Source organism: Oryctolagus cuniculus, chromosome 4 (genome assembly GCF_964237555.1).
Source record: "Oryctolagus cuniculus chromosome 4, mOryCun1.1, whole genome shotgun sequence".
Lineage (NCBI taxonomy): Eukaryota > Metazoa > Chordata > Mammalia > Lagomorpha > Leporidae > Oryctolagus > Oryctolagus cuniculus.
The window spans coordinates 2,271,568-2,392,764 of record NC_091435.1 but is presented as its reverse complement, the minus strand read 5'-3'; the positions used below and the strand labels follow the sequence as shown (position 1 = coordinate 2,392,764).

Here is a 121,197-nt window from a genome sequence, read left to right as displayed (position 1 = left end):
GGTGAACCAACGGCAAAGGAAGACCTTTCTCTCTGTCTCTCTCTCTCTCACTGTCCACTCTGCCTGTCAAAAAAAGGAAAAAAAAAAAAAAAAAGAAAGTCAGCATGAGAGAGAGATCTTCCCGAATGGCCACAATATGGCCAGACTGAAGCCAGGAGCTCCATCCTGGTCTCTCACACGGGTGCAGGGCCCAAGGACCTGGGCCGTCCTCCTCTGCCTTCCCAGTGCATCAGCAGGAAGCTGGATCGGAAGTGGAGCAGCCGGGACTCGAACTGGCGGCCACGTGCGATGCTGGCAGCAGAAGCTAAACAGTACTGTCTTTCCACCAAATTTTTGAAAGTCTTACTCGTGACTGAGTGCAAAACGTCTTAGGGTCGGCTGTGGGTGTCCTGAGTCTCTGACTGGTGTAACTTTCCCGCTTGAAGCCCTGGGACAGCCTACGTTTTAGCTCCCAGTTTTCCATCGCACAGAAGCCAGGGAGAAGGCCAGCACCTGGCCCCAGGCGGAGGCCCAGGGGCAGCACCAGGGCCCTGGGAGCCCCTCACACGTGCGTCCGTGTGCCAGGGTCCCCGGGCGAGACGCGGGTCTCCTCGTGCAGTCCCTGGCTTCTGGCTTCATCTGCAGCTGCCTTCCCCAGCAGGCCAGGACACGGCTCGCTGCCGCCCGCTGGCCCGCACGCTGGCCCGCACACTTTGGGTTAGAAACTCCAGCTGTGGAACCCTGTGGTCGGGAGCAAAGGAAACACGAAGCACAACGAGGCAAGTTCCGGCCGCCAGCCGCCTCCGGGACCAGGGCAGCCAGGCAGAAGACAGGCCTCGCGTGGGCGCCTGGGCTTCCTCCCTCAGCCTGCTGCCTGCCCGCGCCCGCGGCTGGGCCTGCTGCTCCAGCTGGCCAGACCCAGGAGGCACTGTGGGCTCGGGGTGGGGGGGAGACCCAGGAGGCACTGTGGGCTCGGGGTGGGGGGGAGACCCAGGAGGCACTGGGGGCTCTGGGGGGGGGAGACCCAGGAGGCACTGGGGGCTCTGGGGGGGGGAGACCCAGGAGGCACTGGGGGCTCTGGGGGGGGGAGACCCAGGAGGCACTGTAGGCTCGGGGTGGGGGGGAGACCCAGGAGGCACTGGGGGCTCTGGGGGGGGGAGACCCAGGAGGCACTGGGGGCTCTGGTGGGGGGAGACCCAGGAGGCACTGGGGGCTCGGGGGGGGGAGACCCAGGAGGCACTGGGGGCTCTGGGGGGGGAGACCCAGGAGGCACTGGGGGCTCTGGGGGGGGGAGACCCAGGAGGCACTGGGGGCTCTGGTGGGGGGAGACCCAGGAGGCACTGGGGGCTCTGGGGGGGGAGACCCAGGAGGCACTGGGGGCTCTGGGGGGGGGAGACCCAGGAGGCACTGGGGGCTCTGGTGGGGGGAGACCCAGGAGGCACTGGGGGCTCTGGGGGGGGAGACCCAGGAGGCACTGGGGAGTGCTGGGGGGGACCCAGGAGGCACTGGGGGGTGCTGGTGGGGGAGACCCAGGGGGGCTCTGGGGGGTGGAGGGATTCACAGAGTCGGGGTGAGCAGAGGGAGAGCACAGGTGGGCAGGGCTGGGAGGCCCTTGCGGTGGGCAGATGGTAGGGTGCAGGTGTAGTGAGTCTGGAGAGAGCCCTCAGGGGCAGCCCCCTCTGTCCTGCACCCCCAGCCCTCCCAGCTGCCCCTCTGTCCTGCACCCCCGGCCCTCCCAGCTGCCCCTCTGTCCTGCACCTGGGGCACGTGGCCCCGGCCCTCCCAGCTGCCCCCTGTCCTGCACCTGGGGCACGTGGCCCCGGCCCTCCCAGCTGCCCCCTCTGTCCTGCACCCCCGGCCCTCCCAGCTGCCCCTCTGTCCTGCACCTGGGACACGTGGCCCCGGCCCTCCCAGCTGCCCTCTCTGCCCCCCCTCCTGGGTGAGTTTCGGGGTTCCCCCGGGGCCAAAGCACCACCCCATCCTGACCCCCTCCGCCCAGCCAGTGCTGAAGGTGTCTGTCTCCTGCCACACGCCGGTCAATAAAGCGGAGCTTCCAGACTGCAGCCGTGGCTTTCGGGAAGAGAGGGTGGTCTGTCTTGGAGTTCTGTGTGTTTGTGAGAAGTGCTGCTGTTGTGGGGAAGTCTCGGCCGTGTCAGCGAGAAGGTGACGCGGCGGTCACGATGCTGTGACCGAGCTGTTTTCAAAAATCCCGTGAGTGGAAAATGAAGAACCGACTCATCAGGGCTTCCCTGAGGCCACGAGACAGTGGGAATCCCCTCCCCGTTTCTCCTTTCCCACTTTGTAAAAAGGATTTATTTATTTGAAAGGCAGAGTAAGAGAGAGAGAGAGAGAGGGAGAGAGAGAGAGAGGTCTTCCGTCCACTGGCTCACTCCCCAGATGGCCACAACAGCCAGGGCTGGGCCAGGCTGAAGCCAGGAGCTCATCCGGGTCTCCCAGGTGGGCGCAGGGGCCCGAGCACTTGGGCCACCCTCCCCTGCCTCCCCAGGCACAGTAGCAGGGATCGGAAGCGGCCACGCCTTAACCTGCTGTCCCACCACAGCGGCCTGTGGTCATTTCCCACGGCAGGGAATGGAAAGAGTGGACCGTGCGGGAGACACACTCCTGGAGTGAGTGAGTTTGCAGGAAGTGGGCGGTTGGAACTGGAGCTGCCCCGTGGAGGCAGCAGGCAGGGGAGGCCAGGCCAGGGCGCCGTCGGAGCCAGGATGGACGCCCGGGTGCTGGCCTCGTGTGCCTCAGCCTGCAGCCCCGGGTTCAGGAGTCGGATGCTGACCACACCAACCACGGGCCTTTCTGAGCCGGGTGCCCTGGGCTCCGTGCAGGCTCACTGCCTGGGACACAGGACGCACACCTGCCAGGCACGGGCGACCGGCCAGGGCTTTCCACGCCTCTGAGCTTCCACTGCAAGCTCCTTGGCTCGTCCATATAAGGTCAAAAGCGAGAGCGGCCCGGCCTTCTGCAGGGGTGGCTGACCTCAGCCAGCGCACCCCCACACAGGCTCACCTGCTCGCCGAACGAATGGCCAGCGTCAGCACTCTTGTGCAAGATGGGAGTTGTCGGCACCGGCACCCGCGCTGTCACCACGGCAGCGGGTCTCACCCCTGACTCACAGGAGGGCGCGGCGGCCCAGGCGGGACGGAGCGGGACCGCACACGTAACTCAGACGCGCGCGAGCTTAAAACTTCTGGTTATTTCCAGAATTTTCCATGTCATATTTTCAGACCCAGACAGACGCCGGGCCACGGAAACCTTGACAGTGAGCCCTTGTGTAAGGGGGACCCCTGTGCCTGCCTTGCAGGGTGTTTTAAGGTTTGGGGAAGCTGGGTGTGGGGTGTGGGGTCCTGGGCGTGCGGTGGGTGCTGGTGTGGGGCAGGGACTGCCCGCAACACCAACATCCATTATGAGCACCGGCTAAAGCCCGGCCGCTCACTTCCCATCCAGCTCCCTGCTGTGGCCTGGGAAAGCAGTGGAAGATGGCCCGAGTCCTGGGCGCCTGCACCCGCGTGATAGACATGGAGGAAGCTCCTGGCTTCGGATTGGCGCAGCTCCGGCCATCGTAGCCATCTGGGGAGTGAACCAGCGGATGGAAGACCTCTCTCTTTCTCCCTCGCCTTCTCTTTCTGTGTAACTCTTTCAAATAAACAAATAAATCTTTAAAAAGAAGCAGCAGCCAAGGCTTAGGAAACCACCCGGGACCTGCTCTGCCTTCTGGCCAACAGCGGAAGCCGGCCCTCCCAGGACAGGACGTGGGCCCACCCGGCAGTGGAGGGAGATGAGCAGTGTTGCTGCGTGTTACTGGTGCAATAATTATGCACCCTTCCAAGACCTAGTGAGCCTTTTTCAGAGTGTGTATCTTTTATTTATTTTCATCTACTTGAAAGGGGGAGGGAGGGAGGGAGGGAGGGAGATGGATTGATCTTCTATCCACTGGTTCATTCCTCAAACACCTGCAATAGCCGGGGCTGGGCTAGGCCAAAGCCAGGAGCCAGGAGCTTCATCCAGGTCTCTCATGCGGGTGCAGGGGCCAAGCACCTGGGCCATCCTCCACTGCTGTCCCGGTGCACCGGCAGGGAGCTGGGTGGGGCATGAGCAGCCAGGACACACAGCAGGTGCTCGAGGCGTCTCCCTGCCCCGAGACTGATGTTAACACTTACAGGAGGCTCCAAACAGAAGCTCTGAAAGCTTCCTAAACGAGGAAAATTGTGTCTATTACTGTGAACGGTGTTAAGATTATTAATAGAGCATGCTATTTTTAGTTACGCCGGCCGTGCGGCAGTTCTCTAATCGGTCGCCGGCACATAGCCGCTGCACGACCCTGTCATTTGGAAGTGAGCGTCGGCGCGCTCCATGCCAGAAATCCTCGCTGCGTCTGTCGACTCCACGGCTCCCCGGGCGGCGCTGGCACGGTTAGGGTGCCGGGATGCCTGCCTGCCACAGCAGGGCGCCTCGGGTGGAGCCCACGTGCTTCTGATCGGCTCCTGCTGCTGCACACCGAGCACCCGGCCCTGCCACCCGCGGGGGAGACCACACAGGCTCCCGGCTCCTGGCTTCAGAGGCATTTGGTGGTGAACTAGAGGGTGGAAGATCTCTCTCTATGCCTCTCTCTCTCTCTCTCTCTCTCTCTCTCTCTGTTGCTCGGCCTTTCAAATAAATAAAAAATAAACTTGTAAAAAAGTAGATGCACCTTTTTTTTTTTTTTTAAAGAGCCTTATTGGTGCACAGCCACGCTCATTCCTTTATCTTCCTGCCCGGCCAGGTTTGTGCAGCGCTGGACTGGGTGGCTCTCCCTCGAGAGGCCGGCTTTGCAGGCTGCAGCAGGGCTGGCCTGGGCATGTGGGCTCCGGGAAGCCCCCGTGGCCCGAGGAGAGCATCTTGCTCTGAGCCCCTGCTTCCTCCCGGGAGCCTGGCACCTTGCCGTGTGCCAGGAGACGCAACACAGACCAGGCCCCGAGCCTGGGCAGCCTCTCCTGTGAGTCCCCCAGCTCCCTGCTGGGGAGTTGGGGTGCCCTGTGCGACCCCATGGGCAGGGGTCTCAGGCAAGGCCGCGGCCCACGCACGTTTCCCTTCGCACACTTGGCTGTGTCACCCCCTGAAGTGACGCATCCCGTGAGGGTGCCTGTGAGCCCGGCCGACTGTCACAGCCGGGGTCCCGTCCACTCGGCCCTCAGCGACGGCAGGAAAAATCCCGAGATGTCCTAAATGTAGTTACAGGCCGGAACAGAAGCTGTGTGGCTAACAGCCTCAGGCAGGGGCCAGAACCTTCCTAACTGTACTTTTTTTTATTTTTATTTATTTATTTTTTTGACAAGCAGAGTGGACAGTGAGAGAGAGAGACAGAGAGAAAGGTCTTCCTTTGCCGTTGGTTCACCCTCCAATGGCCGCCGTGGCCGGCGAACTGCACTGATCCGATGGCAAGAGCCAGGTGCTTCTCCTGGTCTCCCATGGGGTGCAGGGCCCAAGCACCTGGGCCATCCTCCACTGCACTCCCTGGCCACAGCAGAGAGCTGGCCTGGAAGAGGGGCAACCGGGACAGAATCCGGCGCCCCGACCGGGACTAGAACCCGGTGTGCCAGCGCCGCAAGGCGGAGGATTAGCCTAGTGAGCCGCGGCGCTGGCCCTAACTGTACTTTTTAAAGAAAGATTTGTTTGGAAGGGAGAGAGAGGGAGAGGAGAGGAGAGGAGAGGAGAGGAGAGGAGAGGAGAGGAGAGGAGAGGAGAGGAGAGGAGAGGAGAGGAGAGGAGAGGAGAGGAGAGGAGAGGAGAGGAGAGGAGAGGAGAGGAGAGGAGAGGAGAGGAGAGGAGAGGAGAGGAGAGGAGAGGAGAGGAGAGGAGAGGAGAGGAGAGGAGAGGAGAGGAGAGGAGAGGAGAGGAGAGGAGAGGAGAGGAGAGGAGAGGAGAGGAGAGGAGAGGAGAGGAGAGGAGAGGAGAGGAGAGGAGAGGAGAGGAGAGGAGAGGAGAGGAGAGGAGAGGAGAGGAGAGGAGAGGAGAGGAGAGGAGAGGAGAGGAGAGGAGAGGAGAGGAGAGGAGAGGAGAGGAGAGGAGAGGAGAGGAGAGGAGAGGAGAGGAGAGGAGAGGAGAGGAGAGGAGAGGAGAGGAGAGGAGAGGAGAGGAGAGGAGAGGAGAGGAGAGGAGAGGAGAGGAGAGGAGAGGAGAGGAGAGGAGAGGAGAGGAGAGGAGAGGAGAGGAGAGGAGAGGAGAGGAGAGGAGAGGAGAGGAGAGGAGAGGAGAGGAGAGGAGAGGAGAGGAGAGGAGAGGAGAGGAGAGGAGAGGAGAGGGCGCGTCCATTCTCTGGTTCCTCCCCAAATGACCGCTATAGTCACAGCGGGGCCAGGCTGAAGCCGGGAGCCGGGAGCTCCTCCAGGTCTCCCGTGTGGGCGCAGGGGCCCAGCACCTGGGCCGTCACCGCTGCCTTCCCAGGCGCGCGAGCAGGGAGCTGGGGAGCAAGTGGCGCAGCGGACAGGAGCGGCGCCCATGCGGGGCGCGGGCGCCACAGCGCAGCACCTGAACTACAAGTCACGCTGGACTGAAGCCCCAGGCCCGCTGCAGGTGCCGGGGCCCGAGCCAGCCCCGCACCCTGGCCGCGGGCGGCACCTGCACCTGCTCCACAGCGCCGGGGCACAGGAGCCCTCGCAGAGGCGGTCTGGTGAGCCCAGCCAGAGCACACCGGAGCCGCGCCGCGGGGATGCGCAAAAGGACACTTCGGAGGCCGCGCCCCTCGCCCGCCCGTCGCCCTCCCGGAGAGCGATGCCGGCCAGCCTTGCGCCGTCCTGCGCGAGCCCCGCTCGTGAGCCGCAGCGTCCACGACGAGCTCGGCTCGCCGCTCGGGAAGCCCCCTACCCAGCCCCGCGCAGCCCCGGCGCAGCCCCCGCGCCTGGCCTCGGGACCGCCGCAGGCTGCAGTTGCACCGCCCGGCCACCGCGCGGCGCTGGCGAGAGCTCGGGCGGCGTCGCGGCTGTGACGTCACGAGCGCGCCGGGCGACGGGGACCTGGCGGCGTGGGCTGAGGCGCGGGGTCCCGGCTTCGCCATGGTGTCGCGCGTGCAGCTCCCGCCCGAGATCCACCTGGCGCAGCGCCTGGCGGGGAACGAGCAGGTCACCCGGGACCGGGCGGTGAGGAAGCTCCGGAAGTACATCGTCGCCCGGACTCAGCCGGCCGCAGGTCGGGGTGCGGGCCGGGCCGGGGAGCTGCGTGGGGAGGCCGAGGGGCGGGCCGGGCCGGGGAGCTGCGTGGGGCGGCCGAGGGGCGGGCCGGGGCCGGGGAGCTGCGTGGGGCCCCGGGGTGGGGCTGCCGGGGGGCGGGCCGGGGCCGGGGAGCTGCGTGGGGAAGCCGAGGGGCGGGCCGGGGCCGGGGAGCTGCGTGGGGAAGCCGAGGGGCGGGCCGGGGCCGGGGAGCTGCGTGGGGCCCCGGGGTGGGGCGGCCGGGGGAGGGGGGCCGGACTCCTTCCCGGGTGCCTGGACAGCGAGCAGGACGGGGGTGGGACCCGGCCGGCCTTGCGCCCGCGCCTGACTGTGTGGCTGCAGGTGGCTTCACGCACGACGAGCTGCTGAAGGTGTGGAAGGGGCTGTTCTACTGCATGTGGATGCAGGACAAGCCGCTGCGCCAGGTGAGGGGCGTGGCCGGGCGCCGGTGAGGGCGTGGCCGGGGCGGTGAGGGCGTGGCCTGGCCGGGGCGCCGGTGAGGGGCGTGGCCGGGGCGCCAGTGAGGAGGCTGCTGGGGCGGGTGGCCGCTGCGCCAGGTGAGGGGCGTGGCCGGGCGCCGGTGAGGGGCGGGTGAGGGGCGTGGCCGGGGCGGGTGGCCAGACGCGTGGTTCCCGGTGGCCGCTCCGCTCCTGGGGGGCGCACACCAGGCTGCTGCTGGGGGGGGGGGGGTGCGCGTGCTGTGGCTGCGCATGCGCAGTGCTCCCGGGACTGACGCGCTGTCCCCGCACAGGAGGAACTGGGGAGGACCATTTCCCAGCTCGTGCACGCCTTCCAGACGGCCGAGGCGCGTGAGTATGCCCCGTGCCCTCGGTCCCGTGGGTGGGGGCCCCGTGGCGGCCGTGCTTGCTTACCCAGGACACGCGTGGGCTCAGGCCTCAGCCAGGAGTTGGTGCGCCGTGCCCATGGCGTGAGGTTCCTGTGGACTGGTGGAGCAAGCACGGAGCACGCCGTGTGCGATTCCGGTGCCTCGTGACGCCTGCTGGGTGTGGGGTCTCAGCCCGGGCGGGGGCGGGCTGCGCGTGCTCCTCTCACGGCCGGGGTGCAGTGTGGGTTGTGAGCTGCCTCGGAGCTGCCGCAGGCCTGGCTGCGTAGCTTCCACGCTCAGCCACCTGGGTGAGGAGCTGGCCCCGCCCTGCCCTGGCCGCGGCTGCCCAGACACAGGAGTGGCCTCTGGCTCCTCGCTTCCCCGGCTCCCTGACGCTGGGGCCCTCTCTCTCTCTCCCTGGGGCTCTCTCTCTCTCTCTCTCTCCCTGGGGCTCTCTCTCTCTCTCTCTCCCTGACCCTGGGGCTCTCTCTCTCTGACCCTGGGGCTCTCTCTCTCTCCCCCTGACCCTGGGGCTCTCTCTCTCTCTCTCTCCCTGACCCCGGGGCTCGCTCTCTCTCTCTCTCTCTCTCTCCCTGACCCTGGGGCTCTCTCTCTCTCTCTCTCCCTGACCCTGGGGCTCTCTCTCTCTGACCCTGGGGCTCTCTCCCACCCTGACCCTGGGGCTCTCTCTCTCTCTCCCTGACCCTGGGGCTCTCTCTCTCTCTCTCTCCCTGACCCTGGGGCTCTCTCTCTCTCCCCCTGACCCTGGGGCTCTCTCTCTCTCCCCCTGACCCTGGGGCTCTCTCTCTCTCTCCCCCTGACCCTGGGGCCCTCTCTCCCCCTGACCCTGGGGCTCTCTCTCTCTCTCTGACCCTGGGGCTCTCTCTCTCTCTCTCCCTGACCCTGGGGCTCTCTCTCTCTCTCTCTCCCCCTGACCCTGGGGCTCTCTCTCTCTCCCCCTGACCCTGGGGCTCTGGCTCTCTCTCTCTCTCCCCCTGACCCTGGGGCTCTCTCTCTCTCCCCCTGACCCTGGGGCTCTCTCTCTCTCTCCCCCTGACCCTGGGGCCCTCTCTCCCCCTGACCCTGGGGCTCTCTCTCTCTCTCTGACCCTGGGGCTCTCTCTCTCTCTCTCCCTGACCCTGGGGCTCTCTCTCTCTCTCTCTCCCCCTGACCCTGGGGCTCTCTCTCTCTCCCCCTGACCCTGGGGCTCTGGCTCTCTCTCTCTCTCTCCCTGACCCTGGGGCTCTCTCTCTCTCTCTGACCCTGGGGCTCTCTCTCTCTCTCTCCCTGACCCTGGGGCCCTCTTTCCCCCTGACCCTGGGGCTCTCTCTCTCTCTCCCCCTGACCCTGGGGCTCTCTCTCTCTCTCTCCCCCTGACCCTGGGGCTCTCTCTCTCTCTCTCCCCCTGACCCTGGGGCCCTCTCTCCCCCTGACCCTGGGGCTCTCTCTCTCTCTCTCTCCCCCTGACCCTGGGGCTCTCTCTCTCTCTCTCCCCCTGACCCTGGGGCTCTCTCTCTCTCCCCCTGACCCTGGGGCTCTCTCTCTCTCTCTCTCCCTGACCCTGGGGCTCTCTCTCTCTCTCTCTCCCTGACGCTGGGGCTCTCTCTCTCTTTCTCCCTGACCCTGGGGCCCTCTCTCCCCCTGACCCTGGGGCTCTCTCTCTCTCTCTCTCTGACCCTGGGGCTCTCTCTCTCTCTCCCCCTGACGCTGGGGCTCTCTCTCTCCCCCTGACGCTGGGGCTCTCTCTCTCCCCCTGACGCTGGGGCTCTCTCTCTCCCCCTGACGCTGGGGCTCTCTCTCTCTCTCTCTCTCTCTCTCCCTGACCCTGGGGCTCTCTCTCTCTCTCTCTCTCTCTCTCTCCCCCTGACCCTGGGGCTCTCTCTCTCCCCCTGACCCTGGGGCTCTCTCTCCCCCTGACGCTGGGGCGCTCTCTCTCTCTCTCTCTCTCTCTCTCTCTCTCCCTCTCTCCCTCCCTCCCTCCCTCCCTGACCCTGGGGCTCCCTCTCTCTCTCTCTCCCTGATGCTGGGGCTCGCTCTCTCTCTCTCTCTCTCTCTCCCTGACCCTGGGGCTCCCTCTCTCTCTCTCTCCCTGATGCTGGGGCTCGCTCTCTCTCTCTCTCTCTCTCTCTCTCTCTCTCCCCCTGACCCTGGGGCTCTCTCTCTCCCCCTGACCCTGGGGCTCTCTCTCTCTCCCCCTGACCCTGGGGCTCTCTCTCCCCCTGACCCTGGGGCGCTCTCTCTCTCTCTCTCTCCCTGACCCCGGGGCTCTCTCTCTCTCTCTCTCCCTGACGCTGGGGCTCTCTCCTCCTCAGAGCACCTGTTCCTGCAGACGTTCTGGCAGACCATGAACCGTGAGTGGCCGGGCATCGACAGGCTGCGCCTGGACAAGTTCTACATGGTACGGCCGCAGCGCAGGCTCAGGAGCCGTCCTGGGCGGAGAGGCCGCAGTGGGGTCCCTGGGAGCGGGCCCAGGCGCTGCCTGGGGTTCTGTGACGCCCCTGTCTCCGGGTTATCGAGTGTGCGGTGAATTCTGTCCTCAGGACGCCCCCTCCCCCACTTCCTGTGCTGCAGTGGGAAGTCCCGGGGAAGCCTTGGCGACTCTGCCCCCGAGACACAGCAGGGGAGCTGGCGCCCGTGGGAGCCCCGTCTGCCTGGGCGTGGGGGCACTTCCTCTGTTTTCCTCCTCCCCACGGTGTCCACAGAGGTTACTGCTGGGCCCGGACAGACCTGGGCTTCCCTCCTGTTGCCCTTGTCACGAAGGCAGTGGCCGCTGTGGCGTTGGTGCCGGCCCCAGGTGAAGGTGTTGCCGTGGCCCGGTGGGGACCCTGAATGGGGACTGGGGCCTCGTGGGGACAGATCGTGGTCTGCCTGTGGCTCCACTGCCAGCTCCCTGGGGCGGGATTCCACACGCAGTGTGTCCTGTCTCAGCCTGCGGCCCAGCCTGCCTGGTGAGGAGAGATGGGCGCAGAGGCGAAGGGCGTGCGTGGGCGCAGAGGCGATGGGTGTGCGTGGGTGATGGGTGTGCGTGGGTGCAGAGGCGATGGGTGTGCGTGGGTGATGGGTGTGCGTGGGCGCAGAGGCGATGGGTGTGCGTGGGTGATGGGTGTGTGTGGGTGATGGGTGTGCGTGGGTGCAGAGGCAACGGGTGTTCTTGGGTGATGGGGCTGCTCCCCAGGGCGTTTCCCTGCCGCCCTGCTCTGAGGGCTGGCCCTGGCTCTGCCTCGGGTGCTGCAGGAGCCCCTGGCCGCCGGGCCACTGGAGAGGCTCCCGGGGTCCTGTGGCCTCCGCCGTTGCGTTTTCCTGGGACTTGGCTCCCCCGGGGTCTCCGCCAGGAGCCCGCCGTCTCTTGCTCCGACACCTGGGCGTCTCATGCTGGGCGGGGGCGTCTCTCCAGGCCCAGGACCTGAGGGCTGGGTGTTGCGTCCACCAGCATGGCTTCTGGCAGCCGCCGCTGGGCCTGCTGTGCCCTGGGCAGGGGATGGGCAGGGCGCGCAGTCTGGGCTGGGCGCCCTCGGACGCTCTCCTCCTCCTGCACAGCTCATGCGGATGGTTCTGAACGAGTCCCTGAAGGCCGTGAAGGCGCGCGCGTGGGAAGAGAGGTGGGTGCCCCCCGCGTCCGGGTGCTGCAGGGCTGTCTTCTGAAAGGTGTTCCTGGGGCCGGCGCCGCGGCTCACTAGGCTAATCTTCCGCCTGCAGCACCGGCACACCGGGTTCTAGTCCCGGTTGCCCCTCTTCCAGGCCAGCTCTCTGCTGTGGCCCGGGAGTGCAGTGGAGGATGGCCCAAGTGCTTGGGCCCTGCACCCCCTGGGAGACCAGGAGAAGCACCTGGCTCCTGCCTTCGGATCAGCGCGGTGCGCCGGCCGCAGCGGCCATTGGAGGGTGAACCAATGGGAAAGGAAGACCTTTCTCTCTGTCTCTCTCACTGTCCACTCTGCCTGTCAAAAAATAAAAAATAAATAAATAAATAAATAAAATTAAAAAAAATGAAAGGTGTTCCTGGGCCTGTTTTGCTCATTTCCAAGGCAGAGACAGTTCTTTGTCGGCTTGTTTGCTCCCCAAATGCCTGTAACAGTTCCAGACGGCACTGTAACTACCTGCCCTGTGCCCTGGGTAATGACAGGTGGCAGGGGTGTCCGTTCCTCACTGCGACGCGGCCCTGTGCTCCCGGGAACGCTGCCCTGGCCGCGAGTCCTGCGCAGCGCTGTCAGCCCCGGGCCCCCTCCCGAGGCAGGCTTTCCCGAGCACCCTCGCTTCGTGAGCTGTCCCTTGGTCTTGAAGCCAACTGTTTTTCTTTGTTTGTTTTTTGTTTAAGAAAAGGCATTTTATTTTTGTTTTTAAGATTTTTTAAAAATTTATTTGAGAGGCAGAGTGGTCATCCATCTGCTGGTTCACTCCCCAAATGGCCACAATGGCTGGAGCTGGGCCATTCCAAAGCCGGGAGCCAGGAGCTTTGTCCAGGTCACCCACGTGGGTGCAGGGGCCCAAGGACTTGGGCCATCTTCTGCTTTCCCAGGCACATTAGTAGGGAGCTGGATTGGAAGTGGAGCGGGACTTGAACTGGCGCCCACATGAGATGCCGGCACTGAGGCGTGGCTTCACCCACTGCACCACAGCACCCCCCCCGCCTTTTTTTTCAGGAGGGAGAGGGTGTGGGGAAGGTTATATTTGGAATTACTTTGTTTTGAAAGCACAGGTTGAGGGGCTGGTGCTGTGGTGTTTCTGTCCTTGGGTTCCTACGCTGGACAGTGAGGCCAGCAGGGTCTTCCCCCTTCCGGGAGGTGGTGTCCCATGTCCCCTGTCTCGGGCTGATTTGATGTCGCTGTGGTTGCTTTCCCTGGCTTGTTGTCACGGAAGCACTGCCATCCGCGGTGTGCCCAGTGGCTGAGGCAGACCCTCCCGGGCTGCCTGTGCCCCGCACCCCTCAGTCCTGCATGGCAGCTGGCTCTCGCCTCGGATTCCTTCTCTTGACGTTGCTCCTGGTCTGCTCTCCGTCTCGTCTCCGTCTCCTGAGCTCCGTGGAGCCCCCTTCCTCCCTGTAACTGGTGACTCAGACCGTGCTGTGCTGCGGCACCACCTGGGGGGTGACCTTCGGGCTGTGGGCCGTGTTGCCAGCTCCCGGCGTCTCCGTGCGGCCAGAGCTCCGATGCACAGCTCACAGCGTGCGGGGAGCCTGCCGCCCTCGGTCGCCTCCTGGACGCCACCTTCTCTCTGCCTCTGCTCTGTCCCGATGTGGCTTCTGTGTGGTCCCCAGGGTGGCAGAGGAACGCTGGGCAAGGGGACAGTCGCAGTGTCCCCCACTCACGGCTGGGGGCAGAGGGAGGAGTTGCTTGAGTGTAGGCCCACACTGCACGCAGCTGAGACCAGGCTCCGCCACCCGCTGGTGCCGGCTCCTCCGTGCTGGGCCGTGTGGCAGACGTGGCGCAGCAGAGCCCGTCACGCCTGTGTGGCCTGTGACTCGGAGCGAGCACGCCGCCCCCCAGTGCCCACGCGTGGCTGCCACGACCTTGTTCTCTCAGACAGATCAAGCGGCTGCTGGAGCTGCTGACCACTGAGATCCTGCACCCCGACAGCCAGGCCCCCAACGGCGTGAAGAGCCACTTCACTGAGATCTTCCTGGAGGAGCTGGCCAAAGTGGGCGCCCAGGAGGTGAGCAGGCTCAGGTGGGCGGCGGCTGGGCCGGGTGCGCGCCGAGGCTGAGCCGCCTCCTCCCGTGCCCTGCAGCTCACCGCGGACCAGACCCTGCTGTTCGTCGAGCCCTTCTGCGGGATTGCTGCCTCCACCAAGGAGTGAGTGCGCGGCCCTGCTGGGCCCTGGCGCACCCCCCTGACCCCGGGGCGCTGGGGGGCCGTGCGGGGTGGGGCGGGCGCGGGGCTCAGGCCCACCGTGCTGCCTCTGACCCCGCTCCGCCCCTCAGCTCCCTGGTGTTGCATAACATCACTCGTGGCATCTTCGAGACGATTGTGGAGCAGGCCCCGCTTGCCATCGAAGACCTGGAGAACGACCTGGACATGCAGGGGGAGGATGAGGAGGAGGGGGAGGACGAGGAGGAGGAAGACGAGGAGGAGGAAGACGAGGACGAGGAGGACGAGGCGGAGGACGAGGGGGAGGACGAGGACGAGGAGGGCGAGAGCCAGCAGGACCTGCCGTCAGAGCGGCCACCCGCAGGTGAGCAGCTTCCTGCCCCATCCCGTCCTGGCCGGCCTGGGTGGGCCAGCCGCCACCTCTGCTCCCCGTTTCTGCCCTTGCCCCAGAGCGCGGTTGGCAGCACGGCAGCCGGAGACCTGGGAGGCCACGAGGCACGTGTGTCGTGGGGGCCGCCCCTGGACCTGCCACAGCCTGCACTCCCCGCCCCATGCTGCTGACCCACGGCCGCCCCACGCACTGGACGTGCTGCTGCCGTGGGCTGGGGCCTCTGCCACCTGTCTGAGCGGCCCTCACCCTCTGCCCTACCTGTGCCCGCACGGCTCCTCCGCCTCCGTCAGTTTCTGCTTCCGGACGCTGTGTCCCTGCACCGTGAAGACGGGCGCTGGGTGGATCGTGGCCGGCTGCCCCCACGAAGCGTGGGCAGATGAGTGAGCAGAGGGAGCGTCCACTCAGTGGTGGCCCTGCCTGTGGTGCCCTGGCGGGGATGGCGTTTGGCTCTGTTTTCTGTCTTTGTTTTGTTTTAGGCTTATTTTATTTATTCGAAAGAGTTACAGAGAGAGGTAGAGACAGAGAGACGTCTTCCATCTGCTGGTTCACTCCCCTGATGCCGCAACGGCCGGGGCTGTGCCGATCAGGACCCAGGAGCCTCCTTGGGGGTCTCTCACGTGGGTGCAGGGGTCCAAGGGCTTGGACCATCCTGTACTGCCCTCCCAGGCCACAGCAGAGAGCTGGACCAGTAGAGGAGCAGCTGGGACTAGAACCGGTGCCCGTATGGGATGCCGGCACTGCAGGCCAGGGTGTTAACCCGCCGCGCCAAGCACCGGCCCTGTCTTTGTTTTGTGATCTGAGAGGCAGAGCGTGCCCCAGTGTCCTGGATGGCCAGGCTGTGCCAGGCCGAGCCCGGCCTAAGAACTTGATCCAGTTCTCCCACGTGGATGCGCCGGCACCGCTGCCTCCCAGAAGGCTCACTAGTAGGAAGTTTTAATTAGGGGCTGGCTGGAGCTGGCGTTGAACCCAGATATCTCATCTTTTTTTGTTTTAAGATTTATTTATCGGAGGGGCAGAGTTACAGAGAGTGACAGAGGGATCCTCCATCCACTGTTCACTCCCCAAATGGCTGCAGTGGCCAGGACTGGGCCAGGCCAGAGCCAGGAGCTTCCTCCAGGCCTCCCACGTGGGCGCAGGGGCCCAAGGAGTTGGCCATCTTCTACTGCTTTCCCAGGAGCATTAGCAGGCAGCCGAGACTGCCACCAGATGGGATGCAGTGCTGCAGGCTGCGGCTTAACCCATTACACCCAACGCTAGCCCCGAACCCAGACGTTCTGCCCGGAATGTGGGCTTCGTAACCGCTAGGGTGCACAGCCACCCCTGGTCTGCACCCCACGGATGCTGCGGTCACCGCCCACCTCTGCTGGGCGCTCGTGTCCTGCTGGTGAGAGGCCGTGTCCCCCAGCACCTGTGGGCTCTCACCTGACTCCAGGTGCCAGCTCCGTGCCCTTGTGCTTGCCCATTGGTCAGCAGACCCCACAGCACTTCACCTGGCCGTCTCGCAGGCCTCTGCACCGACCCCTGAGGCCCTGCTGACACCGTTCTGGTCACCCCCGACCCTCACACATCACAGCGACCTGCTCAGTCCAGAACCCTGGCTTTTGTAGGCATTGGGTCAGCACTGCAGGCCCAGCCGGCGTGGAGAACCCGCCTGTGGCAGGGCTCGGCTGCCCCTTCGTCACTTTGGAGCTGTGACACCGCCTTTGCTCCCCGAAATGCCCATCCGTGCCTCTCTGCAGGGCCCCCTGGGCACCTCCCTCGTCTGCAGGCCGTGGGGGGCCGGCTCCCCTCCACGAGGCCGCCTGGTGCCCAGAGCCCCCTTCTCAGCAGTGCTGTGCCGTGACCTGGTGTGGGCAGACGCGGCGCCGTGTGGCAGCGTGGGCCTCCTGAGCTGGCCCAGTCTTGGCCTCATGGGGTCCTTCTCATTCTAGGCTCCACCCGCGGGGCTGACCCTGGGGCAGGCCAGGAACCGGCAGGAGACAGCGGGGACAGCGAGGGCCCTGTCCTCCAGGTAGGCGGCCCGGACTGCTGACTGGGGGACCGACCTTCCCAAAGTTTGGCTCTGGAGTCCGGGGCTCTGTGTGTCTGCAGCGGGTGGGGCTGTTGACAGTGGGGCCGATGGCGTGGGCTGGGGGAGGGTGGGCTCTGGGTTCCCCCACACGGTCCTTTCGCCTCAGCCCAGGCGACCCCCCCAGTCCACTGCAGTCGCATCCCGCGAGGCTCTGAGTGGGCGGGGTTTGGATCTCAGCGCGGTCACAGCCCAGCCAGGGGAGCAGCTCGTCCTGAGCCTCAGTGGGCTTGGACAGCGGCGCCCGGGTTTCCCGCTGCGGGCCGCGGGTGGACGTCACAGCCCAGGCTGTGGGGGCGGATGGCCTCAGCGGCACTCCTGTGTCTCTCTCTGGAACAGTTTGACTACGAGGCCGTTGCGAACAGACTGTTTGAGATGGCCAGTCGCGAGAGCACCCCTTCTCTGAACAGGAAGCGGCTCTACAAGGTGGTCCGGAAGTAAGTGTCTCCAGGTGGCTGCAGGTGCCTCTCCCGGCCCCGCCTCTCTGAAGCAGCCTCAAGGTGGAGGGAGGCGTCCCCGGGGGCCGCCCGGGCTCAGGGTGGCCGCTTGCTGGGACGCTGCGGGCTTCCCGGCGCGGCTGTGACGATGGCGTCTGTTCTTTCAGGTTGCAGGACCTGGCCGGAGGTGAGCCCTGGGCCTGGCCCCGAGTGGCCCCTGACTCAGGAGACTTGCTTGGTGTGGGAGTGGACCGAGGGACCCCACACACTCCACTTGGCTGGGTTTCGCAGGTCTCCCAGAGCCCCGAGGTTTGGGAGCCGCGTGGGGAGGGCAGTGGCGCTGCCCGTGTGCTGGGTAGGAGCCCCCAGCGTCGCCTCACCGGGAGTGTGGGCGCCACCCTGACCCCAGCGTTCGCGCGTACTGTCCTGTGGGACCTGTGCTCCAGGCCGTGCCCTGACCGCTGAGCGGGCACCTGGAGCTGCGTCCCCCGTGTGTGTGCTGGGGCTGTGTGCAGCCGTGCGAGCCTTGTGCACACCTGGCGGGCTGGGAACATCACTCTCTCCGTCACGGCGTGAGCCTGAGAGGGCTGGGCCCGCCGCGGCTGTGAGAGCCGCCGCTCCCCCTGGCCCCCTGACCGAGTGCCCCCTCAGGCATCTTCCCCGAGGACGACGTCCCAGAGGAGGCCTACCGGAAGCTTCTGGAAGGGAAGCGGGAGAGGAAGAGGAAGAAGCAGCGGCGGCGTCAGCCCAGGTCCCCGCTGCAGCAGCAGAAAGGTGGGAGGCTGGGGGCGTGAGCCACGGCCCGGGACGTCTGTCGTGAGGCTGCCTGTGCCATGGCCCCGGGGCTCTGGCATCCCCCCCCCACCCCCCGCCGTGTGCACTGCCCTGCCAGACTGTGGGGACTGCTCTCCCTGACCCTCCTCGGCCTGCGCCCTGGGGCTGCCTTGCCTCCCAGCCCTGCGTGGCCACATAGGCGTGGGGGTGTGGGCGCCCTGGACCTGCTGCAGACCGCCCGGGGCTGGGGCGTGCCTGCTTGTGGGTGGGGGTGGGCTGTGCACGTAGTCCAGGGGACAGGTGGCCGCCCCACCCCGTCGGAAGCCCTGCCTTCCATCCTGTCTGCGCCAAGCCAGCACCAGGCCTGGGCACCGGCCTCGGAGGGCGGCTGTTTGGGCGCTGCGCTGCCCTGCCGCTCACACCAGGGCGCCTGATCCCGGCTTTCCCTGACTCCACCCTCCGCACTGGCCTTTTGGAGGCCCGAGCTCCAGGCCAGACTTCCTGGAGTCGTGAGCCGGTGCAGGTGGGCCCGGGAGCCTGCTGTGCACGCTGGCTGGTGCAGGCTGCCCTGGGTGGTGGCTGTGGCTGGTGGCTCCGTGTGGCTGCGCACTCGGAATCGGCTCACACGGCCTTGCTGTTTCCACAGGGAAGGAGGCGGCGGCCTCGGACCCGGACCCGAGCCCCCGAGTTGGGAGGAAGAGGAGCAGGAGGAAGGGCAGGGGGGCCGAGCCCACGGTGCGCAGAGGAGGGCGGCCCGGCAGAGTCGGGGGCGCTACGTCCCGAGAGCAGCCCTCGGGCCCCCGTCAGGGAGGGGCGCACAAGAGAAGGCGGCGGCCCCGGCAGGCGGCCGGTGCCGGAGCTCAGGTGGCCAGTGTGCAGGAGCCGAAGAAGAAGAAGAAACGGACGCTGGCGAGCGGGGAGTGAGGCCGGGACGGGCGGCGGTGCCGGCTGCCAGCTCCGCGTAGACTGGCGCCTGCCCGGAGCGGGGCCGCCGATGGGCCTGGACTTCCGGGGCTTGTCGGGCAGGCAGGGGTGGAGTGAGAGCAGGCAGGGCTGTGGTGGCCACGGGCAGCCCTGGGCCACGGGCTGTGTGGTCGTTGGCGGAGCGGAGTTGCTGCCTGTGTGGACATGGCTGACTGCTGTGTGGGAGCGCGCAGAGCGACGCCCGGCGCTGTGAGACCCGTGGTCAGCCCGTGCCGGCGGCCCACGCCCTGCAGTACAGGGCACGGCGTCCTGACCGCGAGCCCGAGTCCCCCGCCCACTCAGTCTTTGGAAAATAAGCTTTACAGCGCGCAGTCCTGTGCCGTCCTGCTCACCTGCGAGAGCCGAGGGTTCGGGGGTTGTGTGGGGCGTGCAGCCACACGGTGTTCCGGTCCAGAACATTCTCGATCTCAGGGAGGCAGCCCTTGATCAGGGCAGGGACAGGTTCCCATGCACCGGGAGTTTACCGGAGCCGCTGGGCAGCGGAGGTGTCGGCAGCGGTGCTCCCGGGGGGGCAGCAGCTCGGGTTGTGGGGCTGTGGGGCGTCCGCTCCGTGTGCTGCCTGGGGCTGCCTGTGTCCCCGGTGGGTCTGCTGCTCGCCCGGCGGAGTGGGTGGTGCTGGGCCCTGGCTTTGCCGGGGATACCACCCGCCTGGTTTACCCCGTGTTGGGGACAGGCTCCATTCACTCCCCAGTGGGCCCGGAGCCGGTATCCCCCACGGAGCCCGGGGCCCGCGGGTGGCAGCAGGCACAGTGGGGCTGGAGCTGCTCACAGCCACGCATGGGGGTGGCCTGGACAGGGCAGCTTGGGGGCACTTCCTGGTTGTGGGACAGTGTCAGGGTTAGTGTCCGTGTGGTGGCAGAAGGTACCCAGATGGGCACGAGACCATGGACCAGGCCTGGACTCTATGCTGGGCCCACGCTGGTGGGGCCAGAGGTGGGCTGGGCAGGGAGCAGACCCCTGCGGAGTCGTGTGTCCCACAGGTGGTGGGGAGGTCCCAGGGGGGGCACCTGGGTGCCCCAGCAGCCTGGGGGGCCCCCTGTGGCCTGCAGCAGGGGGCTGAGGCCCTGGGGGCTGGGCTGGCGTTTCCACACCCGGTGCTAAGGCAGGTGGCTTCTGGAGGAGAGTCCACTTGCACGGTTGGAGATGCACCGGTTGTCACTGGTGAGAGCTGGAGGCTGGCAGAGGAGGAGCGGCTGTCCCTCATCACTGCCCCCCCCACTGGTCACTCCCTGGGCCTTGCCGCCACCCGCACCGGCAGGTCCTGCCATTGGGTGGACTGACTCCGAGCAGGGCTTGGGGGAAGGACGCTTGGCACCACTGCCGGGCCGCGTGGCTGCTGTGAGCCCGTGGTGGGCCTCTGTGCCCGCCCTGCCTCGTCTGTGTGCGCCAGCTCCTCCATCACCCATGGGTCATCTGCCTGTCAGCCCCCACACACACACACACACGTCAAAGTGCAGGAACTGAGGCTGGACACAGGTGTCCTGGGTAGGGGGGTGGTCAGAGGTCCCTGCCCACAGCGCTTGGCGTGGCTCGGCTGGGGGTGCCCTCGGCCAGCCCATCAGTGCAGGCTCCCCACTGAGGTCCCAGCCCAGCCAGCCACCTGCGCGAGGTCCCGCATAGACCCACAGTGTGCTTGTGGGTATCTGTAGGTGGCACTGTCACCATCCCTCCATGTTCCTCTGCCCGCCTCCATCCTTGTGTCCCCTCACCTTCCCGCTGTCCATGGCCTTGGGGGACAGTGAGGGGGGGAAGCCTTGGTTCCTGTGGAGCGAGCAGCCCGTTGCCCACAGCAGTGGCATCACCCGTGGGGCCCCTGGCTCAGTGGGGCGGGGCAGGGCACTAGGCGGACAGGCACCCATGCCCATGTCACCGCTATCCCACGTCACTTTCCTGTGCCATTTCATGCCTGTCACCTCCCACATTCTGCATCACCTGTGTTGCCCATTCCATGTCCCCTCGCCTGTCCCCCACCTCCTCCTGACCCTGTTACAGCCCCTCCTGCCCGTGCAGATCCCACCTGCCACCTCTAGGGGGGGCGCCATTGACATGCCCACCCTCCAAGGCTCTGTAGCTTCCAGGCCACCCCAGGAGCCTCTGGGGGGCGCCATTGAGGCAGACACACCCGCCCGCCGCTGTCGCTCCTTGGCCCCTCCAGGTCAGGTGGGGGCACCGCGGTGGGCCTCCCAGGCTACCCGGCAGCAAAGCAGCTTCTGTTCTCTCCCAAGGGAACTGCCCTTTTCCTGTCTCCTGCCCCTGCCAGGCCCAGCCCCTGGTAGCCCTGTGGTTTCCAAGGGAACGGATGCCCGGCCCCCTCTGAGACGCTGGTTCACGCGTGGGGCCCACAGCTTTTCGGGCCAAAGAGCTGGCAGCGGCACCACGGAGCTCGTGCTGCTGCTGTTAGGGGGCGGCCGCACCGCTGCGCCCCGCCAGGCGTGTGCGTGGGCCCTGCACAGTGGCCAGTCCTTTAGTTACTAGGACAACTGCAGTAAGTCCCGCCTGGTCGCAGGTCAAAGGGGACATCGGTCGTTTCTGGGCCAGAGCGCCACCTGCTGGTTCTCCCAGAGCCTGCAGCAGCCAGGGCTGGGCTGGAGCCAGGATCTGGGAGCTCCGACCTGGGTGGCCCTCACCCCGCCTCCGGGGGTGTGCGTCGGCAGGACATGGGTCAGGGGCTGCAGCTGGGTGCTGAGTCCCGGTACTCTGATGGAGCATGTGGGTGTCTTAACTGCTAGCCAGGTGAGGGTCTCGTCGAGTGATTGATGGCCGTCCTGTCTGGAGGAGGAAGGAGGTGTGTGCAGGTGGGGGCTGAGCCTGTTCCCACCAGGAGCTGCACAGCACGGGCTGGACCCGTGGGAGGCGGGGCCCTCTGCACCCTGACCTCTACCCAGGCCTGCTCACAGCCACTGGACGCCCCCTCCCTCTGCCCACCACCTCCAGGGTGAGCCACCACCCCTCCAATGGGCTTGGATGCCCAGCGCCCGCTGTACTCCCTGGGACCTCGCTCCAGCCCCACTGCAGAGCCGGCGTCTCGATGCCCCTCTGACCACGCCTGTGGCCGGCCAGCGTCCCTGGGGGTCGGGGCAGGACAGCCACTGGCTGCAGGTGACGGCTCACTGACCACCAGGCATTGTGAGTGCGCGTCTCCCTGAGACGGCGCAGGAGAGGATCGGTGGCCGTGTGTGGCTCCGGTGACTCGGCCCTTAGATTTGTCTTCGTTCTGTGCTGGCTGGGGCGGGCGGCCGAGGGAAAGCTCCGGAGCACGGCGGGGAGCCCGAGTGTGCAGAGCCCGCCATACCTTCCCGCCGACAGGGGCGCTGGAGGGCGGGACAGCTGCGGTTTCCTGAAAGGAAGCTGCGTGTTTTGGGAGAGGCCCCGCCCACTCAGCGTCTGCTGATTGGCCGGCTGTCTTCCGACCGCTGTCTACACCCCGCACACAGTATGAACAGCGGGGCAAGCGGGGCTGGAAGCCGCTGGTGCAGGCGCTCGGAATAGCAGCGAACCCCGAAAGCAGGGAACGCAGTGGGTCCCCTGGCCTCGGGCGCTTGAGCTGCAGGAGGGAAGGGCAGGACCGCTCCTGCACGCAGCCGGTGGCCCTGCTGGGTGACCACCGCGTCCCTGTGGCCACATCAGCCTGCCCGTCCACAGCGCCTGCTGCTACCCGGCTCCACTGGCTGGCCAGGGGTGAGTTCCAGCCCTGGAGCCCACCCACCCTCCCCGTAGTCCTGAAGGTCCACGCGGGTGTCACATGGCCATGTCGAGCCGGACCAACTGGAACCCGCCGTGCCGAGGCCTCACCAAGCTGGGATGGCGCGGGAGAGGGGCGCCCCCTGTCGAGAGCCTCCCACCCGAGCTCTCACAGACCCCTGCGTGTGTCCCCGGCGCCAGGCCCTGCACCGTGGACAGCTGGGGGGCGGGGGCAGTCGGTGACAACGCGGCGCAGGTAAAGCAGCAGGTGCAGTCAGGTGCGCGGTGCTGCGGGATCGCACCCGCACGGCCTCAGCTCAGCCCGCTGGGGCTTTGGCTTCTGGGGCACAGCGGCTGTGGAGGGGACCTGCGCGGACCCGACTCCCACAGCCGCTCTGCCTCCTGCAGGGGCGCCTCCACGCCTCACCCCTCCGCAGCCTCTGCAAGGGAGGGGGGAGTGGGGTGAACCCGAGTCACCCTGGGGATCCAGCCCAGTGGGGGCCCCGCCCTGCTGAGCTCCCCACCACCCATGCTCCCTGCTCTGCCCTGGATACGGGGCTGCGCCCTCCCACCAGGCCCCTGTCCTCGGCCCTCCACGGCGTCCTGCCAAGGCCGGAATCCCCACGGGACGCCTCCCAGGCTCTACCCTGAGTCTCCGTGTCGTCCATGTGTGGACCTGGCTCTCGGTGTCCCCGCTGATGGCCACTGGCAGTGCCCTGTACCTGCAATGCCCCCGAGCTGGACCCTCCCCGGCGGCACCGGCTCCCCACTGTGGGCCCCACCCCCAGCCCCTGTCCATCTCCTATTGGGTGTCACCCTGTCAGTCCAGTGCTGACCCGGGGCCCCACCCCCAGCCCCTGTCCGTCTCCTATTGGCTGTCACCCTGTCAGTCCAGTGCTGACTCGTCACCAGCCCGGGACACCGCGTCCCCTCTGTGCCCTGAGCCAGGATGCTCTCTGGACAGGGCTGTAGGCGGAGCCCTGCCTCCGCCTCCGGACAGGAAAGGCTGCCCTACCGTCCAGCGGTGACCACCCGGGAGCAGCCGCCTCCCACCGTTCGCCACCTTTCCCCACGAAAGCAGGGCACCCCAGGAAGCCGCTGCGGGTCCTCGGGGCCCAGGCAGGAGCTGGCTAACGTCTCAGTGGCCCCCACCCCACCCTCCGTAGGCCCTGGACAGCGTCTGACCACACGGAGGCTCTGACCCGAGCTGGCCACAGTGCCCCCAGGGCCATCTGGAGCTGAGGGCGGAGGAATGGTGACCTGGGCAGGAAGGGGCAGGTGCTGCGCAGCTGTGAGTGGTGTTTTTTGTTTTGTAAGATTTACTTATTTGGAGCTGGCGCTGTGGCGCAGCGGGTTAACGCCCTGGCCTGCAGTGCTGGCATTCCATGTGGGTGCCAGTTCGAGACCCAGCTTCTCCACTTACGATCCAGCTCTCTGCTATGGCCTGGGAAAGCAGTGGAAGATGGACAAGTGCTTGGGCCCCTGCACCCACGTGGGAGACCCAGAAGAAGCTCCTGGCTCCTGGCTTCAGTTAGCACAGCTCCGGCCATTGTGGCCCACTGGGGAGTGAACCAGTGGATGGAAGACCTCTCTCTCTCTCTCTCTCTCTCTCTCTCTCTCTCTCTCTCTCCTTCTCTCTCTGTGTAACTTTGACTCTCCAATAAAATAAATAAATCTTTTTTTTTTAATTTATTTTATTTGAAAGGCAGAGCTACAGAGAGGCAGCGGCAGAGAGAGTGGGTGGGACTTGGGCCATTCTCCACGGCTTTCCCAGGAGCACTAGCAGGGAGCTGGATCGGAAGTGGAGCAGCCAGGACTCGAACCAGTGCCCATATGGGCTGCCGGCAGTGCAGGCTGCGGCTTTACCTGTGATGCCACAACTTTTCCACACTTTATAGAGTGCCCGCCTTTATCCCAGGGCAAACCGTGCAGGGGTCTGGTGATTTAGGTGATTTAGTTTACGAGTTCTGAAAGTCTGCCCTGCGGGCCACGCCCCACAGGATGCGCTGCAGTGTCAGCTCTGGGGCTGTGTGTGTGAGGCTGTGACAGTGACAGTGTCAGCGTGTGAGTGTGTGTGTCAGGCTCTGCTCCCCTTCCATCGACACCAGGGAGCCGTGCGGGGAATGTGCCGGCTCCGTTCCCTGTGACACGGGGAGGTCGCCCTCCTGACTGTGGAAAGCTGAGGGGCCGCCACACCTGCCCTCTTGTGAGCAGGCAGAGACGCACCTGCTGGTGCAGCAGCCGGGAGCAGCCGGGAGCGGCCGGGAGCAGGCAGGAGCAGCCGGGAGCAGCCGGGAGCAGGCAGGAGCGGCTGGGAACAGCCGGGAGCGGCCCCAGCACACTCTGCTTGAGTGGCCGTGCCCCCGCTGTCCACTGTCAGTGCGGCCGTGCAGGTCTGGGCTCGTTTGCCCAGGGTTAGCGCCCAACTGGGGTGACGAGGGTTTCGAGCAGATGCCCTGGGCTTCCCTCACTGGGAGTCCCAGGGCCCCCGAGAGCGGTAGGAGAGCCTGCAGAGACCGTGTGGACCCCCCACAAAGCGAGTGTTGGAAACTCGGTCCATGCAGCAGCGTGGCCAGGCTGTGAGGGCTGCTGGGCCGCACCCAGCTCCTGCTCCAGCCCCGTGCTCCTCGGTGCCCGAGAGCGTCCAGGCAGACGCCGCCTCTCAGCCCCGGCCTTCGCGCTCCGGAGCTCGGCCATCACCTCGGTTCTCTGCAGGTCACCCCGTCTCTGTCGTAGGAGCAGAAGCTGGACTGAGCCACTCCTTAGAAGAAATCCACTTATTTTTGGTTGTGGTAAGATACACTGAGGCCGGCCAGCGGGGCTGGGGTCCGTGGGCCCCTCAGACGGAGGAGGACTGTCCGTCACCACCGGGCTGCTCTGTGGCTGGAAAGCCTGGCTCAGCCCGGCCGGCGTCTCCCCACGGCAGCTTCCTGTGCTGCGTGTGTGACCCTGCAGCCTTAAATCTCACCTCCGGGGGCTGCGGGTCTTCCAGCCAGAGCTGGCGGGGGGGGGGGGGGGGCTGAGCCCCTGGGGAGACAGTCGGGCTGTCTCCAGGAGACCCCCCCTTCATGAGCCCCGAGCCAATCAGCACACGGATGTGAGACCCCGCCCAGTGGGCGCCCCCACAGAATGACCCGGTGGACGGACAGTGACGCCTTAGACCCGGACGCTGCCTCGGAGCCGGCGTCCCGCCCGGGCTCTCCCGCTCTCCTCTCCACAAGACGCCTTCTCTGCCGCCTGCCAAGCATCAAAAGTTTCTTTGTGGGGCCGGCCGTGGCTCACTTGGTTAATCCTCCGCCTGCAGCGCCGGCATCCCATATGGGCGCTGGGTTCTCGTCCCGGTCGCTCCTCTTCCAGGCCAGCTCTCTGCTGTGGCCCGGGAAGGCAGTGGAGGATGGCCCAAGTGCTTGGGCCCTGCACCCACGTGGGAGACCAGGAGAAGCTCCTGGCTTCAGATCGGCGCAGTGCCGGCCATAGCGGCCATTTGGGGGGTGAACCAACGGAAGGAAGACCTTTCTCTCTGTCTCTCTCTCTCACTGTCTACTCTGTCAAAAAAAAAAAAAAAGTTTCTTTGTCAAATAAAAGTTTCTGCCTCTTTGCTAATTGTTTCCCGGCTTTTCATTTCTGTACTGAGCAGAGGAAGATTCCACCAGACTCGCTCCGGCCGCCGCCCTCCCCTCCACGACCAGTGACGTCACAGCACAAGATCTACAATTTTCACCTAATTATTTTTTAAAATATTTATTTACTTATTTGAAAGGCAGTTGGGCCGGCGCCGCGGCTCCCTAGGCTAATCCTCCACCCTGCGGCGCCGGCACACCGGGTTCTAGTCCCGGTCGGGGTGCCGGATTCTGTCCCGGTTGCCCCTCTTCCAGGCCAGCTCTCTGCTGTGGCCAGGGAGTGCAGTGGAGGATGGCCCAGGTGCTTGGGCCCTGCACCCCATGGGAGACCAGGAGAAGCACCTGGCTCCTGGCTTCGGATCAGCGCGGTGTGCCGGCCGCGGCGGCCATTGGAGGGTGAACCAACGGCAAAGGAAGACCTTTCTCTCTGTCTCTCTCTCTCACTGTCCCCTCTGCCTGTAAAAAAAAAAAAAAGAAAAGAAAAAAGAAAGGCAGTGACAGAGAGCGAGATCGTCTTCCATCTGCTGGGCGTGCCCCAAGTGCCTACCACAGCCAGGGCTGGGCAGGCGCGGGCCAGGGGCCAGGAGCTCCGCCCGGTGCCCCACACGGGTGCAGGGCCGTCGCCTGCTTCCTCCCAGGGTGCACGTGAGCAGGAAGCTGCATGGGAACTCCCAGGCCCTCTGATGAGGGACTCGGGCACCCAGAGCTCGCCGGCTGCCCCAGTGCCACCCCAGAGGGGACTCCAGGGCCCAGGGCCCAGGGCCGGGGAAGCGGAGGTGCTGCCAGCGACCAGGCTGTGGGTGGGCGTGGCCGGGCCCAGCGTGGCCACTTCTGCAGAACGTGGCACCGAGTGCCCGCCCCTGCCAACATGGCCGATCAGGACGCCGGAGTGGCTTGCACGTGGCAGGCACGCGGTTGTAGGGACTTCAGCCGGAGATGGGGGTTCGGCCCGGCCCGCCCTGCTGCTGAAGAGGCACAGCACACAGGGGGGAGGCGGGGCCAGGCGGCAGCCCGCGGCACGGGCACGCATCCAGCTCCAGCCCTGGTTTCACCGGCGAGAGCCAGGCGCCAGCGCCGTGGGGGCAGCTGAGGGAGCAGGCAGCAGCGCTGGCGCGGCCGGGGCTGGGCCTTCCCGGGCTGCTCTGGGCAAGCTGAGGGAGGGGCCCGAGCCAGCCCTGCCCCCGGTCTCCCTCCTGTCTCTGCGCTGCCGGACCCTGAATCCCCTCCGTGCTCCCTCCCCGGACGAGGGGAGCAGCTGCAGCGGCGGAGCCCTGGCGGCCCTCGACATCCTGGCGGCTCCGGTCACAGCGCCTCCCCCCGGCACCTCGGCACCTGCCGGGCCTGCGTCCTGGCCTTACACAGCAGCGCACATGCCCAGGGCTTGGTGGGCGGCAACGCCGGGCTCAGGTGCCGGAGCCCCTGGGACCTCAGAACGTGGTCCTCCGTGGGGACGGGGTCTCCACAGGAGTAATCAAGTGAAGGCGAGCACAGGAGTGCGGCAAGGACACACAGGAGGGACGGCCACGCGGGGACGCAGGGGGGGACATGTCCACCAGCCTGGGAGGGGCCGGCCCTGGACCTGCAGCCCCAGGGCTGAGCAGAGGGACGCCCACCGAGGGCCGAGAAGGCCTGACCCCACCTGTCCCCCTGACCCCGCCTGTCCCCCTGTCCCCATCTGTCCCCTGTCCCCCTGTCCCCGCCTGTCCCCCGTCCCCACCTGTCCCCTGTCCCCCTGTCCCCTGTCCCCGCCTGTCCCCCTGTCCCCACCTGTCCCCCGTCCCCGCCTGTCCCCTGTCCCCCTGTCCCCTGTCCCCGCCTGTCCCCCTGTCCCCACCTGTCCCCCTGTCCCCACCTGTCCCCTGTCCCCCTGTCCCCTGTCCCCGCCTGTCCTCCTGTCCCCACCTGTCCCCTGTCCCCCTGTCCCCGCCTGTCCCCCTGTCCCCACCTCTCCCCTTGTCCCCCTGTCCCCGCCTGTCCCCGCCTGTCCCTTCTCCCCGCCTGTCCCCCTGTCCCCACCTGTTCCCTGTCCCCGCCTGTCCCCCTGTCCCCCAGTCCCCTTGTCCCCCCTGTCCCCCGTCCCCACCTGTCCCCGCCTGTCCCCCATCCCCACCTGTCCCCCTGTCCCCCTCTCCCCGCCTGTCCCCCATCCCCGCCTGTCCCCCTGTCCCCGCCTGTCCCCGTCCCCGCCTGTCCCCTGTCCCCCTGTCCCCGCCTGTCCCCTCTCCCCGCCTGTCCCCCGTCCCCTGTCCCCGCCTGTCCCCTGTCCCCGCCTGTCCCCCATCCCCACCCGTCCAGCCGGCTGGCAGGAGCACCAGCCTGCAGGGCCCTCAGCTGCCTCAGGCAGCAGCTGCTGGGAGCTTCCTAGGAGCCAGGGGGCCAGGGGAGGGCGGGGCCAGGGAGGCACAGTTCTAGCGGGTGTGGCTTCGGGCAGGCAGGACCTGCTCAGACAGGCTGGGGTACGTGGAGGGGGATGTTGAGGGTGGGAGGGGCTGGGCGGTGGGCCGGGAAGGGCCCCCAGGAGGAGCCTTGTGGGTGACATGGGGACAGGCCTTTGGAAACAGCTCTGATGTGGTCCTGCCTGTGGCCTACTTGATCTCCCAGAGCCTTGTGGGACATGGCAGCACCCAGTGTCCCCGCAGTGTCCATGTTTTAAAGAAATACTTTGGGTGTAGTGGGCCAAGCCTCTGCCTGTGGCACCAGCATCCCATATGGGCACCGGTCCTGGCTGCTCCTCTTCATGTCCAGCTCCCTGCTGAAGGCCTGGGAAAGCAGCAGAAGATGCCCAAGTCCTTGGGCCCTGCACCCATGTGGGAGACCCGGAAGAAGCTCCTGGCTTCAGATCGGCCCAGCTCCGGCCATTGTGGCCAACTGGGGAGTGAACCAGTGGATGGAAGACCTCTCTCTCTCTCTCTCTCTGCTTCTCCTTCTCTCTTTGTGTACTCTGACTTTCAAATAAATAAATAAATACTTCATTTGGAAGGCAGAGACAGACAGACACATCCTCCCTCTGCTGGTTCACCCCCTAGATGCCGGAGGCCTGTGGGCCTGGGCCAGGTCAGTCAGGAGCAGGGGCCTCCCTCCAGGTGCCCCTGTGGGTGGCAGGGAGCCAACCACTGGAGCCATCGCTGCCGCCTCAGGAAGCTGGCGTCAGGAGCTGAGCTGGGACTCGAACCCGGGCCCTCCGTATGGGGGAGGGTTGTCCCAGTGGCATCTTGGCCACTGCTCCAAACAAGCCTGACCATTGCTTCCTGTTGACCACACAGGAAACAGGGGCTCAGGATGATGTCTGTGTGTGTGTGTGTGTGTGTGTGTGTGAACACCTGCCTGGGAATACCCCCCACAGGGATGCCCACTGCCAGCGCCCTCACCCCGCCCCACCCCCTCGGTCCACTGCCAGCACCCTCACCCCGCCCCACCCCCCAGGGACACCCACTGCCAGTGCCCTCACCCCGCCCCACCCCCCAGGGACACCCACTGCCAGTGCCCTCACCCCGCCCCACCCCCCAGGGACACCCACTGCCAGTGCCCTCACCCCGCCCCACCCCCCAGGGACACCCACTGCCAGCGCCCTCACCCCGCCCCACCCCCCAGGGACACCCACTGCCAGTGCCCTCACCCCGCCCCACCCCCCCAGGGACGCCCACTGCCAGCACCCTCACCCCGCCCCACCCCCCAGGGACACCCACTGCCAGTGCCCTCACCCCGCCCCACCCCCACAGGGACACCCAATGCCAGTGCCGCCCCTCCTGACCAGAGGCAGAGGGGCTCTGATGCCCCTTCCCTGCCCCCACCCCTGGCTCTCTATGTGGGGAGCAGCCCTTCACCCCGACATGCCCTGGGGAAAAGAGCAGGAGGGAGGAGAATTTGGGGGCGAGGGGCAGATGAGACCGGGCTCGAGAGGAGAGCAGAGACGGAGGAGCAAGGCCCGCGCCCCCCAGTGCCCCCGGGATATGGCGGGGAGCCGGTGCTCCGTGGCCTGGCAGGGCGAGAGGGCCCAGGTGGGCTCTGAATGGCTTTTGCTTTCGCAGAGGGAACCCTTCCCTGGTGCAGAGTGGCTGGGGCTGGAGGCCACTCCCCGAGAAACCCCGTCGGGGTCTCCAGGCTGTGTCCAAGGCATCCAGGGTGGGAAAGCTCATCCGCAAGGGCACAGGGGGCAGAGCCGGGCCGCCGCCACCCCTGCACCGCGCTGACCCCCAGGTCTGCCCCAGGCTCCTCCAGTGACCTTGACGTTGACCTGCAGGCTGCTAGTCCCTCCTGTGTTCTCAAGGGACCACGTGGGCTGTGGGGCTGACTCAGCACCTGCCCCAGGACTCCGCCCCTCCAGAGTCCTTCCCGTGGGCGGGGTGCAGCCGGGGTTGCCCACGTGTTCAGGAGTCTGTTTAAAGTGGCCTGGGGCCGGCGCCACGGCTCACTAGGCTAATCCTCCGCCTAGCGGCGCCGGCACACCGGGTTCTAGTCCCGGTCGGGGCGCCGGATTCTGTCCCGGTTGCCCCTCTTCCAGGCCAGCTCTCTGCTGTGGCCCGGGAAGGCAGTGGAGGATGGCCCAGGTGCTTGGGCCCTGCACCCCATGGGAGACCAGGAAAAGCACCTGGCTCCTGGCTCCTGCCATCGGATCAGCGCGGTGCGCCGGCCACAGCGCGCCGGCCGCGGCGGCCATTGGAGGGTGAACCAACGGCAAAGGAAGACCTTTCTCTCTGTCTCTCTCTCTCACTGTCCACTCTGCCTGTCAAAAAAAATAAAATAAATAAAGTGGCCTGGTCACCATCACCTTCCCCTTATGCCTTCCTCAAGCCGTGTCCATGTGCCGGCCAGTTCCTGCGTTTCCAGCAAAGCCTTCTTCAGTTTCAGCGAGCTCTTTGTAGACTTTGCTTTTTTTTATTTTTTTATTTTTATTTTTTGACAGGCAGAGTGGACAGTGAGAGAGACAGAGAGAAAGGTCTTCCTTTGCCGTTGGTTCACCCTCCAATGGTCGCCGTGGCCGGTGCGCTGCGGCCGGCCCACTGCGCTGATCCGATGGCAGGAGCCAGGTGCTTCTCCTGGTCTCCCATGGGGTGCAGGGCCCAAGCCCTTGGGCCATCCTCCACTGCACTCCCGGGCCACAGCAGAGAGCTGGCCTGGAAGAGGAGCAACCGGGACAGAATTCGGCGCCCCGACCGGGACTAGAACCCGGTGTGCCGGCGCCGAAAGGCGGAGGATTAGCCTAGTGAGCCACGGCACGGGCCGTAGACTTTGCTTTTTAAAATACTCCTGGCGGGCTGGCGCTGTGGCACAGCTGGAAAATCTGCTGCCCGCGGCCTGCACCCCTGTGGGAGTGGGTTCGTGTCCCGGCTACTCCCCTTTCAATCCAGCTCCTTGGCTAATGTGCCTGGGAAGGCAGCAGAGGATGGTCCAAGTGCCTGGGCCCCTGCACCCACATGGCTTCTGCGTGGCCCAGCTCCAGCCGTTGCCTCGTTGGGGGAGCGAAGCCAAGGATGAAAGTCCTGTCTCTCCTCTCTGTAACGCTGCCTCTCACACAAACACATCTTCTAAGCAAAGGCGGCTGACGTACCCTGGGCCCAGGGCTGTGCTGGCCGCTCTGAGGCGGCGCTCCTCCACTGTAACCCAGGGCACTCCAGATGCCACGGGTGACGCTTCGGCACGGAGACAGCCACACGGTTCTGTGCCGACTGGGATGCTCAAAGCTGTGAGCAAAGGGCCAGCAAGTGTCTACATAAGGAGGTGCATTTTAGCTTGTTTTTAACCTTACAAAATGTGCACTCACAGGAACTAAGACCCACTGGGCAGTGACCTTGTCCAAGGTCATGGCTGGGCCTTGGGGCTCAGTCCACCTGGTGTCTGTGTCCCTGAGGCTGGTCTCTGCCCAGCGGCTCCTGGAACCTGGGGCCTGATGGGAAAGTTCCCCAGTGAGGCCATCTCAGGAACGCCCCTTCTGGGCGGGCCGGGGAGGGGGAGGGGCAGCAGTCACCTGTTTGACCTTGGGTCAGTTCTCCCTGGTGGCTTTACTCCTCTGTCTTGAGGGACCCTGGTAGGTTCACGGAGAGTTCAACCAGCGAGTGAGGGAGCGGGGAGCCCCTCTCCCGGCCTGGCCCGCGCACACAGCCGCCTGTCAAATGCCACTCTCCATTGGGACACCCCCTCTGGCATGAGCAGCGCCCCCCCCCCCCCCCCCGGCTCAGGAGGGCAACACTGCTCCCGGTCAGAGGACGTCCGAGTCGCCCAGCTCTGCTGCCTGTCGCGTCCCGTGCCTCAGTTTCCTTAGACGCACAACCTTGTGTTGCCAGGAGAAACGGTTAGTAGAGTCCACCAGCACAGCGCCCACCAGTCTGAGCACGCGCAGAGCACAGCACAGCAGACAGGAGGGGGCTGGGGAAGGGTCCGCTCCGCGCCCACCCTCAGCCGCGTCTTCTCGGGGCTCGGCCGGCGCTGACGCAGGTGCACTGCTCCGTGCTGATCTGGATACTCATGGCAATGGCTGGGCCCATCCAGTGTCTACACAGCCAGGTGCATTTTAATTGATGTTTAAACAGTAGTCATAAAGCCGTGCTTATGAGAAACCTAAACACTCCTCCTGGCACAGGACAGCGTGCTTCCTTCTAGAACGTTCTGGACATGTTCATGTGCAGATTTCTTTTAGACAGTGGATGACGTCTGCCCACTGCTTTTTGACTTGGGGTCACAGCGTGTACACAGAACGGCCAACATCACGCTTTTGGAAAACGTCACTAAACGAGTGTTCTGGAGTGGCCTGAGCAGGCGTCTCCTGGACTTGGGGCCTGGCACAGCGCCCTGCTGTGCACGGCGGGTGCAGCGGGTGGGTGCGGGGTTGGGGTTTCACAAACATCACACTGCAAGGCCAGGGCACCGTGAGGACAGGCGCGGGCACTTCTGTTTTATCCCAAGTAACTGAGGCGGCCTCGGAGGCGCTGCAGACACATCAGCGCCCGGATTTCAGCGACATCTGCCCACGCCCAGGATGGCCACTGTGCCCCGAGTGCCCCAGGCCGGAGTCGCAGAGGCACTACAAGAGAGGTCGTGGCCCGGCCCCTCCTGGCGCTGCACCTGCTCCCTGGCAGGGTCAGGTGTGTGGGAAGCCGCCTGGGAAGCCACAGTGGTCACTTCCCGCATGTGTGGGCGGGGCTTCAGGGGGCAGCTCTGGGGTGAGGCCCCGTCCCTGCCCTCCTCAGGGCACTTCGTCCACGATCAAATATCTATACAATGCTGCCAGCCGGGCTAACCATAAATAAGTCACAGGGCCCAGCACGGGCCTGAAACTCGATCCGGGCGCGCCCGGGACTGTCCCCACTGCGGGAGCCCGGCCCAGGAGCTGACCCCAGGCTGGGGACCAGCTCAGACAGCCCCCGGGGAGGTGGGCGTCTGGGCAGGGCCCCGCCGCGCAGGACCCCTCCCCGCCTCGAGTCCCCTCCGCGCCCGGGGCCCGTCCCACCCGCCGGCTGCCCACCCGCCCGCTGGCCGGTCCCGCCTCTTGCCCCGCGGGCGGCCGCTCTCCTGCCCTGTGTGTCCCCGCGTGTCCCCCGCCCCGCACGCCTCCGCTCGCTGCGCGCCCCTCCTCGCCCCCGCCCCGCGCGCCGGCGGAACTGTGGGATCGCCGCGCACAGGAAGTGGCGGCGGCGCGGCCGAGGGCGGCGGGCGGGCGGCGGGATGGGGGCCGGGGGCGGCGGGCGCCGCACTCGCTGAGCCCGACGCGGGGCCGCCGGCCCAGGCCGAGCAGCGCAGCGGCGGCGGAGGCGACGCCGGGACGCTCGCGACGAGCAGGTGGCGGCGGCGGCGGCTGCAGGTGAGTGGCGAGGCCCCCGCCGGCGGCCTCCCCCGGTGCCGGCCGCCGGAGGTCTCCCCCAACCCCCGGCCGCCCGAGGTCGCCCCCGGCCCCGCCGCCCGCGTCTGGGCGCCCCAGGCCCGCGCCGCAGTGGCTGGCTGCGCTCCGCGGGCGCGGGCCTGGGGCGCGGGGCTGGGAGGGGTCCGCAGCCGGGGCTCCCGGCGGCCTGCTCCGGCCCGAGGCCTGGCCGCCTCCCGGCCTGCAGCCCGGGCCGCGCTGGGCCCGCGGGGGGCGGCGGGACCTCAGGCGGGGCGAGCCTGGCTCCGCCGCGCCGGGGTCCCGGGGACGCGACGCCGCCGCCCGGCTGGTGGCGCCGGGTCGCCCCTGGCCGGGCTCCCGGGGCCGCTCTCGCTTGTGGCGGTCGCGCTGAGCAGGGCCGCAGGTGGGCCTGCGCCGGCCGACGCGCGGGGACCCGGGAGTGCGCCCCGCCGGGGCCGCGATGCGGTCAGACGAGGACCGGGGGACCCTGGCCGCTCCGCAAGGCAGTGTTGTGAGCGTGGAGCTACACCGAAAAACGGTGCAGCCTTCCTAACTTTCAGAGAAGTTCAGTAGAATAAAGGGCTTCTCCAGACTTTTATTTATTTTTTTAATACAAATTGAAGCCGGCATTAAAAGTCCTGTCTGAAAATACTTGAGCAGTTGGCGTCTTTTTCCTGGGAAATATTCTGAGTTTAGGAGCGGGGACACCCGTGCTGTGGCCTTGAGATGCTGGTGGGACTCCTCGGTCCCCCCGTTGCTGGATCCAAACTCTGGGTTTCCAGTGTTTGAAAGCCTGGCCTGGCAGGCCGCTGATGGGCGCTCTCAGCTTCAGAGCCTCCCAGGGGTCCAGCGGGTGTGGGCATCCTGGTTGGATCATCTGTTCCCCTCCCCTTCTGCTGGGTTTCGGCCCCAGCCCCAGCCCCAGCCCCAGCCCCAGGGCTCTCCTGGCCCAGAGGTCCTAGCAGTTAACCTGTTACCAGTCCTGTATCCATTTCTCTGCACCCAGAGATGCGCTCCGTTACATTGTTACACAGAGCGGCTGTGCCTGATTGGCAGTCTCTGGGCAGGTAACGCGGGTTCTGAAGCAGACTTGACCAAGTGGCTGTGTGGCTGTGTGGCTGTGTCTGCCGAGGCGGGGGTCCACCAGGCCCTGTTGCCGGATGGCGAGGGAAGGGGCAAGGTGACGCTGGGTGCATCTAGACCCAGCCTGGGCCCTGCCCGCCTGGCCCACACCGCAGGCTCAGCTCTGGCCCGGGTACACTGCGGGCCTGTGCGCCAGGGCTGTTTTATTTGGGGAGTTGGAGGAGGAGATCCAGCGAGGGCACCGTTGGGCCCATGGCTTCTGCCCTGTGTCGGAATCGGCAGTTAGCGGCCTCGGCACCGTCCGTGTGCATCCGTGTGTGTCTGGGACCTGCGCCCGTCTGGCACAGAGGCTGTCTGAGGAAGCACAGGGCTTGCCCAGGGCTGCGTCCCAGATCGGCACGGCCCGAGGGCACACGTCTGGCTCCCAGACCCAGCCGGGCCAGCGCTGAAAGGCCTCGGTTTATGTTCTGATCAGAGGAGGTCGAAAATGTTGAATTCCTCGTAAGCAGGGAAAGGAGCAAACAGTGGTGTTTAGGAGCTTCGTCTCTGGTCTTTTGGGAGTGGAGGGGGGGCCGGTCAGCTCTGGTTGACCGGTCCTGTCCACTGCGCGCCTTCAGGCCGAGGTGACGGCCCCGTCGGCCTCTGAGCCCCCCGCTGGCAGAAGCCGGTCCTGGGCGCCCGGCTGTTCCCTGTTTGGCCCGCTCAGAACCTCTGTGGCTTTGGTGCTGGGCGTTTATCTGACCGATTATCTCTGAGCAGAGTGCTGGGCTGGGCTGGGCTGGGCCGGGCCGGGCCGGGCCAGGCCAGGCCAGGCCAGGCTGGGCTGGCCAATTCCTTTCCAGTGACTCGCGCGAGAGCCCCAGGTGCTCAGTGTTGAGACATTCACTTGGGCTGCACCGTGTAGAACAGCTCAGAATTTCGGGGGCTTGTTGTTGGTTGGCCAGGGCATGGTTGGGGTCTCAGATCAGTGAAGTGGCCGAGTTAGTGTGTCGTCCCCAGAACAGCTTTGTGGTAGCTTCGCGGCGCGTTCCCAGTTACTGATTTCAGAGAGCACTTGCAGGTCAGCTCCCGCCAGCTGTTTAGGAAGTCGCCATGTTCTGGTGATCTTTGTCCGGTGGTGTTGGGAGGTGGGCCTCGGCCTTCCTGCCGCTCAGGTCGCCTGCTGGCCGTGGTTTCTGCAGGCCAGCCCAGACAGGGCCTGTCTCGGTGACAGGCCTCCCCCAGTCCCGGCCGCTGGAGGTCTCCCCCAGCACAGGTGTGCGGCTGGCAAGTCTTCCTCCTGGCCGGGGCATTTGGGGTCACTTAGGACTAAGAGCCGGAGCGGAGCGGCTGCTGGCAGAGGGAGCCAGGCGCCTGCAGCCTGCATCCGGGTGACTGATGGACGGCGGCTCCATCCTTTTCTGAGAGGGGAGGGGTGGGAATGGGGCCGTGACGGACAGCGGCGGTCAGGAGCCAGAAGCTGCAGAGGGTCCAGGGTTTCCTCTGGACTCAGGTGCGTTGCTCAGCCCCTCCTCCCCCCCGGCTCTGAGCAGGTGGCCGAGTGGCAGGCTGGGGCTCTTGCCCGGCCTGTCTGTGCCCTGGGCTGTGCGACCTGCCCTGTTGGCGCCTCTGTTTTATCTGCTTTCTGCTGCTTGGTTCTGAAAGGTGGTACCGCCCATTTCCTGGGTGGAGACACTGAGGCCGGCTCAGCCTTGATGACTGCATTAAAGAGAAGTTCAGTCGCAGCCACCGCGTTTCTCTTTCTCTTTCTCTTTCTGCCAGACCCCACCAGGGAGTCTGCGTTCCTGAAACAGAAACTAAGTGACTGGCGGCCGCGCTGTCCGTTCAGAGACGTCACTCGCAGCAGGTGCCGCCGACCGGCGGGCTCGGAAGTCCCTGTGGACTCAGCCCTGCTGGTGCCCGGCTTTCGCCTCTTGCAGGGCCCTTTCTGATTCAGGCCTGTGCCGTCAGTGAGCGAGTGATCGGGCGCATGCAGGGACCCAGTTGTCCCACAGTGGATTTCTCCTCCGCTCGTTTGCGATGCCGGCACCCCTGTCGGGCACTGGCTGCTCTGCTTCTGATCCAGCTCCCTGCTAATGTGCCTGGGAAAGCAGAAGACGGCACAGGTGGGCCCCTGCACCCACGTGGGAGACCCGGATGGAGCTCCTGGCTCCAGGCTTCAACCTGGCCCGGCCCTGGCTGTTTCGGCCATCTGGGGAGTGAACCAGCAGATGGAAGACCTCTCTCTGCCTCTCTGACTCTACCTTTCAAACAGATAAAACAGATGTACCCTTTGTTGGGGAGACACTCCCGTGTGCAGAGGCGCCAGCTAGGAGCTGCACACTGACGCTGGTGCTGCAGCAGCCACTTTTGCCACAGTGTGACAGAAGTTGGCCTGGGAAGCGATGACCGTGTCGGGCTGGGTTCTGTGGGGAGCAGAAGAGCTGACTGGGGATGCTGGAGGTGGGGCAGGCGCCGGGCAGGTGTGACCCTGTGTGAGGAGAGCCCCCGTCAGGCTCATCCCCAGAGGAGCTCCATATCCCTCAGGGCAGTCCTGCGCCCCCTCGGAGCTGCCCGGCCCAGGGCATCCTGGCTCAGCCCTGTGCAGGGCCCCAGGGTGCCCAGCTGGGGGCTCCTTGTCACCTCGAAGCCCAGGAGTGGCAAAGCGGCCCGGCCGCCTCGGGGCGAATTGAGACCGTCAGTCTTCCCACAGTGTGTGGTGCTTTGGTTTTTAGGTTTCATTTCTTAGAAAGGGAGAGCTACAGAGAGAGAAAGAGAGGGAGGGAGGGATGGTGGCAGGTGTCCGCCACCCGCCGCCCGCTCCCCCAGCGGCTGTCCCGGCCGAGGCTCAGGAGCCCAGAATTCTGTCCAGGTCCCCCCTGGGTGACTGGGACCCAGGACCTTGCAGCAGCGCCTGGCGCCTCCCAGGCTGTAGCATCAGCAGGAAGCTGAATTGGAAGTGGAGCTGGGACTTCGGCCCGGGCACCCGTGACACAGGATTGCGGTGTCCCAAGTGGCGGCTTCACTGCTGTTCCACGACACCTGCCCTACTTTGGTTTGGTTCCAGGAGGCACCCGGGCCGCGGCAGGCTCCCTGGGCTGCTTGGGCACCTTTGCCATCCCCGGCAGTGAGCGGTGCACAGCACGGCTGGCCGAACCGCAGAACCTGAGGCCCAGTGCCTGCAGCTGGTCCCGGAGCACAGAGGCCCTCTGGTTTCTAAGCTGGGAGCCGGCTGCTGTACCCTGAGCGCTGGATTGGTGGGAGATGTGCCTGCGGCTGGGGGTCGGTGTACCCCGAGTTCTGGACCGAGTGTGGGGAGGTGTGCCTGTACCGGGGGTCGGTGTACCCCAGGTTCCTGGTCAGCGTGGGATGAGCTCCTGTGGCCGGGGGTCGGTGTACCCTGGGTTCCAGGTCAGTGTGGGATGAGCTCCTGTGGCCGGGGGTCTGTGTACCCCAGGTTCCGGGTCAGCGTGGGATGAGCTCCTGAAGCCGGGGGTCGGTGTACCCTGGGTTCCGGGTCAGTGTGGGGAGGTGTGCCTGTACTGGGGGTCGGGGTACCCCAGGTTCCGGGTCAGCGTGGGATGAGCTCCTGTGGCCGGGGGTTGGTGTACCCCGTGTTCCGGGTCAGCGTGGGATGAGCTCCTGAAGCCGGGGGTCGGTGTACCCCCGGTTCCGGGTCAATGTGGGATGAGCTCCTGCTGCTAGGGGTCGGTGTACCCCGGGTTCTGGGTCAGTGTGGGGAGATGTGCCTGTACTGGGGGTTGGTGTACCCCGGGTTCTGGGTCAGTGTGGGGAGATGTGCCTGTACTGGGGGTTGGTGTACCCTGGGTTCCGGGTCAGCATGGGACGAGCTCCTGCGGCCCGGGCGGCGTGGGCTCAAGGCTGGCGCTGGGTTTTCCTGGAGCCCCAGCTGCACTGCGCCTTTCACGTTGAGTTTGTTGGGTCACAGCGTTTCCCTCTGCGCGCAGAGCTGTGATCCCCACGGGGGAGGCCGGAGGGTGTGAGTGGCGGGAGGGCGGGCTCAGCTGTGGCCAGTGCGGACGGGACTGGAGTTCCTGGACCTTTGGTTTTCCAAGAGGCCAGAACCTGGCTCTTTATATGCACCCTGCCCGGGCCAAATTAAAACTGTCGCCACCTGAATTCCGCCCCGGGGCCTCGGTCTGTCTCTCTGGTGTGGTGAAGCAGCGCTGGCGATGACGTGAGGCAGGACGAGCCCACCCAGTGCGGTGCGGGGCAGCCTGCACACGGGAACCCCCGGGATCCCCGTCCTGTGTCAGCAGGTGGGCGTGGCCGTGGCCGAGCAGCCATGGGGACACGTGAGGTCCGCGCCGCCGTACGCTCGCCCCCCCACCCCGCGTTCCCCGGTGCGTGTATGTGCCGTGGCCTCGGGGCCAGTGGACCAGACGGTGGCACCGAGTTACGTGGCCTCTGACGTGGAGTGGGCCTGCTGTGTGCTCGGCGCTTGGCCGTCACTGGTGGCTGCGTCCGAGCCCTGCCGGGGTCCTCGCTCGGCGAGGTCGGTGCCCTGGGCTCCTGGGCGCCTTGGCCCACTGGGCTGTTCTCCGTTTTCCTTACATAGACGGTGCTCGGCAGTGGGTTTCTCCGACGCCTTGGGTCTGGGAGGGGCTCCCAGGGCGTGGCCCACTTCAGGGCGTGGCCCCTCTGCGTGGCATCTGTGGTGTGCGTTCAGGAAGTTAACTCTTTCCTGCCATGGGCATGTCCGGCCCCTGTGCCAGTCGGGTCTTCCTGTGTGTCTGGACACGCTCGCCCATGGCTCCCACAGCTTCTGGATCGATGGTGGGGCACCTGCTGGGGTGGGGGGCCTGCTGGGGTGGGGGCGCCTGCTGGGGTGGGGGCCTGCTGTGTGCCCTGGGACGCCCTGAACGGCAGCAGAGACGGTTAACCCTGCGGGGGAGCCACCGGTGAACAGCTGAACAGCCGTGCCCGCCAAGGGGGGACGTCCTGGCCCCAGCCCCAGATGGAGAGCACAGCGGGGTCACTCGCACGCGCCCCTCTGGGACGGGGACTAAAGGGTGAGGCCGGGAAATGCAGCCGGGGCAGGGTCAGCACCCGTGGGCTGTGACGGGGGAGCCGCGGCGAGGGTGGCCCTGAAGGTGGAGGGTACCTGCACCTGCAGAGGGCACAGCTGATGGGGCCGGGGAGGGGAGGGGGGCAGGGGCGGGGGGGGGCAGGGGCAGGAGAGGGGCTGGGGCAGGGGAGGGGCAGGAGCAGGGGTGGGGCAGGGCAGGAGCAGGGGAGGGGCCGGGAGGGGAGGGGCCAGGGCCGTTGCAATGAGGTCTGGGGCAGCCGGTTGTGGGAATCGGGAGCGCAGGGGCTGGCCTGGTACCCTGACTCAGGTGCCGTGGGGAGGGGCAGGGCGTGTGCCAGAAACGGTGAAGTCGTGGAACCGGAGCGCTGTGGTCTGGGGTCTGTGGGGGCCTCCGGTTGGCCCTCGGGTCTGTGGGTCCCAAGAGCGCTTTCCCGGGTCACCTGCGGCCCCCCACGTGTGTGGCGTGGGCCTGGGGTCTCACACGGGAGCGCGTCTGCTTGTCTGGACCGTGGGCCCGGCTGTGGTGCTCGCCCGAGCTCGGCGGGCCCTTGTCCCAGGTGTTTAGTCTGGCCTGGCCTGTCTGCGGGTTTCACGAGGATTCACTGATTTATCCGAGAGGCAGAGTTGGGGCAGCGAGGTCCTCCCTCCGCTGGGTCACTCCCAGAGGCCACAGCGGCCCTGCTGGGCCAGGGGCTCCATCCCCTCGCGGGCGCAGGCCCAGGCACCGGGTCTTCCCCTGCCGGCCCGGACGGGCGCCTCCTCCCCGTGCGAGCCGTGTGGGGTGCCGACCCGGGGGCTCCGTGGCCCTGCCCCATGGCCTCATCGCTCGCTCCCCAGCCCGTCCTCAGCTCTGTGGATGCCCCTGGCCCGGCGCGGGCCCCTCGGCCGTCAGTGTGCCAGGAGCCCGGGTCGGAGCTAGGATTCCCCGCACCGGCCTCCGTCCTGGGGGCCGCCGGCGACCCGCCCTGCGTGACCGGACCCTGCGTGACTGGGGCGGAGGGCTCGGCCCTGCTGCGCTTGTCCTGGGCTTTTCTAGAATTCTCTGGTGGGCCCGGTGTTGGCTGTCGCCACAGCTCCCGCCGCCCTGTGCGAGTCGTCTCATGACTCAGCAGATGTGAGGGGCGTGACCCTCATGACTCAGCAGATCTGAGGAGTGCGTGGCCGCGTGGCACTCATGACTCAGCAGATCTGAGGAGTGCGTGGCCGCGTGGCACTCATGACTCAGCAGATCTAAGGGGCTCGTGGTGCTCATGACTCAGCAGATCTGAGGGGTGCGACGCTCATGACTCCGCAGATCTGAGGGGTGTGTGGCGCTCATAACTCAGCAGCTGTGAGGGGCGTGTGGCGCCCATGACTCAGCAGCTGTGAGGGGCGTGTGGCGCCCATGACTCAGCAGATCTGAGGGGCACGTGGCGCTCATGACTCAGCAGATCTGAGGGGCGCGTGGCGCTCATGACTCAGCAGCTGTGAGGGGCGCGTGGCGCCCATGACTCAGCAGCTGTGAGGGGCGCGTGGCGCCCATGACTCAGCAGATGTGAGGGGTGCGACGCTCATGACTCAGCAGATGTGAGGGGTGCGACGCTCATGACTCAGCAGCTGTGAGGGGAGCCACGCTCTGCAGCTGTGTGGCGGGAACCGGGCAGGTGCCCTCCGCAGGTTCTCCTGCGGCCTCCGGGGTGCGCGGTCCCGGTCCCACTGAGGATCTGAGGAGAGCCCGGATGAGGCAGGACTGGGGGCTCAGGGGTAGCGTCCCCTGCCACTGTGCCTCGGCCACGCCCCTCCTGTGGCGCACCGTGCCTCGGCCACGCCCCTCCGTGGCCCGCCTGGGCCTTGCCCTGGCCTCGTGGGGGCGCCCGCGAGCGCGCGTGTTGGGCGGGTTCCTGGCGGGGGTTTGGCTGCTGCAGGTTGCCTGCGCGCCCCCGGGAGCCGAACCCGGTCCGGCCGTCTGCCCGGTTCCACGCGTGAGCGCGGCAGCCTGGGCTGTGCCGTCGCGGCATCTCCTCCCCAACTTCACGGAGAAGAGAAACTTGGAAGAAAAACTTTTTTTTATGTTAAGATTTTAGTTTTACTTATTTGAGAGGCGGAGTTATAGAGACAGAGAGGGGGAGAGAGAGACAGAGAGAGAGACAAGGGGGGGAGAGAGACAGAGAGAGGGGGAGAGAGAGAGAGAGGGAGGGAGAGAGAGAGACAAGGGGGGGAGAGAGACAGAGAGAGGGGGAGAGAGAGAGAGAGGGAGGGAGAGAGAGAGACAAGGGGGGGAGAGAGACAGAGAGAGGGGGAGAGAGAGTCAAGGGGTGAGAGAGACAGAGAGAGAGAGACAAAAGGAGGGAGAGAGAGGGGGAGAGAGAGACAGGGGCGAGGGGGGGAGAGAGAGACAAAGGGGGGAGAGAGAGAGGGGGAGAGAGAGACAGAGAGGGGGGAGAGAGAGACAAAGGGGGGAGAGAGAGGGAGAGAGAGACAAAAGGAGGGAGAGAGAGAGGGGGAGAGAGAGACAAAGGGGGGAGAGAGACAGAGAGAAGGGGAGAGAGAGGGAGGGAGGGAGAGAGACAGAGGGGGGAGAGAAACAGAGACAGAGAGAGAGAGGGAGGGAGAGAGAGAGAGACAAGGGGGGGAGAGAGAGGGGGGAGAGAGAGACAGGGAGGGAGAGAGAGAGAGAAAAGGGGGGAGAGACAGAGAGAGAGGGAGAGAGACGGGGGGGGAAAAGGGGGGAGAGAGAGACAAAGACAAAGGGGGGGAGAGAGAGACAAGGGGGGGAGAGAGACAGAGAGGTGGGGGAGAGAGATACAAGGAGGGGGAGAGACAGAGAGAGAGACAAGGGGGGGAAGAGAGACGGGGGGGAGAGAGAGGGAAACAGAGACGGGGGGTAGGGAGAGAGAGAGACAGAGAGGGGGGAGGGAGAGAGAGAGAGAGGAAGGGGGGGAGACCGGGGGGGCTTCTATCCCTGGTTCACTCCCGGGTTGGCCGCCTGGCTGAAGCCAGGAGCCAGGGGCTTCTTCCCAGTCTCCCACACGCGTGCAGGGGCCCGAGCACGGGGCCATCGTCCACTGCCTCCCAGGCCACAGCAGAGCTGGGTGGGAGGTGCAGCAGCTGCAGCCCAGCTCCCTGGGACTTCTGTTTTGCAGCCCTGAGGAAGCCGTGTTTTTAGGGGAGATGGGTTCTCTTTTAGATGCTCCGGCCCCTCCCATCCACCCTGCCTCGTGCCGACGCCGAGGGGCCAAGGCCCTGCCCAGCGGGGGCTCGGCAGATGCTGGCGCCCGGCTCCGTCCTGTGTGGTCCCCGGAGGAAGTGATGCTGGCCGGGAAACGCGTTGTTGCCATTACCCGTTTGGCTTAACTTCACCCTGAGAGTGGACAGTGGTGCTGGGGCTCGAGTCCCGTCAGGTGTGTCGGGCGCTGGCTGGGAGGCAGAGTGGCTGCTGCTTCGGAGAGGGGTCCCTGGCCGGCGGCCTGAGCAGCGGTCAGTGCAGTCACGCGTGTCCTGCTGGCACACAGCCCTGAGCAGGAGGCGCTGCGGGAAGCCCGTGGGCGGGGTCGGGCGGTCACTCCTTTGCTGGCTCCCACAGGGAGGGAGCGGTTCCCAGGTCGTCTCTGGCCCGGGTTTGGAAATGCTGTGGCCTCTCGCCGGCAAGCACGTGGTTGGTCACCCCCCAGGGCCTGGGGCCCGGCCATTCCCTTAGGTCAGCTTGGCGGGGCAGGGGGGGCTGGGCCCCAGGAGGGTTTACCTCCCTCCCAGGGTGTGTGCAGGGCACGCAGTCACTCAGCCCTGGAGTCTGGTGGGACCGGGGAGGAGTGCGGCTCAGCCCAGCCGAGGCCCCGTTCAAGGCCATGGTGCCTTGAACCACGGTGCGCCGAGCCACTCTTGTCTGCTGCTCTGAGCAGGCGCTGCCTGTGTGGCTGGACCAGGGCAGACCTGTCCACCCGACTGTGTGACCGCGGGGCCCAGCTCACGGGCAGACCCGTCCGCCCAACTGTGTGACCGCGGGGCCCAGCTCACGGGCAGACCCGTCCGCCCGACTGTGTGACCGCGGGGCCCAGCTCATGGGCAGACCCATCCGCCCGACTGTGTGACCGCGGGGCCCAGCTCACGGGCAGGCACCTTTTATTCTAGAGTCGTCTTCAGGGTGGGACAGGGGCCGGGTCTCACGTCCAGACCTGCCCCGCCCACCCTCTGTCCCCCTGCCTCCCTCTCTCACGGAGGCAGTGGCTGCAGTGACACGGGAGCCCCAGGGCAGCTCCTCAGGCCCCAGCCTCTGGCCGCCCTCCCGTGGCTGGGCATCCCCCACCCCGCCTTTGTGGTGGAGGATCAGCCTCGTGGCTCGCTGCCCTGGGGGAGCCCTGCGGCCACCTGCGCTGTCCAGCCGGTACCGCCCGATGGCCACTGTCGGCCCGGGGCTGTCCTGAGCCAAAAGTGTCTGCCCCAGACCGGAGCCCACGGGGCTCCCTGAGGAGCACGGCATCACCAGCCAATCAGGGGAAGGCCCGCCCCCGGGGAGCAGCTCCCAGATCCCAGCTCGGGGAGACGCCGCCCTCCTCCCATCACCCCCGCCGTGGCTCCCACAGCAGCCCCTCCAGCCTCCCCAGGGATGCTTGCAGACTCTCAGGTTTCCCTGGGATCTCCCCACCTGAGCCGAGGTCGGGGCAGGCATTCCCCGGCGGCCCCCGGCCTCCCGCGCCTCTCCAGGCTCTGGCTGTAGCACCGTGACCATGCTGCCAACAGAACTGCTTCTCAAAGCGTGTCGGGAAGTGAGTGTTCTCTGTGTGGGGAAGACGAGGCTCCTGGTCAGTTCTGGACTATTCAGGGTGGTGGAGGGAGGCGGGAGAGGAAGCAGCAGACCCCCCCCCCCCCAGCATCGCCTGAGGTCTCCAGCATGCCAAGCGTCGCACCCAGTCTGGGGAGGGGGCGCGTCCATCTGGGGCCCGCTGGGGGAGCGCTGCATTGGCCGCCCCGCAGGGTAGCCTGTTTTGGATCGGAGAAAATGGAATTCAGAAAGGCAGGGCTCACAGTGGCTGGCGGGGGCCAGACGTCCACGCGCACCTCAGCCAGGAGCAAGGAAGCGGGGGGTGGGGCGCTCAGGAGGCGCAGGGCGGCTGGCAGCGCAGGGTGGTGGCCCCCACACCAGGGAAGCAGGCCTGGGTCTCCCACTGTGGCGCGGGAGACCTGGAGGGGCCGGCATGCGGTGAAGGGGCCCCAGGAAGGCTGGCGTGAGAGGAGCGAGCTGCACGGGCGCAGCCCTGGCCCTGCGTGCGCCTGTGATGGCCGCCGGGCGCTGAGAGGCCAGGAGGGGGTGGGGAGCAGTGGCCGCTCCCGCACGCAGCACAGCCTGGCCCGAGACCCTGCCTCTGACCGAGCAGTCGCACGGCCAGTGCCGGCCGGAAGTTCCTTGCTGCACAAGGGCACCGCAGAGGGGAGCAGCCCACAGCTGGTGCAGGGCACGAGGCGCTGGGCGCAGGGCCCTCGTCCTGAGAGTGGGGTGGCAGATGGGAGGTGGGACAGGCCCCCGCTTCAGCAATGGAAGATGGAAGGTGCCAGAAAGACCCGGGGGTCTCTGGAGGCGGGCACAGCGGGCGTCGCGGCAGAGTGTCAGTGGCACCTGTCCCCAGGGAGGAGCCCTAGAGACACTGTGGCTGCGGCTCCCGGCCAATGCAGATGCCGTGTCCAGGAGGTTCCGCCAGCCCCAGGCAGGAGCGGTGGGGCCAGAGGTGCAGACACCGAGCTGGACACTGGCTTCTTGCCAGCACCTGCGGTTGGGACAGGGGCCGTGGCAGGAGACACCTCCACGCGGCCACCGTGAGCGAAGTCGGCCCCCGAGGGAACCCCAGTCCATGGTGAGAGCCCCAAGCCCTGAGCTGCACGGGAGGAACACGGGCACCTGCTGTGATGAGATGCCACACGCCAGCCCCATGTGTGGGCCTCCTGTGAGATGCCACATACCAGCCCCACCCGAGGGTGTGAGGAGATGCCACACCCCAGCCCCACCCGAGGGTGTGAGGAGATGCCACACACCAGCCCCACCCAAGGGTGTGAGGAGGTGCCATGTGCCAGTCCCATGCATGGGCCTGTGAGGAGAAGCCACACGCCAGCCCCACATGGTGCCTGCTGTGGGAGACTGCACACCGTGGGCACACGGGGAGGCCACACAAGAGTGCACAGTGGGGGCACGGGGGCGGATGTGCACAGTGGGCGCACACTCAGAGCCCTGAGCTTGGTGGCCCAAACCTGGTTAGACTGGCGAGTGCTGTGTCGGGTGTGTTTTCCTGCCTTTTGTCGGAGCAGACCGAGGAGGGTGGCCCCGGGAGTGGGTGGTGCCGCGGGCAGTGGGGGGCCTGGGGGTGTGGGAGGCCCAGGGGAGGCCAGAAGCCTGCAGGCGCAGTCCTGCGGTGTGGCCGCCGTGTGGGGCTGGCTCACATGTGGGCTGTGATCCTGGCGTTTGCTTCAGGGCATGGGGGCTGGTGAGGAGAGTGAACACGCAGCAGGTTTCCCTCGTCCCTGCCCTGTGAGAGTGACCACGCGTGTCCCCACCCCGTGTCCCTGTCCTGTGTGAGTGACCACGCGTGTCCCCACCCCGTGAGAGTGAACGCGCGGCGGGTGTCCCTCTTGTCGCCTTCCTGCTTCTGCAATAGCTGCCTGCACTTGCATCATGGTGTGTCCCCGTTCACATGTGTCCCCACCCCGTGTCCCCGCCCTGTGAGAGTGAACAAGCGTGTTCCCACCCCGTCCCTGCCCTGAGTATGATCATGTGTGCTTCTGCCCTGAGTGAACATGTTCACACATGTCCCTGTCCTGTGCATGTTCATTTGTGTCCCTGTTAATGTGCTCATGCGTGTCTGCCCTGAGTGTGTTCACACGTGTCCTTGTCCTGTGTCCCTGCGCTTTGTGAGCATGGTCACACATGCCCCGTCCTGTGGCTGTTCATGCGTGTCCCCATCCTGTGTCCCCACCCTGTGTGTGATCACACGTGTCTCTGCTGTGAGTGGTCATGTTCACGCAAGTCCCCACCACGTGCCCCTGCCCTGTGTGTGATCACACGTGTCTGAGTGTGCGTGTTCATGCATGTCCCCGTCCTGTGCATTTTCACACATGTCTCTGCCCTTTGTGAGCGTGTCCACACATGTCCCCATCCTGTGTGTTCACACGTGTCTCTACCCTATGTGATGAGCGTGTTCACACATGTCCTTGGCCTGTGTGAGTGATCACATGTGTTCCCACCTGTGTGTCTGCCCTGTGTGTGATCACACATGTCTGAGTGAGCATGTTCATGTATGTCCCTGTCCTGTGTGTTCATGCATGTCTCTGCCCTTTGTGTGTCCACACATGTCCCCATCCTTAGTGTGTTCACATGTGTCCCCACCCTGTGTTAGTGTGATCACATGTGTCCCCACCCTGTGTGAGCGTGTTCACACATGTCCTCGGCCTGTGTCCCCACCCTGTGTGAGTGTGTCCACACGTGTCCTCAGCCTGTTCACCCTGTGGCTTTGGCAAAGCTGAGCTGCCTGTGTCACCTGAGCTCACCCACGTGTCCAGGGTACAGCGCGGTGGGGACCCCTCAGGCATGTCCTGGAGCCTGGCTATAGCTGTCCTGCGGGGCCGAGGTGGCCCTGGGGTTGGCCTGCGCGTTCATTTGGCACAGGAAGCACAGCCTCCCATGGCCTCTCCTCGTGTGTCCGCCTCTGCGGGGAGCCCCGGGCTGGACGGGGTCGGAGCTCCCGGGGCCGGTGCCCGTCCTGACGTGCACATGGGGCCTGCGGGGGCGGGGGACCGAGCCGCAGGCCCCTCTGTGGTCATCAGCTCAGCCAGATGTCCCCTGTCTGCCCCGGGGGCGCCCGGTCGTGCCGGCTGACCGTCCAGTACGCATGTGTGGAAGCTCACAGGCGTGACGCACGGTTCCTGCCGGCAGGCGGGTCTGCCCCCGTGCTCCAGGACCCACGGGTAGCACCCTGCAGCCTTTCCTCTGCCGCCGTGGCGCATCTGAAATAAGCTTGCTTAGATCTGCGGCGCCTGCGCCGAGAAGCCCGCTGGGCTCCCACGGGAAGATGACTTGGACTAGCGTCTCGTTAGCATCGAGCGCCTGTGGCCGGGCAGTGCTGCGCGTCAGAGTTTAGTCGCGGGTTTGTTCCTCCTTGATGTCCAGCTCTGCCTGGGGCTTCAGCTGTCCCAGTGTTGCAAGCTACTTATTTTGTACCGTGAAGTTCAGCTCTGGCTCGTTCCTTTTCTCTTAATTGTCCTGGTGGTCTTTGCACCATGCACCGGGCTGGGAGCCGGGGCAGCAGCGGGCGCCCTGCACCTGGTGGGCTCGCTTCTAGGGAGAAAGCGGCTGAGCTTTGCTGGTCACGGCCGTGCTCTGGAGGGGAGAGGGGAGTCTGAGTTCTGGGCCCCTTCCCGGGGCAGGGCGCCGGTCTGTCCTAATGGAGAGCTAGCGGTGGGAGACTGGAAACACTGTGGCTGCAGGACAGCCCTGGCTGGGGGGCTGTTCCAGGTCTGGCCTGAAACCCAGTGTCCAGCTCCTGGGACACTTGAAACAAAGTAGCCCATTCTCCACCCAACTTACACTTTGAAGAGGCAAAAAGATACAGCAAAGCCTGGCTCTGAGCTCTGCTGCAAGCCGGCACCTGTCCAAGTATCTGATAAACAGCTGCGGGGCCACAGCTGAACCACTTAAAAGGAAAACAAAGTTGCAACCCGAGTGTGGCCACCGCCTTGCCTGGAGGGGCTGGGATGAACAGGAGGGGAACGCCAGGGTCCAGGCGTGGGCAGCTTGGTCTCCTGCATTAGAAAACCAAGCAAACCCGACTCGACTCCTGCTGTGAACCCACAGACCGCCGCTCCTCAGGGCCCCGGCTGGTCCAGCCCACACACCTGCCAGGAGGAGAGGGAGAGGGGCCCACCACTGCCCCATGTGGGTGATTTGGCGATGTGGTGCCAGCTGGGCGAGGCCTGGAGCCGGGAGTGCCTGCCGTGCGGTCCCATTTCTGTGACCCTCCAAGGCAGCGAGCCTGGGTGTGCTGGGCGGGCCAGATGGAGGCCCGGGCGCTGGTCGGCTGTGATTCCCGCTGGGGAGGCCTCTCGCCCACGCGTTTGTCCTACACGGTAACCGGGGATCCCTGGAAGATGTGCCGTGTGAGCATGTGTGACCGCGTGCTCTCCCCGAGACGCGTGAGCCCCTGCTCCATGGCCGGTCGAAAGGAAGACCTGCTTACAAGAATTAAACTCAGAGCCAAATCTAATAGTAATGGACTCTTTGAAAATTCAGGTTTTCAAATAAAAAATGCTCACCTCCGTGTAAACCCTGGACGTGTTTCTGGAGCACTCTGCGGTGTTTGGTGCACACGTGACCTGGATGACGTCCAGTGAGGGTAAACACGTCTAGTTCTTAGGACATGAGACCTTCCTTCCTTTCTTTCTTTCTTTCTTTTTTTTTTAAGATTTATTTATTTTACTTGAAAGTCACAGTTAGAGAGAGAAGGAGAGGCAGAGCGAGAGCGAGAGAGAGAGAGAGAGGTCTTCCATCTGCTGGTTCACTCCCCAGATGGCCACAATGGCTGGAGCTGTGCTGATCTGAAGCCAGGAACTTCTTCAGGAGTGGCCGGGACTTGAACTGGTGCCCTCATGGGATGCTGGCACTGCAGCTTTACCTGCTACGCACAATGCCGGCCCCGGGACATTTATGGTGAAAATATCTGGGGGCCGGTGCTGTGGTATGGCGGGTAAAGCCACTGCCTGTGGTGCCAGCATCCCATATCAGCACCAGTTCCAGTCCCAGCTGCTCCACTTCCAATCCAGCTCTCTGCTGTGGCCTGGGAAAGCTGTAGAAGATGGCCCAAGTCCTTGGGTCTCCCTGCATGGGAGACCTGGAAGAAGATCTTGGCTCCTGGCTTCGGATCAGCGCAGCTCCAGCCATTGTGGCCATCTGGGGAGTGAACCAGCAGGTGGAAGACCTCCTCTCTCTCTCTCTCTCTCTCTCTCTCCCTCCCTCCCTCTCTCTCTCTCTCTCTCTCTCTCTCTCTGTGTAACTCTTACAAATAAATAAAAATCTTAAAAAATATATACGAAGCCCTGTCTTCATGTTCTTGTGTGTGTGTGTGTGAGAGAGAGAAGAGGAATTCAGGGTGCACCAGCGCCCGTGATCTCCCCGCTGTGCGGTGTGACCCGGGCTCCTCACTCCTCTCCGCTCCGGCTCCAGCTCCGCACCCTGCAGTCAGACCCCCCCCTCCCTGCCCCCCATGCTGGACCCCACGCTGCCTCCTGGAGGGAGCCACTGTGGGGGGAGGAGCCACTGTGGGGGAGGAGCCACTGTGGGGGGAGGAGCCACTGTGGGGGAGGAGCCACTGTGGGGGGAGGGAGCTGCTGCAGAGGGAGGGAGCCTCTGCAGGGGGGGCCTTTGTTGGGGGGGGCACTGGGGGGAGGAGCCGCTGTGGTGGTTCGAGGTTTATCCTTTCAGAGCTTGTAGAAATGCACGCCCGAGCACGCGTGCGCACACAGGGGTTCTGACTTTCTGTACACGCACAGCCGAGCATGTGCACACACACGGGTTCTGACTGTTTCTGTACGGGCTCGGCCGAGCACGCGTGTGCACACACGGGTTCTGACTGTTTCTGTACGGGCTCGGCCTAACACATGTGCGCACACACGGGTTCTGACTGTGTCTCTGTACAGGCTCGGCCGAGCACGCGTGTGCACACACGGGTTCTGACTGTTTCTGTACGGGCTCAGCCTAACACATGTGTGCACACACGGGTTCTGACTGTGTCTCTGTATGGGCTCAGCCGAGCACGCGTGTGCACACAGGGGTTCTGTTTCGGTGCCGTCACACATGCCTGCCCTGCTCAGGGAAGCTGCTGCTTCCTGGTTTTTGTGTGTTGAGGAGCGTGTGTATGTAGACGCGCATGCACACGTGAGCTTCATAGGCACCGCGTGTGTTCGTGTCAGAGCTCAGTTAGCTCGGCTGCCTGTTGATGAGTTTACATGACGCTGGGTGTCCCTTGCAGGCCTGAACTGAGCTCCTGAGGTTGGTGCCGAGGGGCTGGGATGGGGCGCGGCTCCCCTGCCCTGAGCCATGAGCCCTGAGCCCGCCTGGCCGGGCGCCCGCCTTGTTGGAAGGTGGACTTTGCTCTCTGGTGCTGCTGGTGGTGAGTGGTGAGGCTCTCGGGGGCTCCCGTGGACGGAGGCCGGGCCACGGGTTCCTTCCCCACTGAGCTGGCAGGCGAGGCTGTGCGTGCACAGCTCTGCGTGTCCCGTTGGCGCAGTCGGCGCCAGGCGGGGGTGGGGACGGGGACCAGCTGCGGGCTCTGGCTGGCTGTGCTCGGTGCCAGTGCCCTGGGGCTGCTGGTGTGGCCCGGGGGGAGGGGCGCTCGGCCAGGTGTTGCCTGGGACAGTCGGAGTCCAGGTGAGTCCCTGGATCCCCGGGGGCCCCGTCTGTCCTCTCTGCCACCTCCTCCGAAGTCAAGTGCGCCCGTCTCCGGAGCAGGGCCTGGGCGTGGGGTGGGGTGCTGTAGTGTGGAAGCCGGGGGTCTCCCGCTGCTCCCCCTTCCTCTGATTCCCTCTCTGCCTCCCCGTTGTTCTCCTTCCCCTCACTGTCAGAAGTTACACCCAGGGCTGGTGGGCTTTCCACAGCGAGCTGCGCCCGTGTTCTGGGACAGCCACGTGTGGGCACGGCGTCTCATTCTGTGTGCGTGGCCGCGTGGCTGGAGCCTGCTCGCTCACTCTCGGAGACTCAGCACGGCGGGCCGTCCGCGTGCCTGTGCGGCTCCGCCGGTCTCCTCCGTGAAATGCCGACTTCCCGGCCGCGGACGCGTGTGCCGAGGGCGCGTGTGCCGAGTGCACGTGATGTCAAGTGTGTTTGCGGGAAGCGGGCTCAGTTCTGTGAGTCACTGCCTGGCCTCCTCTTTGAAGGGACAGCGTGGCTTCCCTCACAGCCCCACCTGTGTGCCCTGCCCCCAGCCCCTCCTCTCCTGGGCGACAGGGTGGACCCCGCTGTCCGTGCGTCATTGTCCTGTGTCCCTCTGGGTGCATCGTCTCAGCCTCCCTCCCCCGCTGGCCAGCCCTGCTGCCTCGGCTGCCGCCCCCCGCCCTGCTCAGTCTCTGTCCAGTGCCTGTGCTCAGCGTGTGGGGTGCACGGCCCAGGCTGCCTTCTGGCCCCACCAGCCCTCCCGCCTCCAGGAGGGCAGGCTCCCCGGCTGGGGGGATGGAGTCGCTTCGTCAGCTACTCCCCATGCCGGCGCCCCTCAGCGTGGGGCGAGCAGGACAAGCTGCGGCCTCGGAGCTCGTGGAGGGCTGGGCTGTGCTCCCCAGGGCTAGGCACTCATGTTGTGCGCTCACACTTGTGGTTACGTGTGCACACGCATGAACACACATGCACTCACGCCCATATATGCAGTCATATGTCCACACACATACACTCACACGTGTGCACGCACTGGTACAGTACACTCGGGCATATGCCTGCACTCACACATGTGACATGCTCACACGTGTACACACCCGCACAGGACCCTTGTCACGCACATGTATGTGTGCTCATACACTTGCACACGTACTTGTCCATGCACACAACACACATGTGCTCGCACTCCCGTGCACACAGACTCATACATATAACACGCGTGCCCTTGCGCGTGGGCACACATGGGCTCTTCTTTTGGAAACAGGTATGCAGTCGTTGGGGCGAACCTCGTGTTGGCAGCATGTGTGAGGTTCCTTTTGTGCTTGAATTGCAAGAAACTTGTGTGTCACTGCCAGGACAGGGCCCTGCGGCAGGCGTGGCTGTGTCGGGGCAGAGCCCTGCGGGCGACAGGGCTGGTGAAACCAGGGGTGGTGAAACCAGGTGAGGATGGCAGTGCCGGGGCCCCCGCTGCACTCGTCCCGTGGGACCAGCCCGTGGGCGGAGGACCCGCTCGGGCCAGCTCTGCAGTGGGTGCTCCCTGGCAGGGCCCTGCTTCCCTCCCAGCCCCCAGGATGGGCGTCCACACCTCGCGAGCGGCGTGCACACCTCTGGGGGCTCCGCTGGTGTGAGGGGGAGAGAAAGCAGAGGCTCCCGGGGCATTTGAGGGGGGCTGGCTGACGCGTGGGGTGCAGCCCTCGAAGGCGGGGGACCGTCCCTGTGCTGGGGTGGACGCGGGGGACCTGTTCCTGGCTGGGGGGGGGACCATCCCTGTGCTGGGGTGGGGCAGTCTGGAGCCGTGTGCCACGTGTCCATGTGCTCATGAGCTCGGAACTTGGAACAGCTGGGACATCTGGGAAGTCAGGCCCTGCAGTTTAATGTGTGGCAGGGCACCTGATTAAAAAAAAAAAAAAAAAAAACCCGCAACCATTCTTCCCTGATCGGCACTCTCCCTGGATGCCAGGCAGGCAGGGCTGGCTTCCCACAAGGAGCTGCCCCCAGTGGCACCGGCAGGGCCCTGAGCCAGTCTGCGCCCACGTCAGTGCCCCAGGAGCCCCGGCGGTGATGAGAAGTGCGCGCCTTTTAGCCTTGGTGCCTGGTTCCTCACGCCCTCGCAGCTGCACCTCTGACGCCATTGGCAGTGAGCTCCCGCCAGCACCTGTCACTCACGTCACGCCCTGGGTGGGTGGGATACAAGGAGGAGGCCACTCCTGCCCGGTGGGAGTCAGCGTTAGTGCTCCCATGTACCCAGCAGTGCTGTGTCCACTCCAGGCCCTCTGGCCGCACCTGGCCCCCGGACCCAGCACCTCCGGCGGGCCCCGGCTCTGGGCCTGGCGTCCGTTCTGTGTCCTTGTCCCAGCCCCCACAATGCGCCATTGAACGCAGTGTCCCCTGCGCTCCGAGAGACGTCCCAGCAGAGGGCTGGGCCCAGGGAGGAGGTTGTGGGGCCTCGTGACTGCCACCCCCATCCGCGAGTGTCCACAGGACCGGCCCTAAGCTGCCCCCTTTCCTGGCGACTGACAGGTGGGGCCAGAAGTCCAGCCCCGTCCAGGGCTGTTGGGGCCTCGCCCTGGGTCAGCTCCTCATCGAAATCTCCCAGGAGGCCTGTGAGGGTGTGTCATGAGTGACAGGCGCTGCCCCCACTCGGGGGATGAGAGGGGTTGGAGCTCCCTGGCAGGACCCAGGAGCCAAGGCAGGAAACCCGCGCTGCTCATCTCTCCGCCTGCCTGCCGTGACCCCTGCCCCACCCCTGGTGTCCGGCCTCCTGATTCTGGCTTGCTGACCTCAGGGCACCCCACATTTCTTTCTTTTTTTAAAAATATTTATTTTTATTTACTTGAAAGAGTTACAGAGAGAGGCGGAGACAGACAGACAGGTCTCCCATCCGCTGGTCACTCCCCAGATGGCCGCAGTGGCTGGAGTTGTGCCAATCCAAAGCCAGGAGCTTCTTCCAGGTCTCCCATGTGGGTGCAGGGGCCCAAGGACTTGGGCCATCTTCTACTGCTTTCCCAGGCCATAATAGAGAGCTGAATTGGAAGTGGAGCAGCCAGGACTTGAACCAGCGTCCATATGGGATGCTGGCACTGCAGGCAACAGCTTTACCTGCTACGCCACAGCACCAGCCCTCTGGACCCATTTTTGCAAGCAGCACACAGAACCGTTAGCAACGTAGCCAAAGCACAGATTGTATGAGAGCCAGGAGGGAGCACCATCCCAACAGCCAGAGCCGCTCCCTCGAGCCCAGCTGCCTGCCTGTGCCAGCTCCCGGCTGTGGCCCCCCGGCTGCCCTCCTGTGCCGGCTCCTGGCTGTGGCTCCCTGCTGTGTGGCTCCCGGCTGTGGCTCCCGGCTGTGGCCCCCCGGCTGCCCTCCTGTGCCAGTTCCCTGCTGTAGCCCTGCTGTGTGGCTCCCGGCTGTGGCTCCCGGCTGTGGCCCCCCGGCTGCCCTCCTGTGCCGGCTCCTGGCTGTGGCTCCCTGCTGTGTGGCTCCTGGCTGTGGCTCCCCGGCTGCCCACCTGTGCCGGCTCCTGGCTGTGGCTCCCGGCTGCCCACCTGTGCCGGCTCCTGGCTGTGGCTCCCGGCTGCCCACCTGTGCCGGCTCCTGGCTGTGGCTCCCCGGCTGCCCACCTGTGCCGGCTCCTGGCTGTGGCTCCCGGCTGCCCACCTGTGCCGGCTCCTGGCTGTGGCTCCCGGCCTTGGCCCCCAGACTCTGAGCTTCCGTCCCAGGTCTGTAGCTTTCTTCAGGCCAGGCCCTCTCCACTGGGATTGTGTGGTGGGGAGGGACGGGGTAGACAGCGGGTGGGACAGGGTGGCGACCAGCTGAGGCTCCAACACAGCCCTAATCGCGTCCTGACGGAGTGGCAGCACAGCCTGAGGCCGAGGCCCAGTGCCCGGGCAGCTGCTCCTCACAGGAGCCCGCCCCTGGGGAGGTGTGGTGCGGTGCAAGGTGGGTCCACGGCGAAGCAAATCCTGGGGTTAATTTGGGTCGTTTTGTGTAACTGAAGCTGGGCTCTGATGATGGCTTCAGAAGTGGCTGGGAGGCCCAGCGGTCACCACAGTGCCGAGGGGCCCTGTCAGGCTGCAGGGAGTCTAACTGAGGTCACTTCCTGGACGCAGGTGCCTCAGGTCCAGTCTGGTCGTGGATGCCCCGTCCTGGGAGCTCACTGCGGAAGACGAGATCACGAGTCGCCACGGCTTTGCTAAGTGAGCCCCTTCCCTCCACTCAGAAGCCTGCTGTGGTCTGCGTGCTTGCAAAGGTCACCATCATCAAGGAGGGGCCTGGGGCTGCCGGGCCCGGCTGGGGGCTCAGGGCCTGGCTGGGGGCTTAGGGCCCAGTGTGGGCTCAGGGCCCCAGTGTGGGCTTAGGGCCTGGCTGTGGCCTCAGGGCCCGGGTGTGGACTCAGGGCCTGGTGTGGCCTCAGGGCCTGGTGTGGGCTCAGGGCCTGGCTGTGGGCTCAGGGCCCTGGTGTGGGCTCAGGGCCCGGGTGTGGGCTCAGGGCCCGGGTGTAGGCTCAGGGCCCGGGTGTGGGCTCAGGGCCCGGCTGTGGCCTCAGGGCCTGGCTGTGGGCTCAGGGCCTGGCTGTGGGCTCAGGGCCTGGCTGGGGGCTCAGGGCCCCGGTGTGGGCTCAGGGCCCCGGTGTGGGCTCAGGGCCTGGCTGTGGGCTCAGGGCCCGGCTGTGGCCTCAGGGCCCGGCTGTGGGCTCAGGGCCCGGCTGTGGCCTCAGGGCCTGGCTGGGGACTCAGGGCCTGGCTGGGGGCTCAGGGCCGGCTGTGGGCCCAGGGCCCGGCTGTGGCCTCAGGGCCCGGGTGTGGGCTCAGGGCCCGGCTGTGGCCTCAGGGCCCGGGTGTGGGCTCAGGGCCTGGCTGTGGGCTCAGGGCCCAGGTGTGGGCTCAGGGCCTGGCTTTGGGCTCGGGGCCTGGCTGGGGGCTCAGGGCCAGGCTGTGGCCTCAGGGCCTGGCTGGGGACTCAGGGCCTGACTGGGGGCTCAGGGCCGGCTGTGGGCCCAGGGCCCGGCTGTGGCCTCAGGGCCCGGGTGTGGGCTCAGGGCCCGGCTGTGGCCTCAGGGCCCGGGTGTGGGCTCAGGGCCTGGCTTTGGGCTCAGGGCCCAGGTGTGGGCTCAGGGCCTGGCTTTGGGCTCGGGGCCTGGCTGGGGGCTCAGGGCCAGGCTGTGGCCTCAGGGCCTGGTGTGGGCTCAGGGCCCGGCTGTGGCCTCAGGGCCTGGCTGTGGGCTCAGGCACTGACAGGCCTGGCCAGCTGTGTCCTAGGGTGGGGGCCTCTTTTGCTTGTTTTGGGCTCTGCAGGGGCTGGGGCAGGTTTGTTCCCAGAGCCTCAGGTCTCAGGAGCACCGTCGGGTGTCAGGTGAGCGAGTGTCACCCTGGACTGTAGTAAGGGGGCCCTGGGTGGTGTCCCCCGCTGGGAAGCTGGAAGATGGAGACCCCACCCTGGAAGTCCTTTCTGCAGGGCGGGGGCTGTCCTGGGCCCTCCGCAGGGCAGGGAGAACAGCGTTGGGGCCGTCCCTTTATAGAGCAGGGCTGCTGCTGCCCTGATTGAAATCCAGTGGGGCAGAGGGTGACCTCTCGCTTCCATGCCCCCCCCCCCCATCTTGGAGGTGCCAGGGTGCCGTGTGCACGCTGGGGAACAGGCGTGCCAACCCGGCAGCCATGTTGAGTCAGCATGCTGGCGGAGGTGCCTGGACAGGCTCTGGTCTTTGCACAGAAGGAACTCAGGCGTGAGCGGAGGAGTGGACGGCGAGGCGGCCAGGTGTGGTGGGCGGGGCGCCCCTCAGGACCCAAGGCAGTGCCCAGCACCCAGGCGGGGGGAGCACGGTTTAGTGGAGAGAGCGCACCTGCTGGGCAGACGGGGGCTCAGCTCAGGGCTTGGAGTGTGGCTGTGGTCAGCCTGGGGCTCCTACGGGGAGGGGTCCAGCTCTTCCCGCCCCACCCCTTCCCCTGGACAGTGTCTGCTGGGTGTGGAATGGGGAAAGTCCCCCCCACAGTTTCAGTGCCCAGTGCCCCCCGGGCAGGGAGGACTCTCCTGGGCGCCTTCTTAGGGGAGGCTGGGACCTCCTGGAGGTTGTCAGGCTGGGTGGGGCCTTGTGGTGGGAACTGGGCTGCCCGCGTGGTGCCGCCTCCCTTTGCCAGGTACTCGGCACCCACAGAGCTGGTTCTGACTTCCCACCTGCCGGGTGCAGACGGGGATTGGCGCAGGGGCTGCTGGCCCTGTCAGCCCAGCTCTGCTCGCGAGCTCCCTGCGGTCTGTGTCCCAGCGGCCAGAGTGGGGCTCCCTGGTGTAGTGCAGGGCACCCAGGTCACAGGTGCGGAGTGGAGCTGGGGAGCCCTCTGGGTGGTCTGCTTGGGGTTCCGTGAGGGGCTCCTGCACCCCCGCCCCCACCTGCAGGAGCTGGAACCCAGCCCCTCAGGGCTCACGCACCCGGCACAGGGGGACGTCTGAGCTTTGTGCTGGCCTAGTAACAGCTAGTTGTGGGGGAGGAGAAGACCCCGTAGACCGCCGACCGCGTGAGCCCTGGGCCTCCTCAGGGGTCCTGCGTCTCCTCTGAGCCCCAGGCCGGCTGCCAGGGCATGATTGATCGATGGACGTGAACGGGTTCCGGGAACAGGTTCACTCGGGCTGTGCAGGCTGCGTGTGCGTGACCCGGGCCGTGCTCCCGGGTCAGACCTGGGGTCAGAGTCTGAGTGCCACTGCGGGGAGTGGGGCTTCCTGCCACTCTAGGAAGATGGTCAGACAGGGAGGGTCTCTGGGACAGAGCCAGGTGTGTGAGGACCCAGCCAGGGGTCGGCCGCCCCAGGGTGAGGCTGAATGTCCCCAGGTGCGCACAGTGGGTCTCCCCCGAGTGCCCACAGGCGTTGGGGCAGTGCGTTCTCAGCTGTCCCCTCGGCCACGTGTGGCCTCCTGCTCACCTCGGTGGCTGGGCCCGGGGTGTGGGTTAGGCCGGCAGCAGCTCCCCCAGCACGTGGCGGTTTGTCAGGACAGACGCCCGGGGTTCCCCCTCTGCCCCGCCTCTCCAGTGGTGCCTGGTGAAGCTTGGGTCTCCGAGCAGGTGCCGGCCAGGTCCTGTGTGCAGACTCGGTGAAGGTCGGGACGGGAACCGGAGGACGCGCGGCGCCTTCTCAAGCCTCTCATCCCGGGCTGGGTGCTAGCCCAGCGGGTGTGGGCGGTCAGGGCCCTGGGCGCCACAGGCACTGCCGGGCACCTGCAGGTTGCTCCAGGCCATGCCGGCACCGTGTGGGACAGAAGGCAGGCGTAGCCAGCGGGGTGCCTGCCTCCTGCGCCTCCCAGCCTGGGAGGGGCCAGGAGGAATAAAAGCTGCCCGGCCTCTGTCCCTCCGCCGTCGCTGGCTGCCCTGCTGGGACGCACCTGCTCTTCAGGTCTGGGGCGGCAACCGGTAAGGGTGGAGCCGTTGTCCACAGAGCCTGGTGCTTTCCTGGTGGGTCCGGGGCATCCGTGTCCGCAGGTCCTGCCTGTTCTGTGGCTCGAACTCCCCCGAGCTTCCAGCCGCGTCAGAGCCCGGTGTCAGCTCTCAGCTGGGTCTGTTCCCGGAGCGCTTCGACGGCCCACGAGGCCGGAGCCTCGTGGTCGGGGGTCAGCCCTGTCCTCCCCGGGTGGTCCCCAGGGCCGTGGTGTCCAGCCACACAGAGCAGGGGACCCCACACCGAGAAGAGCGGCGTGGGCGTCTGGTCGTGGCTGGCGTTGTGGCTGGCATCGTGGCGCGATGCGAGCAGTTCCACCCACTTGGCATGTGCGGGTTGGGTGGAGGCGGCGTCACGTGAGTGCCATCTTCCCCGGGTCGGCCGTGCCGTGGGAGGCTGGTGCTGGCGGCTGCTGCCCATGGGCGGTGCTGCTGCCTGCAGTGTCCCCGGGGACGCCCACTTGTGACACAGTTGCCTTTCGCTGTGTTCCTTGCTGGTTGTGAAACCTGGCCGCATGCTGGAGCCAGCTGGCAGATGCCGAGTCGGTGGGCCGGCTCTCCTGCTGGCTGTGCTGAGTGTGCGCTTCCTCCTGGGCCCCCCCCCCCCGGGGCACCGTCTCCAGCCTCTGTGGCAAGAGACTTCCTGTGGGCGGGCTTCTTCCACAGGAGGTGGAGCTGGGCTGAAGGCGTTGTGGGGCTCGCCCGTGGTTCTCTCTGGCCCTGTCTCCTGGTCAGTTACAAAGTTACGGTTTAGGCGCAGGAAGAGATTAATAGCAAGAGCTAATAAGGAAGAACAGCTAAGCAATGCGATACGGTAAGACCTCTTTAAAACTTCGGCATTGTTTCTAGAATTTTCACTGAGGATTTCAGACTGAGGTGGATCTCCGGTTACTGAGACCTTGCAGGAGACGCCGCTGCCGGGGGCCTGCCCAGCGGTCATCCCCAGCAGACGTGGGGACCTGTCCCTTCCACCTCAGATGCTGCATCGCCGTCTCCTGGGAGCCATCGTGGGAACGGGGCTGCAGAAACCCACCGTGTCGGCCTGCCCCAGTGTCGGGGAGCAGGCGTGGCGGTGGTGCAGGGGCCAAGCTGTGCCTCAGCCCTGTGTGAGCGCCCATGGGGGTGCACTGGGGAGGCGGTGCCTGGGTGGGGCTCCGGGGAAGCTGATGCCAGCAGGAGCCTTGGGGACCAGCCTGCACCTGGCACTGCACCCTCGGAGTGTGCGTCCGGCGGTCAGTAGGCGGGAGAGCCGGGAGGCTCAGGATGCAGCCTCCCCCCCACCTGTCCGAGCTCGCAGCGGCTCTGGTGCAGCGAGCAGGACGTGGGCTCCGGGACCCCTGGGCGTGCCCCGTGCCCCCGCTCGCCTGCGCTTGTTTTCTGCGCAGTCCCAAGCTACCCCTGCCCTTGTGGGCTTTCCCCGGCTTCCTGTGTCCACCAGACAGCCCCTGAGGTGTCAGCCCGTGGGGGGGGGGGTGCCGCCTCACTCTCGGTGCGCTCCAGGCTCTCGGCGGCTTTGGCTTGGCCAGCAGCCACGCACCAAACTGAGAGGACCACGTGGAGACACCTCCCCCAGGGACACGGCCATTCAGACAAGATGCGCATCCCCAGGTGCCAGGAGCAGGACCGGTGCCGAGCCCCGAACAGACTGCCTCCGCACGGTGGCACCCAGGGACGCCCCCACCACGGCCGCGCCCCCTTCCGCCTGTCAGCTGACCCCTAGATGAGCTGCAGGCCTCTGTGCACCTCCCCTAACCCCCCAGGGAGGGACCCTTCTCCAGCCCCCAGGGCTTGGGAGGCTGGGTGGCAGCCAGACCGCGCCCAGCACAGGGGTGGAGGGGAGGGCGGCCGGGCAGGGGCCCCTTCCTGCCGCTGTTGGTGCTCATGTTCTTTGTACTTTTTAAATAGATTATTTATTTACTTACAAGGCAGAGTGACAGAGGAAGCGAGACAGAGAGAGACCTTCCATCTGCTGGTTCACTCCCCAGCTGACCGCGGCAGCCAGAGCTGGGCCAGGTTAGAACCAGGAGCCAGGAGCTCCATCTGGGTGACCCCTGCGGGCAGCGGGGACCCAGGCACTGCAGCCAGGTGTGCGTCAGCAGGGAGCGCGCTCAGGAGCACTGGGCAGCCAGGACTGGGGCCTGTGCCGGCACCGCCCTGGCCTCCATCCTGGGTTCCTGGCCGTCAGCTTGGGTGGTTTTAAAATTTAATGTTGCTGTCCTCTGGCTGCTTCTGTGCTTAGTTTTAAGAACATTTTGTTTCTGCTGTACTCTGGTCGCTCAGGCCTCGCCGCGAGGGCCTGTTCCTGGCCCTGGGCAGGGCACTGGCTTTGCATACTCTGGGTGGACTTGGTCCTTACAGGGGTTCTCCTTTAAAGGCTATGAAAAGACTGCAGGCCCATTTTCAAAAACGGGATTTTACACTTACTTCTGTATGTTCCCAGGCAGCGTTTCAGGTTCTGAGCCGTGTGATTCCCAGACAAGGAAGGGTGCATGCCCAGGGACATGGTGGGGCACAGGTGGGGCACAGGTGGGGCACAGGCGGCGCACAGGTGGTGCACAGGTGGGACACGGGCGGGGCACAGGCCAGCATACAGGCAGGGCACAGGTGGGGCACAGGTGGGGCACAGGCAATGCACAGGCGGCGCACAGGTGGTGCACAGGTGGGACACGGGCGGGGCACAGGCCAGCATACAGGCAGGGCACAGGTGGGGCACAGGTGGGGCACAGGCAATGCACAGGCAGGGCACACGTGGGGCACAGGCAGGGCACAGGCGGGGCACAGGTGGAGGTACAGGTGGGGCACAGGCAGAGCTGAGTGCCCGCTCTCAGGAAGCCCTTGGCCATGCCGGGGTTCTCGGTCCTGCTTTGGCGGCCGTGGTGGTCACCGTGAGGGCAGGGCTGTTCCGTGGCACAGGGAGTGTGGCTGGGAGAGGCAGCGCCGGCTCTGCTGGCAGAGGTTGGCTGCGAGGCGGGGAGGGGCTGGAGCGCGCCTGCATCCAGACTCCGTGGACTGAGTGGGGCTCTGCTGTTGCTGCTTGTGGGGGGTGGAGTCCTGAAAACCCCAGGACATGGTCAGCTGGGCATGCTGGGCCTGGTGGCCCCTCGGTGCCGGGTGGGGAGAGGGTGGGTGGCAGGTTGCGGGGGTCATGGCCATGCTGCTTTCTCCATGGCCCTGCGGCACACACGGGCTGACCTCCTCGCTACCCGAACAATGTGGTGTTTTTGAGGACGGCCAGTGGCGTTTTGTTTTGTTTTGTTTTGCTTTCTGTATTTTTATTTGAAAGGCAGAGCAATAGAGAGAAACAGATCAAGAGACAGAGAGAGCTTTTTTTTTTTTTTTGACAGAGTTAGACAGACAGAAAGGTCTTCCCTCTGTTGGTTCACCCCCAAAATGGCCGCTGTGCCGATCTGAAGCCAGGAGCCAGGAGCTTCTTCCTGGTCTCCCATGGGTTGCAGAGCCCAAGCACTTGGGCCATCCTCCACTGCCCCCCCAGGCCACAGCAGCGATCTGGACTGGAAGAGGAGCAGCCGGGACCAGAACCCAGTGCCCATATGGGATGCCGGCACTGCAGGCGGAGGATTAACCCAGTGAGCCACAGCGCCGGCCCCCGAGAGAGAGCTTCTATCCATGGGTCAGTCCTCAAGTGCCCACAACGGCCAAGGCAGGGCCAGGCAACAGCCGAGAGCCAGGAACTCCATCCAGGGCCTTGCACGGGAGCCGTCGGCAGGAAGCGCCTAAGCAGCGGTGTCCCCGACAGAAGCAGCCAGCGGGGGCAGGGGCCGGGGGTCTGGGTCACCTGCTGTGGCAGTGTGTGTGACAAGTGTGTGGTTCCACGCCAGGGCCACAGCACCTCCCATAGTTCCTGGGAAGCCGACCTCATCCTGGTGGGAGACTCGCTGGGGCCTTGGCTGGGGTGCCATAGTGCTTCTCTACACTGTTCCCGTGAGGACGGATGGACGGACAGACGCCCTGCTCGGTTCTCCCCAGCGGCCACGTCCTCCGAGGGTCCCTTCAGTGTCACGCTGCTTCTGCCGCCTGGTGCTCTTGGAGACGCCATGTAGATAAACCCCAAAAATGCCCTTTTAACAAATGTCTTTTGAAATCCATGCATTTGAGGCGTTTTAAAAAAGCTCATGAAAGAAGGGGCTGGAGCTGTGACATAACCAGCAAAGCTACCACCTAGGGCCCCGGCATCCCATATGGGCGCTGCTTCGAGTCCCAGCTGCTCTGCATCCGATCCAGCTCCCTGCTAATGTGCCTGGGAAAGCAGTGGAAGATGCCCAGGTGCTTGGGTCCCTGCACCCACGTGGGAGACCTGGAGGAGGCTCCTGGCTCTTGGGTTCAGCCTGGCCATTTGAGGAGTGAACCAGGAGATGGAAGATTTCTCTCCCTATAACTCTCATGGGTTAAGCTCGCCTCCCACATCAGAGGGCCTGGGAGTGACACCTGTCCATGTTTCCAGTCCAGCTCTTTGCTGATGTGCGCCCTGGGGACAGTGGGGACTGCCCGTCACCCACTCTGGCTCCTGGCCTGGGCCTGGCCCAGCCCTGGCTGTTGGAGGCATTTGGGGAGAGAACCAGCAGGTGGAAGATGTGTGTGGGTGCTGGCGGAGAGGTGGGCCTGTTGCTAGGATACAGTTGCTGTTACGGGTGCCCATGGCCTGGGTACTCTGCTGATTGACTGAACCTCTGTGCGCCTCCGTCTGAAACGGAGCCCGCAGGCGTGCGGGTGCCCAGCGTGCCACCGTGGACAGCTGGGGCAGGCCCCCGGCCCGGCCTCCTGCTGCTGCTTGCGACAGTCTGGAGTGGGCGCAGGGGGCCGGTGCGCGTGGTGCCTGCCTGGGCCTGCTGCTGCTGGGCGGGGCCGCTGCCGGGGCCACTGGACGCAGCAGGAGCAAACAGGACCCCCTCGCTGACGGGCAGGGAGGGGTTCAGGTTCGAGCTGACCATGAAGGGGCTGGGCCACGCCACGAGGGTCCACGCCTAGGAAGGGAGAGGGCCACGCCCGTGGGCTCCGTGCTCCTCCCAGGAAGGATGTTGTGCGTGGCGGCCCCGTTAGGAGAGTCGCAAGAGCAGGTAGTAGAGCTCTCGGCGCTGCTGCCCGGGCGGAGCCCCGCCCTGCTGTGCTGGCCCCGCCCTGCTGCGCTGGCCCCGCCCTGCTGCGCTGGCCCCGCCCTGCTGCGCTGGCCCCGCCCTGCTGTGCGTGGCCCCGCCCTGCTGCGCTGGCCCCGCCCTGCTGCGCTGGCCCCGCCCTGCTGCGCTGGCCCCGCCCTGCTGCGCGTGGCCCCGCCCTGCTGTGCGTGGCCCCGCCCTGCTGTGCTGGCTCCGTGGGAGTTTCAGAGCGGCTTTCTGTTGACGCCAGGAGCAGGGCACGCGGATTCCCGTGGATTCCCATGGATTCCCGTGGATTCCCGTGGATTTCACGAGTCCACGTGGCTGTTACCGCAGCGTCTGAAGCTCTGCTTTCCGTGTAGGATTTTCCCCCTGGGGTGTTTCCAGCTGGGGGTCCTCACTCCCGGGAGCCGGCCAGCAGCGGCACACAGAGCGTGCCCACGGCGCCCGCCATCCTCGCCTCCGTGGCGGCCGCGTGACCGAGGAAACAGCCCCCAGCCAGGCAGCACTGAGAACACGTGTGCTCGCAGGCCCCAGGGCAGGGGGCCATGCCGCTGGCCCCGCGTCTTTCCCCTGGAGCCCCGTCCTCGGCGGGCGCCCGGGGTGCCAGGGCGCGTCCTCCTGCAGCCTTCGCAGGCGCCATGGGAAGCAAAGCTGTACACAAGGCGGCAGGTTTGGCCGGGCCTGGGCCCGCGCCGTGGCTGTTTATGCTGTGTTTGGTTTGCATAGTAACCCCGTCCCGTGTCCCCTGTGGATTGGAAGGACATTGTGCCAGCGTCCCCGAGACGCCGGCTCCCCTGGCCTCTCCACCACGTCCGCGCCTGCTCCGGAGTGCGTTTTGCTTTCCTTGTGTTACTCGCTCCTTAAAGACGTGGGAGAGGAGCAGACGTCGCCGGAGCCGGGGCCGCAGCGCTGAGCCGTGCCAGCATGGACGGCACACAGGGGACGCGTGAGAACCTCCTGGTGTCATAGGAGCCGTCACCGGGACCCAGGTGCGGAGCCAGGTTCTAGGGCTGGCCCCTGGCCGACCCTGCCCCTGCAGCCGGCCTTGTGACCGTCTGAGCTAAATCTGGATAAACAGCTGGCGCACGGGGTGTTCCCAGGGGGCTCGTCAGCCTCCTCCGTGCACAGACCTGGGCTGTGGGTGACGGAGGCGCCAGCCGTGCACAGGTGCAGAATGGTCTGTGGGCACAGCCGAGGTGCAGGGTGTCGGGGAGACTTGGGAACGCCGTTACCCATGGCAGCTTTGCTGCAGAGGCTGCAGCAGGGAGAAGCTGGGACCAGCTCCAGGGCGTGCTGCCTGGGACCCTCAGCCTGGCGGGGGCGGAGCCAGGGGCCCTGGGGCTGCCAGGGGTCCTCTGAGGTGGGCAGGGCGTGGGGAGCTGTCACCAGAGATGGGTGGGGCAGGTGCTTGTCTTCGCGAGAGAAAGAATTCAGTCGTGAGACAGGGAGCAGTGGTCAGCGAGGTCGTGAGGTTTATCGGGGTGGGGGCATCGTCAGAACAGATGGAACGGGGGGTGGGGAGAGAGAGAGAGAGAGAGGGAGGGAGGGAGGGGCTGAAGTCCTGACCGGGAGAGGTCGGGGGCTGGGCTGGCAGGGAGGGTGGGCTGTGGCCTCTGTGTGGGGTGAGGGGAAGGCAGGGGGACCTGCGCACACCTGGGCCAGGTGAGCAGTGAGAACAGGCTGCCGGGAGGCTGGGAGAGAGGAGCTCTGGGGAGGGAGCGTGCGAGGCCAGCGCAGGGGCCGGGGTGGGCCGGGGTGGCCTGGGCGCTATGGTTCTCTGGAGGCTGCAGGGGGCTCATCTCCGTGGGCACCCAGGCTGTCCCTGGAGACCACAGTGCAGCCTCCCCTCCCCCACCCACCCCCATGTTTCACTTCACACTCTAGGGCCCACTCCACTCGACTTCTTTTCCCGGCCCCCGTGTGAGTTGCACAGGCGGGGGGTTGGGGTGAGTGAGTGACGCCCGCCCGTCGGGGCCTGAGGTCGGCTCACCATCGTCCCCTCTGGTGGTGGCGCGCACACAGGGCCCCAGGCCCCCGACTCTGTCCTGGGTTTGATGGAGCCGAGCGCCTGCCCCAAGGGCACTCTGATTCCCTGACCGCTCGGTGTCCTGGTGTGGCCGGGCCCCACCCGCTCACCAGAAGCATCGTTGCAAGGGGATTTTGGCAAAATGCGCTGACTACCATCATTTCCGACTGCGTAGCAGCAAGATCCCGAACGCCCCGGTTTGCGTGGCGGGGGTTGGGTGGTCGCAGCCCCTGCGCCCCCGTGGGCTCCTCCGGCCTGGGGAGGACTGGCAGGTCTCCATTACTTGCCTTTGATGGGCAGGCCATGCTCGGTGCATCTGTGGGGTTGAGCTGAGCCCCTTAACGCCCACCAGCTCAGCCGCCTGGCGGTGTTCTTGTGGTGAGCACGTTAAACGCGGACTCTGAGCGGCTGTTGCCATCACCGGCTCCAGGCCAACTCGGATGGGTGTCTCCTCCGAGCCACGGCCCTGCGCCCACACATGTAGGAGGGCCCGGGCTGTGTGTGCGAGTGCCCAGCTGACCTCACTTCGTGCCGGCTGGGTCCGTCCATGGTGCCGTGGTGCCGTGGTGCCGTGGTCACAGGTAAGCGGGTGGGCACGTGGTTGCTTCCAGGCCGGAGTTGCTGTGCGTGGCAGGGAGTCAGCTCGGTGCCTCCCGGGAGGCGGGTGTGCCACGGTGGCCTCGCGGGCCGTGGGGGGCTCTGTCTCCGGTTCTCCCAGGACCCTCCACGCCCATCCCCACGGTGGCTGCGCTGACGTCCTCCCCTCCGTGTGGGCAGGGTTCCCGGTTGTCCGCGTCCTCGCCAGCACCTGGTATCCTTTATTTTTCTCAACAGCCAATCTTTTTTTTTTTTTTTGACAGGCAGAGTGGACAGTGAGAGAGACAGAGAGAAAGGTCTTCCTTTTTGCCGTTGGTTCACCCTCCAATGGCCGCTGTGGCTGGCGCGCTGCAGCCGGCGCACCGCGCTGATCCGGTGGCAGGAGCCAGGAGCCAGGTGCTTTTCCTGGTCTCCCATGGGGTGCAGGGCCCAAGCACCTGGGCCATCCTCCACTGCACTCCCTGGCCACAGCAGAGAGCTGGCCTGGAAGAGGGGCAACCGGGACGGAATCCGGCGCCCTAACCGGGACTAGAACCCGGTGTGCCAGCGCCGCTAGGCGGAGGATTAGCCTAGTGAGCCGTGGCGCCGGCCGCTCAACAGCCATTCTAACAGGAGCCAGGAGACGTCTTACTGTGGGACTTTCATTTAAAAAGCATTTTTTTTTCTTATTTGAAAGAGAGAGAGAGAGATTGGCTGATTGATCTCCCATCTGCTGATTCACTCCCCAAATGCCCGCAACAGCCAGGACTGGGCCAAGCCGAAGCCAGGACCCTGAGACCCCATCCGGGTCTCCCACGTGGGAGTCAGGGACCCAAGGCACCCACTGCCCCCCAGGTGCACGGCAGGGAGCTGGATCAGAAGCGGAGCAGGACTGGCATGCGGGTGCTGGCTCCACCCACTGCCCTCGCTCTGGTTTTGATCTGCGCTTTGCCAGTGGTGTGAGCGTTGTTCTCCCTGCTGCCTGTTGAGACCCCGTGTGTGCTTTTTCGTGAGCAGCCCTGCTGCCGTCCGGTCCTCGAGTGCTTTGGGGGTCAGCCCGGCTCGGACGCGCGGCCCGCAGACACCTCCTGTTTCTTCGTTCTGTGGTTTCCTCTGCGGAGCGGAAACTTTCAAAGCCAAGAACCCGTTCGTCTCCGTTTGCTGCCCGTCGAGCGCTGGTTTCGGGAGTCGCACTGTCGGCTGCTGTCCTGGGCCCCTCACCGCAGTGCCCTCTCGGCTGCGCCGTGACCTGTTGGCCCAGGTGCATCGTTGTGCCTAGCTCAGAGGCAGGGGGAGCTGGAGGGGACGCCAGCAACCAGGACACTGCCCGGGCCGCCCTGCCGGTTACAGTGAGCCACGGCAGGTGTGCAGAAAACAAGAGAAAGCGAGGGGCCGTAGCCTCAGGGAACTGTGGGTGCTGAGCCACGTGGGGGGTCTGTGCCCCTGAGACTGGAGGGGGCCGCCCAGGCTGGGAGGCCACAGACAGCTCCCGCTGTGTGGACAGGGTCCTGGGCTGTGGCCGAGAGGTGACGTGCACAGCGGGAAGCAGGTGGGGGGGCCAAGGCCACTGACCCACACCACGGAGCCAGGGCGCCCGGGTCAAAGGGGACCTCTGCTGCCCTCTGCTGCTGGAGTCCCTCCCTGCACACGGCTGGGAGGGGGCACTTCCTGTTCATCGCGGGAACCAGCAGGGAGGGTCTCAGAATGGGGGCCCTCGGGCCTCTCCAGACACCACTGAGGTCAGGGCAGGGAGGGTAGAAGAGACTGGCCCAGTCTTTGTTTTATTTATTTAAAAGATAGAGTTACAGAGAAAGAGGGAGGGAGGGAGGGAGGGAGGGAGGGAGAGAGAGAGAGAGAGAGAGAGATCTTCCATCTACTAAGTCTCTCCCAGATGGCCACAACACCGGCCCTGGCCCAGTTTTAAGCTTTTACTCCCCAAATGCTGGGTTTGCGAGGGAGGAGGAATGGACCTGCTGGCCACAAGGAGCCAGGCCACGGGGAGCCAGGCCAACACAGGCCACAGGGAGCCAGGCCACGGGGAGCCAGGCCACGGGGAGCCAGGCCAGCACAGCAGGGCTTTCTCGTCCCATGAGCAGTGCCCCCTGCTGCGCACCACAGGCAGCTAAAAGACCACCTGGGCATCGGGATGAGGTCCCCACAGGGCAGCACTTGCCAGGGGGCACCCGGGGCTCTGCAGAGTGGCCGAGCCAGGATCGAAGGGAGTGGCGGGGCTCACGGGCGCCGGGCCCTGGTACAGCAACATCAGCCTCTGTCCTCCTCACGGCGTCTCCTGGTTGTGACGCAGGCCTCGCTACAGAGGCTGAGCCCGGAGTGCAGCCCCACGGGGACCCCAGAGACGCTGGCTGTGCCCTGGGTCAGGATCCGGGTCGGCACGCTCATGCCAGCTCCCCCGGACGTGGGGCACTGGCCGCTCTCAGGGCTCACGGGTGGTGCCACATGGTTCTCAGGTTCTCCTGCTGAGCCTCCTCCCTGGAGGTGCCGTCCAGTCAGCCAGTGCCCGCGGCCGTGCTGGGGGTTTGTTGTTTCTGAGATTATTTTATGTAATAAAATGCTGGCTCACTTCCTGGATGGCTGCATGGCCAGGCCGAAGCCAGGAGCCTGGAACTCCATCTGGGGCTCCTACAAGGGTGCTGGGTGCTGGGCTCCGGCACTTGGGCCATCCTCCACTGCTTTCCCAAGTGCCATAGCAGGGAGCTGGGTGGGAACCGGAGCAGCCGGGACTTGAACTGGTGCCCATGTGGGATGCTGGCACCGTAAGCAAGGAGAAGCTTAACCCGCCGGGCATTGGGTCCCCCGCCGACGTGTGTGAGGCCACGCGGCTCCCGGTGCAGGATCCGATTGGAGCTGACTGGGCCGGGCAGCGCTCGGGCTCTGCCAGCCCTGCTGTCGGCCCGTGCTGGACCAGGCTGGACCAGGCCCCCTCTGCCCTGCCGCCCTTGTCTCACCGCTGGCCTGGTGGCCGTCGCGATGTCTCCATGTGGGGAAGGCTGATGGCAGGGCGGGGGTGGGGTCTTTTGCAGCCCCCCTGGGTCTGATGGGCCAGCGCCGTGAGCGGAGATGAGTGGTGTGGGGTTCTCGTCTTCACGCAAGAAAGGACGTGGGACCGAGCAGTGGAAGCCAGGCGGCAGGGCTGCTGGGGGCAGGGCCTCCGGTGGCGCGGCCCCTCTCCAGACAGGACTGAGAGTGCCCGGGGTTCCTGTTCAAGCGAACGGGTCTCATCCTTCCGGGACGAGGGTTTGCTGAGCGTCCATCAGGAAATGCCTCCCTGGGGTTTGCGGCTGTGCTGTCCGACTCTGCCCCAGGCTGTGCTGAGGAGAGAATTCTCCCCGGAGCTTTCCTTGGGGGCGGGGCAGCCCGGAAGGTAGCAGGGTCTGGGCAGGACTTTGGGCTGCTCCTGAGGCCCCTCTCGCGCACACAGGCTGATCCCTAACTCCCTGCCCAACAGCAGCTGTGCCCACTCAGGGCCCTGGCGCTGCACCTGCCGGGGCTCCTGGCTGCCCGACACTGCGTGTGGGGTGCTCGTGGGGGCTGAGTTCCCGCCCCGCGTCGCACGGGGCTCTGGCAGGGCTGGGAGGCTGCCGTGTGCCGACCCGGGGTCCATCCCCGTGTGGCAGCTCACGCCTGCTTCACGGCTGATGACGGAGCCGAGGGCCAGGGCTTGGGAGTGGCCGCACAGCGTCTGCCCTTGCCAGGAGCTACCAGGTCCCCGGTCCTTGGCAGGTGTGTGGTGGGGGAGGGGACATGAGCAGGGCCCTGCGGTCCACAGCTCTTCGGGCAGCCGTGCCCAGGCAGCGCGGGTGGACACCGTGGGGAGCGGCCTGCAGCTGAGACCCGGGCCTTGTCCTGGCCTCATCCCCTGGAGGAGAAGGCACTGACCCGCGAGCCCCTGTTCCCGGCTGGCCGAGTGACCCCACAGGTTCAGCCTGTTTTCCCTGTGCCTTTGAACCCACGCACTTCAGATGCACGGGCTTCCAGCTGGGGAGATGCGGGGGCGTCCTCGGTGCGCTGGGCTGGGCGTCTGGGCTCTCCTCGGGGAGGGGCGAGGGGTGCAGGGCCCCTGGGGCCTGGGTACCTCCTGCCGGAGTCTGTGCCTCCCCCAGGGCCTCGGGGTCTTTCCAGCCCGGGCTGAGCGTGGGGTCTGCCTCCTGGGGTCCTCTGGGCGGGGCCCGCTGCCCTGCGCCCTGGCCCGCCCCGCCCCGTGACTGCCTGTTGGTAGCGGCTCTGGAAAAGCCGCTTACTGGCTTAGCAGCTCAGTGGGTGCCCGGGAGCGGCGCCCGCGGGGTGGCGGGGCGGGCTGGCCGGCTCCGTCGGTGCACTGGCCCGGCCACCCGGCTCCTACTCTGCTGAGCAGGTGCTTTTTCTTTTAGCCGAGGCGCCCGCCAGGGTGGGGGTGCGGGCCTGGGCTAATCCCTGTCCTTGAACTGTCTTCCGATCCTTCTGGCCGGAGGCTGGCGCCTGCTCGTCCACCAGGCTGCTCCCCGCGACTCCGAGAAGCCTCTGGGACAGAGGGCGAGATGCTGGCCGGCTCCTCCACCTGCCTCTTCGCCGGGCTCTGCTCGGCCCTGCTGGCCGCGGCCCTGGCCTACTACTTCTACTGGTGAGCCGGGCGGGCTGGGGGCGGGGCTTGGCCTCTGCCCTCGCTGCGTCTGCCCCCTCATCTCTGTGCTCCATCCCTCGGGGGTGCTGCGGGGTGGGGCTGCAGATGGAGGGTCTGAAAGTGGGGGGTCCCCGTCAGAGCGATGCCTCCTGCTGTGCCCGTGAGCCGAGGCGCCCGCACCCGGGGGACCTTAGTGGGGTCCGTGCGACTGTTACTGCTGAGTGCTGGGAGGGTCACAGGCCAGCCTGGCCCTGGCGCCATGTTTGCACCTCTGCCTGTCTGTGTACGGATCCAAGGACACACGCAGGGCGACCTCCTGGACACGGGTGTGGGAGGGAATAAAGGTGGGAGTGGGCGGGGTCAGCCCCCACCCCGTGATGGGAGCGAGCAGTCAGAGCCAGCCCCACCCCGTGAGCAGTGGGGTCCAGTTTAGATCCAGGCCTTCGAAAGCTCTGTCAGCACGGGCACACGGGGGTGCACACAGAGATGGCGTGTATTTAAAAGGTGAGACACACACGTGTGTGCACACATGTGCACACGCGTGTGGGTGTGGGTGTGGTTAGAGCACATGGCCCAGAGAGAGAAGGGAGGCAGCGGGAGGAGCACCCTCGGCCTCCTCTCGTCCTCGGCTCCCGGGGGAGCGCAGGCGCCTCCCGCACCGCCTTCTGTGAGGTGGCGTGGCCACTGGGAGCTTTATGACACGTTCCTGTGCACACTCATAGACACGTGTGCATCTGTGACACCACAGTCACATAAAGTCATTTACACACTCACATGTATTCACACACACATTTATGTGGCATATTCACACACGTATGTCCACACACATGTTCACACATGTGTTTGCGTGGCGACCCTCCCCAGGTCCCAGCACATAACATGGCATCCTGGGAGAGGACAGATCGACACGGGCAGGGCCTGGGGCTTTGTGACCTCCGGCTCAGCCAGCTGCCCCTCCATGTCACCTGCACGTGTGCACGTGCACACGCGTGTCAGCTATCGAGACCTCCCGGATGTCGGCTGCTCGGAAGAGTGAGTCCGAGGGAGAAGAAGGTGGGGGGAGGGCCTGGGGGGGCAGTGTTCCACTGAGACGGGCAGGTGGGTCCTGCGGGGCTTAGTGGCTTAATTATGCAGCGTTAATCGCTCAGCTTGAAAACCCTTGGGTTAATCAAAGACCTCTTGTTTGTTGAGGAAACAGCACCTTTGTGTGCTGGCCTGGGAGCCGAGTAACAGGTGGGAACTGGTGGGCTGGGAGGGGGGTCCTCAGCTCAGGTGGGGCAGGGCTGTTGGGACCTCCTGCCCCTGGGGCTCTGATGGGGAGGAGTGGCTGCCCTCCTCAGACAGGCAGCCCCCCCCCGCCCCCATACTGAGCACCTGTGCCCTGCCGGCTGCCCGTGCACGCCACGCTGAGGGATGGCCCGGTGGAACCAGGGGCCCTGTGGGCGCCTTTGGTGTGGGCGACTCACAGAACGGCGTTCGCTTCCTCAGAGACGCTGCCCGCTCGCGGGCCACGTGTGGCCCACATGTTGCGGGGTCAGGACGGCGAGGGGGTGGGGCTGGGAGCTCCGGACCATGCAGTGGGGGCTTCCCCGCAGGTGGGGCCCCTGCCAGGCCGTCTGCTGAGGGGACACGGCTTCCTGGTGCCCGGCCCTGCTGCGCCGTTTTAGGTCATCAGCGGATAAGACAGACGGAGCCCTCGGCGCCTCAGAGGCCCTGGCGCCGCTCCTGGCACCGCCCGGCTTGTGGGGGGCGTCTGTCGTGTTGCCGTCTCACGTCAGCTTCCTGACCACTTTCCTTAGACTCTGTTGCCCCAGCGTGGACAGAAGCCACGTGACTGGCGTGACGTGGCGTGACGTGGAGTGACGCGGGCTGACAGTGCGCAACTTGTGCTGTGCAGAATCAGGCTCCTGAAAGCCCAGGGACGTTTGGGCGTTTTCATTTAATGGGAAAGGCCGGCAGCCGGGAGCCGTCCCGGTCTCCCTGGGGGGTGGCGGGGCCCAGCAGCGCCCGGCCGGGCCGCTCAGCCGCGCGTTAATCTGGCTTGCATTTGGATCATGATTTATTTGCATAGCCTGTTTATTTGATGATCCTCATTTCTTTGCTTTTAAGTATTTGGAGAAGAAACGTACGCCTTCTTCAATACTGACGCCCGCCCCGTCGTTTGCTGTCCCTTGTTCCTGACAGTGCCGGGCTGGCTTCCCGTCGTCCCGTGCACTGTCCCGGCTGGGGCTCCGCTGGGCTCCTCGCTGCGGGCCGGGCTGCGTCCTCTCTGTTGGCCCACTCTGCTGGGCTGTGTTTGTCCTCGGGGTCGTGCGGTGAGGAGGATGGGCCGGGGCCGTCCCGGGAGGCTGGGCAGGGGTCAGGGACAGTGCTGAGGATGGAGCGCTGGGGACAAGACAGGCAGCCACAGCCTCCTGGAGTTGGAGTCGATTTCTCTCAGCCCTGGGCCCAAGTCCTGTGACCGGGCCTGGCTCGTGGGCGTCCCGGCTTCCACGGGGCCCCGCCAGCCCTGGGAGTGCGGTTGGGAGGGCCTCCCAGGAGACCTCCCAGGCAATAACAGTTCGTTCTGGGACAAGGGATCTCGAAATCCAGGCGGCCTTTAAGTCACAGGAGCTGTGCTGACTTTGCGGGGCCCTCTCTCTCGTGGGGAGAACGCGGAGCCTCGTGGTGGGGGAGGGGCGGCTGTGCTGGGTGTGGACCAGCAGGAGGCCCGCGGGCCACGTGCCAGTTGGAAGGCAGCGGCAGCTCCAGCAGCTTAGGCGTGGAGTGCTGGCATGTTTTAGGCATGTTTTAGGCGTGTTTCGGGTCAGAGCTGCTGGCACTTCTGAAAGACGGGTTCAGGCGGTGGAGCGCATGGGCAGGGCTCCCGAATGTTCCGGAACCCGAGTGTCCTTGCCGGCCACGAGCTCTCCCCGACTGTGTCTCCTTCCGTCCGAGGAGAGCCCCAGTGTGAGAGCAGCCGCCGTGGCTCCCCGGGGCTCCGTGGCCACGAGGGCCAGCTGGGTGCTCGCCGTGGGCACGGAGCTGCGTGTCGGCGGGGGGCGGCCCCTCGTGACGCGTGTGTCACCGCCAGGGACCCGTGAAGCATTGGCGGGCGGCGTTTCCACCTCCGCCTGCCGCGAAGGCCCCGGCTGCCTGCACCCCCGTGACTGTGTAAGCCGAGGACATGGGCGCAGGATGCGCCGCCGAGCCCTGAGCCCCGCTGTTCACAGCAGGCGACCTCTGTGAGGATGCCTCGCGGGCGCCCCTCACCCGGCCTCGGGGGCCTGAGCCGGGGCCCCAGCCCGCCTGGCAGCAGGGGGTTGTGGCCTTTGGCTTCCTCGGTAGCTGGCAGAAGTGAACTTCCAGGGCTGGATCTCAACGTGGGTGACGGGGGAGGGGCGTCTTCAGATGATGGACATGTCCCCCACAGGGCCATCAGCTGTGCGGCGACATGGACTGGAAGGTTCTAGAAGCTGAGCTTCATGCAGTCTGTGCCCATCCAGTTTTGTCTGGAGGGCCGTGGTGGGGGTGACAGAGACACTGGGCGCCTGGCTGGCTGCTGGGCCCAGGGTGGAGACCACCGAGGCTAGCGGGGCCTCTGTCCAGCGCTCACAGGCGGCCGCAGCACGGAGAGGCAGGGCAGCCCCTTCCGTCTGCCCTTGTCCTGGTTCTGGTGCTGACCTGGGGGCCTAGGGAGGCCGTGGTGGCTCCGTGGTCCTGCCTGGCAGGTGTCAGTTGGCTGGCAGATGGGAGCCAGCACCAGCCAGGCTCTGTGCACCTACGAAGACTGCCTGAGAGGGGCCCAGCCCTGTGGCCACGGCTGCCCACGGTCCCCCTGGGGTGCGGGGATTGGGGTTGGGCAGTCCCTGGAGCCGTTATGGCACTCTCCCTGCCCTGTAGCCTTCATTGAGCGCCTGCTGTATGCGGGGCGGGGCGGGGCGCAGCTCCAGCCTCGTCCTCCGCTCAGAGCCCCTCCCCATCTGTGTGCCGCTTCTGTCCCGTGTGTGCGGCCAGCTGTGGGCTCTCAGTGCAGGGGAGCTTTGTAGAACTCGGTGTCCCAGCCGCCGTGGCGCTGCGCTGCGCTCCCCCCGCCTCCCCTGACCCTCCCCGGGGGCCCTGCATGGAAACACGCGTAGCCAGGACGTGGTGCTGGGGTGGCTGAGGGCCGGCGAGATTCTGTGTGAAGGGGGTGAGGGTGACGTCCGGCGTGGCGCCGTGTCTGAGAGGCCGGAACTGGCACTGCCGGTCGAGGCTCGGCCCCAGGGCGTTGCAGCGGGAGGTCTGGGGGCTGTCTGGGCCGGGTCTCCATGGTGTCGGGATTTCCTGCCTTTGCCCTGCTGTGCCTGCTGTGGACGTGAGCCCGCAGCAGGAGGCGCCCGGGCCCCTGACCTTCCACCCGCTTGGCAGTGCCGCCGCGCGGTCCTGGCTGGTGCCGGCTGAGCGGGAGCAGGGGAGAGGAGTGAGAAAGGCAGGGTCGCGGGTGTAGACCACGCGAGCTCTCACTGTGTGGGGAGACCGGAGGAGGCTCATTCCCCACAAAGACACAGAGGGCCGGGCTTGGCCGGGCAAACAGCCCAGAGGTCGGTGCCACCCTGCACCCCCTCCAGGGCCGAGGGCCTGGCTGCAGAGGACGGATCGCAGATGGACTTTGGGAAGTGGGGAACGCAGAAGAAAAGGGCACGGGAGAGAGACGGGCAGCGTGGGGCGGCTCAGGAGCCACGGACCCAGCGTCCACTCCAGGCCCGGGACTTCCTCGCTGACCCCTCGGGGAGGAGCCGTCCCTGCCACACGGTCAGCACCTCCCCCGGAGGCTGGGGGTCCTAGGCTGGGAGCTGTACGGGGTGTCTGTGGACATGTCCCCAGCCTGGACCCCAGGGAGACCACGGCCCACACCCTGCCCTCACCTTGATCGTCCGCCCCTGCTGCCCCATCGGCCGGCCACCCCAGGGGAGCCAAGGCCCCATCACCAGGAAGGTCAGGAGCCTGAGGCTTTGTTCCTGTTGCTGTGGGGGGCACTGAGCACCCCCCAACTGGGACAGTGGCGAGAGGTGTGGGTGGCAGTGTGATGAGTGATTGGCGGCTGGCAGCACCCCTAAGAGTGACATGTCCTTAGTACAAGGCTCAGGAGAAGTCACACGCAAACAGTGCAGCAGGCCACAGAGCCGTTGTGTGTGTGTGCATGTGGACTCTACACACGTGTACAACACCTGTGTGCATGCACGTGTACGTGTGTAGGTGCGTCTGCACATGTGTGCGTGTGTATAGGTGGGTCTCTGCATTTGTGCAACACGTGTGTGCATTTGTGCACATCAGTCTCCTCACATGTGCAGCATGTGTATGTGTGTAGGTGGGTCTCTGCACATATGTGCAGCACATGCGTGTGTGCATGTGAATATACAAGAATCTAAATGAGCAGCTGAGTGTACGTGGGTCTTTGTGCATGTGCGGCACATGTGTGCATGTGTGTAGGTGGGTCTCTGCACAAGTGTACAGCATGTGCGTGTGCGTATGCATGTGCATGCGTGCACATGGGTCTTTGCGCATGTGTACATGTGTGCGTGCATGTGTAGGTGGGTCTGCACAAGTGTGCAACATGTGTATGCATGCACATGCATGTGTATGCCTGAGTCTCTGCATGTGTGTGCGACATATGTATGTGCGTGCATCTGTGTATATTCACGTGTATACGTGAGTCTGCATGTATATGGACGTGTGCGTGGGGGGGTCTCTGCATGTGTGTGTATAGGTGGGTCTGAATGTGTGTATGTGCGTGTGTGTGGGCGGATCTCTGCACGTGTGTGTGCATGTGTATATGTGAGCCTGCATGTGTGTGGTCGTGTGTGTAGGTGGGTCTCTGTGTGCGTGTGTGTGTATAGGGGGGTCTGAACGTGTGTGTACGCATGTGCATTGTATGGTTTGAGCGTGGTCCCCTGCCCCTGCTGTCAGCCCTGCTTGGTGGTGCCCGGGTGTGAGGGGCCCTGCTGTGCCCACAGCCCCAGGGACCTGTCACTGGCCTATTGTGCAGTCACCGGCCGGGGCTTTCTGGACCCTGCAGCTCCCACGCCAACACCACACTGCTCGGGCCGGCAGAACCTCCAGAACACCCAGGAGGGGACAGAGTCCAGAGCTGGAGACGCGGGCTAGGTGGGTGCCTTGGCGGTCGGGGCTGCCGCGGCCCCGCTGCCTGCCCAGCCCGCCTCCCGTCCCCCTGCTGCCAGGGTTTGCTCTGTGAGGAAGACTGGGGGCCTCACTCCATGCCCCCTGTGCCCTCCAGGGCCCCTCCCCAAGTGGCCTCTGACCCGTGGTGCCCAGCAGCCACGAGTGTGGTGGGAGCGGGAGCCCGGCGGTGCTGGTGCCGCTCGGTCAGCTGCCTGGGGAGGTGGGGACGTGGCGGCCATCGCCGTCCTGCCTGCCCAGGGTCAGCCCTGCCCCTCGGCTCCCTGTGCGCGGCTCCTGCCGGAACGTTTCGGGATGAGTGTTGCGTGGGCCGAGCGCATGCGTGTTTTGGGCGGGACCCGAGTGCCGAGGGCGGGCCCTCAAGCCGCAGATTGTGGTCCAGCTCCATCCACCGCACTCCCTGCTCCCTGGGGTGGGACGTGGCCTGCATTGTGGCTTCACACGTGATGTCACTGAGAGGCCTGGGGCTGGAGCCTGCTCCCCCAGCCCACACGCACAGGCTCCGAGGGCGCCCTCCCAGCCTGCCCCCTGCCCTGCCCCCACAGTGCTGCCCCCCCAGCCCTGCTCCCCCCAACCCTGCCCCCCAGCCCTGCTCCCCCAGCCCTGCTCCCCCTAGCCCTGCCCCCAGCCCTGCCCCCCAGTGCTGCTCCCCCTGCTCCCCCAGCCCTGCTCCTCCAACCCTGCCCCCCAGCCCTGCCCCCCAGTGCTGCTCCCCCTAGCCCTGCCCCCCAGCCCTGCTCCCCCAGCCCTGCCCCCCTGCTCCCCCAGCCCTGCCCCCAGCCCTGCCCCCTGCTCCCCAGCCCTGCTCCTGCACCCCTCATGCACAGGCTCTGAGGGTGCCTCGCAGCCCTGCTCGCCGTGTGGCCATGCCTGCCCCCCTCAGCCCCTCGGGCACCTCAGAGGAGCTGGGTGCAGGGGAGCTGTGTGCATACATGTGTCCTAGGGGTGGCAGAGGTGGGAAGAGGCAGAGCCAGTGAGGGTGCCGAGGGTCAGCTGACCTCATGCCACCTGCCGGGACCCCCTGGGGTCTCTGCCCTGTCTCTCCTGTGTCCTGGCTGTGGGCCGGGGTTGCTGCCCTGTCTCTCCTGTGTCCTGGCTGTGGGCCGGGGTTGCTGCCCTGTCTCTCCTGTGTCCTGGCTGTGGGCCGGGATTGCTGCCCTGTCTCTCCTGTGTCCTGGCTGTGGGCTGGGGTTGCTGCCCTGTCTCTCCTGTGTCCTGGCTGTGGACCTGGGTCACCTTTTGTGCCCCGTCTCTCCTGTGTCCTGGCTGTGGGCTGGGGTCACGGCCCCGTCTCTCCTGTGTCCTGGCTGTGGGCCGGGGTCGCTGCCCCGTCTATCCTGTGTCCTGGCTGTGGACCTGGGTCACCTGTGTACCCCGTCTCTCCTGTGTCCTGGCTGTGGATGCCACCTCCTAAATCAGGCGCTTTGAGGCACCACTGTCTCCACTGCCTTTTGTTGTCAGAGCCAGGGCATCAGTCAGCTCCCTGCCCCGGTGTTTTCTGGCTCTGCAGAGGCAGAGCTGTCCGCAAGGGAGTCCCAAGCCAGGCCTCATCCTTGTCCCTGCCTGGCCGGTCAGCCAGCACAGCCTTTCCCGTCTGCACACCCGGGCTTCAGCCAAGGTGCCAAGGACTGGTTAGTGGGGGGGAGGGTGGGTGGATGTGTAGACAGATGGGTGGATGAGTGAGTAGATGTGTAGACGGACAGGTAGATGGGTGGATGGGTGTGTAGACAGATGGGTAGCTGGGTGGGTGGATATGTAGACATGGATAGATGGGTAGCTGGGTGGGTGGATATGTAGACAGATGCATAGATGGGTAGATAGGTAGATGGGTGGGTAGGTGTGTAGACAGATGGGTAGACAAGTGGGTAGATGTGTAGACGGATGGGTAGACAGATGGGTGAGTAGATGTGTAGACAGATGGGTAGACAAGTGGGTAGATGTGTAGACGGATGGGTAGACGAGTGGGTGGGTAGCTGGTAGGTGGATGTGTAGATAGATGGGTGGGTGGATGTATAGACAGATGGGTAGACTAGGGGGTAGATGTGTAGATGGATGGGTAGATGAGTGGGTGGGTAGCTGGTAGGTGGATGTGTAGATAGATGGGTGGGTGAGTGGGTAGATGGGTGTGTAGATGTGTAGACAGACAGGTAGATGGGTAGGTGGATGTGTAAACAGATGGGTAGCTGGGTGGGTGGATATGGATAGATGGTAGATGGTAGGTGTGTAGACAGATGCATAGATGGGTAGATGGGCGGGTAGGTGTGTAGACAGATGGGTAGACAAGAGGGTGGGTAGTTGGTAGGTGGATGTGTAGACAGATGGTAGATGGTAGGTGTGTAGACAGGTGGGTAGATGGGCGGGTAGGTGTGTAGACAGATGGGTAGACAAGGGGGTGGGTAGCTGGTAGGTGGATGTGTAGACAGATGGTAGATGATAGGTGTGTAGACAGATGGGTAGATGGTGGTAGGTGTGTAGATGGATGGGTAGACGGTGGGTGGGTAGCTGGTAGGTGGATGTGTAGACAGATGGTAGATGGTAGGTGTGTAGACAGGTGGGTAGATGGTGGTAGGTGTGTAGATGGATGGGTAGACAAGGGGGTGGGTAGCTGGGTGGGTGGATGTGTAGACAGATGGTAGATGGTAAGTGTGTAGACAGATGGGTAGATGGGCGGGTAGGTGTGTAGACAGATGGGTAGACAAGGGGGTGGGTAGCTGGTAGGTGGATGTGTAGACAGATGGTAGATGGTAGATGTGTAGACAGATGGTAGATGGTAGGTGTGTAGACAGGTGGGTAGATGGGCGGGTAGGTGTGTAGATGGATGGGTAGACGGTGGGTGGGTAGATGGTAGGTGGGAGTGTGAGAGAGGGATGGGTGGACGCAGGAGGGCCAGAGTAGGGAGGGTGGGAGCCACTGTGGGTTCTCGTCATGGACTGGGATCTGGGGCGTGGCGGTCCACGTGGAACTGGGAGGTCTCCGTTCTGTGGTGTTGGACGTGGCCCTTCAAGGGCATCTCAGTCTTTACCGGCCGCTGCCTGCTGAAGGCTGGCCCTGCTCTCCCGCAGGCCACTGGGGCGGGGCCGTGGGAGGCCATGGGGTGGGTGCACCTGCTCCCTGGACGTCGTGCCCCTTCCCTGTGCAGGGCAAACCTGCTGTGGGCACGCGTGGTGAGGGGATGATGCCGACCACAAGGAGAGCACAGGTGCCTCTGTCTGCAGCGGGAAGCCAGGGCCCGGTGGGGGCTTTGCCAGTGCCCCCCACTTCCACCTCTGTGGGAGGCAGTGCTGGGACAGCCTGCAGGTCAGACCCTCCACCCGGCCAGGCCTAAGGAAGCAGAGCCGAAACGCCAAGCATGGCGTCTGCAGTGGGCACAGGGTAGGGGGTGACCTGGGGGGTTGGCATGCAGAGGAGGCCTGGGCTACTGGGGGAGCAGGGCCACCTGGCAGAGGACTTGGGAGGGGCCTGACTGCTGTGAGCATGCTGGGTTCCCGGATCAGAGTGCACCCTGGGAGGCTGTGGATGGCGGAGGTCCTGGGGCCGCAGTCCCAGGAGAAGGTGGGGACTTGGCGGGCTCCTCCTCGGTCCTCTCGTGGGCCGTGTCCTGTGTGGGCCATGTGCTTACGTGTGTTGTGTCCTGCATGGGCTGTGTCGTCTCATGTGCTGTGTCCTCATATGTGCCGTGTCCTCATGTGGGCCATGTCCTCGTGGCCTGTGTCCTGTGTGAGCCGTGTCCTCACATGTGCTGTGTCCTGTGTGGGCCATGTCTGTGTTCTCACGTGTGCTGTGTCCTACATGGGCCATGTCCTTGTGTAGGTCCTGTCACGTGGGCCATGGGCTGTGTCCCCTGTGTGCCGTGTCCTCATGTGGGTCCTGTCACGTGGGCCGTGTCCCCACGTGAGTCCTGTCACGTGGGCCATGAGCTGTGTCCCCACATGGGTCCTGTCACATGGGCCGTGAGCTGTGTCCCCACGTGGGTCCTGTCCTGTCACATGGACCGTGGGCTGTGTCCCCACGTGGGTCCTGTCATGTGGGCCGTGGGCTGTGTCCCCACGTGGGTCCTGTCACGTGGGCCGTGGGCTGTGTCCTGCGTGGGCCATATGTGGGCATGTTCCCAGTGCTCCTCCCTCCCTGTCTTTAACGTCCTGTTGCCGTGGTCCCATTCCAAGGGTGCTTGCTCTCCTGTGACCAGAGGTGACCCAGGCAGGACAGGCGGCCCAGTGCCGTGGTCCCATTCCAAAGGTGCTCGCTCTCCTGTGACCAGGGGTGACCCAGGCAGGACAGGCGGCCCAGTGCCGTGGTCCCATTCCAAAGGTGCTCGCTCTCCTGTGACCAGGGGTGACCCAGGCAGGACAGGCGGCCCAGTGCCTGTGCTGGGCGCTGCTGGTGCCTGCCTGGCCTGAGCCCTCACCTGCCTCTCCTGGAGGCCTCGCTTCTGGGGCGAAAGGCGAGCGTGGCCTCAGTGGGTAGGGTCGGCCCGCGGCGAGGGCGCCAGGGCGGCTTGGGTCCCCGCGGCTCCGCTCGTGAAGCTGTCCGGTGTGCAGCGTGTCGGGACACGTGTGACCTCGGGCACAAGATGCAGGCGTCAGCTTGAAACTGGGGACGCATTGGGCTTTCGAACTTGCCTTAGGTGGCGCGTGAGCGGTGCCTGTGGAGGCCGCCGAGTCTGGCCCCTCCTGACGCTGTCCTGCCCGAGGCTGTGTGGCGGCGAGTTAGCATGTGGCCGGCAGCCTACTGCTCTCCGACCACGGGGCTCAGAGCATGGGTGCGGCGCGGCGGCAGCAGAGCCCTGGCTGGGTGGACACTGCGGGTGTCCAGGCAAATGGTCCATGGCACCGGCAAGTGGATCGGGGTGGCCGGGGCGCGGGTGGGACTGGCCGGGACAGGCGTGTCTCCTGCTGTGCCGGCCGTGCCCTGTGACCTCAGCATGTGCAGCCGGGCTGCGTGTGAGCTGTGCCTCAGCGATGGTGGCTTCAGAGGCCTGTGCTCGCCACCCCCCCCCCCCCGGTGGACCTGGCGGCTCTGGGGCACGGGCTCACGGTTGATGCGCCGTCCGTGAGCCTTAAGGCCCTGATGCTTCTGGGCTGGCCTCATGCCCCGACCCTGGGCTCCGGGGGGCTGGGGCAGCCCTGCCCTCCTGGGTCTCCTGGTCAGAGCCGGCTGTGGCCGGGACAGCCGCCTGGTGCCCACGCCTAGGCCTCAGGAAGGGGAGACTGAGACTGCCCGTGAAGGGGCCGCCGGCGCCCCGGCTCCACGAGCTCACCTGGAGGCACAGAGCTGAGCTCTGCGTGCAGTGGTGACTCCGGCCTGGGGTGTCCAGAGACTGGCAGGACGTCGCTGGCCTCAGTGGCCCCCGGGGACAGGCAGCAGCAGCTCTGTAGGCCCGGGCAGGCTGGCGGCTGGGGGCGGCCAGCTTCTGCCGGACAGGTGTGGGCAGCGAGTGTCCACCCGGGGTCTTCCTTCAGCTCAGGAACCGTGGGCGCTGTCGTCCTGGTCATGGCCTGTTCCTGTCCCCCACCGAGGGGCTGGCGGGGAATCGTGCGGCCTGAGGTTAGGGTCCCTCCCTCAACCTGCAGCTTCTCACGGGACCCCAGGCCAGCTGCCCGAAGGTGGAGGGGAGTGAGGGGCTCCCGAGAGCAGCCCCTGCCGGTGGGCAGTGATGAGCGCCCCGGCTCAGGGAGGCACAGCCAATAGGACAGACGTCACTCCTGTCCCCTCACCTGCCTCGTGTGCCCCACAGGGTGTGTGTGTGCGCGTGCTGTGCAAGGGGGTGTGGCACATATGTGCTATGCGTGTTTGAGTGTGTATACATGTGGGATTGCAGCGGTATGCATGTTTGGGGTGTGGTTCACGGGTGTGTGCTTGGTATGCATGATGCACGTGTGATGTGTGGTACACGTGTGTGCATGTGGTATGCATGTTTTGGGGTATTTATGTGGTGTGTGAGCGCCATTTTATGCGTGTTTGGGTGTGTGTGGTGCATGTGTCATGCATGTTCGGGGTATGTACGTGGTACATGTGAGTGCCGTGGTAAGCGTGTTTGGGTGTGTGTGGTGCATTGTCATGCATGTTCGGGGTATGTATGTGGTACATGTGAGTGCCGTGGTAAGCGTCTTTGGGTGTGTGTGGTGGGAGTGGGAGTGCTGTGGTAAGCGTGTTTGGGTGTGTGTGGTGCATGTGGTATGAATGTTTGGGGTGTGTATGTGCTACATGTGTGAGAGCGTGTTGGGCATGTATGTGGTAGCTGGGGGTGTGCTTGGTATGCGTGTGGTACGTGTGTGTGGGTGTGAGGAGCGCAGGTGGGTGCCGCGTGTCTGGCGTGTCACAGGTCTGGTTACGGCAGGTGGAGTGGCTGCCGCAGCGGAGGCACAGGGACCTCCCGTGGCACTCGGGCACCCCAGCCCCCGCCCGCCCGCCCGCTGACCGCTGTGCCTCTCCCTGCCCCTGTGCCTGCAGGACGGCTGTTCTCAGCGAGGGGCCCTGCACGCGCTCCTGAGTGGCGACCATGGGCCTGCTCGCCTACCTGAAGACCCAGTTCGTGGTGCACCTGCTCATCGGGTTCGTGTTCGTGGTGAGCGGGCTGGTCATCAACTTCACCCAGCTGTGCACGCTGGCCCTCTGGCCCGTCAACAAGCAGCTGTACCGCCGCCTGAACTGCCGCCTCGCCTACTCGCTCTGGAGCCGTGAGTGTCCCCCACCCCATGCCGGGCGGCTCCCCTGGGCGGGGCTCCTGAGACAGGAGGGGCCCGAGCCGGTGGAGCCCGACTCTGGCGCTGGCAGAATCGGAGACACGGGCACCGTGGGCTTGGCAGGGCTCTGCAGCTGGGAGAATAAAGAACTCGACATCCAGCGCCCACAGCCCTGGTCCACGGCCGGCCCGGCCCGGCCTGGGCACCTGGCACGTGTCTGAATGAACGCGTGCGGGTGCGTGTGTCTGCACCTGCTGCACACATGCACCTGAGGTCGATGGCCACGCCCACGGCAGCAGAGGCCACCAGGGCTCTGCAGCGTGCCTTCGGCTCGTGGCTCAGTGACCGGGGGCCGTCACCTCTGGAGGTGTGGGGAGGTTGCCTCATTTTGTTGTCTTTTACGTTAGCACGGGACTGGCAGCAACGCATGTGCCGTCTGTGGACACCCCCGTGGCTTGTCTGCGGCACAGCAGGGTCCTGGGCAGCCTTGATCTGCCCCGAGTCCGCACAACAAAGCGTATGGCGTGCCGCCATCTTGTGCCGTGGCTGTAGCGGGTGTGTGTGGCGTGGGACGGGGTGACGGGAGCCTGCGCCTGCCTCCCCCCATCCTGGAGCCCACTCACCTGGAGCGCTCAAGGTAAAGATCGCTCCTTTCCTCGGGAAGAGAGCGTTAGAGACCCTGCGGCCAGAGCTGGGCCAGAGCGGGCGGCCGTGCCCCCAGGCCGCAGCCGGACAGCTGAGACCAGAGACCCCCAGAGCAGGCCCTGGCGCCCCAGGGATCCGGCACCAGCACATTCACACAGGGCCACCAAGGCGACCACACCCAAGAGGAGCCGAGGAGAGCTCTGCAGGAAACTTCTAGAAGTTTTCACTACAGTCCTACTGGACGTAGTTGATTAGCCCAGCGAGTGGGTGCACCGGGCGCAGACGTGGGGGAGGCAGGACAGAGAAGGCCCTGGAGGCAGAGCAGGTGGGGGCGGGAACCACGGGAGCCACGCCGAGGCCCACGGGGGGCACCTGCCAGAGTTTCAGGCGGTAGTGGCTGGGCGGGCACATCCTCAGCCAGGCTGCGCCAGCGAGGGGAGGCTGGGGCCGCCCGGAGGTGCCCACGGGAGCTGCTTTTTGGTGCTTGATTGTGGGGATTTAGAATTTCAGTAAGAAGAGGAGCTGTAGAAGTGGGGTCTGAGTTCCCTGGTGCCACAGACCTCCGTGGGTCACCTCCGATGGCCACCGCCCATCCCAAGCCCCGCTGTTGAGGCTGAGATGGGGGCCACTGCGCTGTGGTGGTTAGGCCCCACTTGGAACCCGGGCACCCCAAATCCGCCTCTGACCCGGCTCCCTGCTGACTCCCCCCAGGGGCAGCGGTGGTGGCCACAGTGCTGGGGTCCCTGCACCGTGCGGGAGACGCTGTGGCCTGGCTCAGCACTGGCCGCTGTGGCGTCTGGGGGTGACCCTGTGTCCCCTGCCTCTCAGAGGAGAGAAATCACTGAGTGAAGTCACAGATGCCCGCCGCGCTGGGGTGGATTCAGTTGCGTTTTTTTTAAACAGACCAGGCTGTCAGGAGCGAGGGTCTCAGAGTTGGGCGTCGTGGACTGGCGTCCATTGGGAAGGGGCGAGGCCCCACCTGCAGGCAGAGGGCGCAGGGGCCGGACGCCCAGGGACCAGGGCAAGGGGAGAAAGCAGAGGAGAGGAGGGGGCCAATGCCCACGCCCCACGTCGGAATGCAGAGGCCCACGGGAAGCCACAGTTATCCCCTCACCCTGAGCCAGGAAGTGGAGGCCGAGATGGGAGATCTGCCTGGGACGGGGGCGCCCTGCCCCACGGGAGCACCCAGGAGTGACGGGCTGGTGTCCAGCACCAGAGGAGAGGCCAGGAGCCGCGTCCTGGTTTGTGAGGCGCCAGCCAGTGGGGGGTGGCGCTGGCTGCCTGTCTCACGCGTGCTGGGCTGGCCAGGTGCACACAACTCCGCGGCCTCTGCAAGGGACTCGCTCCCGCTGGGGCCTGTGCTGGGCAGACCCAGAGCCGGGCCCCTTGGGAAGGCGGCCGGGCGAGGGCTTCGGAGCAGTGGACAGGGGCTCTCTGGCAGTGGCTCCTCCTGTTCATGGCCCAGGGGTGCGGGGGTCCCCAAGTGCTCATCACCTGTCTCTGGGCACCGGCGGCTTTGGGCCTTGCAGCAGGTGTGCTGGGGCGGGCTGTCGGGGACCCCGGGCTGTGCGCCTGCCCACACCTGCCTGTCTGCAGAGCTGGTCATGCTGCTGGAGTGGTGGTCGTGCACCGAGTGCACCCTCTTCACCGACGAGGACACCCTGGGCCACTTCGGGAAGGAGCACGTGGTCGTCATCCTCAACCACAACTTCGAAATCGACTTCCTCTGTGGGTGGACGATGTGCGAGCGGTTTGGCGTGTTGGGGGTGAGCCAGGGTGCCCTGGGTGCAGGGGTGAGGGACGGGGCCCCGGGGTGCAGGGGTGAGCCATGGGGGGCCAGGGATGCAGGGGGTGAGATGGGGTGCAGGGGTGAGGGGTGGGGGTAGGGATGAGCCATGGGGGTCTTGGGTGCAGGAGTGAGCCATGGGGGGCTGAGGTTCAGGGGGTGCAGAGGTGAGGGATGGGGGTTCAGGGGTGAGCCATGGGGGCCAGGGGTGCCGGGGGTGAGGGTTGGGATGCAGGGGCAGGGGATGGGGCAGAGGGCCGGGGTGGGGGAGCCCGGGGCTGGGGTCTCCAGGCCTCTGGCTGTCCCCTCCTGGGAGGGTCCCTAGTTGGTGGCTTTGTGCCGGGCGCTGAGTGTGGATCTGCGGGCCCCGTCCCAGGCTGGTTCTCAGGACAGCGGGGATCTGCTGCCCCCAGTGAGTCCTGCAGACAGGCTGGGGCCTTGCACCGCACAGCAGCTGGCCCTCGGCGGGAAGCCTGGGGGTCACAGCGGGGACCTCTGAGCCCGGCACCGTCCCCTCCTGGCCTGGGCCCTGCCTCGTTTCTGGCGGTGCTGACCTGAGCGTCACCTGGCTCAGAAGCCGGGGTCCCGTCCGCCGCACTCGCTCAGAGCCGCCAGCCCTGACCTCGCCCCCCGCCCCCCGCCCCCCGCAGAGCTCCAAGGTCCTGGCTAAGAAGGAGCTGCTGTACGTGCCCCTCATCGGCTGGACCTGGTACTTCCTGGAGGTGGTATTCTGCAAACGCAAGTGGGAGGAGGACCGCGACACGGTCGTGCGGGGGCTGAAGCGCCTATGTGACTACCCGGAGTACATGTGGGTGAGTGTGCCCCCAGGCCCCGCCCCGCCCACCACCCAGGCCCCGCCCCACGGGCCAAGGCCCTGCCCCGCAGGCCCCGCCCCGCCCACCACCCAGGCCCCGCCCCACGGGGCAAGGCCCTGCCCCGCAGGCCCCGCCCCGCCCACCACCCAGGCCCCGCCCCACGGGGCAAGGCCCTGCCCTGCAGGCCCCGCCCCAGCATGTCCCCATGGCCCCCAGGCCACACCCCAGGCCCCCACCCTGGGCTGAGGCACACCCCACCGGCCTCTATGGGTCACAGGCCACGCCCCAACACGCCCACCGGTTCAGGCCACGCCCCTTCCCCTCCGTCCCCTCTGCCCCCTCCGCCCCCTCTCCCTTCTCCCTTGTGGTCTGTTGGGTGAAAACTGGCTGCATCCGTGCATCCCTGACAACACCTGTGTGATCAGACACCCTCTTGCCTCCCTTCCTTCTGGAACATTCTAGCTGCAAAGCTGCTCTGTGTGGCTGACAAGCAGATTGCTGCCCTAAAATAAAGTGGGTCCCCCCATGCCCATGTCTCCCCAGCCTGGCAGCCCCCGCCCGGGTCACCCCGTGTCCCCCATGCCCGTGTCCCCAGCCTGGCAGTCCTCACCCCGCCCTGCCGGGTGCCCAGGTCACCCCATGTCCCCAGCCTGGCAGCCCTTTCCCCTTCCCACCAGGTGCCCTGGTCACCCGTGTCCCCCATGCCCGTGTCCCCAGCCTGGCAGCCCTCCCCCCCCCCTGCCAGGCGCCTGGGTCACCCCGTGTCCCCGCAGCCTGGCAGCCCTCCCCCCGCCCCGCCGGGTGCCTGGGTCACCCCGTGTCCCCCATATCCTGTCCCCCCCAGCCTGGCAGCCCTCCCCCCGCCCCGCCGGGCACCCTGGTCACCCTGGGTCCCCCATGTCCTGTCCCCCAGTTCCTGCTGTACTGCGAAGGCACGCGCTTCACGGAGACCAAGCACCGGGTCAGCATGGAGGTGGCCGCCTCCAAGGGGCTGCCCCCGCTCAAGTACCACCTGCTCCCACGCACCAAGGGCTTCACCACGGCCGTGCAGTGTCTGCAGGGGACAGGTGCGAGTGGGCGGGGGGCGCAGGGCGTGGGGCATGGGCGGGTGGGGGTGCCGAGGCGCAAGGCGGGGGCACGCAGTTAGCCCACTGAGGGTGAAGCGCCTGGCAGGAAACCACGTCATGCCACGGTCACTCGGGGCGGGCGGGCCCCAGGCGTGCGCCAGGGCGCGAAGGCCGGCGAGCCGTGGTCACTCGGGGCAGTCGGGCCCCAGGCGTGCGCCCAGGGCAGGAAGGCTGTGAGCCGCGGTCACTCGGGGTGGTCGGGCTCCAGGCGTGCGCCCAGGGCGGGAAGGCTGTGAGCCGCGGTCACTCAGGGTGGGCGGGCTCCAGGCGTGTGCCCAGGGCAGGAAGGCCGGCGAGCTGCGGTCACTCGGGGTGGTCGGGCCCCAGGCATGCGCCCAGGGCGGGAAGGCTGTGAGCCGCGGTCACTCGGGGTGGTCGGGCCCCAGGCGTGCGCCCAGGGCGGGAAGGCCGGCGAGACGCGGTCACTCGGGGCGGGCGGGCCCCAGGCGTGCGCCCAGGGCGGGAAGGCCGGCGAGACGCACCCCTACCCTCCCTGCCCCGCAGTCGCCGCCATCTATGACGTCACGCTGAACTTCCGCGGAAACAAGAACCCGTCGCTGCTCGGGATCCTCTACGGGAAGAAGTACGAGGCGGACATGTGCGTGAGGTGCGTGCCCTCCGGTGCCACCAGGGCCCCAGCCGCCTGGCCCTGCTGACCTCTGCCTTCACCCTGGGGGGTAGCCACCCACATCTCTCCAGGGCAGGCAGCAGGCAGCCGGTTCCGGTGTGTGGCATTGTGTCTTTGGAGTGGGCTGGACCCCTGCGGCGTGGGGTCTCTGTCCACCCCAGTGGAGGGCGGTGGGCCGAGGTCCTCTCCCAGTGTCTCTAAAACCCCAGCCGGGGCTGCAGCGCGGCTGGGGGGGGAGGTGGTCCCCGGGCCCATGGGTGCCGTGGCCAGGCCAGCACATGGCGGGTGGGGTGTGCAGAGGGTGGCCTAGTCCGGGTAGACAGGTGGGGTGGGTTCTCGACTGCGTGAGAATCCAGGTGGGAGATGGATCCGTGGTCAGCAGGGTAGCACGTGTGATGGGGGGTGTCCATCAGAGCGAATGGACAGCTCTCCTGACAGAATCAGAGGCCTTGATCACCTTCAGACAGGAGCGTGTAAGGGCATGGGGTCCAGTTCTTCCTCCAGAAACGAATATTTTGTAACACAAGTGCACCAGGGAGCCTATGTGTGGCATGTGATGTATGTGTGCATAAGTGCACACGTGTGTCAGGTCTGTGCACCTGCAGGGCGCCCCTCACTACAGGAGACGGCCTCGGAGGAGGCTGTGCACACACCGCTCCTGGGTGTAGCCTCAAGGAGGCTGTGCACACACCGCTCCCGGGTGTGATCTTGGAGGCTGTGCACACACCGCTCCTGGGTGTGGCCTCGGAGGAGGCTGTGCACACACCGCTCCTGGGTGTAGCCTCGGAGGAGACTGTGCACACACCGCTCCCGGGTGTGATCTTGGAGGAGGCTGTGCACACACGGCTCCTGGGTGTGATCTTGGAGGAGGCTGTGCACACACCACTCCCGGGTGTGATCTTGGAGGAGGCTGTGCACACTCTGGGACCTCTGGGGCCTCATTTTCACCCCAATGTGTGAGACGCGACGGCCATGAGGGTGGCAGCCAGGCCCCTGATGGTGGCCCCCGGTCCGTATTTGTTACCCGAGGTCAGCCATTGTCCACAGTCATGGGTCTTACACCGTGCGCCGTGCTGAGCGGTGAGTGCAGCCTCACGCTGCCGCACCCCTGTGTCCGGTGCAGCCACGCTGTGCTGGTCAGCCTGCAGCTGCCCCCTCCCAGAGCCGCTGTCTGTCACAGGTGACCCAGTGATGGCCCGGAGGCAGACAGCATGAGGGTTGGGAGGAGCTGGGAAGGGGCAGGGTGCTCCTAGACCCTGCCAGTGTCACTGCTGTGTGTGCTCTGCGCCCCCTCCTGGGCATCCTGGGGTACTGCGGTTGCCCGTGGCCAGCAAGTTCTCCCCTCTGATGGCTTTAGCTCTGGTGCCCCTCCGCACCCCCGCCCTGCACGTGGGGGTGGGCGTGGGGGCGGTGCCTGCCTGTCCCAGAGATGTCCCTCTAGAAGACTAGCTGACTGCGTTTTCCTGTAACCCGTGAGCTGTTGGCAAGGTTCTGCTGTGACTTCCGTGAGTGGCAGAGCTCAGCTCCACAGCGGGAGCTGCCACGGCACCGGCCAACCTTGGCAGGCTGCGGTCGCCAGGCCTCCTCTGCCCCACCAGGGTGCTGGCGAGGCAGGGGGTGAACCTGTATCCTGGCCATGCCTCCTGTCTGAGGCCCGGGGGCTGGATTTGTGAGATGCGTAGTGGTCTTAGCCTGGTGATGGACGCCTGCAGTGCTGGTCATTCCTGGAGTGGACGTGGTCACTGCGGGAGGTGCTGTGTGACTGCCCTTGGCAGTGGCGCCGGAGGCCCGTGGGCTCATGGGGTGGCGGGCGGGCATCACTGTGTGGAACGTGTGGCCGTCTCCTCTCGGGGTGCCTCTCGGCCCCTCGGTCTCGGAGCCCCCCCGGAGCACCGGGGCTGGTTCTGTGGGCTCGGAGCAGATGCCAGCAGCCCCAGTGCCCCTCCCCGGCGTGTGCCGGCGCCGGGAGCTCACCCCCGCCGCGCTCACCCCCACCTCGCTCACCCCCGCCTCGCTCACCCCCGCCTCGCTCACCCCCGCCTCGCTCACCACCGCCGCCCTTCTCCCGAACAGGAGATTTCCTCTAGAAGAGATCCCGCTGGATGAGAAGGAAGCGGCCCAGTGGCTCCACAAACTGTACCAGGAGAAGGTGAGGGCGGGGCGGGGCGGGGTGGGGGCTCCACAAACTGTACCAGGAGAAGGTGAGGGCGGGGCGGGGCGGGGGCTCCACAAACTGTACCAGGAGAAGGTGAGGGCGGGGCGGGGCGGGGGCTCCACAAACTGTACCAGGAGAAGGTGAGGGCTGGGCGGGGCGGGGTGGGGGCTCCACAAACTGTACCAGAAGGTGAGGGCGGGGCGGGGCGGGGCGGGGCAGGGGCTCCATAAACTGTACCAGGAGAAGGTGAGGGTGGGGTGGGGCAAGGGCGGGGCCTCCCCTCCGCACCTGCAGCCCCCAGGCTCCCTGTCCTTCCCGTTTTTTCCCACCCCTGACCTCAGCGCAGGAGGAGTAAACACAGTGAGGCAAGCGTGAGGGCCAGGGTGCTCATGTGACCTCAGCTGGTGACGTCACACCACACCTGCCGTGTGACCTCGGCTGGTGACGTCACACCACGCCTGCCGTGTGACCTCGGCTGGTGGCATCACACCACACCTGCCGTGTGACCTCGGCTGGTGACGTCACACCACGCCTGCCGTGTGACCTCGGCTGGTGACGTCATACCACGCCTGTCCTGTGACCTCGGCTGGTGACGTCACACCACACCTGCCGTGTGACCTCAGCTGGTGACGTCACACCACGCCTGTCCTGTGACCTCGGCTGGTGACGTCACACCACACCTGCCGTGTGACCTCGGCTGGTGACGTCATACCACACCTGCCGTGTGACCTCAGCTGGTGACGTCACACCACGTGTGACCTCAGCTGGTGACGTCACACCACGCCTGCCGTGTGACCTCAGCTGGTGACATCACACCACGCCTGCCGTGTGACCTCGGCTGGTGACGTCACACCACACCTGCCGTGTGACCTCAGCTGGTGACATCACACCACGCCTGCCATGTGACCTCGGCTGGTGACGTCACACCACGCCTGCCGTGTGACCTCAGCTGGTGACGTCACACCACACCTGCCGTGTGACCTCGGCTGGTGACATCACACCACGCCTGCCGTGTGACCTCGGCTGGTGACGTCATACCACACCTGCCGTGTGACCTCGGCTGGTGACATCACACCACGCCTGCCGTGTGACCTCGGCTGGTGACGTCACACCACGCCTGCCGTGTGACCTCGGCTGGTGACGTCACACCACGCCTGCCGTGTGACCTCGGCTGGTGACGTCACACCACGCCTGCCGTGTGACCTCGGCTGGTGACGTCACACCACGCCTGCCGTGTGACCTCGGCTGGTGACGTCACACCACGCCTGCCGTGTGACCTCGGCTGGTGACGTCACACCACGCCTGCCGTGTGACCTCGGCTGGTGACGTCACACCACGCCTGCCGTGTGACCTCGGCTGGTGACGTCACACCACGCCTGCCGTGTGACCTCGGCTGGTGACGTCACACCACGCCTGCCGTGTGACCTCGGCTGGTGACGTCACACCACGCCTGCCGTGTGACCTCGGCTGGTGACGTCACACCACGCCTGCCATGTAACCTTGGCTGGTGACGTCACACCACGCCTGTCCTGTGACCCCTGCCGAGGATGTCACCCCACACCTGTCTAGGTCTGTGAGAGCAGGCTGTAGCTGCCAGCCGACGTCTCGTGGGCAGCACAGGAAGGCCAGGAGCCCCTTCCTGCCCCAGCCTGCCTGGCGCAGCACTGGTGCTTCCACAGCCCCTCAGGGCGCCTCGTGGGACCTGGGTAGCCAGGGGCCCCCCAGGGCAGAGCCTGCACCTTCTCAGTGCATTGCAGGGCTCCGGGAACAGCAGGGAGTTCTCGCTGAACCCCAGGCTGGCACTGCCGGCCCCGCTGACGCCCGAGTCTCGGAGCCCTCCGGGGAACAGAGCAGGAGGCTCTCGCCTCATTCCAGGCAGGAGGTCAGGCGTGGCCCCACTGTGGAACAGCGGGCTGTGCGCATGTGGCCTGGGAAGGACTGCAGGGCGGCGACCGATGGCACCTGCCCCCCTGGGCTCAGGGCGGTCTGCCCGGTGATCCATAGTTGTGTGGTGCACTCCATGGTCACGTGGTCCACCTGGTGACATGTGGGGATGTGGTCTGCCCCGCATGACCCATGGTCACATTGTCCACACAGTGATCCGTGGTCACATGATCTGCCCGGTGTGATCCGTGGTCATGTGGTCTGCCCGGTGTGACCCGTGGGCACGTGGTCCGCCCGGTGACCCGTGGGCACAGTCTGCCCGCAGCTGGGCTGGGTTTGAGTTGACGTGAGCACAGAGCGAGCGCGTCAGCCTGGCCGTAGATGAGCCGCTCCAGGGCTCCCGGGAGGAGCAGAGCAGCGCTGGGGGCCTGTGAAGCTGCGCTCTCGGCCACGGCACCGCCCCGGCGCTGAGGGTCAGGGCGGCACACACAGGCGGGGGCTCGGACCCTCCCAGCGCGGCCTGAGCACCCTGACGGGGCCGTGGAAAGGCGAGGAAGGCGAGGGAGAGTTGAGGGAGCCCAGCCCGAGGGCGGAGTCCTGGTTCAGCAGTGGGCGGGTGCAGCTGCAGGGAGGTCGTCCACAGGCAGCCCCGGGGGGGAAGCGCTGGAAGCTTCTAGGAGGGAGGCGACACAGCCCTCAGGTGTGGAGGCACGTGTCCCGGGGGCGGACAAGCCGCCAAGGACGAGGGGAGGGCCTGGGGTGACGAACCAGGTGCCCCTCACGCAGGCACCCGCACACCTGCCGTGCACAGGGTCCGCCCACACGTCCTGCTCACAGCGTCACGGCACATAGGGACGCCCAGAGAACACGGACGAGCCAGCAGCCTAGACAGCGGCAGAGGGTGACAAATCCGAGCCGCAGAAGAGCAAGCCCACTGCCCTGAAGGCGTTCTTTAAAAGTGCCGATAAGACGGCGACCTCGCGTAAAACTGGCGTGCACTTAGACAGGGATAGAGTAGGCCCAGCGGCGAGCGGCCAGTGAGCTGTCGCCCGACGCCGTGAGCCGAGTCCCTGTGGCACCGGCCCAGCTGGGGCTCCAGGGCTGCAGGGAGCGGGGCCGGGGGCTCCCGAGTGTGGCCAGGCCGGGGCTGGGGCGCGCGGGAGGAGCACGCAGGCCTCTGTCCAGCTCTGCGGGCCTGCTCTCCAGAATGCCCTGGCGCACAGGACGGCATTGGACCTGCTTGGTTCTGATTTTGAGACATTGTAACGATGTGTCTGTCCTGCCATCTCTCTTGTCCTTGCTTTGTCACTGACACGAAGGCTCCACGTGCACGCGGCCGGGCCCTGGGCGGGCTGCCCGGGAGGCAGGTGTCCAGGAGGCAGGTGTCCGGGAGGCAGGCGCCCCCAGTTTCACAGCGGCAGAAGAGAAAAGCAGCCGAGGGAAAGCCGCGGCTTCTCTCCCCGGCTGTGGGTCTTTCCAGGCCCGGCACCGGGCGCGCCCGCACACTTGGGCCGGTCTGGTGCCGTAGCCTCTTCCGGCTCCTTGTCCCCAGCGCTCACCCCCGCCCCATTCCCCCAGGACGCGCTGCAGGAGGCCTACAGGCTGCAGGGCACCTTCCCGGGGCAGCAGTTCAGACCCGCCCGGCGGCCCTGGACGCTGCTCAACTTCCTGTGCTGGGCCACCGTCCTCCTGTCGCCCCTCTTCAGCTTCGTCCTGGGCGTCTTCGCCAGCGGCTCCCCCCTCCTGATCCTCACCTTCCTGGGGTTTGTGGGAGCAGGTAACGAGCCGCCCTGCACACCGCTCACGGGGCCCCGCACCGGCCCTGGGCGGCACGGCCCGGGCGCCGTCCAGGGGTCCTGGGGTGGCACAGCCGCCGTGGGCAGGGAGGGTGGCTCTGGAGATGCAGCCAGGACCCCATGCTGGCCCCCTGACCTGTGTGCCCAGTCCTGAGCCGGGAGCCGTGCACCTGCGAGGCTCCTGGGACAGCTGGGGAGGGGTGGCCGCTGTGGGTGTTCCCTGTAAGTGGGCGGGGCCTGTGGGGGCTGGGGGAGGGGCCGTCTATGTGTGTTGTCCCCAGGCGGCTGCGGTGGTCATCACAGGACGAGGCCTCCTGCTGGGGCTTTCTGAGGCCACCGAGCCTGGTCATCTGGGCCCTCCCTGCCCACGCGGGCCCAGGCGCTGGGTGCGGATGGTCGGCCCAGCCGGTCTGAGACCGCAGCCCCGTGGCCCAGCCCCCGTCTGACCTCCCCTCTTCTCTTCCCGTTCCCAAAGCGTCCTTTGGAGTCCGCAGACTGATAGGAGTGACGGAAATAGAAAAAGGCTCCAACTACGGCAACCAAGAATTTAAGAAAAAGGAATAATTAATGGCTGTGATCGAACACGCGTTCCTCGACGGTGGTATCCAATTAACTCAATTAAAACAGCAGCAGAGCGAGGGGAGAGAGACACTTAGAAACTATTTTTCTTATTAACTGGTGACTAATATTAACAAATAAAACTTGAGCCAAGAGAAAAGAAACTCAGACGGCCTGCCAGACACACGGTCAGCGGCTGGGGCCGGGGCCCCGCCCACCGCCCCCCCAACCACCACCCCCCGCCCCCGGCGCCGCTTCCTCCTCTTAAACTCGATCGGGTCCCTGGGCACCTGGTTCAGGGGCTTCCCCCAGCCCCGGCCCTGTCTCTGCTGTCCTGGGGGTGAGCGGGCTGGGGCCCCGCCCTACCAAATGTAAGTGAGCCGCGGGCCTGGTGGGTCCTGGGGCCACCTCCGCCCTCCCGGGAGTGTGCAGTGCTCCTGGGTGTCAGGCAGGGACCCCCGGGGCCACCTGCACGGTTCCGCCGTGTGCAGGAGCTGGGTGTTGTGCCCTGAGAAGTGCCCCCCCAGGCCCCTTTCTCTCCAGGTAGTGGGGGCCGCTGCTGGCCACTCGCTGTCCCTGAGAGCTGCTGTGCCCATGGCTCCTCGCGCTGCGGCGGGACGGCGCCGGCCAGGGGCCCCAGCAGAGAGCAGCGCCCAGCCCCAGCCGCCCCCGGGGCCCTGCCCTTGCTGTGGAGTCACAGGTCTTCGAGAAGGGACACATGGTGTCCCCTCTCTGTGTCGTGACCAGCGCCTGAGTAACAGCTGGTTGCTTGTGTTCTAGAGGAAAACGGGGGACAGAGGTGTGGAGAAAATAAGAATTTTAATCAGAAAGCTGTGTCTGGGGAGAGTCCGTGGAGACAGCACATTGGCCGGGGGGCAGGAGGGAGGGCCCGGCTGGCTCCCCGCTGCTTGCCCCTGCACGGTGCAGGCCTGCAGGCCGAGTGGACGGCCAAGCCGGGCGCCAGGATGCAGAAGCGTGGCCCTCCCACCCGGGGAGCCAGGCACGGAGGCTTCATCCCAGAACCCCCTGCTGCTCGGCCTCATCAGAGCATCAGGCCCGGGTCCTCTGCTCATGGCTAACCCTAAAAGTCTTACGGAAGCTGAAGGGCACAGCCCAGCACCCACATGGCCTGGGATCAGGAGCTCCTACCTCCCAGAGAGAACCCCCCACCCCGGCAATCGGCCCCTGCCACGTGAGCCCCGCACCGAACCAGGGACCGCGGCCCGGCCAGGGCGCCCCCAGTTCTGCGGCTCCTGACTGTGCGGCTCAGCCCCCGCGCCTGCGCACCACGCACTCGAGCAATAAAAATGCACCACGAATGTTCCGGGCTTCTTGCTTTTCCCGAGGGGCCGGCTTCACTCTGCCCTAGCAGGAGCGGGGCAGGGGAGCCCCTTGGATTCCTAAAGCCGCAGTGATGGGCTCCCAGGCAGGGCAGCGCCCTTGTCCCCCCCACCCCCCATCGTCGCCCTGTTGTATCCAGATCCAGACCGAGGTGGCCCAGGGAGTCTGTGCTGGTCATGGTGGGGGCTGGGGTGGGACAGCTCAGGCCTACGCTTGCTGGCCCCGTTGTCCCTGGGTCCTGGGGCGTGGTCCTGGCTGCTGGGCTGGCCCCCCCAGACGCTCCCAAGGGAACCTGGCGTGCTGGGTCCCGGGCCAGGGGCCAGGCCTCCCAGGGGCCACTGGGTGGCGGGTGTCTCAGCTCAGGCCCAGGCACCAGGTGGGGGTGGGGTCTGCGCCCACCTGCCTGGGGCCTCTGTCCTCTGCCTCCATGTCTTCGCGGTGCAAGCCCTGGCCCTGCCCAGGGAGGATGCTCGGCCTCTGGGCACCCCTGCCCTGCCCCCCCAGGCAGCTGACGGGCTGGAGCTGGGGCGGGGATCACAGCTCTCTGGGCCCTCGGTGGAGTCCCAGGGCCTTCCAAGGTGTGTATGGCATCGCACAGTGCCTTTACGGGGCTGCCCACGGTCGGCACCGCAAGCAGTGAGCAGCCCCTGGAAGAGCCTAGCTGGGGAGGGGAGGGCGCCCCCACCTTCCTCTCCGAGCTGAGGCCTTAAGGAGGGACGGCGCCTGAGGCTCTCCGAGGTCCCTGTCCCACCGCGAGAGTCCGGCCGAGCTGAGGTCTGTGTAGACCGCCCGCAGCCCCCGATGAGCAGGGGCTGTTTCTGGTGTGGAAAACACCGCCGGTGTTGCCTCTCCCTGCCGGTCCCCACCTCGGCCCCGTGCCACCCACCCCAGGGGTCCTCGCTGGCCCTGCGGGACCTGGAGAGTGAGCCGGGGGCTGGGCGGAGCCGCCGCGCCCGCCGTGGCCGCTGGTCTGTGTCACGCGTGAAGGCTGAGCCTTCCTGCACGTTGCTCAGCCGTGGGCTGTGCGCCCCCTGCAGTCTCGCCCGGGAACTCACGCATCTGCACGCTGGCTGGCTGCATGCGTTCCCGGCATGTGACGCTGGTGACACCGACCCTCCTGCCGTGGATCCAGGCTCAGGGGGGAAACAGGGAGCAGGGCCCGCCCGGCTGCCTGCCTGCCCGCCCTCCGGAAGCCGCTGTCCCTCGTAAGCCGGCCCCCAGACCAGAGAGGCAAGACGCTCGGAGCACCTCCGGCCGGCAGGCGTGGGCACTGCTGCGGGGACGCCGGTTTTGTCCGCTGGGTACCTCTGCCGTGAGCCGTCGGTGCCGTGGACACCCGGGCTCTGTGCTGCTGGCGTCGGGGCCAGGTTGCACGCAGACACTGCTTTGGGACGAGAGGTCTCCCACTGACCTGGCGCGAGCGGGGCACACACCGAGCTCTGGCGTGGCGAGCCTCTGCCGTGCGGTAATTCAGGGAAGATGGCGGCATCCCAGGCTGCTGGGGGATTCGTGAGGGGACAAGCACTTCTAAGAGCGCCCAGGGAGTGGCCCGGGCGGTGGCGTCATCCAGCCGCAGCCACGGCCATCTCGGAGACGATCAGTGGCTTTGAAGTGTTGAACTTGGTGATGACAAAGCCCGCCTGGAGTTCTCAGCCCTCGCTCACGTCTCCCTTTCTTGGGCTTTTATTTTTTGAGAGCATTTGGACAGAAGTCGAGTTCTGGCGAGACAAATGCGCTGAGTTGTGTTCAGTTAAACTGGAGCTACTTGATACGACGGAGACCTGCGTCCAGCTCGCTCCTGTTCCTGTCTCTGACCTGTACCTTGTGACAATCAGACGTTCCTTGCCATGTGCCGGGGATCTGCCGGCTCCTCCGGCACAGCTCGCCCGCGAGTGCCGCGTGTGCAGAGACCTCCCTGACGGGCAGGTGCCCGGGCGCTCGGGTCCTGTCCCTGAGACTCGGGATCTGCCACCCCCGACTGTCGCCTGTTCCCGAGGGCGCGGCGCACACAGGGCGCGGCCGTGCCGTGTGGATGCTTCCTTTTGTACCCGTTATTTTTACGAGTTTTGCTACTCACAGCTTTGTGTCTTCGGGCTCAGAGGTATTTTTGGTCTGAAGAGTTGCCGGGGTGGGGGGGCTGTGCCAGGCCCGCGTCCCCTGGCGTCCCCGAGCCCTGGCCGTGTTGGAGGCCTGTCCTCAGGGCGGCCAGCTCGGTGTGGTTTCCGGTAGAGCTGCTGTGAGGAGGATGGAGCAGCCAGGATGCAAGGGTGGGTGCGGCTCCGCCCCCGTGCCCGCGCCCCCAGCCTGCTCTGCCCGCGCCCCCGGCCCTCTCCCTGCGCCCCGAGAGGCCCTCTGCAGGTGAAGCCGGGCGGAAGGGGCTCTGCTGGCCGCGCCTGCACGCAGGCTGGACGGGGCTCCCGAGAGTCGGCCTGGAGAGCCCCAAAACTATTTTTCTTGAAAAATCACCTTTGTTCTGTGGAAAAAGCCAAGGAACCCCTTTTTCTTCTTTATTAAAAACAAACAAACTCTTGTTAGAACCAACAGATGTCCAGGTTCCGGTTTGTCTTCTGGAAATAAACGCGCTGAAAGAACCTTTGCCTCCTCCTGCTGCTGGGACACGCCCCCGGCCGCGGACCGCCGTGGGGAGGGGGCCTGGCCGCTGCCGCCCCTGCGCCGTGCGCAGCCGGGAGCCCGCAGGTGTGTGCGCGTGCCCGCAGAGGTGCACACGGGCACACGCAGATGCACAAGGGCACGTGTGCCCCAGGCCTGCACGCCCCACACACGCCCTGCACCGCCGGGGGGAGCTGGGGGGCCTCCAAGCACAGCTGGGTCAGGACGCGGACTGCCTTGTCCTCCCACAGACGCCTTGCAGCCCTGGCCGACCCTGGGAGGCCTCAGCCGCAGGACTGGTGCGGACGGAGCTTGTCCAGAAAGGGCTCCCCAGAGCCCGAGGAACTCCACGTAGGAAGGGACGGCTCCCGTGACAGCCGGGGGTGACGTCACCGGCCCCTGTGCACACGGCTGGGCGGGTCTTGTTAGCATACAGACACCTGCACACATGCGTGTGCACACATGTACACACATGTGTGTACACACCAGCAGGGGCTTGTGCTGTCGCTGAACCCCCGAGGGGGCGACAACAATGGGTAGAGGACGGGTGTAGCTGGGAGGGGCGGAGTCTCAGGGAGGGAGGGGGCCGGATGCACAGCAGCCTGTGGGGCCTCTGTGGACTCTGGGTGCTGGGGTCCCCTAGGGAGGGGCAGGCAGCTTGCCCGGTCGGTCGAGGGAGAGGAGAGGGGAGGCTTCTGGCGTCTGAGGCCTCCGGGCTGAGCCCGGGTTGGGCAGCCCAGGGCGCTCTGCCCGGCAGTGGCACGTCTGCGAGCCGGGTGGTGATGATGGGTGACGCACGGGTGCCAGTGCCCCCGCACAGACCTGGGAGGCTCCTGGCCGCTGCCCCGGGGAGGGGTCCTCACGGCAGCTCGTGTCCTCTCCTCCCACGTTTCTCACGGCTGCTCTGCTCTGGCAGAACCTCTCGTGGATTTCGCGAGTCTCAGGTTTAGGCCCCCCGAGAGTCCATCCCAACTGCCCGGGGCCTGGTGACGGACAGGCCTCTCTCGGGCACCCAGCAAGCACGGCGAGGCTGTGCCCCTGCAGCGAGGACTGGCTCCGCGGGCCACGGGAGGCCGCTATCCTCAGGAGGACCTCACAGCGCGAGCAAGTGTTCCGTGCAGCGGATCAGAAGGAACACTTCCGGGAATGCCAGGCCAGCAGCCCGGGGAGCCACCAGGGACAAACCGGGAATCAGCCGTGCAGAGCTGCCAGGGATGGTCCTGTGTGTAGCTGAAGGAATCCCCACCAGGGTTCCCTCCTCCTCCTCCTCCTCGGAGCCCAGGAGGGCGGGGTGCGACCCTGGGGCCAGTGGCAGCAGCTCTGTCTAGGAGGAGCCAGACCCAGAGCTGGGCTCGTTCCGCCCCTAACCTGTCCTCGTGCAGCCCACAGCCTGCAATGCCCAGCACATGGCATGCGACACGCAACATGCCACCTGTTATGAAACTGGCGCAGTTTTAGCCAGGTGGCCACATGGCCCAACCTCTGTGGTCAAGCTCCACCCCCATCCTAGTGGGATTCGCTGCTCCTGCTTCCCTGCCCGCCCTCGGGCAAAGTTTTGAAAGGGCCTGTTCCTGCACACGTGCCCTCTTGGCTCTCTCTTGGCTCCTCTCGTCTCTCTGCTCTGCTCTATCTTCTCTCCTCACTAGCTCCTCTCCTCTCTCTCTTATACTTTCTCTCTTTTTCCTTCGCTGCCCCTTCCCTCCAGCCTGCTGGGTTTTCCCCAATAAACCCTTTCCCTTACTTCGGTGTTTGGTTTGTTTTGCGACGGCTAACATTAATATATAGCACAACCCATAGCACACGCCATGCAACACACAACCACGTCACACAAGCCCCAGCACGCAGCGTGCGCTCAAAGCCCGTGGTGGGGTTACTTCCGTACCCAGCGTACCCGAGGTGCTGCAGGCTCAGCTCCCCAGGGCCCTGTGGGCCAGTTGTGTGTGGGCCTGAGGGGTCCTTGGAGACAAGCAGGGCTCAGCGCTCGGCAAGCAGGACAGGGAGAGGCGCGCCCCGCCTGTCCGCACAGACACTGCCGGCTGCTTCCTGGTCTACTCAAGGCAGGAGGTCCAGAAGGCGGCTTCCCCACAAACTGTAGCACCTGTCGCCTTCTCCCGACACCCAGCGGGGTGTCTGTGGGTGCCTGGAGAGAAGCCTGGGCCACAGGACGCCCCTCCCCCTGTCCCGGCCGTGCCCGGGGGCAGCACCGGTCCCACTGCCGCTTCATTGAGCAGAGACGCCGGCTGCAGACCTGCCCGCCTGCCTCCCCGGCCAGCGACAGAGCACCCGGTGCTGTCCGTGCACTGGGCCCAGCAGTGCCTGGCCCGTCTCTGGGTCGCGCCCTCTCTGGTCTTCGGTGTCCTGGCTGCAACCTGCAGTGTCAGGTGCCGTCATGCCGGGCCTTCCAGGGCGCATGTGGTCTCCCCGAGCTGGCCCCTGTCTCCAGCCCCGCCCTGAGCACCTCCAGTGCCCTGGGGTGAGGAGGGACACTTCCTGGTGTGGAAATGGCCTGTGTGTCCTGAGAGGCCAGGCGGTGACAGCCCAGGGCGCCAGCCCTGAGATCCCCCCCGCCAGAGGTCACCTGTGAGCCCCCCCCCCCCCAACGGAGCCGCGTCGCCCTGCCCTCCCGCATGGTTCCCGGGAGCTGCTCTGGGATCTGAGGCTGTCCCGCTGTGGGGGCTCTGACAAGGGACTGGGAACCCGCCATGCGTCTCTCTGCTGGGCCACAGCCCAGGGAACAGCCGCAGGCCTCAGCTGCCTGTGGGCCCGCCTCGCTGGCTGCACCTGCTGTCTCTCACATCCTCCTTATCCCGAACCCTGCTCCTGCCCGAGGGTGGCCCCCTGCCCTGACAGGCCTTGTCCAGTGTCCTGACACACAGGGTCCGGGTGCTCTGTTCACAGTCACGGTGGTCAGACCGAGGCGTGGCTCCTGCCCGGGACGGCCCAGGAGGCCTTGCTCATGGGGAGGTGTGAGCCGCCTAGGGCTCTTGTTGTGTGACCCGGAATGCAAATGCTTCCCCGGCCCACAGCCTGCCCTGGAGAGAGCTCTGGGGTCCGCGGAGCCAGCAGGGCCAGGCCGCTGGGCCATCTGGGTTTGCAGGAACAGAGCCGTGGGAGGTGACCCATCGGCCCCAGGCCCACAGAGCCTGGCTGAGGCCTGCTCCCCACCCCCCCGCAACCCAGTCCCACAGAGCCTGGCTGTGGCCTGCTCCCCGCCCCCCAGCACCCCAGTCCCACAGAGCCTGGCTGAGGCCTGCTCCCCGCACCCCAGCACCCCAGTCCCACAGAGCCTGGCTGTGGCCTGCTCCCCGCCCCCCAGCACCCCAGTCCCACAGAGCCTGGCTGTGGCCTGCTCCCCGCCCCCCAGCACCCCAGTCCCACAGAGCCTGGCTGTGGCCTGCTCCCCGCCCCCCAGCACCCCAGTCCCACAGAGCCTGGCTGTGGCCTGCTCCCCGCCCCCCAGCACCCCAGTCCCACAGAGCCTGGCTGTGGCCTGCTCCCCGCCCCCCAGCACCCAGTGTACGGGGCGGCCACCCGAGAGCCGCAGGGGGCTTTGCCCGGCATGGAGACCCGGCCCACTCCCCTTTGTTACCAGTCGTGGAGGGGAGGGCGGTGGCCGGAGCGAGTCTGGTGGAATCTTCCTCTGCTCAGTACAGAAATGAAAAGCCGGGAAACAATTAGCAAAGAGGCAGAAAATGTATTTGATTGGCAGGCGGCAGAGAAGGCGTCTGGTGGAGAGGAGAGCGGGAGAGCCCGGGCGGGACGCCGGCTCCGAGGCAGCGTCCGGGTCTAAGGCGTCACTGTCCGTCCACCGGGTCATTCTGTGGGGGCGCCCACTGGGCGGGGTCTCACATCCGTGTGCTGATTGGCTCGGGGCTCATGGGGGGGGTCTCCTGGAGACGGCCCGACTGTCTCCCCAGGAGCTCAGCCCCCTCCGCCAGCTCTGGCTGGAAGACCCGCAGCCCCCGGAGGTGAGATTTAAGGCCGCAGGGTCACACACGCCCAGCACAGGAAGCTGCCGTGCGGAGACGCCGGCCGGGCTGAGCCAGGCTTTCCAGCCACAGAGCAGCCCGGTGGTGACGGACAGTCCTCCTCCATCTGAGGGGCCCACGGACCCCAGCCCCGCTGGCCGGCCTCACCATTGGCACCCCCTTTTCTGGGTTTGTGCAGCGTTACAGAGAGAGAGAGAGAGAGAGAGAGAGAGAGAGAGAGAGAGAGAGGGAGAGAGAGACGGAAATTCCAATCTTCCATCTGCTGGTTCACTCCTCAAATGACCCCAAAGGCCAGGGCTGGGCCAGGAGCTCCATCCGGGTCTCCCACGTGGGTGCTCTTTCTTAAGCACATTAGCAGGGAGCTGGGCTGGACGTGGAGCAGCTGGGACTGCGTGCCCACATGGGATGCGGGGGCCCAGGAGGCGCCGGCCCCGCTTTTGCCCCTGTCCCAGCGTTTCCGCCTGCCTTTCTCCGCCTTCTCGGTCCCCATTCTGTTCTCCCGCTGCCCGGCGGCTTCGCCTCAGCTCGCCCCAGTCTTTGGCTCCGCCCACACTGCCAGGGGCTGGGGTCGAGGCACCCCCATGTGAACAGCCAGAGGCTGCCGGGACATTCTCCCGCCCGTCCCCCAGGCCCCTGGCTGCTGCACGTCCCGCCCAGGAGTCGGCAGGTGTTTTATTCCTTGGTGGCTGAAGGGTCCTCTCTCTGACTCTGAGTTCTGCCTCCTCCGGGTCTTCCAGGCTCTGGCTACAACGTGTCAGAGTCCAAGTTCACTTCCTCCTGGCTGGAAAAGTGACTGCTCTCCTGACCCTGCGCACAGCGGCTCTGCGCGCCCCGCCCCCTTCCCCGGGCTCTGCCCCTGCCTCTCGGAGCTGCATCTCAGGTGACTCTCGGTCATTTCTTCTCTCCCGGGAGCTGCCAAGAGCTGCCTTCAACCGCCTGCGGAGGCTGCATCTCCGTGTTTCCGGCTTTATTACCACGTGCTGTAGCACCTCTTCTTTCCACGGTGCTGTGTTCCCTGCTCGTGCATTCGATCATTTAAAGCCTGGTCACCGCTGAGCGGCGAGGCCCGAGTGTCCCCCGCGTGCGGGCACGCCCTCCCAACCATACTGTGCTTCTTTATTTTGATTTTTATTTATTTAACAGGCAGAGAGACGGGGAGACACACAGAGAGCTTCCACCTGCTGGCTCACTCTCAAATGCCTGCAACAGCAGGGGCTGGGCCAGGCTGAAGCCAGGAGTGCAGTTTCCCGCATGGGCAGCTGGGACAGGACTCCTTGAGCCTGCTGCTGCCTCCCAGGGTGTGCAGGAAGCCGGGGTCTGGAGGGAGCCAGGACTCGAACCCAGGCGCTCTGCTTTGGGCTGTGGGTGTCTCAAGTGGCACCTTGGCTGCCACCCTCTTTGGTCCACGTCCTCGACCTGTGTGAGACCCTGCGCTTACTGCGCGCTGTGTGTGGTTTAGAACAGCAGGTGCCTGCCACCCAGAACACACAGCAAACAGCAGCACTGCTTCGGAACCCAAAAAAAACGCATTTTTTTCTTTTGAGAGGCAGAGTTAGAACAGTGAGAGAGAGAGAGAGAGAGAGAGTTATAGACAGTGAAAGAGAGACAGAGAGAAAGGTCTTCCTTTGCCGTTGGTTCACTCCCCTAATGGCCACTACGGCCAGCGCTGCGCTGATCCGAAGCCAGGAGCCAGGTGCTTCTCCTGGTCTCCCATGGGGTGCAGGGCCCAAGCACCTGGGCCATCCTCCACTGCACTCCCTGGCCACAGCAGAGAGCTGGCCTGGAAGAGGGGCAACCGGGACTGTTAAGTAGGAAGTCAGATATGAGCTTATGTGTGTGTGACAAAGGCTTAAAGAAAAGACATCTATGTCCAGCATCTGCATCTGCATCTCAAAGTCATCCCGATAATGTTTCAGGGGCAGCCCGGCCTTCTCATCCTGCCCTGCCCCCTTCTACCTGATGACCTGCCAGGTGGGGGCCCCGCCCCTTCTACCTGACAAATCTTCCACAGTCTCCCAGATGCAGCCCAGTATCTGCATCTCAAACACCCTGCTCCGGATCCCCATTCTCCAGGGGGTCCTGCTCACCCTTCCTCTGAACCCAGGATGGCGCCAGCTAGGCTTCCTCCTGTCTGATACCTTCAAGGGAAAACTCAGATAGGAGTTTCTAGTATTTACACCCATAAAGTCTTTTGTTTCGGGAGATGTGTGAAGACAAAGACCCATCCCCTTAAAAACCCCCGGCCTCAACCAGACCGCACACTCAGCCCTCTGCCTCTCTGCTGAGCTGCCCACCTGGCCTGGCCAGGTGTACTCTCTCCACTCCGCCATGTAACCTCACTCCCCCTGCCCCAGTCCAAGCGACTGGGCACTCTCTCTCAGGTCCTTTCTGGAGAGGTGCCCATCCATCCTTACGGATGTCCCTACCCTAATAAACCTTGCTATTTTACCTCCCACTACTATCTGTCTCACGCCTGAATTCTTTCTTGCTCGAAGACAAGAACCCTGCCATTCACTGGTAACAGGACTAGCACCTGGCGCCCCAACCAGGACTAGAACCTGGGGTGCCGGTGCCGCAGGCAGAGGATTAGCCTAGTGAGCCATGGTGCTGGCCTACAAAAACGCATTTAACCATCACTTCTCCAACACTTGACAGAGCAGGGAAAGGCGGGTGTGGCTGTTTGATTGGCGGCTGTCGGCCCTCCCTCTGCCTCAGCGCCGCACATGTGCTGGCTGCAGGGGCTCGGGGTCAGGCCCAGGCGTCCACCTGTCTCTGAGCTACCTGGTGCACCTGACCCAGGGGATCCCAGAACAGACTCTGGGAACCCTCCCGGTGCCCTGCCTGAACGCTGCCGCCTGAGCTCAGTGCCATGTGAATCCCAGGAACACCTTGACCCCAAGCGCAAGCTAGGGGTGGCTCCAGTTATTTTACAAACACAGAATTGGGAGCAGAGAGCATCAGGGGGAGATTTGCTCTCCCAGAGACCAAGGCTGTGATGCTGCCGGGACACGGCCACTGCCCGGCTGGTGCTGCCGGGGCCCTCCTGGGGGGCCGAACCGCCCCGTGGGGACCGAGAGGCCCCTGGGCAGGATGTAAGGAGGGCCTGTTCCTGGCAGACACGCGGGGATCCTGGCGGAGGCTGTGGCGCCCAGAGCTGCCGGCCCCCCTGCCGCCCAGCTGGAGCCTCTGCAGCCCAGCAGCCCATTTAGAGGGCTGACCCCGACTAATGGCCACTTAGAAATGCACGCCGGGTCTTTGGCTTCGGGAATCGATTGTGGACTCCAAGGCAGGCCCAGGCTCCCTGGAGTCAGCAACCGCTCTGCCCGCCGCCCGCCTTCCCCGGGCCTCCCGGGGCAGAAGCCTCCATCCTGAGCCTGGTCTCAGGTTTTACGGACGTCAGGATTTTTTGCCCAGTGGGACTCAGGACGTCCCGTGTCCTCCGGGCACAAGGACTGACCCGGGGCTGTGAGTGCCACGGCTGCCGTTGGCTGCTTTCCTGCTGCAAATGCTGGGCGTGCAGTCGTCTCCGCGCTGACTGGCCTCCGTGTGGGCTGCAGCTTTTGTCCAGGTCTCCCACGTGGATGCAGGGGCCCAGGCACTTGGGCCATCTTCCGCTGCTTTCCCAGGCTGCTAGCAGGGAGCTGGGTTGGAAGTGGAGCAGCTGGGACTCGAACCAGTGCCCATATGGGATGCTGGCGCTGCAGGTGGAGGCCCAGCCCACCACACCATAGCAATTGCCCTAATATGTGACATTCAAAAACATTAGTGTACTGAGTCAGAGTCACTCTGCTACACAGATTCACAATATAAGCATGGGGGGTGGTGGTGGTGGTGGTGGTGATGGAGGTGATGATGGTGGTGATGGTGATGTTCATGGTGGAGGTGAAGGTGATGGAGGTGATGATGGTGGTGATGGAGGTGATGATGGAGGTGATGATGGTGGTGATGGAGGTGATGGAGGTGATGATGGTGGTGGTGGTGATGGAGGTGATGATGGTGGTGATGGTGATGTTCATAGTGGTGGTGCTGGTGGTGGAGATGGTGGTGGTGGTGGTGATGGTGGTGATGGTGGTGGTGGTGGTGGTGGCAGTGCTGGTGGTGGTGGTGGTGGTGGTGATGGTGATGGTGGTGATGGTTATGGAGGTGATGATGGTGGTGATGGTGGTGATGGAGGTGATGGTGTTGGTGATGGTGGTGGTGGTGGTGACAGTGCTGGTGCTGGTGGTGATGTTGGTGCTGGTGGCGGTGGTGGTGGTGATGGTGGTGTTGGTGATGGTAGTGACAGTGGTGGTGCTAGTGCTGGTGGTAGTGATGGTTGTGGTGCTGGTGCTGGTGGTGATGGTGGTGGTGGTGGTGGTGATGGTGGTGGTGGTGGTGATGGTGGTGATGGTGGAAGTGATGGTGGTGATGGTTATGGAGGTGATGATGGTGGTGGTGATGGTGGTGATGGTGGTGGTGGTGATGGTGGTAGTGGCAGTGCTGCTGGTGGTGGTGGTGATGGTGTGGTGGTGGTGATGGTGTGATGGTGATGATGGTGGTGGTGATGGTGGTGGTGGTGGTGGTGGTGGTGGTGGTGGTGGTGATGATGGTGATGGTGGTGGTGGTGGTAGAGCACAAACTGATAGGAGTGTTTTCTTGTCTGGCTAGACTAGCTCAGCTCTGCTCCTGGAAGCAGTGATGAAGGAACGTAAGTGTAACTCTACACTCCTTCATCAACGTTCCTCATCCTGCGCTCGCCTAATGCGTGCAAACAACTCTCTCACATCCATTTCACACCCCTGGATTTGGAATTCCAACTTTATCGCACACCAAACTCCAGTGTGTCCTTGGAATGACTTTGAGTTTGTGCCCCGTGGGTGCCGCGCTGCCTGAGGCTAAGGGCTCATGGGTGCTTTTCTACCTGAAGGCAGAAAGCCCGTCCACAGGTTGCCTGCAGACTCCTGTCTGCACCCGCCTTTGCATACGGCTTGGCGGTCAGTTTCTCTGGCTACAGAAAAACAGTTTGGTCCCCTTCATCCGAGGACTGCACTGTGTCCCGGACCCCGCCTTCGGAAGAGGGCGCATCCCCGGGGTTCTGCCTCGCAGCCTCCGGAGGTGCATCTCACTTCGTCAGCGGCACCGTGCGTCCCTTCATGGGCCGCCTCCTGTGTGTCCTGTGTGTTTCTAGGTGGCTCACCGTCGTGGTTGGGGTCGGGTCCTCTGTTCCTCCATTTCTTGTACATCCGCCCCCCACAGTCTGTCTCCTCCCGATTGTCGATAGACAGCCACGGGTAGACACTGGTTGACAGGTGCACGGATAGATTCGTGACGGACCTAGTGAGCGCTTGTTTTAACACTGACCTGAGCCCTGCGTCACGCAGTCCTCCGGTCCCCAGAGCAGCGGTCGCCTCTGTGCCTCCGATGCCGGCTGCGGCGGCCCCGGCACGCCTGTCTCGTTTCCGATTTCAGTGGGAGTAACTCGAGTGTCCAGAGCATCTCTCCCTTGGCACGAGGGCGCCCGTGGCACCTGGACGCCTGCAGCTCCCGCGCTGCTGCCCTGGGGAGCAGGTTTCCAGCACTTGCCCTCTGGGGACACTCCCCACCAGGCAACAATCAAAGGGGTTCTCTCCTTAAGTCTGTCAGCAGGAGGCTTCCTTCAACGCATCTGTCAGTGTTTGCTTACCTCTGCTTGTTGCAACAAATCCTGCTTGGCCTAAGGGATTCTGCTTCTCTTAATCAAGTCATCGGATCTGTTTTCCAGTAACTTACCTGGGAGTCGTGCACTGATATTTGTAGGTTGTGCTGGTGTCTACCTCTCTTTGTGTTCAGTCTTTACCAGGTTTGGGCGTCCACACTGCGCTTCTCTGGTGAAAAGAAGCAATAGGGGTTGGTGTTTGTGCAGGGCGGAGCCACCGCCAAGACCATCCCGTGTCAATGCCTGACTTTGAGTCCTGGCTCCACTTCCAGGCCAGCTCCCCGCTAACGTGCACCCCGGGAAGCCGCAGCTGGCGGCCCAGGCACCTGGGTCCCTCCCACCCACGTGGGAGACACAGATGGAGCTCCTGGTCCAGGCCTTGGCCGTGCCCGGCTCTGGCTGTTGCGGACGTTTGGAGACTGAACCAGGGGTGGCTTAACCCCGCTAGGCCACAACACCGGCCCCTTTGGCTCTGTCTTTATTAGCTCCTTCCTTTTGCTTGCATCCTTATCATCTGTTCTTGTTTCTAACTTTCTGACCTTTAAAGTCAGCGCAGAATTCGCTTTCTCTGATTCTTCCTCCTTAAAAGAGCTGAGAAGGGCAGGAATCTGGCACAGCAGTTAAGACGCCACTCGGGACGCCACGTCCCATGTGGGGTGCTGGAGACGCCATTGGGGTGGCCACGCCCCACATGGGAGCCTGGAGACTCCATCGGGACGGCCGCGCCCCACGTGGGGTGCTGGAGACACCATCCGGGATGACCATGCCCCATGTGGGGTCCTGGAGACTCCATCCGGGACAGCCACACCCCATGTGGGGTGCTGGAGACGCCATTGGGGTGGCCACACCCCATGTGGGAGCCTGGAGACTCCATCGGGATGGCCACGCCCCATGTAGGGGGCCTGGGGTCCCACCTCTGCTTTGCATTCCAGATTCCTTTTTTTTTTCTCCCAAAGATTGATTTTCTCATTCAAAAGGAAGAGCCAAAGAGGCCCAGGCAGAGAGAGAGAGAGAGAGAGAGGTCCTCCACTCACTGGTTCACTCCCCCAAATGGCCACAATGGCTGGAGCTGAGCTGATCTGAAGCCAGGAGCCAGGAGCTTCTTCCAGGTCTCCCACGCGGGTGCAGGGGCCCAAGCACTTGGGCATCTTCTATTGCTTTCCCAGGCCATAGCAGAGCTGGATCGGAAGTGGAGCAGCCGGGTTTCGAACTGGCGCCCACATGGGATGCTGGCTCTGCAGGTGTTGGCTTTGCCTGCAACACCACAGCGCCGCCCCAGCTTCCTTTCAATGCTGACTCTGACAGGCAGCCATGATGGCGCACGTGGTTGGGTTCCTGTGAGGAGATCTGGGTGGAGTTTCTAGCTCCTTGCTTTGGCCTGACCTGGCCCAGCTCTGGCTGTCATGGGCATTTGAGTGTGAACCTGTGGTTGGGAGATCTCCTCCCCTCGCCTTTCTCTCTGCCTTTCAAATATATAAATTAAAAAAAAAGCTGATGGACTGTTGTGGGGTCATTTAGCTACTTCCTGGGGTGCTGGCATCCCGAACGGGCACTGGTTCATGTCCCGGTTGCTCCTCTTCCAATCCAGCTCCCTGCTAATGCGCCTGGGAAAGCTGTGGAAGACGCCAAGTGCTTTGGTTCCTGCCACCCATGTGGGAGACCCGGATGGAGCTCCTGGCTCCTGGCCCAGCCCCAGCTATTGTAGTCATTTGGGGAATGAACCAGTATATGAAAGATCTCTCTCTGTCTCTCCCTCTCCCTCTGTGACTCTGCCTTTCAAATAAAAAAATATTTTTTAAAGATGTATTTATAATTTGAAAGGCAGAGTTACAGAGAGACAGAGCACAGAGAGAGAGAGAGAGAGAGAGAGAGAGGTCTTCTGCTCACTGGTTCACTCTCCAAATGGCTGAAATGGCCAGAGCTGACCTAAAGCCAGGAGCCAGGAGCTTCCTCCAGGTCTCCCACGTGGGTGCAGGGACCAAAGCACTTGGCATCCTCCACTGCTCTCCCAGACCACAGCAGAGAGCGGGATCGGAAGTGGAGCAGCTGGGACTCGAGCTGGCGCCCATGTGGGATCCTGGCACTGCAGGCAGCAGGTTTACTCACTATAACACAGTGCCGGCCCCAACAAATAATATTTATTTTATTTTATTTTATTTTTGACAGGCAGAGTGGACAGTGAGAGAGAGAGAGACAGAGAGAAAGGTCTTTCTTTGCCGTTGGTTCACCCTCCAATGGCCGCCGTGGCCAGCGCGCTGCGGCCGGCGCACCGCGCTGATCCGATGGCAGGAGCCAGGAGCCAGGTACTTATCCTGGTCTCCCATGGGGTGCAGGGCCCAAGCACTTGGGCCATCCTCCACTGCACTCCCTGGCCACAGCAGAGAGCTGGCCTGGAAGAGGGGCAACCAGGACAGAATCCGGCACCCCGATCGGGACTAGAACCCGGTGTGCCGGCGCCGCAAGGCGGAGGATTAGCCTAGTGAGCCGTGGCGCCGGCCTCCAACAAATAATCTTAAAAAATAAAAATAAGTTGACGTATTTAGATTTAAGGGTGTCTGTTTTCACCCAAGCACCGCTCACAGGCCTTGCAGAGGTTTTCAGGAATTGTGCACTTTTGGTCTATATTTATCTTTTTAACAATCTTTTTTTTTTAAGGATTTATTTATTTGAGAGGTAGAGTTACCGAGAGGAGAGGCACAGAGAGAGAGAGGTCTTCCATCTGCTGGTTCACTCCCCAGATGGCCACAACGGCTGGGGCTGGACCAGGCTGAAGTCAGGAGCCGGGAGCTTCTTCCAGGTCTCCCATGCGGGTGCAGGGGCCCAAGCACTTGGCCCATCTTCCACTGCTCTCCCGGGCCACAGCAGGGAGCTGGATTAGAAGTGGAGCGCCGGGTCTCAAACAGGCGCCCACATGGGATGCCACAGCTGCAAGCGGAGGCTTAGCTGCCTATGCCACAGCACCAGCCCAGCATCTTTAAGATCTTTCTTTACTTTATTCATTTGGAAGACAGCAGCCTGGGCCAGAGGAGGACGGACTTGTGTCCCAGGGACACCTGCCCCCAGCTCCACCACCGGCCGTCCCTTTGGTATGGAGCTGCTGACCTGCCCGGCCGAGACCACGGGCTGCTTGCGTCGAGGGGGCTTCTGGTTCCCAGCAGCCCTGGGCCGAGGTCCGGCCGAGGCAACCCTGGGTCCCTCTGGGCCCGCGGGCTCCAAACGCTGCTTCCCCATTTGCTGGAAGGACACACGTTTGATGTCCAAAAGCCCTTTGTCCAGCAGCTTTGGAGCCAGCAGAGCTGCAGGGCGGCAGTGACACTGCCGGTGCCGTCCCTGGTGCCCCTCCCAGGGCGGGTGCTGGACAGCAGCGGGGACCAGGACACCCTTTATGGTGCAAGGTGCGGCTTATAAGGGGTCCCAGAGAGAGGAGAGGGTGGGGGCGGAGGCAAAGCACAAGGGGCCGCCCAGGGACTGTCCCTGAGCAGGTTGCCTGGGCTCAGCCCTCCATGGCCCCCGAGAAGCTGAGCACGGTGTGGCTGTGAGCAAGGGAGGATTGGGCCTTGGCCCCGCTGTCGAGGGAAGGCCCTCAGTGTCTGTTTCTGGCACTCCCTGGCTCAGCTGGCTTCTGGGCTCTGTGGGAAGGTCCTGGGCCTAGGGCAGAAAAATGGGGTCCCCAGCAGGTGCCAGTGGGACCCCAGCCATGCCCGACAGCAGCTGAGGTGGGGGCACGTGGCCTGGCACGCCGATGCATCTGCTTGGGTTGCTTACTTGTCGCCGAGCAGGCCGCCGTGGCTGGACAAATTTCCACTGGCCCAGTTACATAGGAAGATGCGCAGAGACCCGAGTTGGCTGACTCCTGGTTCCGGCCTCTGGCATCATGGTTTTGTCCCCTGGAGGTGAGCGCGCTGCGTGGCTGGGCCCTCCCTGGGTCCCCCCTCCACCCTCCCGGCCCCCATCACGCCAATATGAGATGTGCCAGGAGCTGGCGTGACAGCTGTTGGCGAAGCCAGCCACGGGTTCTGCCACCAGGGCTGTAGGCAGCTCCCTGGGCCTGTGGGGAGCTGGGGAAAGGAGCGTGGTGAGGCCTTCCAAGGGGCAGGCCTGTCCCCTCCCTGCCCCGACGGTGCAGACTCAAGTGAGGACCCGCGAACTCTCAGGGTGTAACCTTGCTTGGAGTGAGGGAGCGAGAACCCAGACTGCCTGGGAGCCAAGAAAAAAGGCCAGCGAGTTAAAAATAGGAGCATGAGCACAGTGCCCGGAAAGCCGTGCACGGCGCCAGGGCTGGTTTCATTCCTGCTGTCTTCCTTAAATTGCACCGTGCAGGCTCGGACCCGGGCCCAGGGCATCGGCTCCGCGCCCCGCCACAGCAGCAGTGTGCGTGGGGGACTGGGCGGGAGTGGGCGCAGGAGAAAACAGCCACGGAACCCCGGTGGGACAGCCGCACGGGAGACCTGCTGCCACCGCGGTCCCTGCTCTCAGCCGAGGGAGCAGACTCGGGAGCCGTGGACACACACGTCCCTGCCCTGCCCACGCTGTGGCTCCATTCTGACGTCAGTGGGGAAAGGGGAGGGGGCTGTCTGCAGCCTGTGAGCCATTCCTGTTTTCCCCGATTTATTTATTTGAAAGAGTTACAGGGAAAGAGAGAGAGAGAATCTTCCATTCCCTGGTTCACTCCCCACATGGCCGCCATGGCCAGGCAGAAACCAGGAGCCGGGGGCTTCGTCTGGGTCTGTGCAGGTGGGCGGAGCGCTTGCCCAATCCCTTCACCATCTGGGCTTTTCTCTTCCCGTCCAGTAAGTTTTTGTTAGTTATCAGGGAAGACAGTGTTCCCCTGGCAATCCACGGTTGCTCGCCAGGCCGGTTGTTTCTGTCTTATTCTCCCTCTGTGGACCACTGCTCCCCGAGGGTGTTGTTCGTGGAAGTGCCGGCTCAGTGCATGGCAGAAACGCACATGAGGAGAGGCGGGGCCCAGCGGGCCCGGCTCCCGTGTGCCTTGTCCGGCCCAGTGCCAGGCACACAGGTGCTCCCGAGACACCAGGGGAGGGAACGTGGGGAGGAAGCGCGGGTGACGTGCTGGAGCACCCACCGCGCACTCACCTGCGGCTTATCTGAAAACTTGTCCTTACAAAGTAACCTTTTCCCTGTGCGCTCCACGTGCAGGCGAGAAATGCTGCGGCTGGCACTGACGCCGCGTGCTGACCAGCTCCCCAGGGGAGCAGGGGAAGAGGGCCGAAGTAGCTGGGCCCCCGCCACCCACGAGGGAGACCCAGAGGGAGTTCCTGGCTCCTGAGTTCCGCCTGATCCAGCTCTGGCTGTTGTGGCCACTTGGAGAGTGAACCGGCAATGGAAGCTCGCTCTCTCTCGCTCGCTCTCTCTAACTCTGCGTTTCAAATAAAGAATAAATCTTTCAGAGACAGAGGAGTTGCCATCCCCCAGGGGTGACACCATGTAAAACCGTGGCAATACCACCACCAGATACTGCCACCAATCCCATCCAGTCCCAGGGTCCCTCCTGCCACCCCCCTCCCTCCCCACCCCATACCCTGCGCTCCCAGCACACACCGCTCTTGGATCCACACCGACAGTTCTGTTATTTCAAGAATGTCCTGCAGGCGGACCCACGAGATCCGGGAGCTTTGGGCTTGGGGTTCCTTGGAGAGCTGTCCCACGGCATGTGCTGACCGAGCTGCGGCCCGTGGCCCTCGTCCCCGTGAATGTGCCTGCTGGGGAGGGGCCCCACTGGGGCTCCCTTCGTGTCCAGCCTCTGCAGAACCCGATGCATAACGTAGCAGGCTCTCGCCGCCTGCAGACAACGCGGTGGGCGCCAGGAAAGGCCCCGTGAGTTCAAGCTCCATCAACTTCCAAACGGAGCCCCACGTGCCGCCTCCTGAGGAAGGGTTGGCGTGCAGGCGCGGCCCGGCACGGCCGCCTCCTCGCCTGGAACGTTGGCCCTTTCTCCGCGGCTTTCAGCCTTGGGCTGTGCTGTGTCGGCTTCATTTCCTCTGCAAGGATCCCCCTCAAGTCTGGCTACGTTTCTTATTTGTACATAAGTTTCTCACCAAGCGTCTGGATTTTTGGGCATTATTTTTCAACTGCCCCCTCCCGGCCTATCTCTTCTACTCCAGGTACTGGTACTCCATGCGTGTGAGGCCGCCAAGGCCTTTTCCTCTGTCTCTCTCTTTTAAAAGTGAATTTGTAGGCCGGCGCCGCGGCTCACTAGGCTAATCCTCCGCCTTGTGGCGCTGGCACCCGGGTTCTAGTCCCGGTCGGGGCGCCGGATTCTGTCCCGGTCGCCCCTCTTCCAGGCCAGCTCTCTGCTGTGGCCAGGGAGGGCAGTGGAGGATGACCCAAGTGCTTGGGCCCTGCACCCCATGGGAGACCAGGAGAAGTACCTGGCTCCTGCCATCGGATCAGCGCGGTGCGCCGGCCGCAGCGGCCATTGGAGGGTGAACCAACGGCAAAGGAAGACCTTTCTCTCTGTCTCTCTCTCACTGTCCACTCTGTCAAAAAAAAAAAAAAAAAAAAGAAAGAAAAGAAAAAAAGTGTATTTGTAAGGCTGAGAGAGAGAAGGGGGGGGGGGAGAAGCAACTCCCACCTGCTGGTTCACTCCCCACGCGGTCACAACAGCTGGGACCACTCCAGGAGGCTGGAACTGCACTCGGGCCGTCCACGTGGTGCTTGGGCCACCATCCACGGCTTCCTGGGGGTGGCATCAGCAGAGTGCTGCACCGGCAGCTGACGTGGGAGGCCGGCGTCGCGAGCAGGGCCGGGGCGGCTCCACACCCGCCCGCTCCCCCCAGCCCGTCCTGGTCTCCCACGCTGGGTCAGTTCTCCTCCTCCGTCCTCAAGATCGCGGGCTCCTTTCGTTTCCACTCAGCCACGGGGACACACTGGCCACGGCTGCACCGGCCTCTGTAAGTGTCACAGCCGGGCCCCGGCTGTTGGTGTCTACTGGCCGCTGTCACCTTGAGGACGGTCTACGTTTCCCGGTCTCTCATGTCCGGAGGGCCTGAGGTCATCTCTCCCGCAGTCCTGGGCTTTGCCGCAGCTCACGGCTCAGCCGCCCTCAGGTCTCCCAGGCTTGCGTGGGTGTGGCTTCTGCTCTGTCCAGCTGGGCTGTTTCCCTCCCTCCTGCCGGTCATGTCAAGCTTTGCTTGACCAGGCCTTCTTTTAGGGCAGGGGTTGATAACCATGGCTCCCGGGCCACATCTAGCCCGTCCCTGTGTAGCCGTGAGCTAACAACTGCTTTCTTTAAAGAGTTGTCCCTGGGGCCGGCGCCGGGGCGCAGCGGGCATCCCATATGGGCGCCAGTTCCAGTCCCGGCTGCTCCTCTTCCGATCCAGCTCTCTGCTGTGGCCTGGGAAACAGCGGAGGATGGCGCAAGTCCTTGGGCCCCTGCACCTGCGTGGGAGACCCGGAAGAAGCTCCTGGCTTTGGACTGGCCCAGCTCCAGCCCTTGCAGCCGTTAGGGGAGTGAACCAGCAGGTGGAAGACCTCTCTCTCCGTCTCTACCTCTCAAACAAATAAAGTCTTTAAAAAGAGTTGCTAAGGTAATACCGGACGAGTCTCTGGGCCTTTGCAGGGAAAGCCTGCTGAACCCGAGGCTCCAGACCGGCCTGGGGCTGGGCCCCGCCTCGCTGCCTGAACTCTGGCCTCCAGCGGCCACTTCCGGGGCCCAGCTCTGGCCGAGGCCCCTCAGGAAGCGCCCAGGACCTCGGCCTTCCCCTCCCTGGGCTCCGGCCACGGCTGCAGGTGTCACTGCCCGCGCCGGCGCGCACCCCGCTGCACCTGCGGGCGGCTCAGTCTCGCCCGTGGGAGCCCCGTGGGGCAGGGCGCGGCCAGGGGCCCCAGCCGCCCAGGCCCGGGTGGGGTGCACGGAGCGAAGCCCGCCTGGTCGTGCTCCTTGGAGGGCGGGTGGCCACGAGCCGAGCCGAGCAGGCCGCTCTCGGCGACCCACGAGCCCCCGAGGAGCCGCGCCCGCGTCGCGCGGGGTCGCCCGCAACCCTCGCCCGCCGCCCTCCTCGGCCCGCCCCGCGGCGACGTCGGCCTTCCAGTCGGAGGACACGAGGCGCCAGGGCCCTCCCCTTTAAGCCGCGCGCCCCGGAAGTGGTCCTGCGGCGGCCCCGAGGCCGGAAGTGGAGCGGCCAGCGGCCGGCGGCGGGCGGCATCGGCTGCGCTGCCGGCTCCGGAGCTGCCTCGCGCGGCCGGGCGGGCGTCGCGGTCCTGGCGGGCGGCGTCGCGCGGGCTCGGGCTCGGGCTGGGCGCGGCGCGGCCTCGGGGCCGCCCATGGGGCGCGGGGGGCCGGGCCGGTGACGCCGGACGCCCATGGACGCCGCTGAGGAGCCGCAGCCGCCGGTGATCTACACCATGGAGAACAAGCCCATCGTCACCTGTGAGTGCCGGCGGGGAGGGCGCGGCCGCGGCGGGGCCCCCGGCCTCCCGGAGGCGTGGCCGGGGCGGCGGCGAGCGCACAGGTGGCCCGGGCCGGTGCGGGGCGAGGGGGCGCGGGGGCCGCACGCGGGGCGCCGCCGGGCGCTTCGGCGGCTCGAGGGCGGCGTTCTGCCTTTCCGCGCATTTGTGCGGCTTCGGGAGGAGGCGCGCGTTCGGTTGCGGGTCCGGGCGCCGGGCGGCGGAAGCGGCGGCCGTGCAGGCCCGGGGCGCGCGCGTCTCCCTCGTCCCGGGCTCCCCGGCGAGGTCGGGAGCGCATTTTCCCCGGGGCCGCTGCGCCTTCGCGCGATGGACCTCGCGGGAGCCTGGCGAGGTCCGGCCCTGTGCCCCGCCGCTGCGGGCCCTGCCCCCTCGGCCGCCGGGGACACGTGCGGGTGCTCTGGGCTGCAGCCGGGCTCCGTGCCGGTTGGGTTTCCGCGTCTCCGGTGCGGTCCGCGTGTCGGCGCGGGATGGAGAGCTCTGCGTGGCCCCTACCTGTCAGCTCGCCTCGGTTCGCGCAGCAGCAGTGTCCGCGGGCGCCGTGCGAGTGTGTGTCCGAAGGGAGAGCGGGGCGCTCCGCTGGACTCTGCCAGGCTGGGAGGCAGCGGGCAGGCCCGTGGGGTGCGCTCCGCTGGACTCTGCTAGCCCGGGCAGGCCCGTGGGGTGCGCTCCGCTGGACTCTGCCGGCCCGGGCAGGCCCGTGGGGTGCGCTCCGCTGGACTCTGCTGGCCCGGGCAGGCCCGTGGGGTGCGCTCCGCTGGACTCTGCCGGCCCGGGCAGGCCCGTGGGGTGCGCTCCGCTGGACTCTGCCGGCCCGGGCAGGCCCGTGGGGTGCGCTCCGCTGGACTCTGCCGGCCCGGGCAGGCCCGTGGGGTGCGCTCCGCTGGACTCTGCCGGCCCGGGCAGGCCCGTGGGGTGCGCTCCGCTGGACTCTGCCGGCCCGGGCAGGCCCGTGGGCGCAGCTGGCTTCCCTGCAGGCGAGCCCGGGGAGTGACAGGAGCTTGGTGTGCACCGCTCGCCGCTCCCCTGGAAGCCCAGTCTTGCCACCTTTGGACTCAGAAGAGGCCTTGGCGTCAGTAAACGCTGAGAGCTGACCTAAAGAACGCAGAAGGATCACTGCTCCTGAAAGCTGTTTTACTTTTCTACGTTGAGAGCCTGGCTTGACAGTTCGGTTCTCTTGGACTCAGCTGAAGCTGTGGCAGCGCTGGTGCCCCGGCTCCCGGCACCCCGTCCTTATCGCGCGCCCCTCCTGGAGCTGTGGTGGTGGGGGGGGGCGCTCTCCAGTTCCTGCAGCCGCGTCCTCGGCCAGCATCTGGGCACTGGGTCCAGGTCTCCGGCAGGGGACCTGCTGGGGTCTGGAGCCCCACGCCCTTTGTTCTGGGCGTGGTTCTCTTGTTTGGAGGCTGCCCCCCACACTGCCCGGGCACCCGCTCAGCCTGCTGCTCGTTTGTGTTACCACTTCCCCGCAGAAGTCAGAGCGTTTGCTTTGGTGGGAACTGCGCTTCGACCGCTCTGAGAGAGGCACAGGTGTGGCTGGCAGGTTAGGAGGACCCGGCGCACGGAGGAGTCTGTGCCCGGAGGAGAATGACAGGTTCCCATGGATTACGGGAAACACAATAGATTGTTTAAAAAGTTGTTTGCTGAGTTATTTATTTATTTTTTTGACAGGCCGAGTTAGAGAGAAAGGTCTTCCTTCCGTTGGTTCACTCCCCAAATGGCCACCCTGGCCGGTGCGCTGCACCAATCCAAAGCCAGGAGCCGGGTTCTTCCTCCTGGTCTCCCATGGGGTGCAGGGCCCAGGGACTTGGGCCATCCTCCACTGCACTCCTGGGCCACAGCAGAGAGCTGGACTGGAAGAGGAGCAACCGGGACAGAATCCGGCGCCCTGACCAGGACTAGAACCCGGGGTGCCGGCACCGCAGGCGGAGGATTAGCCTAGTGAGCCGTGGTGCTGAGTTTTTTTTTTTTTTTTTTTTTTTTAAGATTCATTTATTTGGCTGGCGCCACGGCTCACTAGGCTAATCCTCAGCCTAGCGGCACTGGCACACCGGGTTCTAGTCCCGGTCTGGGCGCCGGATTCTGTCCCGGTTGCCCCTCTTCCAGGCCAGCTCTCTGCTGTGGCCAGGGAGTGCAGTGGAGGATGGCCCAGGTGCTTGGGCCCTGCACCCCATGGGAGACCAGGAAAAGCACCTGGCTCCTGGCTCCTGCCATCGGATCAGCGCGGTGCGCCGGCCGCGGTGCGCCGGCCGCAGCGCGCCGGCCGCGGCGGCCATTGGAGGGTGAACCAACGGCAAAGGAAGACCTTTCTCTCTGTCTCTCTCTCTCCCTGTCCACTCTGCCTGTCAAAAAAAAAAAAAAAAAAAAGATTCATTTATTTATTTGAAAGGCAGAGTTAGACTCCCCAGACGGCTGCAGCCGCCAGGGCTGGACCAGGCCAAAGCCGGGAGCTCCGCCCCATCTTCCCCGTAGCTGGCAGGAACTCCAGCACCAGGACCACCACCCGCTGCTTCCCAGGTGGCGTTGGCAGGGAGCTGCATGGGAAGTGGCACAGCCGGGATTGAACCCGTGTCCTGAAGTGGGATGTGGGGGTCCCACATGGCAGCTTAACCTGCTGCGCCACAGCGCCGGCCCTGCGACCTAGCGTGTCACTGGACTTTAGCCTTGGTGCGAAGTCCCTTACCCTCCTGCCTGGTGGCCCCTGGTGCGGGGGACTGTCTTGGGACGGAGCTGCCGCAGTGCGCAGCTGGCCAGCGCTGACGTGGGCTTGGGTGAGTGGTTTCTTGGTCATAGCAGTGTAAAAACCTGCCGTGTGGTTGACTGATCCTGAGAAGTGCCCAGCGCTCCGTCTGGGCGGAATTTAAGTTTTAACAGTTTCTCCCTTCAGTCCCGGCGTTGTGTTGAGAATGAAGATGTCCGTTTCCAGGCGAGGCTGTGTGCGGGAGTTCAGGGGGCGACAGTGGTCCTTTGTGGACTGGTGGAGACGGCATCTGGAGAGTGGCCGTGCCCGCTGCCCGGCGCCTCCTCACTGGCCACGTCTTGCTGTCCCTGTGGGCGGGGTTCCAGATCTGACCTTGTCCTCTGGGAAGGGGCTGGCGACAGAAGCAGCAGGTGGTTAGAGGGTCACCAGTTGCATCAGGCCTGAAACTGGTGCTTGTTGCTGGACCTCTGTCCGTTTGATGACCAGAAAAGGAATGTCAGGCATGGGCAAGCGCAGGTGCAGTGCGGGTCCCCGCCGAGTTCTCAGGCCGGTAGGGAGCTGTGGCTGCGGGCGCGGTAGCTCCCTGGAGGCCCGTTGTCCTGCGAGAGTACAGGTGCGGGGGTGAGGCCGCACACTCCCCCGACCTGCCTGTCTCCTGATGTGGTGGTGTGGAGACCCGAGGGTTGGGTGTGTGTTGGGGGGCGAGGTCGCTGGGAGCCCGCCCTCTGACCCACTTGAGTTAGGTTGGGTCTGGGTTCTCCGTTTCCTGGCTCACTGTGCTACTGTGCCCAGACAAGGGGCTGCCGCATCCCGACCTGTACCCTGCGAGCCGTAGGCCGAAACACACCGGTTTCCTCTGAAGCAGTACCGTTTCCACCACAGCTGCGCCTTACACGCGTGACCTGGGGCGTTCCGCCGTCTCTGCACCTCACGTGCAAACACGGGGAGGTACGGCGCCCGTCTGGGGATCGTGTGTGGAAGAGTGGTGTGTGAGCCCTGGGAGGCCTGGGCTGCTCAGTGCTGAGGACGGACCCTGGATCGTCTCTGCTCAGCGGGCTGAGGCGTCCCAGTGACTTCACGCCGCCCCGGCCACGGGGAGCACCTGCTGTCCCGCTGACCAAGCGCGCAGTTCTCAGACTTGGTGAGTCTGTGAGGAATAAAACGCTGGAAGGAAAGCAATACTGGGATTTCCACGGGGAGCCTCTAACAGGCCCTGGCCGACTTCCTCTAGGTGGGACCAGTTGGACGCCGCTGCCGTCTGGGTGGGTGTGGCACTGGCCTGTTAGCAGTCGCCCCATTTGGTGGCCGTGGTGATGTCACTGACAGGTACAGAGGTGGAGCGTGGAGTGGTGAATTGTGAACACCTCAGGTGGGGTCTGTGCACCTCAAGCTTGCTGGTTCCCTCTCAGAT

The 121,197-nt window shown here is 65.4% G+C and overlaps 3 protein-coding genes and 1 long non-coding RNA gene across 12 annotated transcripts in view; all 4 read left to right on the top strand.

Moving 5' to 3' along the window:
• Positions 1-1,538: 1,538 nt before the first annotated feature.
• On the top strand, positions 1,539-3,660 carry LOC138849466 (uncharacterized). The gene is made up of 2 exons (XR_011388312.1): positions 1,539-3,265; positions 3,439-3,660. It is a non-coding gene; the product is annotated as an uncharacterized lncRNA (long non-coding RNA).
• A 3,282-nt stretch (positions 3,661-6,942) lies between these two features.
• On the top strand, positions 6,943-18,767 carry RRP1 (ribosomal RNA processing 1). Its single transcript, XM_070073115.1, has 13 exons — positions 6,943-7,155; positions 7,518-7,600; positions 7,927-7,984; positions 10,314-10,399; positions 11,539-11,600; positions 13,518-13,647; positions 13,723-13,787; positions 13,916-14,166; positions 16,125-16,204; positions 16,601-16,698; positions 16,866-16,885; positions 17,350-17,472; positions 18,119-18,767. Exons 1-13 carry the CDS (start codon positions 7,023-7,025, stop codon positions 18,394-18,396), a joined length of 1,467 nt encoding a protein of 488 aa, XP_069929216.1. The 5' UTR covers positions 6,943-7,022; the 3' UTR covers positions 18,397-18,767.
• Positions 18,768-33,359: 14,592 nt separating this feature from the next.
• Positions 33,360-96,369, top strand: AGPAT3 (1-acylglycerol-3-phosphate O-acyltransferase 3). 9 transcript variants are annotated; one of them, XM_051831405.2, is made up of 9 exons: positions 33,360-33,552; positions 83,424-83,650; positions 85,898-86,067; positions 86,738-86,899; positions 87,816-87,969; positions 88,534-88,636; positions 90,731-90,806; positions 94,275-94,473; positions 94,968-96,369. In XM_051831405.2, exons 2-9 carry the CDS (start codon positions 83,473-83,475, stop codon positions 95,054-95,056), a joined length of 1,131 nt encoding a protein of 376 aa, XP_051687365.1. In that variant the 5' UTR covers positions 33,360-33,552; positions 83,424-83,472; the 3' UTR covers positions 95,057-96,369. The 9 variants fall into 9 exon arrangements, with proteins under 9 accessions (XP_051687365.1, XP_051687368.1, XP_051687369.1 ...); XM_051831408.2 differs by lacking the exon at positions 33,360-33,552 and adding an exon at positions 50,855-50,879; XM_051831409.2 differs by lacking the exon at positions 33,360-33,552 and adding an exon at positions 56,659-56,814.
• Positions 96,370-116,788: 20,419 nt separating this feature from the next.
• Positions 116,789-121,197, top strand: part of TRAPPC10 (trafficking protein particle complex subunit 10) — an 83,925-nt gene continuing 79,516 nt past the window's right edge. The window contains exon 1 of the mRNA XM_070071770.1: positions 116,789-117,053. Coding sequence (XP_069927871.1) covers positions 116,987-117,053 — 67 coding nt within the window. The 5' untranslated portion in view covers positions 116,789-116,986. The remainder of the gene's footprint in view (positions 117,054-121,197) is intronic.

Excerpts from the sequence above, each read along its gene's own strand:
- RRP1 (XM_070073115.1), top strand. The coding sequence starts at position 7,023 with ATGGTGTCGCGCGTGCAGCTCCCGCCCGAGATCCACCTGGCGCAGCGC. Across the intron at positions 7,985-10,313 it reads CTTCCAGACGGCCGAGGCGC|AGCACCTGTTCCTGCAGACG; the intron begins GTGAGTATGCCC and ends TCTCCTCCTCAG. Across the intron at positions 14,167-16,124 it reads GTCAGAGCGGCCACCCGCAG|GCTCCACCCGCGGGGCTGAC; the intron begins GTGAGCAGCTTC and ends TTCTCATTCTAG.
- AGPAT3 (XM_051831405.2), top strand. The coding sequence starts at position 83,473 with ATGGGCCTGCTCGCCTACCTGAAGACCCAGTTCGTGGTGCACCTGCTC. Across the intron at positions 83,651-85,897 it reads CGCCTACTCGCTCTGGAGCC|AGCTGGTCATGCTGCTGGAG; the intron begins GTGAGTGTCCCC and ends GCCTGTCTGCAG. Across the intron at positions 94,474-94,967 it reads CCTGGGGTTTGTGGGAGCAG|CGTCCTTTGGAGTCCGCAGA; the intron begins GTAACGAGCCGC and ends CCGTTCCCAAAG.